This window comes from Desmodus rotundus, chromosome 11, assembly GCF_022682495.2.
Source record: "Desmodus rotundus isolate HL8 chromosome 11, HLdesRot8A.1, whole genome shotgun sequence".
NCBI classification, from domain to species: domain Eukaryota; kingdom Metazoa; phylum Chordata; class Mammalia; order Chiroptera; family Phyllostomidae; genus Desmodus; species Desmodus rotundus.
This window is the reverse complement of record NC_071397.1, coordinates 43,515,487-43,630,553: the sequence shown is the minus strand read 5'-3', so window position 1 is coordinate 43,630,553 and position 115,067 is coordinate 43,515,487. Positions and strand designations below refer to the sequence as shown.

Genomic DNA, 115,067 nt, shown 5'->3' with positions numbered 1-115,067 from the left:
TTGAGTGAAATGACACATGGGCAGTGTTGGTTAGAACCAAGTCTTTCCAAAAGCAGATCCCTGAGAAGACTGTTAACTAATCCCCACAACCTGGAGCCCTACAGCACTGACTGCAGTCCTTATAATTTTTTTTTTCCTTAAGCTAGGCAGAGTTGGTTTATAGCTATTATTTGCAATCAGAGAAACCTAAATAATACAATTGCAACATAGAGAAATTTTAAATGTAATGTTTGGGGTTAAAAGTTTATGTTTTTACATTACCTTAACGGTCATATCTGTAACAAAAAGTGATTGTGCAGATTTCATATAAAGTTTATTGCTGAATTTCCCCATTAATATTATAGAAATTTTTTTAAAACACAGAAATTTCACAAATTATTATGAGCCCCACAGCTAAACATACTTTATAAAAAAAGTACAAAAGTGACATTAGAAATATTTTTTGAAGAAAAGTATATCATCTAACAAAGAAATATGACTCCAGACAATGAATGGCACAAATACAGCACTTGACAGCATACTCAGTCACCACCCAGAAACCACCATCAGAGTTATGAAATACTCAGTATTTCATAATATACTATACAGCACATTCGACTGTTTCTCACTAGCCTGTCTTGTTTTTGCCTCTCTTATAAGAAAAGAACTAGGTCTTTACTGCTATTAAGACAAAATACTGTATATAAATTGGAGAACAAGGAGGGGTCGTCCTTCTCCTCTGGTACCTGAACAAGATAACAGTTAGTACAGAAATGGCTTTGGCACTTTAACCTTTAATATTGTCCCAAACCTTATTATTTGAATAGTATAGCCTCACATGATTTTTTAACACTGTATCATCTCCATATTTTTTATATACATTATAGGTATATGTAATAAAAATTCCTTCATTCTAAAACAAAATGGGTTTACCCCAGACAGGTCACATTAAATCTTTTGTAGCAATTCACTCAAGATAACTTTCTTCTTAATTCTAATGCCACACAGTTAATTTTGTTATATGTGTTTGTTTAAGCTACCTTCTGGGATTGATTTAAGGCTCTAGTTTAATGCAAATGGTTTAATCTTAGTAGGAATCTCTTTTGCAGCTGAAATCACACACCACTGATTCTCTCTTTTGAAGCTGTTTCTCCTTGTTGGATGGATGTAGTGTCTTGTCTGGGTAATCCATAGAAATATATAGAAACGCACACGAGAAGAGTACCCAGAGCAAAGGTAAGAGCTGAAAAGAAAACAAAATAAGTTTTATCTGTCTGTATTTATGCCTGTAAAACTAATATAACAATGATTAATTTAAAATTTTGAAAACTTTCAATTACAGTTTTACACCATTCTTTTACTTGCATTTATGACAAGAGTCAATTTTAAAATGAAACATAAATATGGGAAATAAGTAAATCTAAGTGTTCTGTTTCTATGATGGTAAGGTTTAGAAAGATAAGGGAGTGACAGTCACTGACTGTACACTTTCCAAGAACACAAGTAGCATGCCTGACCTGCACCACTGACAAAGAACATACTAATTTCCCTATATGCTGATTAAACTAAAGAGAAGTGGAGTGTGGCTTCTCCATGATACTAGAAACCTGTGAAAATTTAAAGCAAAAAGTAGCTGACCAAAATTCAGAGTTAGGTGACCAATGATCGAAACCACTGAAGATTTCTAAAACACAGAGGATGGTGAATTACTAAAGTTCCATTCTGCTAGGTTTGTCTTTCTTATCATCATAATTCTACAACTTGTCCAAATTTGACCAGTACTCACTTTATAAATTAATGCTTATGTTAAAACTGTATATTCCATTCAAAACTGAACCACAATATAGATGGAGTACAATGGCACAGTCTTGACAGCTTTAAAAATGGCACATAAAGAAATGCCATCAAGCTATGACTTTAGTTCAACCCTAACCAGAAAAGATTAGCTTTACCTTCAACAAAGTAGAAGGGGGTAAATTAAATCTAAATAAGAAACTGGAAGATTGCTAAGACAGTCTAATTTCCTTGACCATCATTAAGATAGAACACTGACCAAAAGTATCTTATACTGTTTATAAATATTCCGTGGGGACAATGTCATAAGGATTTGTTGAGCATAACAATGGACCAGAACTTCAATTAGAAGTTGACCCAAATCAGGTATGAAAAATATCTAAAGGGGGGTCTATAAATACCTGATACTTAAATGTTAAGTGGGCCTTATACAGAATACTTACTATGTGCCAGGCACTATTCCAAGCACTTTACCTGGAACAACCTTAGGAGACAGGTGATACTACCATTCCTATTTTACAGAAGAAACACTGAAACACAGGTTAGTAACTTCTCCAAGGTTTCACAGCTAATAAATGGCACAGGTGAAATTTGAACCATACTATAAAATGGTTTTCTAAGATTTCTATGAGGTTGATATTCCCTCTATTTGCATTTGTAACAAGAGTCAATTTTAAAATGAAATATAAACATAGGTGGGTCTGTTTCTTTTTACTCAATGTTGATATTTGACAGATTTCCCTCACACATTAGTAAATAAAATTATTATTAAAGCATAAAAGCACCCTGAAATGAAGTCAACACCACTGCTTTAATAATGAGCCAACTTAATGCTGGATGTGGGCTACAGAAAATTACATTAGAAGGACTAGCATGGTAGTGGTGCGAGAATGCCTGTAGTAGTGAATTTTGTATCAATTACATATTAAATGAAATAAAGATAATCTTTATAAAGAGAAAGAAAATTAAGATTTGAATTGTGATTTCAAAATCAGTTTGCACCCAAGTCCAAAACAGCTAGGAAGGTGCAAACTAAAGGGGGAATGAAAGAATTTTTCTATTCTTTCCTTGAAATAAAAAGTTTATTCTAATTCCACTGCTGAAAGTAATCATGTTCTAAAGTCCTTGTAGTTATTTCCTGTGTACCTCATCACAGTATATTCATCCTAAAGCACTTCAGTTGTCTTACACAGCAAAAAAGTTCTTTCTAGTAACTGAGCAGCCACATAGAACCAGCACTCCTCAGCTTAAGCCCCAGGACTATTCTCAAAAAAACCTAAATATTGCCAACCCACATTCCACACAACTATGAACTGCTGCACTTAGAGAATAAATTATAACAAAACTAGGAATTTCTGTAAACACTGTGACCAGTGCCACATCTAAAAGACAAATCAAGGAAGTGAACAGCTTTTCCACATTAAAAACTTAAAAATACAAACTGAGACATACTTATCTGTAATCCAAAGAGCATCACGGAAGCAATGGTAGAAAGGATAATGGCTGCTGCTGCAGAAAAGCCTTTCATGATGTTGTCTGTATACTTGACCACAACAGAAGTGTAGAGGCCTCCAACACTTGCAAGAACTGGTATACAGAAAGAAATAAAATCTTAACACTCAGATAAATGAAACAAACATTCTATGATGGTGAGGCAGTTTTCATCCCGAGATACCACACTAACTTACCTGAGAAAATAATATTTTTCTTACAAGAAGCCATCTGAGTTTCTATTAAAATTCAGTAGTAGTTCCTATAAAACATTTTTCAGATGCCCAGAGGGCTGTGTAGTCTACTACTAAATTGTACATATTTACTACTAATATGTTACCTTTGATTGTGTAGGCAGAATTGCTTTGGGACAGCTATGCCATGAAAATAAGTCAATAAAATCAAAATTACATTTTCAGACTGGTGTCCACAGTATAATGGAACAATTTCAAAATACTGTAACAGCTTAAAATGGACATCTAACTTTTTTTTTAAAACAGAGTCTACCAAAGAACCTTTAATTCCTGGATACTTACAGATGACAAACCAGACATAATATGTGTAACCATAGAAAAATCCTTTTTCTTTAATTTCAGCTCCATCTGACAAGTAGACGCCAACTAATGTCACAACAATCCCTGATAGATACATTTGAATGTTTCTCACCCAAAGGGAAGTATCTGAACTCTTTAAAACTTTTTCAAAGTACACTCCTGAAAGAAAATTAGACATGCAAATATGAAATAAATATATTAGAAATTAACTTAAAATGTCTTTCACTTAGTTAGAACAGTAACCTGGAGATAGGATAATATAAAGTATATGATTTGTGGAACAAACATTTTACATTAAATATACATTTATTATGTTGGTGTGACATGCATACTGAACATTACCAATTTGTATTAAGAACAGGGTCTGCCATTATTATAGCAGTAAGATAGATCACAATGAAAGACTGGTCATCTGGAAGACTACACTATTAAGCGTAAATTATCTTAATCATACCCCTATAATATCTATCTGCCTAGTGTTGAATACTTCCAACTTTGCAAATTAACTTTTATATAGTTACCACTTGGGATTTTTTAAGAGTAAGTAACACAACCAAAATAAAATTTAAATAGAACTTGCTGAGTAGAGCCATTTTCCTTAAAGCAAGGCTCCCTGAGCCAAGTTCATACACAGTGTGAGAAGAACCAAGAACTCTCTAAGTAGGTAATAAGTAGGTAAGTTTATGTATGTGCATTTTTCTAGGGTTGAAGTCCACAGCTTTTTTCAGATACTCCAAAAGCACACATGCCCTCCCCCCCATCACATACCACTGCTGTAAGTTTTATACTTAAAATGAACACACGTTTAACAAAGACATTAAAAATTTTAATTATAAATACCGTGTTAATTAGAGACTTAGAAACTGCCACTGAAGTACTAACCCACTAAAAAATTCTAATGAAAAACAAGATTGTTTTTAACAAACATATGTTGGGAAGAGACAGCTAATTGGAACAAACATCTGATGGCTTTTCCTGTTTCCACCTTTCAATTTCCTATCTGGGAAAACCACTTAACTACCGAGTGCTCAGTTATTCCAGCATGGAGAGTATTAAACCTCCCCCCATTTCCTTGATTGTGTATTGAGAACTTGAACTAAATAGAGTTGTTGTACACAAACATTTAATTGTTCAAAATAATGCTAAAACTCAAATAGTATAATATTTTAGGGGTGACTCGGTTGTTTCTAATTTGCTAGTTACTAAGAATAAAAGTTCAGCATGATGCTATCATTAAGTATATTCCCCAATTTGTATTTTCCCCTCTAACTGAACATCTTTTTTACAAGCAATATTTCACTTTCATATCCAGCCTACTTTCCCAGTCAAGAATAAAAGCAAAGTCCTAACTCCTGAAATAACACAAAGGTAAACAATCAAGACAACAGCTATAACTAATATACTCTTTACTAAAAACTCTGTTTGTTCTCTGTTCATATACTGTCTCTTGATTGAGTGGAGGATTGCCTGTCCCTACAGGATTCCAGACTTCCTTGTTTGTTTGATGTTAGTGATTTTGCTTCTTGTTCTTCTTTTTTGGGGCTGGTACTTTTATGTATTAAGTTTTCTGAGATACTCTCCATACCACTCCTTTTTTCTCCCTACTCCATACTTCCTAGTCTGTTGAAGCAGAGGAAGAACTTGAAGCTACCAGGGAAAAAACAGATACTGAGCTAGTGACTAATACCATAGAGAAGCAGAATCTAGCCTGAGGAGAGTGACAGTTCCAGGAAGATGAAAAGAGGTACTGAAGCTTTCTGATGGCTAGTTTCCTCTATTTTCAAAAGTCTTTTCATTTACTTCTGGGTTCTTGGCAGGACTAAGGATGGTCAAGGACCAATCTATCCTTAGATAACAGCAAGTATGACAAAGAACTGAGGTCTGAACTGAGTTAAACACTACCATGTGTTCACTGGAAAATCAGCTGACACAAAACTAAATAAGTAAGAAGGTAAACTTTACTGGAAAGAAAATCATTAGTTATAATAAAACAAAATAAACCAGATCTCTAAAGTTTAATATGTTTAAAACTGGACAACAGAATAAAATGATGCTTTTATGATTTACCTGCAAATCCTGAGCACAATACAGCAATAGCTATAGCGCCAAACCCTAACAATGGATTCTGTTCCACCTGCAATAGTAATGTTTTAAGTTATTTTCAGTGAGTGAATAGAATTCATCCAAGAGACCAAATAAATGAATACAAAAATTTGTGTTACATTTCTACTGAAAGTATTCACCGTTATCAGAAATGGCTATTCTATAGACTAACACAGGACCAAAAAGGACATCCAGAGATTAACCAAAGACTTAACTTAAAAGTGTGACCCTCAAATCACAGTAATAGTAAATGCTTAAAATAATATGTGTGCCTACTTCCTAATAATCATGGGCACCCTAGCACAGACTTTGCATAGTCAGCCTGCCTCATATTAACTTCTGCCACCACCCCAATTCAAACCTTTATAGCATCAATCATAGAAATGTTAAGTTTTTTTTTAACTATATTTATTGATTATGCTATTACAGTTGTCCCATTTCCCCCCCTTCACTCAACTCCATCTTGCCCACACCCTCCCTCCCACATTCCCCCCCTATACTTCATGTCCATGGGTCATATTTATAAGTTCTTTGGCTTCTACATTTCCTACACTATTCTTACCCTCCCCCTATTTTCCACCTATCATTTATGCTATTTATTCTCTGTACCTTCCCCCCTCTCTCCCCCTCCCACTCCCCTATTGATAACCCTCCATGTGATCTCTGTTTCTGTGGTTCTGTTCCTGTTCTAGTTGTTGGCTTACTTTGTTTCTGGTTTTGTTTTAGGTGTGGTTGTTAATAACTGTGAGTTTGCTGTCATTTTTACTATGCCTATTTTTTATATTCTTTTTCTTAGATAAATCCCTTTAACATTTCATATAATAGGGGCTTGGTATGATGAACTCCTTTAAATTGACCTTATATGAGAAGCACTTTGTCTGCCCTTCCATTCTAAAGGATAGCTTTGTTGGATACAGTAATCTTGGATGTAGGTCCTTCCTTGCCTTTCATGACTTGGGAGTACTTCTTGCTAGTCCCTTCTTGCCTGTAAAGTCTCTTTTGAGAAATCAGTGGACAGTCTTATGGGAACCCCTTTGTAGGTAACTGTCTCCTTTTCTCTTGCTGCTTCTAAGATTCTCTCCTCTTTAATCTTAGGTAATGTAATTATGATGTACCTTGGTGTGTTCCTCCTTGGGTCCCACTTCTTTGGGACTCTCTGAGCTTCCTGGACTTCCTGGAAGTCTATTTCCTTTGCCAGAGTAGGGAAGTTCTCCTTCATTATTTGTTCAAATAAGTTTTCAATTGTTTGTTCTTCCTCTTCTTCTGGCACCCCTATAATTCGGAGGTTGGAACGTTTCAAGATGTCCTGGAGGTTCCTAAGCCTCTCCTCATTTTTCCAGATTCTTGTTTCTTCATTCTTTTCTGGTTGGATGTTTCTTTCTTCCTTCTGGTCCACACTGTTGACTTGAGTCCCAGTTTCCTTCGCATCACTGTTGGTTCCCTGTACATTTTCCTTTGTTTCTCTTAGCATAGGCTTCATTTTTCCATCTAGTTTTCGAACAAATTCAACCAATTCTGTGAGCATCCTAATTACACATTACAGTGTTTTGAACTGTGCATCTGGTAGGTTGGCTATCTCTTCCTCGCTTAGTTGAATTATTTCTGGAGCTTTGAAGTGTTCTGTTGTTTGGGCCTTTTTTTTTTTTTTTTTTTTTTTTTTGGCGCATCTGTTACTTAAAGGGGCGGAGCCTTAGGTGTTCCCCTGGGCGGGGTAACGCTGGTGGCTGCGCTGTGATGCTGTATGTGGGGGAGGGGCCAAGAGGGAGCAATGGCACTTGCTCCACTCTCCACCAGATCTCAATCTTTCACTCTGCTACCCACAATCAAACTGGGCCCCTCTGGTGCTGATTCCCGAGTGGGTGGGCCTGTACACGCTGTAGGATCCTGTAGGTCTCTCCAACGACCTCTCCTGTGAGGCTGGGAGTTTCTCCTGCTGCCGCCCCAACCCCACAGGTGTTTTCAATCAGAAGTTTGAGGCTTTATTTCCCTGCGCTGGAGCCCTGGGTTGCGTGGTCTGCTTTGCACCCCTCCCCGCCCCCCCCCCCCCCCCCCCCCGTTCGTCCAGGTTTGTCTATGCGTGAATGTGGGGCTGTGGGGTGCTACCCACTGCTCTGCCTGCCCTGTTCCCCGCCACTCTGAGTCCAGCCCTCTGGGTTTATGTTTATCTGTGTGCCAATGTAGGGGCGCAGGGTCTGCTAGTGGTCAGACTGCCTGCCCTGTTCATCCCGCCACGGCAACGCGAGTCCTCTCCGCCCCTCCTACCAGTCTGGATGAATGTTTATTTTTTATCTCCTTGGTGTGGGACTTCCTTGCCGTTCAATTTTCTGTCAGTTCTGGTTGTGTGAGGAGGCGCAGTGTGTCTACCTACGCCTCCATCTTGGTTCTCTAGAAACGATAAGTTTTAACTTGTTTTAAGATCTCCCACTTCATTAATTTTTATCAAATATTAATAGCATACATGCTATGTACCAGATATACTATGTTATATACTAAGTGAATATTTAGTATATAAATATTTAGTATTTATATTTAGTATATAAATATGTTGCACAGCTGTGGTTCCTAAATAGTTCATGGATAGAAGAGATTCAGGTATATGTAATCATAATACTGTGCCAACAGATGCATATATATGGGCTCCAACCTCTTATTTCAGCTTTATTGATTTCCTTTCTCTTCACTAAGTAATCCTCAGGAGCTTTCATCAGTCTTTCCTCAGATAAATACACTCTTGGGACTAACACTGAAACTAAAGAGTTGAGATACGTGACTAGTATGTATGACAAGCACACACCCTGTTCAAAATAAATAAGCCTGATATAAAGAGTATTAGTTCATGTTAAGTACCTGAAAAAGAAAGCTTAGTCTAAAATGTTTGCATGAAGATCAAAGGAGAAATAGAAGATATTATGGACTGTTGGTCCCTGGATCAACAGCAACATCATCACCTGTGAACTTGTTAGAAATGAGCATTGACATGCCCCAACCCAGACCCACTTAAATCAAACTGTGGGTTTGGGGCCCAATAATCCATTTAACCTTCCAGTTGATTCTGATGGACACTAAAGTCTGAGAACCAGTGCTATAGACTACACCTGATACATACGAGTGCTTTCCTCATACAAAGTACAGGACTGGCATATTTATGAGGAAAAAAATGGTGTGAGATTTCACCTATCCCAACACCTTCCTAACTGCTACGAAGGTCAAACTACTAAAAATAGTATGTGATAAATTCTTGGCTTGCTTTTCTGCCAGTTCAATCTCTCTACAGTTAGGAAAAACAGTTATAGACGTGGCTTCCCTGGCATTTAATTCTAATAAGAAACTTCCAGGTGATGAAGTGGAAGTGATGGTAACTTTGAAGAACCATGTCATTTTACCATGAGTAATAGCCAAACAAAGAACAGTTAAGAAACATAAGCACCAGTCTTAAATCAAAATTCAAAAAAGTAAAATTTCAAGTTAGCATTTTATAGCTAGTAAGAAGATGGTTTAAGAGAGATAAGAGGTTCTGAAGAATGAGATTCTGATGAAGAGTAAAAATATACATACACACACACACACACACACACACAAAGAAACCAATGTTACTAATTAAGAGCATCTTCAATGAATTCTGATTTTATAAGAACATACAAAAGAACTGCAGTGCATTTAACCAAGAGGAATCTAACCAGGAATTTTAGTATCAAGAAATTGAAAACTCAGATTAAGCAGAGACTTACAAAAATAATTTAAAATGTTAAAAGGCTTTTAAAAGTATGTTTAGGTCAGGAAAAAAAAGAGTATGTTTCTTAGGCTAGATACTATACTGTTAGATGGAAAGAAAACAGGTATCCAAATCTATTTTCCTTTTTCCCTGTGAATAATAATTTTAAATAATAAATAATAAACATATTTAAAAGGAAACTAAAGTCCAAGACATCTGGTTTGCTATTATGAAAATACCTAGCTAACTAAAACAAATTCAAAAGTATCTTGACAACAAACAGCAGCAAATCAAGATATTGATAACTGTGTCTTTGAGGAATAATGGAAAATGGAAGCATGCCAGAAGACATGAATTGTACAAATACTGTACTCTTTTTTCCAAAAGGAAGAGAAAAGAAAGCTGCATAAATTATAGATGCTGCTTGCAATTGGTAAGGCAGCCCAGGACAGTTACCAAGAGCACAGGCTCTAGAGCCACACTGCCTGGATTCAAGCAATGTGACTGTGGACATACGACTAACCAACTTTGTCTGTCAGCTTCCTCATCTAAAATGGAAATGAAAACAATACTAGCTTCAGCCCTCACGGGTGCTCAGTTGGTTAAGAGTGTCACCATGATACGCCAAGGCTGCAGGTCCCATCCCTAGTCAGGGCACATACAAGAATCAACCTATGAATGCATAAGTGTGAACAACAAATCAATGTTTCTCTTTCTCTAAAATCAATAAATGAAAATTTTAAAAAAAACCTAATACCAGCTTCACATGATTGTAGGCATAACTGAGTTAAATGCAAAGCACTTAGAACAGGGGTGTCAAACTCATTTTCACCAGGGGCCACATCAGCCTCATGGTTGCCTTCAAAGGGCCAAATGTAATTTTAGGACTGCATAAATGTAACTATTCCTTAACTAGGGGCAAGAAGCTCAGAGCTGCCGCCAGGTAGGAAAAAGGTGCCAAGATGGATAAAACAAGGTAGAGAAGGCCAGATTTGGCCCTTGGGCCTTGTGTTTGCCACCTGTGATTTAGAACACTACTGGTATTTAGTGCTGTATAACTGATGATAGCTGTTACTGTTATTATTGATTATTAGCAAAATGGTTGAACAGATGACTTAAAGAACTTAAAAAGTTTAATGGTCATCACTAGAAAACAATATGGCTTCCCTAAGAGTGAGACATACCAAATTTCCTTATTGAAATGATTCCTAGAAAGTGATGAGAGGAATTCCATAGATAATGTTTAGCAAGAAATGTGACAGATTTGCATAATATTTTTTGTGAATAAGACAAATTTGGTGAGGAAAACAGTACAATTCTATTCATAGCTGAGTGAATGCTCATACAGCACAACCATGCTAGACCAACAACCAAAACCATATGAATTGAGCCACCTTGGAAACATCCTCTAGGCCCAGTCAAGCCTTCAGCTGACTGCAGCCCTACCCAACACCTTCACGGCTACCTTCAAGAGTTCTCAAGCCAGAAGTACCTAGCTAAGGCACCCTCAAATCCCTCACCCATAAAACTGAGAGAGAATAAATGTCTCTTAAAAAAACAAAAAAAATGTCAAGCTAAAGAGAGTCTAATGGTATAGCCTCAGTACTCTGGTCCTGTCTTGTCCTGTCTAAAATTTTCAATGACAACCCAAGACATATTTGTCAAATCTGTAGAAAACATAAATAACTCAAAGAAAAAGCTAATAATGGATAAGGACTGGAAAGACCTCAAAGGCCTGAAAAATGACCCAAAGCTAAGTTTAATAAATATAAACATATCCTGTATTTTGGTTTTGAAGAAGCCCACTGCACAAGAAACATTTGAGATAAACTATTTGTGTGAAACAGCTACATGTAGTTGTGTATAATCAGTTATAAAATGAATATCCTCCCCCCCCCAAAAAACAAATATAATCTTATGCTGATTTAACAAGTTTCTGGTATTTAGAACAAATGAGGTAATTAGCAAGTTATCCCTCACACTGCTCAGTCAACATCTAGAGATAATGTGGAATACACCTAAAAGAGAAATATAGGGAAGTATTGGGGCAAGAGGCAGGGATCAGGCAGTCTCTGGAAACCATATAGGTGAAACCACAAGGTCTTCCCAGAGAGGAAAAAAGGACTTAGAAAGTAGAGATGTGACACTGTCCTCACACATTCAGAGGATACATGGGAATTTGTGGAATCTGAGTTATTCTGACAAGAACAAAGATCAATGAGAGGCAATTACAGGAAGCCAAACTCTGTTTAAAGTATGAAAGAACTTTCTAAAACAATTTTCAACCTTTTTCATCTCACGGCACACATAAACTAATTAGCAAACTTCTGCAGCACACCAAAAATACATTTTTTGCCAATCTGACAAAAAACATATAATTTTGATTGATTCACACTGGACAGCTATTCTTGTGTTGGCTGTTGTCATGTTTTTATTTGATGATCTCAGGGAATAGAGGTCAGTGCCCCAGGCTAAACAGTCAGGTATTGCATTTTTTAAAAAATTCTTGTGGCTCACCAGTGTACCTGCTACAGCACAGCAGCTGAAAATCACTGTTCTAAAGGGATCCAAAAGTAGGATAAGCTGCCCTATACTCTGCTTTGGTTTATTGCATTTTTCACATACATTACCTATGTGAGTGGACCTAACATCTCTAATGGTGTGAGATATTGGGTTGGCCAAAAAGTCTGTATGCTTTTTTTCCTGTAAAATGAAAGACACATTTTTCATTTTCACCAATAACTATTGATCATTATTGGACATTTTGAGTATGTCAGTTATCTCCCAGGTGATTAAACATTGATTGTTCTCAGTTAACGATTTAATTGCTATCAGCTTCAACTGACCTACCCCATCACGGGGCTGTAATACATTCAATAAGTCATAGCACTTCTCTATACACTGCACAAATCTTTTTTTTTTTTTTTTTGCATTTCAATTGTGTTTTTACCTTTCTTGAAATAATAAAGCATAATGTGCAGAAAATGTTGCATGTTTTCCTCCATCTTCACTATTAAAATGGCTATACAAAAATTCACCAATTTTGATTATGTTTTTTAAATGCACATGATATGACAGCTGTCACAATACAATCTAACAAAATTGTTTCGAATGAAGTTAAAGGCAGCTAAGCACTCATTACTATAGCCATCTTACAGAAAAAATCAAACAAACTTTTTGGCCAGTGCAATATTATTTAAAGTTCCCATTTAACTTATAATTACATATTTGCCTTACTTCCCAACAAATTATTTCTCTGTAGGTCTGCAACTGAGTTAAATGTTCAGTGCATATTTGATCAGTTTTTTGAAATATCACCAGAAGTATAAGCATGTTTAAACAGATGAAGACAATAAATACTAATCTAAAACTCATTTTTATGGGGAAATAATCTCCACTAAACTACAGAGTAAGTATCTGTAACAAAAAGGAACTGACTCCCTATTTTTACAACCTCTCCTTCCATCCCCAGATGCCTTGTACTCCTAGGAGAACTTTCATTTACTAAAAGTTGAAGATAGTCTTCAGTTGTAGAAAGAAACTAATAACTTTCAGAAAGTCATTCACTAGAGTTCCACTTCCTACTGCTCTTTAGGAAAATAACTGACTAAAGCATATAACATTTTTTAAAATCAGGTATGTACCTTAACATTTAACTCTTAGCAAACTAAAAGTTATAAGTCAAGTACACTTTTTGCCCTATTTTAATGATCAATTATCAGTAAGAATAGTACTCCCTCTAATCCCTATTACTGACAGTGGGAGTGTATGCAAAAGGATTAAAGAACTTCATGAGGTAGGGGGTGAAAATTAGACAGACAAAACCTTGCCCAGTGTTTCTGAGAAAATGTCTAAAAGAGGCCTGGAAGTTCTGAACATGCACTCACTGTATAAAAGTTGTCACAATTTTAGTCACAGGTTAGCTATTAACTGTAACTTTGGACAAGTTACTTCACCTCTCTGGATTTCAATTTCATCATCCATAAAATGAAGGGGATGGATACCACTAACATACCTTCCGTCTCTAACATATTTTTATGCATATTCCCCTCTAAAAAGGAAGGAAGCCAATAAGTTACATTATCTTTAATATATATCCTAAGGGGATTAAAAAACCTATCTATAGGACAAAGATTATTTTCAATCAAAGAAATATATTTGTGCAACATTCATCAATGTGACCAAAGTATGTATGACACAGGAAGTTTCCTATTTCAGTTATGGTAACCATTTTGTTTCTTACCATGACTTTCGTAGCTTGGGCTGGTTTCCACTGTACAAGTGTAACTCCACCACACAGCATAAAAACTGAAATCCACTGTAATTTGCTGAGTGTCCGTTTTAACATTAAGACAGTACATAAAGCAGTACAGGGAATCTTCAACTGGTAAGTCACCTAGAAACAAAATAATAAATTAATGAACTTAGTTAACATTAGTCTCTGACACAACTCTTTCTGATACGATTAACAGAATTATCAAGAAAAACATTTGATGTGATAAAGGGTTAATAAAAATAATTTTACCATACAAAAACATTTTTTAAGATTCTGGTCTTTTCATTATCATATATTCCACTTACCTGGTACACTGCTGCATCCAGATTGCTAAGAGCCAGGAAAGCCATGTTGTTCTGAACAGCATACACTAATGAGGGCACACTTAACTTCATCAGTTCTTTGGGGCTTCCCAAGACATTTTCTCTTAAAGATGTCTTCAATCTACCCAGACTACCAGTTTCTCTTTGAAAACAAGAGAGAAATGAGAAGGAGTTGAGGAATAAAATTAAAGAGCATCCGTTTGATAAGAATTCTTCATACATAGGATAGCTATAAGTCCATTAGTATAATTTAGCAAACTTACCATTTTATAATTTTCAACTAGTTTTAGATTTATTAAAAGAAATAGAGCAACAATTACATTAAAAAACAATTATAAGTTCTCTTTGGGAAACTACGAAAACAATTAGGTTTACCATCATCAACCTCTGATCAAAGTTTCAGAGTTTTTGAGTATATTAAATAATGAGACAAGAAACCAGAAGTGTGGATATTACCTATAAAAATTTAATTTAATCCCTGAAGCTTTAACTGCTATTACATCGAGTTTACCATGATTATATTTTTAATCAGGTTGCATATCCATTTTTTTTTTTTTTTTTAATTACAGTAACTTTAAATTGCAAAAGAAAAAGGCTTTGGTAGCCACAGAAGTTACTTGGGATAGGAATTGATGGATTCAGGTCAATATCATTTGCAAATTAGCTCAGTACTTATTAAGTATAGTAGACAATAAATCTTTAAGCAAATTCTCATAAAACTCAAGTACATATCTATAATTTTGCAGGAAATCAATAATTTACTAATACCAACAAAAATAAACTATGTAATGAGTATAAAGTTCACTATTTGACTGCATATTGATTATGCATGCTCTTAACTACTCTTATTTTTCCTCAGGAGGCACTACATAACCTCACTATTTCCCCCATTGTAAAATCAGTTTACTTATTTCATGAAAATAAAAGTAAAACAACGTTTTATAATAAGCATCAACACCAAAAAAAGTATTGGATTAAAAGGGCCCTAACTGTAATTCACAATACCCTTAAGAGGACCATAATAACTTGTTGACCTGTTTCAACTCAAAGTTTACATAGCCACAATAAACCTCTAATTTTGGTTAACATACTTTACCTACAAAAATAATCACTAATATTCTAAGGGGGAGCAAAAAGTCCATAATGTTAAACTGACTAGCTATGCCTATCCCATCCATGTACAACACCCCAGCCCCCAAGAACATGTTTAAGTGAGACAGGAAATTTGGCCTAGGCCACAGAAACAAAAGATATACCCTTCTTAGTTACAGATCTTCCTCCGGTGCCAAATTCAACCCACTCCACAACACATGGTAAATCTATATGCTGAAAAATAACACGCACAGCTCAGTGGGAGACAATGAACTTCATACAATAGAGGAAAGAATACCAAAAAGATCACTCTGCTGAGAAATTTTACATTGTAGGGATTTCCAGGTATCTGAAGATGAGCCCTTTAAACATCTGACATTCTTTTTTTTAGTTACTTTTAATGCAAATCTAACGTGTCCCACATACTTCCTCAACATCTTAGAGTATAAAGAACTTTTCAAAGAATGTTTTCCCTCAGTTATAAAACTAAATAAAAATTAAAGAAAAAAAAGATTAAAATAACCAGAGGTTTAACCACATTAATATGGTGATGTGTTAGAAAACATAATTGAACATTTTCCTTAATGTCATAATTCTCACTAGTAAGCAATCACATGATACAGATAATAAATCTTACAGATTTTGTGAAGTACAGGACACTGCTTTCACTGTACTATACCTTTAGTGGCCTCCTAAAATACTGACATACATTGATATATCTTCAGCATGCTTCCCTAAGGAGCTAACTGAGAGGGACCCATTTGTACCCATCTCCCACATTCTACTTCCTTCCATGTCCATTTATCTTCCACATAAGATACCCCAAACTCTACTATAGTAGCCATCTGTCCTTTCCCTAATCCTCTGCTATGGACAATGTCATTTTACCTTCATCCATTAGAGATGATACCTTCCATGGTATCGAATTAATTTTTGGCTAATGAGAGAAGTCGATCTCTTTATCACTGATACTCTTTGCCCTGTAGGAATATGGGCTGCTTAAGGATCTAAGTGCTATTTCTAATAATCATACCTGCACATAACCGAGGTTGCTATATTCCTTTTTCTCCCTGTCACTTTTCTTCTTTCTTATCTCTTCTCTCATACTTTCCAGTTTTCACATAAAAAGAAAGGTCTATTAGACATCACCAGTCAATCTGACTGCTCCTTTCCTTCAATGTGACAAACCAGTAAAGTAGTATGTTGGATTGACCTTCAGGTCTTTGGCTGTTCTGACCACATCACTTTTTTGTTCAATGCTTAGGAGCTACTACTTCGCTGCCAGGAAGGCCTTAGTATATTTTTCTGGTTCCTTTGCTAATGTGGATATTAGAAAAGCCAAGCTATAACAGAATGCTAACTACCAGAAAGCTCATTTCACTGTAGTACCTTAGAATTACAGCAATATTATATAATTAAAAATAGGTAAGTTATTGTAAAATAAGTTACAAAAATAGCAGAGGATGCTAAAAGAAGTGATAAAACAAAAGCCCAAGAATAATAGAAAAACATCAGAAAGTAGAATAAAGAAATTTAGGAGGTGTAAGAAAGAAGAATATGTGGGAATCTTAGTACACACAAAGTCTTAAAGAAGAAAATAAATGATTTCAGTATTAATCCGATTAAATCCTGCTTAATTTGACATATGTATTAATAATACAGCTCCGAGAGCTTATATTTAGCTTTACCCACACTACGGTTTTAAAGAAAGTAACAGCAGTATCTTCCAGGAAAATCTAGTAATCATAAATACTTCTCTTTTACCATTAAGTAGGCAAAAATAAATGATCAATTCTAAATATACTATAGCATCATCCCAATACACCAAGGTGGTGTATCAGTGCCAGTCAGGACACATATAAGAAGTAACCAGTGAATGCATAAATAAGTGGAACAACAAATCAATGTTCCTCTCTCCCTCTGAAATACATTGTTTTAAAAAAGGCCATTTTTCCTTCTATTTTTGTGCCCTGATATTTTCTTGGAAATCAAATCACAAGTACTTTAATGAAGACCTTTTGTTAAAAACAAATTTATTAAATTTAATTCTACAAATGATATTGCTAGATAAGAGAAAGAGCACGTATAGTCAAAAAGCATATACTAATTTTTACAGATGTAGTATTTCCCATTAAATTTCCTATTTAAACAATTTTATTTTTATCACTAAAATAGAATCTATGTGCAGTCTTTTGTTACCTGAAAAAACCTGAAGCTCCATGTTGATTGCAGATATTCCAAAGCTGCCTCCCTCCACCCCAAATTTCCTATCAAATAGCCAAAATGAAACCAATTATTTCTGACCCATGTTTGGTCAAAAGTAGGCCTCACTCTTCCACCTCCTGATCTGATGAGAACTACTAGGAGGCATAAAATCCCTGGCTAGGTTACCAAGGCACTGTGCAAAATGGAACACAGCAGAAGTTACTCATGAGCTTAAGAAATTTAAATTTTGTTTACAAATTTTGTATCATCAACAAAGTATAATTAATTCACATGAAAGACTTTGGGGCTAGGTATAAAAACCAATAACCATTTGAAGGTATCAAATCATTTGAAAACCAAAATACCCATCATATGAGGTACAGGACTTTTACTTCCTCCTCATGTCCCTATACCCACTATAGCACGGATACAAAAGAGGCCGTCAACATGCAAACTCAGCAGGAGAAACAGAATAGGGCTCAACAATCTACAACCTAAGTATATGATAGCTACGTTAATTATTCTAGCTAAAACTTGAAATAGTAAAATAATTATCTCCAGCCTTATATGGATAGTAGCTCAAAGATTTAAGATACACTTGGTTTATTACTAAACACACCCAAAGTATATGTACATGTATACATCCTGCTAGGTTTATTTAGTCTTTATAAACTGTGGTGAATAGCAAACAAAAAAAGTCGGCTTTGTTCTAATGTGTGAATGTGTTTTCATTTCCTTTTCTTCATACCACAAATGACTAAATCAAAACTGTCAGTTGCAATAGCTATGACAGGGTTTAAGTAAAGCATACAGGTAACCCGTAATTTTCCTGTGAATTATAGTAATAATTAGTGTTATGAAAAATTAAAATATTTTAAATGTGCTGTTTTATGTTTCAATCAGATTATAATTTTGAAATTGGTAACTTAAAATTAAAAGATTTAAAAAATGAGCTATTCACATAAGAACTAACCCAAACTACTAATCTGCTCCCCCTCACCAAAACGGGATTTAGTAGTTCCCTTTTCAATTTAAAAGTGATCTTATTGAATCACATATGTACACAACAATATATGTAAATAGATAATCACTTCATTTTCATCGTAGCAGAAGACTGAAAATGACCCAAAGCCCATTAATAGAGACTGGTATATATGATACATCCATTTAGCGGAGTGCCATGAAGCTCTTAAAAAGGATGAGAAAGATTTCTAGAACTGACATGGAACAATCTCTAAGATAAAATATACGTGAAAAAATAAAGTGGAGCATAGTGTATATTGTGTATATACACACAGTGCATATAACTAAAACTCACCAATTAGACCATGTAAACCTCAAACCTTATTTATCAAAATAGCTATCCATTCATTCTTCCCCACACTCCTTATTTTCTTGCAGTTCTAACTTCTCATTGAAATAAGTATACTTTTGCATTCCAAAAATTATTGGAAATTATAAGTAATATCAACTAGCATGGGAAAACTCAAAAATAATTACTAACAGAACCCCCCTCCCCAAGTCAGTTTTTTAAATTACAAAATTACACTGAAGCAGGAAAAGAATTACCCAGGTATTCTAAACGTCTTTTTATTATACGCTCTAAAACTAAAGGCAAAAATAACTATATACAATACTGAACTTAGTAGGTTTGTTTTTTCCCAGCTGTATGTTAGAAATTCTAAATCTAATTATATATTCTAGGATTGAGCAAATAAGTAAATACCTTGAGGATAATGGGAGCCAGACATCACCACTAAAGAAGGAAGAAATATGAAAAGTAGGATGGTTAAAATCAACTGTGGTTTTGGATCAGAATTATAGGTATCAAACAATATATAACTCATTGTTACACACACAATGTATATATGCATACATAGATAGGTGTGCTATGCACGCACATACACATGCACACACATATACTTCCTAGCTCTGTCTGCTGAAAGGGCCTAGAAGCAATGATACCCCAATAGTAATGTGCACACCTAATATCTAGATTCTGGTTTCTAAATATCAGCCCAAAAAGAAAAAAAAGGAACAAGGTTTGAAGGCTTCTTGGAGAAATGTATGATTTCAGAGTTGGGGCAGGGAAAATACAAGATGAGTCTTGGACATCTTGTTGCACTAAAAAGAAACTGCTCAAAGACTAATGAAAATAGGAAGGGAGGGAAAGAAACAGGAAAAAACTTGAAGATCCCACTGTCCAAATCTGCAACAATTTGCGCAACAAAATAGTGATAATAATGGATTCCAGCCCATACAATAAAATAATCCATTAACCTATGCTGGGGTGCAGGGAATATAGAGGGAAGCTTATTTGAGTAGAATGCCAACTAATAAATGTACAAAGAATGATGGAATTAGGAAATTTGGCAACATTAATGGGCAATAAAACGAGTGAGTGAAAGTGTAATGACAAACAGGATATTTGCCTAGTCTCAAAGTATCTCACCACAAGATACTTATTAATTACAAAGAGAAAACTGGTCACTTTATATGGAGAAACTTGGCAGGCACCACTTTCACTTTAATCCAGAAACCAAAGTTAAATCACCAATAGTGAGGCAAATAGATATTATGTGTGTCATGCTGCCCTGCTCTGAGAAGGACACGTCATTTCTGTGGTACTCCTGACCAAAAAAGAGCAACCATAAGTTTAATCGTAAGAAAACAGTCAATAAATACAAACTGAGACATATTCTACAAAATAAATGAACTATGCTCTTCAATAATGTCAAAGACATGAAAAAATATGGAGGAACTCTTCTAGATTTAAGGAAACTACAGCTATGACAACTAGATGTCAAGTGTGATTATTTTACTATTAAAGGACATTGGTCGGCAGTTGGCAGAGTTATCTAAGGTCTGTGAATTAGATAATATTGTATCAATACAGAGGTCTCACTGTTGATATTTTGTGATTATGTACAAGAATGTCCTGTTTTTAGGGAATATGCCCTAAAGAATTTAGGGACAAACGGGCATCTTGTGTAAAACTTACTCTCAAGCAGTTCAGAAAAAACTATACACACACACACACACACAAATACATATAAAGAATATAAAACACATGGTAAAATGTTAACATTAGGGAATAAAAACTTAAAATAAGAAAAAATAAAATTACTGAAAATTATTGAGATATCTAACAGTGTTATTAAGTGTTTATCTTTGTCCTGGCTAATCAAAAAATCGCTTAATCATTTGTTCTGACTCATAATTTGAAAATTAGAGCTCAGGGAACTTAACTTCTAACCCTATGTCTGCAGTCATGTTCTAGTACCTTTTGCAAATTACCACTTTCCTCAGCCTAAGGTTTCTCATCACAGAAGATGAAATAATAGCTGCAACTAAAATAGAGGTACAAGAATGAAATGAAAATTACCTGTATTACCTGTATGTTTCCTTCACCTGTTTTTAAGGGGAGATGGGAAAGAACATTTCCTTAACAACATCACTCTGGCAGCTCGCCATTCTCAATAGCAACAGTCCTGAATGTCTGAAGGCAGCAAATTTAGTTGCTGTGATCTTAAGAGAGGACGGTTGTCATTTTACATAACACTTTTTGACAGAGATTAACAGTTGGTATCCTAGAGTGTAGTTACTTGCTTTCTAAAAAAGAAAGAAGTTAGATACCTGCTTGTTAGGATTTCAAAACCTCATTTTTCACATTTAAAATGAGCCCAAAAAACCACATTATTCTGTTTTTTCTAAGGCAATTTTAACTTATAACATTATATATAACAATGATGTATTTTAAGCATTTTCCTCATAATTTATTGCCCAGTTTTCTTGGAGACCTCACCAAGGTGTGCATTTCTCTGCCCTGTTCTTTTCACATTGTGGTGAAAGAGGTGTTTTTACTTTTTTCTAAAGAAATATAAATGAAGTCCATAATCTTTCTTGCCCCAATATATATCAGGCATTCTTCACTGAAGCAAGTTTGTATCTCTAAGAAGCTAAAAATCCTAAACACATCAGGGAGAAAATTTTCAAGTCAATTCTTTTTATGATTTTTTAACTAGTTCTTTTTATTATTTTTTAAAAATTATTTTATTGTTGTTCAATTACACTTGTCTGCATTTTCTCCCCACCCCAGCCAAACCCATCTCCCTCCCCTGCTTCCACCCTCCCCCTTGGTTCTGTCCTTGTGTCCTTTACAGTAGTTCCCAAAAACCCTTCTACCCACTGTCCCTTCCTCCCTTCCCTCTGGCTATTGATAGATTGTACTTAACTTCAATGTCTCTGGTTATATTTTGTTTGCTTTTTTCTTCTGTTGATTATGTTCCACTTAAAGGTGAGATCATATGGTATTTGTCTCTACAAGGCCACTGTAATCAAAACAGTCTGGTACTGGCATTAACTAGTTCTTTTTAAAATATTATAAATAAGTAGGGCAAAGAAAAGATTTGGGATTAAAATTAAGGTATCATCTTGCAGTGTTTTAGCAAGCAAAGGTCTTAACAATCTGATATGGTGAACATTAGGATACTCCTGCTTCAGGGATGCAACCCTGCTGCTCCTTCCCTGGGGAAGGGGAAAGGAAAAAACCAGAGATTGGTCGCAGCCATTTGACCTAGATTGCCACTGTGACTTCAGTCAAGTACGACTCCCTAGGCATAGAAACTATACCACCTCAGACCCTGACAGAGGCTGGTCTGTCACTGAAAACATGGGTCTGAAGCCATGCTTTTATATTCCGTTAGGTCAAATTCATTAGTCAAAGATTACATTAATCAGTCCCTTTCCAGGCTCAAAGTTCTCACATGAGAGATGAGTAACTACACGTTAGTCTCCAAAAGCTCACCAAGATCCCTGGAGCTACAATGGCCTCTGCTTCAATTCTTGGGACCTGAAGATTCTGATTTGTCTAATTTGGGCACTTGAGTGAAGTTACACTTACCCTAGCCTACTTAATTTAACTCTTACAAAATTCTTGGACACTGATTCAGATCAGACTGACTGTTACTTCTTAAACAAGCTGACTTCCACTTGTCTAAACATACAACTATTACTGTGTGTCCTTTTAATGTTAATTCTGTGGTTTCTTGGTTATACAGTCCAGAAAACAATAATCTTTAATGTATATGGCATCAAAAGACAATGAAAATGGGAATATTTTCATGAGATCACTCTTTTAAATAGCTCTTCTAATCTCAAGATTAAATACTTTTGTGGGATAAGGCTCCCATATTTATTTCTCCAGCTCAACCTCTTCTGTGTTCTGGACCCATTAATTCAACTGCCTATTCTCCATGCCCACTAGCATATCCCCTTTCTTCAAATCTGCTTTTCTTCCTGTCTCAAAAAACAAAAAACAAAAAAAATACCTTAGCTTGTCCAAGGCTAATCCCCTGAACCTGTCCCCAAGGCCCCTTTTCTCTGACTCCTGCCTAGGCTCTCCTGTTGCTTCCTCTATGCCAATCCCTCCCTTGTTTCACTGTCCCAACTTTAATAAATGTATCCTTACAGTAACCTGGACTCGTGTTGTGAAATCTTTCCTACACCAAGTCAAGAACCCACACACTACAACTGGCCCTAAGCAGACTGGCTTGGGGCCAAACCCCTGTCCAGCAACAGTTGGCTGTGAGTTCAGTGCTAATGAATCAATAATATATATTAAGTAAGGTGTCTTTAAACAGAAACACATATAAAACAAGGTTATATAGATCAGTTGACAAAATGTAGTGACCAAAGGCTCCCTGGAACCTAACCCTGTATCTCTCCTAGGAACCATAGTTCAGTATCCACTAATTCAGTGTCTGTGGTGACTTTAGAGAATATTACTACCTGATGATTTCACAGAATAATAAGAATCAACTGTCAGATGGGAGGAGGGTTTGGGGAAATGGGTGAAGAGGTGACGGGATTAAGAAGTACAAATAGGTAGTTACAGAATAGCCATGGGGATGTAAAGTACAGTATAGGAAATGGAGTAGCCAAAGAATTTATACACATGACCCATGGACATGAACAATTGGGGGGAGGGCTGTTGAGTGGAGGAGAGCAAAGGGGGAAAAGTTGGGACAACTGTAATAGTATAATCAGTAAAATATAATTTAAATAAAGAAAAAAAGAATTAACTGTGTACCAAACCCACCACTCATGCCCTAGAGATTCCACTTCCAAAACATAAAATTTGCTTCTCTTTATCATTATCTATGGCCTCTAATAAGCTTCCTAACTTCCAGCTCCGGCACCCTTCCGATCCAATTCTCTGCAAATGTGTTAAAGTGACTTAGAGTGAAATGGGCCACCATGTCATTTAGTCCCTGATTTAAACCAATGATTTTTCCTAATTCACTTGAGATAAAAATCCAAAATCCTTTACAGGCCCATAGGGTTATACTCTTGATATCCTACTGACCTCTCCTTCCTCACTCACAACACTCCAGACACACTAATTTGTTGTTCTTTAAAACTCAGGGACTTCAATCACACTTTGGTCTTTGTCTTCTCTCTACTCTGTTCTTACCTGTCTTTTCTTACCTGTCTCAATCTTCAGGTCTAGATTTAAATGTAACATCCTGAGAGAGAAAGCCCCCCAATCCAAAGAGAGGCCCTCTATTATACTTATTTACAGAACCCTCTAGTTACCCTTAACACCACAAATGTATTACTTATTGAGTATTTGCTTAAATATCTGGTTCTCCACTAAATTATAAGTTCCATGAGAACAGAACTATGCCTTTTTAGTTTTCAACTATACTGGAAACTGACTATCCCACCACATCTTTTTAACAATATATTGAAACAGACATAGCATGACTATATGTTTAAAATGCTTGGAGGGAATGAAACATTATTTGGATGTGGCAATGATATATGCTACTCTGTACATGAACCTTAATTATAAGCAAGCCATTACGAATTTCAAGAAATTTCCTGAGTCTCTGCCCCCATTTCCACATGGTAAAAAATGACATGTACTTACTTTAACAATTACCCAAGACTAAACATATTACTAAGCAAAGAAAGAGCTTTACTAAAGAGACCATATTAAATAAGCAGCCAAATAGATTGGTCTATAGTGAGGTTAAGTTTTGTGTAGTTCAGATAAAATTAAAGTTCTGCAATAATATTTGTATCAACCCTATAATTATACTTCATCATAGGGTAAAGAGTGGGAAGAAGCAGCATTTACTTCCTTTAAAAGTTTTTTCCATTTAATTAGTAGTTCCAGCTTATTTCCCTTTTTCTGTCATTCTCTAAAAATTCGAAATCAAAATTCAGTAATATATTTTCTAATTTTTACATTAACTATTTTCCTGAAAATATGGGGAAAACACATTTTTAATCATCAAAAACTAATTTTTTATTCTCTGAAGAGATTTTTCAAGTTCTCAACCTTGTTATTACTAATTCTTTCACATTCTCCCACCATACCTTGAAATTGTCAGCCTCTCCGCAGATGATAAAAGTATTACTTCTACTATGAAAACAATTAGTTCAACATCATGTGGTAAAGAATTTTCAAAATATAAATACAAAAATATGAAATCAATTTTAGTTAACTTTGTGTATAACAAATCAACTCAAAAATTTTTTTCAAATAACAAATTGTTTTTTATATCTACAAGTTTCTCCATCAAAAAGTCTATTTGCTCTTTAAACTCAAAGAGCAAATAAAGTACCGACATCCAACATGTGTTTTTTGACAAGCTATATAATATCCTACTTGCCTTTGATTCACTTACTTTTTTAATTACCAATTTTAATATGTGTACAAAGCAATGACTGCATGGAGAATATCTGGAAAATCTTTTACTTTGTTGCAAACTTCACATAATGAAACAGAAAAGACACATGGAAAGTTCTAGGCTCTTTAATTTGCTGCAACTCACTGTTCAATTCACTTTCAGTGGCTCAATCACAGTCTGGCCATGTATTTTATTCATCTTTTCCCTACTCCACACTGCTTCGGATTAATTATTACAAGTCAACAATCCTCTCCAGATCTAGAATCAACTTTCAACATTTTCATTGAGTATCTATCTTTCCCAAACTGGTGGCTGTGCTTTAGTTTCATTAAATCAATTGTCTCTTCACATGCTGTTGAAGAAGCTGAAGAAGCAATCACAATGCTCTTCATTTCATTTTGTAGCTACCATCTGTTACCTCATAGGTTGAAATAATTCTGCTATATCTTTCACTTTTATCATTCTAGGAAATTAACATTTTCACAGATGCCTTCTTAAAAGTAAACTCTTGGTTCCAGGAAATAAAATATTTTTTATTATGAATAGCAGGTATTCAGTTTCTACCAATGTGATTTGAATAAATACATGAAAATTTGCCATCGTTTCTCCATAAAAATCATATTCACTTTAAAATCCAGTAATTTCAAGTGCACTGCACTTTTTTCATGTTTTATAATTTTTTCCAGTGTCTTTTTCCAGTTAGAAATTCCTTGTGTTATAAATGTTTTAAATTATTCTACTTCACAACCAAATTCTTGTTAGCTACATAATGTGAAATGCCAACCACCAAAACTCTGTAATCATACTTCTTTAATTTTTCATGTTGTCCCTGGTCTTTGTGTACTTTTCAGGTAAGTGTCCACAAAAGAGTCTCTACATTATGCTGGTGACAGAAAGAGCAACTGGTTATTGATAATGATGCTGATATAGTACACAATTGGTTTTCTAAACTTGTTATTTCAACATCATTATTTGACTTGTCTGAGGAATTATGGAAATTTTTGTACTTGTATTTTAATATAATTTCAAAAAGTTTTCACAAAACAAACTATAACTGACCATACCCATAACATTGAATAGCTGAAGAATTGGAAATACTATACACCAAGCAATACATAGCTGGAAAAACATCAAAACAGAACAAAAAAAATGAATGCAGGTGGGTTGGCAGAAGACAGGCCAACTGCTGAGTTACACTAAAGGTCTCATTGTTCGTTTTGCACATTGTGGGTTTTTTTCTTTAATTCTCAACAGTTACAGAACAACTTTCTATGGAATTTAAGAAATAAAGAGTAGAAATGTGTAGCCCTATCCCTCTTTGTCCAACAACCCTATATTTGTCTTGAGAGAAATTAGACCTTAAGGCTTTATTAATTTATTACCTCTTAGGTTGTTATATGGGAACAGTTCTGAAATATTAAACATTGAGACCTTTGCTTTTGGAACTCTTCCTTATAAAGGTACAATAAGGTCTTTCATCTAGTTGACATTATCCAAAGTGAACAATCCCTTAATGAAAGCCAAATATCAATAAAAATGAATTTTGTTAAGTAAGAAACTGAAAGGTCTGAGATTTTACCTTATTTGCGACCTAACAAGTTAGGCTGCCACAGTATTTCTGCCTGTGAGATAAATTTTAAATTCAAATATATTAAAGCTTTCCACCATTTGGCCCCAAGTTATTTTTCTGTTCTTTCCCCCCTCCCCAAGCCATGTTTACAGTATTTTTTCCACAGGATTATTTGTAATCACATGTGTGTTTACTGATTTTCTGTCTTGTCCACTAGACTTACATCAAGCAGGAACCGTATCTATTTCATTCATACCTGCACATTCAGCACCTATTATAAAACTGTCACATAGAAATCACTTAATAAATATTTGTTAAATATAATTTAAATGTAATTTGTTTCTACCTAAACTCCAACACATGCTACTCCTCTTTGGTTCCATGCTCTCAGCAACTCACATCTTGAAACCTATATAAAGTCTCACCTGCCCATATGACCCAGATGGGTCCCCACATCATAAATCTCTCCCTCAGTAATATCCTACAGAATTTTATTTAATTCTCACAACCCTATTTTTTTCTCCAATTAAACAATGAAAGAACTAAAGCTTAGAGGGTAAGAAATGTGTGTAAATCATAATCCCAGTGAGGCTACAATGAGAATCAGATCTGTCTCACTTCCAAGCCCCTATCCTTAACCCTCTTTCACGCTGCATCCTTAGCTGAAATGATTCTCATATGATGTTACTGATTCAAAGCCCAGTGCTGCCACATCTTAGCAGTGCAATATTGAGAACCTCAGATACTATACAGGTAAAACAGGAGGTAACTGTAGTACATACCTAAAAAATAAAGATTAAATGAAAAGCACATAGCACAGTGCCTAGCACTTACCAAAAAAAAAACTCAAGAGATGTTAACTATTATTATCATTATATTCCTCTAAAACAGAGGTCAACAAATTTTTTAAGGGTCAAATGGCATAGAAATTAGCTGTTGTTACAGTCTCTGTTACAACAAAAAGCAGGCATCAAGCTTGATTTGACCCACAGGCCACAGTTTGCCAACCCATGCTTTAGAGCAGGGTTCTTCAAATTCTTGGCACTACTCATATTTGAGGCTGGATAACTATTTGTTGTGGAGGGCTGTCCTGTGCATTGTAAGATGTTCAGAAGCATCCTTGGTCCCTACCCACCAGATGCTAGTAGCTCCCCCAAGTTGGGACAACCAAAAATCACCCCAAGTGAGAAACACTGGGGATCAAAATCACCCCAAGTGAGAAACATTGCTCTAGAGCAATAAAAAATATTAAAATGTAGCTTGATTTTTCTCATAATGAAAATACCTTAAATGGAGAAATAATTTAACACACTAAAAAGTAATTATACTCACTTAGCTAAAATTCCCACACTTAGCAATAATTTTATAACTTCTGTGATACACACAGCTGTGGTGGAAAAGTAGAGTTCTTTGTCTGACGTCCTTGTATATCTTAAAGCTATGGTGTAAGTTGCAGCCACCAGGGTCATCACTGTCAAGCAGTATAACTTGAATAATAAACTGACATTTTCTGAAAAATAAGTGCAACAAAGATATTATTCAGTAGACAATATTAATGTATATAAAATTTAATCAACATTATACCTCAGAATGTTTTCCAATTTCAAGTACAAAATAACTTTTTAAACCCACGATATTTAAAAATTTATTTCAAAACAATACTTTACAATTACCTGAATATTAAAAAACACATACACAAAACAGCTGACTTTGAATATTAACTGACTCGGCATTGATTTTGCTCCCTGGGAATGCCTCAATTGCAAGACTGACTCTAGTTTGGGATGTTATAAATTATGAGTTTGAGATGTCATAAATTACATACTTCATATATCTTCATAACTTGAACTTATAAAAGCAAAGCATGAAAAGATGAAAACAAATTACAGCAAAGTATATTCTAAATTTAAAGACAGCAGAAAGAAAACAAAAGGAATGATTGAGTGTTAAGTGTGGAATGTAATATAAAACTTTATCATAATAAAAAAATAAATCATGTAGCCTCTCATAGCAATATAGAGAAAAATACTTTGTAACTCAAAAAAAGAGCATTAAGAATAAAGCCCTGTAAAACTTGAAATGCAGCCCTGGCTGGTGTGGCTCAGTGGATTGAGCACCAGCCTGTGAACCAAAGGGTCATGGATTCGATTCCCAGTCAAGGCACATGTCTGGGTTGCAGGACAGATCCCAGTAGGGGGCATGCAAGAGTCAAACACACAGTGATATTTCTCTCCTCTTTCCCTTTTTCTAAAAAATAAAAAATCTTTAAAAAATAAAATATAAATAAATAAAACTTGAAGTACGGGATATGCACAATTTATATAAACTCAATTTAAGCTTGCAAGTCTGTGTGAGCAGCAGCCCTCACTCAGGCACCAGGGTGGGTCCAACACCTTCAATAAAACCCCAGGTCGTGGAGTACCAGGTCTCCCTCAGACCTCCTTACTCCCAGCCCTGCTCTGGTACTGCCATCATCCAAGGGTCAATCTATTTCTACTGTCTTTACAAACCTCTCACCCCTCATCCTTAACCTTTCAAATCTTCAGGCTAAGTCTACACAAGGACCAGCAAAATTTTTCTGTAAAGCACAATATTTTAAGCTTTTCAGCCTGCAAGGTAAAATCAAGAATATCATATAGATACTTAAGTAATGAGAAAAAAACAAATTTTTTGACAAATTCAAAATATAATGATTGATACAATGTTTTGTAATATAGGTCTGCTATTGAGAACATAGAATTATTTTGAGGGATAACATTTTGCTTCATCAATCTTCAGAGTAGTGCTCCACCCAATCAATTGTAAATGCTCATTTGTAAAAACCATTCTTGGCTCATGGGCCATACAAAACCAAATGAACCAAATGACGGGCTGGATTTGGCCAGTGGATCGTATTTTGACAACCAGTATAAGCATCAGAGGGGCACAGGGTGACTCTGGGATGCTACTGCAACTGCAATATGCACTAGGTATGCTTTTGTTCACTGCTTTGGGAGCCTAACCACAATTTAAAGGTGACTTTCACAGGGAAATAAAATGAGAGTTTCAAACAAATTACATTTAGATTATGTAAAGCAAGAACTTATAAGGTTACAGGTTCTTCAATATAAATATTTCCCTGGGAATAATTAAAGATTTATTTGTAAATTGTAGACAATTTTTTAAGTTACATCAAGTATTAACTATTGTAGATGGATAAAAGACTTAAATACGAGTCATGATACCATAAAAGTGCCAGAGGAGAACATAGGCAGGAAAATCTCAGATATTCCATGCAGCAATATTTTCACCGATACATCCCCTAGAGCAAGGGACATTAAGGAAAGAATAAACAAATGGGACCTCACCAAAATAAAAAGCTTCTGCATGGCTAAAGAAAACATCAGCAAAATGAAAAGGGAACCAATTGTATGGGAAATTATATTTGCCAATGACAAACCTCAGACAAGGGTTTGATCTCCAAAATATATAAAGAACTCACATGACTTCACCCCAGGAAGACAAACGATCCAATTAAAAAACGGGCAAAGGATCTGAACAGACACTTCTCCAAGGAGGACATACAGAGGACCCAGAGACATATGCAGGGATGCTCAGCATCACTAGCCATTAGAGAGATACAAATTAAAACCACAATGAGGTACCACTTCACACCAGTCAGAATGGCCAACATAAACAAATCAAAAAACAACAAGTGCTGAAGAGGTTGTGGAGAAAAGGGAACCTTAGTACACCATTGGTGGGAATGCAGACTGGTGCAGCCACTGTGGAAAACAGTATGGAATTTCCTCAGAAAACTAAAAGTGGAACTGCCCTTTGACCCAGCAATTCCACCACTGGGATTATACTGTAATAATGCTGAAATACCAATTCACAAGAACCTATGCACCCCGATGTTCGTAGAAGCACAATTTACAATAGACAAGTGCTGGAAGCAACCTAAGTGCCTATCAGCAAATGAGTGGATCAAAAAACTACGGTACATTTACACAATGGAATTCTATGCAGCAGAGAGAAAGAAGGAGCTCCTACCCTTTGCAACAGCATGAATGGATCTGGAGAGCATTATGCTAAGTGAAGTAAGACAGGTGGTGAAAGACAAATACTATATGATCTCACCTTTAACTGGAACCTAATTAAAGCAAGCAAGCAAAACATAACCAGAGACATTGAAATAAAGAACAAACTGACAGTAACCAGAGCAGGAGAAGGGGATAACTGGGGGGGGGGGGGGGGGCGGTGAGGATAAGGGTCATCAAGGAAGAGGTATAAAGGACACACAGACAAAGCCAAAGAAGGATAGGATCAAGGGTGGAGTGGGTGGGGATAGCGGGGGGTGGGGGGGGGAATGGAACAACAATTTTTTAAAAAAGAAAAGAAAACTAACTGCATTTTAATTTTATATAGAACTGTAACATGTGTAAGAGATTAATAAGAATACCCATAACCTTTAAAACCGTGATCTTGATTGTTAATCATTTGTAAACTACTGAACTGCTATACTAGAAGGAAAATATAATATTTAATTAGTATAAATGTTGAGTTACTTGCTAACATCAAATGCCACCCTTTTATATTAATCACTGAAGCAATTAAATCACAGCTATCAAATCTCATTAAAAATTATTAAAACAAACCTTAGAATGAAAAAAAAAAGTATTAACTGACGCAGATCCCAGCCCGCAGGATCTGTTGTGGTTGCAATATGAAAATACACATGGACTATAGAAATCCTGTGGAGAAAAAGGGTCTGCGTGACCGCTCTCCAAGTTAGAGAGAGGGCACCCGACCCCTGCCTGGACAGGCTTTTATTGTTTTTCTGGGCACATTACATCCAGGGCGATCCTCATTTACCACGCACAGGTTCACCACAGGTGATTACCTTTTAAAGAGGAGAAAGGACAGAACACTGCTAATTACTTCAAAGAGAAGGATGTTACAGCTCAAGGGGGAAGCTGCTCACACTCCATACTTGGGTGGTTTAGCACAGATTTTAGGAAGATGAAGATAGTAAACATTTGCTGCCTCAATTCAGGGTGAGGGAGTTTTTGCAAGAGCAAGTCTCATAACAGGCAAGGTACAACGCAGGCCTGATTTCCCACTGGAGAACCTATCCATGGACGTGGGTCCTGCCGGCCAACCTCGCTCCCCACTGGCTTTTCTGAGTGGGGGCTGTGCCACATTTCCCACACTTTGAACGGTTCCCCACAATTAACTATTGTAAAAAGTAATGTGATAGAACAGAAGAAAAAGAACTTGTATCTACCTAAACTTTCTTTCCAAAAGATCTGAGAAGCTAAAAAGCAATTTTTATGTGAAAGGAAGTGAAGATACTACAATATTTCCTTTGTTCTAAAACTTTCCCACACAAGGGGAAAGTATAGGGTACCTATCTGTGTGGCAGTGGCGAATGTAGCCTGGGCCCTGATTCAGAAAACCAGCCAGGAGCAAGTTGGCACACAGGACCCAGGCCCATAGATCAGTTTTCCCGTGGGGAATCAGGCCTGCATTGTACCTAGGCTGCTTTGAAGCTTGCTTTTTGCTAAAACTCCCTCACCCTGAATTGAGGCAGCAAATGTTTACTGCATATCTTTAAAGTAACTGCCTAAAATCTGTGCTAAACCTCCCAAGTGTGGAGTGTAACCAGTTTGACCACTTTTCCCCTTGATTTGCAAACATCCTTTTCTTTGAAGCAATTAGCAACATTCTTTCCTTTGTTATCTGGAAAAGGTAATCACCTGAAGTGAACCTGTGCATAGTAAATGAGGACCATCTTCATTTAATGTGCCCAGAAAAGCAGTAAAAGCCTGTCCAGGCAGGGGTCAGGGTGCTCTCTCACTCAGAGAGTGGCCATTCCATCCCTTTTTCTCCAAAGGACTTCTGTAAGTCCATGTGAATTTGTTCATCATAGCCACAACACACAGACCCCACTGGCCGAAGTCCACATCAGAAAAGTATATAACTTCAAAAATAAACAGCAATAAACTTTAGTTACTCAGTAAAGGAGAAAGCATTTCCCATCTCCTAGATCAGGGGTTAGTTTCATCTCTCATATTTATAAGCCTGCAAGTTCAGAATACTTTCATATTTTTAAATAGTTGGAAAAAAAGTTAAACATTTTTTAACATATTTATTGATTTTAGAGAGAGGAAAGTGGGGGGGGGGGGTGGAGAAACATCAATTGGTTGCCTCTCCTAAGTGCCCCAACTGGGAATCAAACCCACAACCTAAGTATGTGCACTGACCAGGAATTGAACCCCTAACCTTCTGGTGTACGGGACAACACTCCAACCAACTTAGGCACACCAGCCAGATGGAAATAAAAAAGCTTTTAAAATAACCTTTTCTGAAACTTACAAATTATATGAAAGATTCAAATTTTAGTATCCATAAATAAAGCACTATTGGAACATAGCCATGCTCATTTGTTTCCAAACTGTTTATGGCTACCTTTTGTCCTGCAATGGCAGAGTTGACTAGTAATGACATCCAGTCCTTTACAGAAAAAAAATTGCCAACCCATATTTATGAAAGTGCTGACTCCGAGATGGTCAACACTTTCATAAATAAGAGAGGTTAGGACTACCAAACTTAAAACTATCCCAAAAACAACATAGTGAATGTTTAAACACTAAACCAAGTATGTATAGCCTGCAAGTATATTCTGACCTAGAGTTATCAATGTCATCAACTGTGAAAGTATACCTATTTGCATAGTGCTTTTATAGGAATATATATTCTTGAAAATAACTACTGATCTAAATGGATGACCAAACAAGTTTAGACACTTGTAAAACGTATAGAGCTTTGGTATGGAGTCCATTTACAAAACAAACTTTTAAAAAATACTTAATGCTTTTAGCATTATTTTCTCTAATTTCAGTTTAACATTGGATCCATATAGTTCTTCTTCAATCCACTCACAAATTCTCCAGTATGAAATTTCAATTATTAGCAATTTCAATTTTTTCAAGGTAAAATCAAAAGTTCATCTCATGTACTCACTGTAAATTCTGTTAAGTTTTCACATCATGCCCAAGGCCAGAAACTATAAACCTAGCCCACAACTCAACTGCATTGTTGAAATGGCTTATTGGCACATCCATATTGTCTCCTTTTTCTCATGAAGTTCCCATTAGCTCTCACACATTATTTGTTTCTGTGTAGAAAACATTCCCCAACAGAAATTTAGGATCTGAAGTTATTTTTGTCATTCTTGTTATTGTTATATTTTACATGGGACATTATCTGTAATACCAAAGAACTTGGAAATTCAGGAAGTTCCAAGTCAAACCTTTGTGAATATCAGAATTCTATGACAACTGCAATTTTGTTATGATTATACATGTCTAGAGGGCATATAAGATTTCTAACATGACCAAGGTACAACAAATAAGTATTGGCAACAGCCTAAACTGATAAATTGTTGCAACTATTTCAGATAATGACTTGGACTCCTTTAAAGTCTCCCTCATCTTTAATCTTGCTGTTCCCGTTCTGCTACTTATCAAAACAATTTTGGGTTTTACTTCCTGTTGCTATAAAAAAAATAAAAGGCTCTTAATGGTGGACTTAACTTGAAATGGGAGAATGCATGAGAGAAGCAAATGAAACTAAGGCAATGCCCCTGGGCAAGGCTTAAATGATAAATGCGTACACACGAACCAGGAAACTAATTTGGCACCCATGCATAAGATGATGCTCTTCAAATATTTGTTCAACACTTATTCAGAGGTGAAGTAAACTGCTCTAAGGAGGGAGGGTGAAGAATCGGGTGTCACCCACCCTCTCCTAGCTACTGCTCTACCCTCAAGAAATTCAGGTCCGGTCCTAACTTCCCTTACTCAGGTAAACAAAGGGCTATAGAGTTAATGAGACTCACCTTCAGGAAATGGCAATTAGTTAAATAGTATTATTCTAATTTACCTTTCCTGCACGGGGTTGGGGGGGGGGGGGGCGGTGAATCTCACCTTGCATTCAAAATATCAGTGCTCCTTCTAACGACATACAACACTCTCCTTGGGAGGAACTCTGTTAAAGACTGCTTTCTGCATCCCGTAAAGGTGTCAGTGCCGCTGCTTAGGCTAGGCATCCCGAGTATGCCCTGAAGCATCCGAGCATCTTAGGGGCTGGAGGGGCGTCTGAGACCGCAAGCGTGGTGACGGGACACCGGACGGAAGGGGCCACCGGTCCTGCCTCCTGCCGGGTGATGCGGGTCCAGCCAGAACCTGTGCCCTGACCCCTCTCCGGGCCTGCTGTAGCCCCGGCCTGTCTGAATCCGGTTCCCACCCGCCAGCTCGTTGAGGCCTACAGGGTCTGGAGCCGCTAAAATGTCCCGCGCAGAGTCCGCGGCAGGGAAGACAGCCGCAGTGGGAGTCTGGCCGCCCCGTGCTGCCCTGAGAAGCCGCGGCACAGACTCGGTCGGGAACGCTTCAACACAAACTCCAGATGCCCAGCGCCTCAGCTTAGCCCCGGAGCCCCACGGGCGCCCAGAGTGCTGGGCCTCCAACAGGTGCCGACTAGCGCTAAAGCTCTTCTGCCACCACCCCCCACTGGCTTCCCAGTCCCGCGGGCCACCCCCTGCCACCCTGCTCCGTCCTCCTCCTCACCTCTCACTGCTGCCATGCTCCCCTGACTGCCGCAGGCCGAACTGACTCGCACCGCCTTCGAGTCGGCGGTTTAGAACACCGGGGACCGCCTCTTATGATCATAGAGACGAAAACTTCTTGACCTAGAGCGTCCTGCTCGCCGACCCGTCCTTCAGCTTCCGGGCCAGCCAGGTACGAAGATTAGGCTCAGAAATGCGAACTATCGCCCCAAATGAGACAACGTGGATGGAGAAGAGGACTTTACAGCCAAGTCCTTGCTGACAAGTGCGTAAAACTCGATTGTGAAGCATCGTTCTGTAAACTACAAATCCTGGCCAGCTAAGAAAGCAGTTAAGGGAGCAGAGCATTGCCTTCTGGGAATTGTAGTCCTCCCCAGATGATTTGACAGCGAATAAGGATTTGGAGTTAGATTCTGTGATTCACGCCTGTCAAAGCTATTGTAGAGCAGGGAGGGAAGGAGCGAAATTCAATCTCCGGTGAAGATTCCTGGGACCTAAACTGAAAGTCATGGAGGCGTCTTAGGGGTTTGTGGGAGCCAAGGCTCTAAGCCTGGAGCAGGCTGCCTGTTACCTGAGATACGTGAAAGAGGCCAAAGAAGCAACTAAGAATGGAGGTCTGGAAAAAGCATTTAAACTTTTCCATTTGGCAAAGGACATTTTTCCCAATGAAAAGCTGATGAGCAGAATCCAAAAAATACAGGAAGCCTTGGAGGAGTTGGCAGATCATGGAGATGATGAATTCACAGATGTGTGCAACTCTGGCTTGCTGCTTTATCGAGAACTGCACGACCAACTATTTGAATACCAGAAGGAAGGCATAGCTTGCCTATACAGCCTATACAGGGATGGAAGAAAACGTGGTATCTTGGCAGATCATATGGGATTGGGGAAGACTGTTCAAATCATCATTTTCCTTTCTGGTATGTTTGATGCTTCACTTGTGAATCATGTGCTGCTGATCATGCCAACCAGTCTTATTAGCACATGGGTAAAAGAATTTGACAAGTGGACTCCAGGAATGAGAGTCAAAACCTTTACGGTCCTAGTAAGGATGACGTACCAGAAACTTCAGTCGGATTCAGCAAAGGAATGGTGTCATTATCACTACATACCAAATGTTAATCAATAATTGGCAGCAACTTTCCACCTTGAATGGCCAAGAGTTTTTGTGGGACTATGTCATCCTTGACGAAGCACATAAAGTAAAATCTTTATCTACTAAGTCAGTGATATGTGCTCATGTTGTCCCTGCCAGTAACTGCATCCCCCTCACAGGAACCCCAATCCAGAATAATTTACAAGAACTGTGGTCCCTGTTTGATTTTGCTTGTCAAGGGTCCCTGTTAGGAACATGAAAAACCTTTAAAATGGAGTATGAAAATCCTATTACTAGAGCAAGAGAAAAGGATGCAACTCCAGGGGGAAAAGCCTTGGGATTTAAAATATCTGAAAACTTAATGGCAATCATAAAACCCTATTTTCTCAGGAGGACTAAAGAAGAAGTACAGAAGAAAAAGTCAAGTAACTCAGGTCAGACCTTGTGAAAAGAATCCAGCTGTTGATGCCATTTATGAAATGCCTTCCCTTTCCAGGAAAAATGATTTAATTATTTGGATACGTGTTGTACCTTTATGAGAAGAAATATACAGGAAATTTGTGTCCCTCAATCACATCAAGTAATTGTTAATGGAGACACGCTCACCTTTGGCTCAGTTAGGTGTCTTAAAGAAGCTGTGTGATCATCCTAGGCTGCTCTCTGCATGGGCTTGTCATTTGCTCAATTTGGGGGCTGTCACATTCTCTGTTCAAGATGAAAATGAAGAGGAAGATTCCTCAGATGTGGACCATGTTGGTCAAATATCTGATGATACACTGATGAAGGAATCTGGAAAAATGATATTTATAATGGACCTCCTTAAGAGACTGCAAGATGAAGGGCATCAGACTCTGGTGTTTTCCCAATCAAGACAAATTCTAAACATCACTGAACTCCTCCTAAAGAATAGGCACTTTAACGTATTGTGAATTGATGGAACCATTATTCATCTTATGGAACGGGAAAAAAGAATTAGCTATTCCAGCAAAATAAAGATTACTCTGTTTTTCTGCTTACCACTCAAGTAGGTGGTGTTGGCTTAACATTAACTGCAGTAACCAGAGTGGTCATTTTTGACCCTAGCTGGAATCCTGCAACTGATGCTCAAGCTGTGGATAGAGTTCACTGAATCAGACAAAAAGAGAATGTTGTGGTTTATAGGCTACTGTAGAGGAAAAAAAAAAATAGAAGACAGATTTTCAAGGACTCATTAGTAAGACAAACTACTGGTGATAAGAACCCTTTCTGATATTTTAGTAAACAAGAATTAAGAGAGCTGTTCATAATTGAGGGTTTTCAGAGCTCCGCAACCTGGCTGCAGCTGCAGTCTTTGCATGCTGCTCAGAGGAGATCTGATAAGGAACTAGATGAACATATTGCCTACCTGCATCCTTTGGGGATAGCTGGAATCTCAGACCATGATTTGTTGTACACACATGATCTATCTGTCAAAGAAGAGCTTGATGAGATAGAAGACTCTATATTCAACAAAGGGTTCAGAAAGCTCAATTCCTTGTTGAATTTGAGTCTCAGTATACAGAGCTCTTAATGGAAAGACAAAGAACTAGAAATGAGGGGATCTTGCTCAGAGAACCTGTATTTCTTCTTAAAAAAAAAAAAAGGAGAAATTCCCTGAAGTGAATAAACCACAACCATAGCCTTCACTTCTTTTAACTACTCATCATACCCAGGAAGAAGAAATCAGTTCCCAAATGTCAAATGTAATCATCGATGATCTGCCGGAAGAGAGTGAGAAACACTGTCTTTCAAGTATAAAGATGAACGTTACCATCAGACAAAATGGTAGGCACCCACACGAAAGGACATTTGATGCTGACTTTGTAACTTCTTTACCCAAGGAGTGTGGAAATATAGAAGAAATTTGTACCGACACTTTATTGGTAATGGCTCTACAAAAAGAGGCATCATGAGAGGGGCCTACACAGGACTTACTGCAAGAGAATCCTCTGGGAAGTTTTAATTATTTGCTTAGCAAATCTGTTAGAGCTGATCTTGGGCCAAATCTAGATGAACAAAAGGACAATGAGATTTTACATCAGTGTAATCCCTGGCCCACTAATCCCATAACAAATGAAAATCAAGACACAGAATCAAATCATCTGTTCTTGAAATAGCTGAGGGTGACTTGTCAGTATTCCACAGTGCACTGCAGGATGCTCAAGCAAATGAGACCAAGTTGCAAGAGGAACCTTTTGTATCTTCACTTACAGTATTTGTGTGATTTCAATCTTTTCTTGGAAGACTCTGCAGACAATGGACAAAATCTTGCCAGTCAGTCTTTGGAGCATGTTGAAAAAGAAAATAGCTTGTGTGGCTCTGCCCCTAATTCTAGAGCAGAGTTTGTGCATAGCAAAGCAGGGCTCAGTATGGATATTTCTGAGGAAGATGATGGGTCAGAAGTAGTAAATGTAAAGGTCAGAAGTAAAACTAGAAGGATTGTTTCAGATGGTGAAGATGAACATGATACTTTTAAAGATACATCAAGTACAAATCCATTCAACACATCTCCCTTTCAGTTCTTACCTGTAAAACAATTTGATGCTTCAACTCCCAAAAGTGACGTCAGTCCACTTGGAAGGTTTTTCTCACCTAAAATAGCTGATAGTATAAATAAGTCCATAAACTCTAGAAGATCCCTGGCTTCTAGGAGGTCTCTTATTAATGTGGGTTTAGACCACATGGAGGATATGGAGGAAAGACTTGAAACCAGCAGTGAAGCAAAGGTAGCTGAAGATTATCTGCAGGAAAGAACTGAGGAAAGCAGTGGTGAAGCCTCAGACTGTACAGAAGAGGAACCTTCCAGGAAACCCTGTCTTCAGTAAATAATTCCAGCTGGGTAACTACACCTAAGTCTGGTGCTCTAGCTCAGGAGACCTCTCCTGGTGACCCTGGGCTTTTGTGTGGTGAACAGTTGGTGGATTCTCCTCAGGATAAGGATAAGGCAGGAGAGGCTGTGAATGACTATGTGACTCTTGTAATGCATGGAAAAGCATTGAAAGAGTGTGGAAAAATACTGGAGGCCTTAAACTGCTTAGTTAAGGCACTTGACATAAAAAGCGCAGATCCTGAAGTCATGCTCATGAGTTTAAGTTTGTATAAGCAACTTAATACAATTTGTGAATATAACCTGTGTATTGTATTTCAAAGCAAAACTGAATATGAGGTAATTTGTTCTAGTTGGATTCTTTGGGATCATGAAGCAATCAGGCTTAAGGTGAGAGAGATCTCAAAAGGCAAGTTTTTGTTTCTGTTTGTAAATTCTGCCTTTACCCACTGTTTCTGCCCACCCCCCATACATATGTTCTGATGTTGTTTTAGGCATATTCCATAAGAACTATGCTATTTCTAGAAAATTTTTCTGTGAAATTACTCTGGCCATTTTAAAATTTATTCTGAAAATGATCACTTTTGTATGTCACAGTTCAGATATGATTATTAAAGTTACTTTTCTCCAAAAAAAAAGCTATTGTAGAAACTCCTAAGATTCATAAAATAACAGAAACTGTCTACAGCCATACCACCCTGAGCGTACCCGATCTCGTCTGATCATAAAATAACAGAAAATACTTTCTGCAACATTGTAACTTCCAGCTCATTCATTTCCTTCCACTGTTACCTCTTATTTAAACTTAATGTAATTTATATCACATATAAGGAACCTATCCGTGTGGCAGTGGCGAATGTAGCCTGGGCCCTGATTCAGAAAACCAGCCAGGAGCAAGTTGGCACACAGGACCCAGGCCCATAGATCAGTTTTCCCGTGGGGAATCAGGCCTGCATTGTACCTAGGCTGCTTTGAAGCTTGCTTTTTGCTAAAACTCCCTCACCCTGAATTGAGGCAGCAAATGTTTACTGCATATCTTTAAAGTAACTGCCTAAAATCTGTGCTAAACCTCCCAAGTATGGAGTGTAACCAGTTTGACCACTTTTCCCCTTGATTTGCAAACATCCTTTTCTTTGAAGCAATTAGCAACATTCTTTCCTTTGTTATCTGGAAAAGGTAATCACCTGAAGTGAACCTGTGCATAGTAAATGAGGACCATCTTCATTTAATGTGCCCAGAAAAGCAATAAAGCCTGCCCAGGCAGGGGTCGGGGTGCTCTCTCACTCAGAGAGTGGCCATTCCATCCCTTTTTCTCCAAAGGACTTCTGTAAGTCCATGTGAATTTGTTCATTGCAGCCACAACACAGGGACCCCACTTGCCGGAGTCTGCATCAATCACATATTCAGAAGTATTATGCCTGTGACCTTATTGTCAGCATTATCACTTATTATACTTACCTACACAGACATTCTAACTACATGATGGTCGCACAAAAAAGGGGATTCAAAAACAATAGACATGTCAACAGGCATTTACTTCAACTTCTATAAGCTCTACTTTCAATAGGGGATATTAATGAGCATTAGCAATGTAGAAGTAATTTATTGGCAAAATGAATGGCTTTCAACGTATGTGAATTGATTTAAAATACTGTAAAGGTACCTCATCCCTCAAAGGAACAGGAGTACAACATTCTGAGATGCCCAGCAGGGTACAACTTCTGAAGAATGATGTTTCTCCAAAATGACTAAGAGGTTTGAGTGGTTAATGTTATATACTATTGTCTTATCATTAGATATACATGCAGATATATGAGGTCTGTCTGGGAAAAAAAGTCCAGCCATTGTTAATATAAGGAGAATGGTTTGCACAACATCACTGTAACCTGGCAGCAAAGAAGAGTGGACTGGAATGTGCATACATGAACAATGGCAACTTCACTGTAGTAGTCAGTGGGGGCAATAGATGCCATTGAGTGAGCACATGTACTGTGTGGCCGACACATTTAAAATGACTGAGGGAGTAGAGCAATGAATCTGCATCAAATTTTGCATTAAGCTTGAACATTACACCACAGAAACTATTTGGGTGATTCATCATCATGACAACACACCCACTCATACATCACATCTCATGCAGAGTTTTTTTTGCAAAACATCAAATCACCCAGGTGACTCAGTCCCCCTACAGCCCAGATTTGGTGCCCTGTGACTTCTGGCTTTTCCCAAAAGTAAAATCACCTTTGAAAGGGAAGAGATTTCAGACTGTTGATGAGATTTAGGAAAATAAGACAAGACAGTCCATGGAGAATGAGAGAACAGTGTGAGGTCCCAAGGTACCTACTTTGAAGGGGACTGAGGCGTCATTGTCCTATGTACAATTTTTCTTGAATCTTGTATCTTCTTCAATATATATCCCTATTTTTCATATACTTGGCTGGATATCTTCTGGACAGACCTTGTATGTGGTCTACTAACATTATTGGACAATTTTGCATGCCATATTACCATCACATAAATATTAGGAGAGGCTCATTAAAGACCACGGTTGATTTTGTAGAGTCAGATACTTGAATGTATGCTCACTAGTGCTCATCACCTCTTCCTGTAATTGATACAGTTCCCACCTGTGGAATTACTTAATTCCCAGCTGTGTATGTTCTTATACATATATTTATACAAATATGTGTACTTGAAATTAATTTTAAAAATTAAAATATCCTATCATGTATTCATTTTTTTGTTTTACAACTAATGCTTTTTACAGTTTATCTCTTTCTGTTTTGGAGTAATTATAGCTTCATTTTACTTTAATTAACTATAATTATTCTCCTTTTGACATTCCAAGGACCCCAATATGGCCCTTGTAAGTCTGCTCCTTTCTTTAAGCCTGCACAAGACTTTTGAAACTTTTTTTTAAATTATTATTTCTAGCAACAAATGGTGCCAGGCCAATCTTGACTTTTCTGTGTCCTAGGTCCTGGAATCCACTATACTTCAAGGAACTATATGGTTGGTTCCTTCTGGTGGAGTGATGGAGAATAGTATCTCTCTCTCTCTCTCTCTCTCTCTCTCTCTCTCTCTCTCTCACACACACACACCCACCCACCCACACACACACACACACACACATCACAATTAGAGTGCTGGGTAAAATGCTGCCAGGCAATTTATGTGGCATTTCTAATTCAATTAATGTATTTTGCTACTGAACCCTACTTTTCTTATAAATTTTCATTACCCACAAAGACTTCCTACACCATCGACATGAACCTTGATAGATTTTGATACCTCTTGTGCTAACATGATCAGCCCAAGACCACCAGGGACCAAACCTATAGTCAGATACAGTGAGGGTTTTTGACCCATTTTAGTGAAGGAAATTGCACCCAGAGGAACTGCATGGGGCTCCTGAAACAAAGGAGTAGAGTTATAGAATTTGGAGGAAGAGTGGACTTAAGTAAAATTTAAAGGAATTAGTGTTTTGATAGGTTTAAAGCAGGGCTGGGTGTGATGAGATCAACATCAGATCTGGACTGCAGAATGGTCTTGGATCCTGTTTCTTGGAAACTATAGTTATCATAGAGGTGGACTGCTGCATTCAGGAGCCCTTTACATGAAGGCTTTTCACTTAGGTTGGAAAGTGAGGCTGCTTTTTTGGGTAGGAGTGATTTAATCCTCCAAGCAAAAATAGGATGTTTTATTTTTAATTATATAATTTCAATAGTAAGTTTCCTAATAGTGTATGATTGTAAAGAGCCAAAAGTGAGGTTGTTATTAATATTTTATAGCATGTCCTTGGGAGAAATATTATTTCCTGTTAACTTTACATCTGGCTTTTCTGTTTGTTATCCTAGATCAATGCATAGCCAAGCAGTTATTTACATTCTTAGTTGAACTAATTTTTCCTTTCCCATTCTGAATTATCCTAAGTCTTGAAGAGAAAATATTGGCTTAATGTGTTTTTTTTTATATATGCCTAGCTTTCTGTACAACACTGGTTAGTGCAAGAAGCATCAGTCTTAAATATGTGAACTACAACGTAATTAGTCCAATAATAAGCTAAGCAGCTATTTCAATTGCCACTTGAGAGCCTAATGATTTTCCTTTTTTATATTTTATTGATTATGCTATTACAGTTGTCCCAATTTTTCCCCCTTTGCCCTCCTCCACCTCCTCCACACCATACCCTCAGACAATACCCACCTTGTTGTACATGTCTGTGTGTCATGTATATGTTCTTTGGCTACTCTATTCCCTATGCTGTACTTTACATCCCCATGACTGTTCTGTAACTACCAATTTCTACTTCTTAATCTCTTCACCTTTTTCACCCAGCCTCACTACCCCTTCCCATCTGGCAACCATGGAAATGTTCTCTGTATCTATGATTCTGTTTCTGCTCTGCTTGTTTATTTTGTTTTTAGATTCAATTATTGAAAGATGTGTTTGCTGCCATTTTCTTGTTCATATTTTTTATATTCTTTTTCTTCTTAAAGAAGACTGTTTGACATTTCATATAATACTGGTTTGGTGGTGATATACTACTTTGGGTTTTTTTCTTGTCTGGGTAGCTCTTTATCTGTCCTTCAATTCTAAATGATCACTTTGCTGGGTAAAGTAACCTTGGTTATAGGTCCTTGCTTTTCATCACTTTGAATATTTCTTACCAATCCCTTCTAGCCTGCAAAAGTTCCTTTTGAGGAATTAGTTGACAGTCTTATGGGGGCTTTCTTATAGGTAACTACTTTTCTCTTGCTGCTTTTAAGATCCTCTCTTTGACTTTTGGTATTTTAATTATGATGGGTTTTGGTATGGGCCTCTTTGACTTCATCTTGTTTGGGACTCTCTGCTTCCTGGACTTGCATGTCTATTTCCTTCACCAAATTAGGGAAGTTTTCTTTCATTATTTTTTCAAATAGACTTCCAATTTCTTTCTTTCTGTTCTCCTTCTGGCACCCCAATGATGCGAATGTTGATACACTTGAAGTGGTCCCAGAGGCACCTTACACTATCCTCATTTTTTTTGGATTCTTTTTTCTTTTTGCTATTCTGATTGGCTGTTTTTTGCTTCCTTATGTTCCAAATTGCTGATTTGATTCTCAGCTCCATCCACTGTAGTGTGGATTCCCTGTAAATTGTTCATTTCAGTTAGTGTATCCTTCATCTCTAACTGGTTCTTTTTTATGGTTTCCATGTCCTTTTTTATGCTGTTGAAGTTCTCACTGAGCTCGTCTGCCTTTCCTCTAAGTTCATGGAGCATCCTTATGCCAGTATTTGAACTATGCATCTAGTAGCTTCCTTGTCTCCATTTTGTTTAGTTTTCTTTCTGGAGTTTTGTTCTGTTCTTTTGTTCAGGCCATGTTTCTTTTCTCTTCATTTTGGCAGCCTCCCTGTGTTTGTTTCTATGTATTAAGTAGAGATGCAATGTCTCCCAAGCTTGTAGAGTGGCCTAATGTATTAGGTGTCCTGTAGAGCCCAGTGGCACAGCCTCCCCTATTACCCAAGCTGGGTACTTGAGCTGTGCCCACTGTGTGGGCTGTGTACATCCTCCTATTGTAATTGAGCCTTGATTGCTGTTGGCATGTCCAAGGTCAGCCATCGCTTCTATCTCGGCTCAAACAGCATAAGCTACACAGAGATCTGAAGATGGCTGCTTCTTGTGCTGGGCTTTTGGGGTTCCTAGATGAAACCAACCTGTGAACTAGGCTGGTTGCTGCTAGTGCCAGGCCTGGGGCCACTTAGCAAGGGGTCTGGGGTCTGGGGGATAGCTGAGGCCAGCTATTGCTTGTTGAGAGAATTTAGGAAGATATGAAGCATGAGCCAAGACCAGCCACTCATATGGAAAAGTCACTGAAACAGCTTGGATTGGCCTGCAAATTGGGTGGGGCAGGACCTCAGGGAATCACCAGGGTGGGGAAAACAGTGTGAATCAGGTTGGTGGAGTATCCAGTATGGAACCTGCCTGTCAGCTCTATGGCTCTGTAGGGGAAGGGCTTGGAATAGGAACAGTGGCCTCTGCCAGCACCTCTCTCTGGGAGAGAGCTGTTCCCAGCTCTTGCCCTGATGCCGGTAAATTCAGTTCCTCCTTGTATGTCTCTGGTGCCTTTCAATCTGCTGCCCCAATGCTGGAGTTCAACAAGTGAGTCTGAGTAAGTCTGTGCATGGGTTCTTTAAGTGGAACTGCCAGGGATTCCAGCAGTTTCTGTCTTCCAAAGCCTCAATCCCTGCTGGTTTTTACAGCCAGAAGTTATGAATACTTATATTCCTGGCACTGGAACCCTAGGCTGGGGTCCCTGTTCTGGGGTTGGGACCCTTCTTTCCTGAGAATTCTCTGTCAATTTTTATCTGCCACACGTGGGTGTGGGGCCAGCACATTCCACATCTCTGCTCCTCCTACCAGTTATGCTGTACTGGGTTGGCCAAAAAGTCCATTTAGTTTTTTCCGAAAATAAAAGACACATTTTTCATTTTCACCAATAACTTTATTAATTTGGATATTTTGAGTATGTCAGCTTATCTCCTGCAATTGGCTTCTAGTGGGTAGAGGCTAAGGGTGCTGCCAAACATCTCCCAATGCATAAGACAGCCCCATGGCAAAGAATTATTTGGCCAAAATGTCAATAGAAACTTTGCAAACCACCTTTGACACATTTGACCAGTCACAGCACATTCTCCATACACTGCACAAATCCTTTTTTGTGTTTCAGTCGTTTTTACCTTTCTTGAAATAATAAAGCATAATATGCCAAAAATGTTGTATATTTTCTTCCATCTTCAATGCTAAAATGGCTACACAAAAATTCAGCAATTTTTATGTTTTTTTAAAAATGCATGCTGATAATGATAGCCATCACAATACAATCTAACAAAATTGTTTCAAATGAAGTTAAATACAACTAAGTAGTACTAGAGCCATTGTATGGAAAAAATTAAATGAACTTTTTGGCCAACCCAATAGTTGGTCCTTTAATTCCTTAGTTGTAGGACTTCCATTCAGCTCAATTTCTGATGGTCCTGAATGATGATTGTTCTATAGTTTCACTGTGATTTTCATGTGGTTCTGTGAGTATGCGAGGTGTGTTTACATGTGTCGCTATCTTGACTGGAGGTGTAGTAATGGTATTCCTGATTGTCACCAGCTGCAGTATTCACCTTGATACCCTGCTCACTTCTATCTCTGCTCAGGCATGAGAGCTATCATAGTCTCAGTGAATTCTTCAAAAGGGAACCCAGTACTTATCCCTTGGTAATAAAGTAAAAGTGTGTACTAAAAAAGGGCTGTGCAGTAAGCAAAGACCAGAAGTCTTAAGGGGTTACAGTTAAATTCAAATATGGTAGCTATAGAATAGATTATTAGAAGTGCTTAGGTTTAAAGTACAGTAAACCATTAACCATAAAGAACACATAGACAAATGCAGATGCCTCAACATAATTGTTTCCATGACCATTTAAGCATACTACTCATTCTGCTATTAAGAAAATCATATAAAACCAATTTGCTTGGTTATTGTTATTTTAGAACTCTCCTATGGTATAATATTACTAAAGACATTCCAGAAGAATTGTTGCATTTCATAATTGAGAAAATAAAAAAATACAAGGAGACAATGTAAATTTTAGTGTCTGGACTAGGACTGTTAAACATGAGTAATAATCATCAAAATCTAAACATTCCTTTTTTGAGTGTAACTCGTTCTTGTCTTTGCTTCCTTTTTTAGTTACCACATCTCATTTTTCTTTTCCTGCTAACAGTCATTGACATGTAGTCTGTAGTTATTTGTACCATTTTCTGCTTAACTTGAGGCAATCTCATTTTTCATTCAAACCAACTCTATTAAAACAGAGTTCAGCAGTTGCCTCCACCATTGACTTTTTCTTAGTCCTCACCCTCTTTTGTTTAGTCATCAGACATTTACTGAAAGCCATACGTGTTAAGTGTTATTCTAGTCACTGAGAGCTACAAAATAGAGAAAAACAAGGATAGGAGTACAGTAGAATAAGGGAATGGAGTTTCTCCTCCCTTGGTTAACATTGACAAAGCCCTTACTTACCATCAAATGGCTTTATATTTGTTATTTCATTTAATCCCCTTGACAACCTCTTGGGAATTATAATTGTCCCAGTTTTTATGATGAAGAAACTGCAGCAAAAATATATTAAGTAGCATACCTATTAAGTGGTAGACCTAGACTTTCCTTCCATGACCACAGAGATTCTGTCATTTTCCACTCTTCGACTGCTTCTTCTGTCTTATCTCTTCCTCTTTACTCCATCCCTAGTCCTGGGGGTTAGCCTCCCAAATCATCTTTCTCCAGGTCAAATTCCAGTCACCTCTGCCATACTATTTTTGTCATTCTTTAAACTCAAATATTCTAGTGTAAACACTTTATCTCTTTTGATCAACCAGTTCCTTTTCCCCATTATCCTTGATCTCCTAGGGCAGATATTCTGAGATCATACTTTGATATTTTCCCCTCCCTTTCCTGAGATGTTATATTGCATTCATTAAATCTCACTTTAGGTCCTTCGGTCATCCATTACCACATAGCCTGGTTCTTTGAACAGCTTCCTAGCCATCCCCCCAACTCCAAAACCACTCTCCCAAAATCAATCTTTTCTTCAAGATTCTGCAAAGTTTTTCTAATGTCCTATTACATGAAGACAACATATCCCTCTGCCTGGCTTTCAAAATCCTGCAAAAGCCATACCAAACCTACTTTTATTTATTTATTTATTTATTTATTTATTTATTTATTTATTTAATTTATTATTTTCCCATTTTAACAGGAAGAATTTATTTTTTTAAATATATTTATTGATTATGCTATTACAGTTGTCCCATCCCCCCCCCTTCACTCCACTCCATCCTGCTCACCCCCTCCCTCCCACATTCTCCCCCTATAGTTCATGTCCATGGGTCATACATATAAGTTCTTTGGCTTCTACATTTCCTATACTATTCTTACCCTCCCCCTGTCTATTTTCTACCTGTCATTTATGCTACTTATTCTCTGTACCTTTCCCCCCTTTCTCCCCCTCCCACTCCCCTGTGGATAACCCTCCGTGTGATCTCCATTTCTGTGGTTCTGTTCCTGTTCTAGTTGTTGGCTTAGTTTGCTTTTGTTTTTGTTTTAGATGTGGTTGTTAATAATTGTGAGTTTGCTGTCATTTTTACTGTTCCTATTTTTTATCTTCTCTTTCTTAGATAAATCCCTTTAACATTTCATATAATAAGGGCTTGGTGATGATGAACTCCTTTAAATTGACCTTATCTGAGAAGCACTTTATCTGCCCTTCCATTCTAAATGATAGCTTTGCTGGATACAGTAATCTTGGATGTAGGTCCATGGCTTTCATGACTTGGAATACTTCTTTCCAGCCCCTTCTTGCCTGTAAGGTCTCTTTGGAGAAATCAGCTGACAGTCTTATGGGAACTCCTTTGTAGGTAACTGTGCCCTTATCCCTTGCTGCTTCTAAGATTCTCTCCTTCTCTTTAATCTTAGGTAATGTAGTTATGATGTGCCTTGGTGTGTTCCTCCTTGGGTCCAGCCTCTTTGGGACTCTCTGAGCTTCCTGGACTTCCTGGAAGTCTATTTCCTTTGCCAGACTAGGGAAGTTCTCCTTCATTATTTGTTCAAATAAGTTTACGATTTTTTGTTCTTCCTCTTCTCCTTCTGCCGCCCCTATAATTCAGAGGTTGGAACGTTCCAAGATGTCCTGGAGGTTCCTCAGCCTCTCCTCATTTTTCTGAGTTCTTGTTTCTTCATTCTTTTCTGGTTGGATGTTTGTTTCTTCCTTCCTTCTGGTCCACACTGTTGATTTGAGTCCCAGTTTCCTTCTCATCACTATTGGTTCCCTGTACATTTTCCTTTGTTTCTCTTAGCATAGCCTTCATTTTTTCATGTAGTTTGCGACCAAATTCAACCAATTCTGTGAGCATCCTGATACCAGTGTTTTGAACTGTGCATCTGATAGGTTGACTATCTGCTCGCTGCTTAGTTGAATTATTTCTGGGGCTTTGATCTGTTCTTTCATTTGGGCCATTTTTTTTGTCTTGGCATGCCTGTTATGTAAAGGGGCGGAGCCTTAGGTGTTCACTGGGGCGTGGTAATGCTGGTCACTGGGCTGTGATGCTGTATGTGGGGGAGGGGCCGAGAGGGAGCAATGGCACCTGCTCTACTCTCTGCCGGCTTTCAGTCACTCCCTCTGCTACCGACAATCAAACTGGGCCCGTCTGGTGCTGGTTCCCGAGTGAGTGGGCTTGTGCACACTGTAGGCCCCTGTGGGTCCCTCCAACGAACTCTCCTGTGAGGCTGGGAGTTTCTCCTGCTGACGCCTCAACCTCCACAGGTGTTTTTAATCATAGGTTTGAGACTTTATTTCCCCGAGCTGGAGCCCTGGGTTGCACAGTCTGCTTTGCTCCCCCTCTGTTCCTCCCGGTTTATCTATGTGTGAATGTGGGGCTGCAGGGTCTGCTAGCTGCAGTCTGGCCTGCCCTGTTCATTCCACAATCTGCCAGTCCGCCCTGGCTGCCCATCTCCGCCCCCACTACGGGTCTGGATGAATGTTTCTTCTTTATCTCCTTGGTTGTCGGACTTCCGTGCGGTTCGATTTTCTGTCAGATCTGGTTGGTTTTTTATTTTAAATTGTTGTTGTCCTTCTTTTTGTTGTGCGAGGTTGTGCAGTGTATCTACCTACGCCTCCATCTTGGTTTTCCCTCCTTTAACAGCCAAACCTACTTTTATTTTAAAATTAGATAATAAACCCTACTTTTATTCTATTATCTAATCTTATTTTCCACCACTTCCTAAAAAATGATGTTTCCTCTCTCTTCCTTTTCAAAAAGTACTTTGCTGCTGAACTCCTTATCAATCCCCATCTTGACTATTAAAATCATCACCCAATCAATAAATATCCTGCCTTCAAGTTTGTCCTTTAATTCATTCCTTTCTTTTTATTCAATCATACAATAAGATACTATCCAAATGCCAGAGATAAAAAAAATGACTAAAACACAGTCTGAATCTAAAAAAAATTCAATCAAACAGGGAGAATACAGATGAACACACATATTCTATTTACTTTAAGTGCTATAAGAGTATAAATATTGGATATATCTCCTCGAGCAAAGGAAACAAAAAAGAAAAATAAACAAATGGGACTATATCAAACTAAAAATTTTTGTATAGCAAAGGAAACCATCAACAAAATGAGGCACTGGAGGCTGGGCAACTGCAAAGGTGCAGCTCAGGAAGGGAGAAAAGCAAAACCATCCCTCCTCAGCCTGCTGCAGCCAGGAAGACCAGCAGAACTGGCCTAGCCAGTTTAAAGCCAGCAGAAGGCTTCTTTTTTTTCTTTTTTTTAATTCCTTCTCCCTTCCTTTCCTTCTTTTTTATTCCTTCTTCCTTCCTTTCCTTTTTCATTCCTTCTTTCTTCCTTTTTTTTTTTTTTTTTAAATTCCACAAGTGAGACAATAAAACCTGGAGCTGTGAAAAGACCAGAGTTGGAACCAAAGAGGGGTCATCTGAACAACTGAGACAGTGAGAAAAATTTCACTTTGCTACTCTAGAGAACTTGCAAGTTATTGTATATTGGTATTATTATTATTTTTCATTATTCTTACATCTTTTATTTTATTAGTATTTTTGTATTTCCCTTTTTTCTGTTTAGTCTTCTTCACTTGGTTTGTTAAATTGCATTGTTTGACTGGCTTCCCTTGTTCTCTCTTTCATAGTGTATTTTTAATATTCTGTCTTTCACCTTACTTGTATTCCATTAGCACACTACTCTAGGTCCTGTACTTCCTATTCTTGTTATTCAGGTCACAAAGATTCTGTCATATGATTGTTGCTCCATTACTATTGTAAATAATTGCTCTTCCACACAATTGTAAATATTACACAGCACCCCTCCAAAATCTTAGCTTGCTTAACTGTTTCCCAAACTTTATTACTGTGGTGGTTAACTCTATTCTCTCGCAGACTACACTTATTTTCTAACCTTTGCTCTCACTTTACCTCATCATCTGACCTCCCACAATTGTGAGTTGGATGCTTTCTAGATCCAACTCACAATCCTTCCCTGCCCCTAGCAAGAGTCTTATCTTTTTTCTGCCCTTTCTAAAAAGTGGCTAGTTGGGTGAAATATCACGTAACACTATACATGTCTAAAGGATCTCCTATCTCTTATCTATGGGTTGCTACTTTAATTACGATAGAATACAGTCCCATTGTCTTAAACTATTTTGCTTTCCCCCTCCAACTGATCACAAAAAGAGTAGGTGGGAGCTGTGAACACCAGTATACCTGCTGGAAGAAGAAACCCACCAACAAAAGTAACACCAGTAGATAACAGAAGAAGGTGAAGGAGGGAGTGGAAGCCACACTAATCTCAACCCAGGACCGATCTGGAAATACAACTAAATGGTGGAGAAATTACCCAGAAAAACAACTGAACAAGAGCAAGAGAGAGGCCTCAAAACCTCATACACACAGAAGACTCAGCTTCAACACAACCTGTCCATACCTGCACAACAGAATACAAGACATGGTGGATGGAGTGACCCTCAGTTACCAACTGGAGGGGAGGATCCACCAAAGAAAGACCCAACAACAATCAAAACCCAAAGACATACAGAGAACCAACAGAAACGATAGCCCAACCAGTGAGCTCAGGAGATTAAGGACACTGTGCCACTGAATCTCACAGATCTTCTAAGACAGAAGTTCACACCAGAAACCCAGGGAGTTAGAACAGATCAATTTAAGAAGCAGAGGCTAAGAATAACAGTCTCACAAACAATGGGAAGACAAAGAAACAATCCCCAAATGAAAGGAAATGAGGAAGCCTCAGTAAGAATGCTAAATGAAATAGAGGCAAGTCAACTATTAGATATTGAGTTCAAAGCATTGGTTATAGGAAGCTTAATGAGCTCACAGAGAGTTACCAAAAACTACAGAGAAACTACAATGAACTCCCTGCAAACTATATCAACATGAAAAAGGAAATAGAAACAATAGACAAGGGCCAAGATGAAATGAAGATACAATTTCTGAACTGAAGAACACAGTACAAGGAATCAAAAGCAGGCTTGATGAAGTAGAGGATCGGATCACTGAGCTGGAGAACAAGGTAGAAAAAAACACCCAGAAAGAGCAAGAAAAGGAAAAGAGGCTCAGAAAGAATGAAGAGGGATTAAGGGAAATGCAGGACAACATGAAACGTAATAATATCTGTATAATAGGGATACCAGAAGGAGAAGAAGAGCAAGGGATAGAAAACCTGTTTGAAAAAGTAATGATGGAAAATTTCTCTAATTTGATGAGAGAAAAAGTCACACAAATCCAGGAATCACAGAAAGTTCCAATGAAGAGGAACCCAAAGAGGCCCACTGCAAGACACATCATAATTAAAATGGCAAAATTCCAAGACAAAGTGAGAATCTTAAAGGCAGCAAGGGAGAAACAGGAAGTAACATACAAGGGAGCCCCAATAAGGTTAGCAACTGACTTCTCAATGGAAACATTCCAAACCAGAAGGGAATGGCAAAAAATATTCCAAGTAATGAGAACCAGAGGCCTGCAACCAAGACTACTTTACCCAGCACGGTTCTCAAGATGGAAAACCAAATAAGGAGATTCCCAGACAAAAGAAGCCTAAAAGAATATACCTCCACCAAACCAGTTTTGCAAGAGATGCTAAAGGGGCTGCTTTAAGGAAAGGAAGGAAAAGAGTGAGAGAGAGAGAGGAACACAGGTACAAAAAATGGCGTTGAATAAGTACCTATCAATAATAACCTTAAACGTAAATGGATTAAATGTTCCAATCAAAAGACAGAGAATAGCTGAATGGATAAGAAAGCATGACCCACACACATGCTGCCTACAAGAGACCCACTGAAGGACAAAAGACCTATCCAGACTGAAAGTGAAAGGCCGGAAACAAACTTTCCAAGCAAATGGACAGGGAAAAAAGAGCCGGGGTACCAATACTCATATCAGATGAAATAGACTGCAAAAAAAGGGCCATAAAAACAGACCCAGAAGGTCACTTCATAATACTCAAGGGAAGAATCCATCAAGAAGACAAAAACATTGTAAATATATATGCACCCAACATAGGAGCACCCAAATACAGAAAGAAAATCTTGGAGGACTTCAAGAAAGATATTGACAGCAACACAATTATAATAGGGGATTTCAACATTCCACTGTCAAAAATGGATAGATCTTCCAAACAAAATACCAACAAAGTATTGCAGAATTAAACAATGTCCTAGATCAAATGAACTTAACTGATATATATATAGAGCCTTTCACCCCAAAGAAGCTAAATACACATTCTTTTCAAATGCACATGGAACATTTTCAAAGATAGACCACATCATAGGACACAAAACAAGCCTCAACAAATTCAAGAACATTGAAATCATATCAAGCATTTTCTCTGACCACAAGGGACTGAAACTAGAAAACAACCTCAAGGAAAGAACTCAAAAACATTCACACTCATGGAGATTGAATAGCATGCTATTAAACAATGAATGGGTCAAGGATGAGATTAGGGAAGAAATCAAAAAGTTTCTGGAAACAAATGAAAATGAACTCACAACAATCCAAAACCTATGGGACACAGCAAAGGCAGTCCTGAGAGGGAAGTTCATAGCGATGCAGGCCTACCTAAAAAAAAAAAAAAAAAAGAAACATTTCAAATAGACAACCTAATCCTACACCTACAAGAACTTGAAGAACAACAACAAAGACAGCCCAGAGCAAGTAGAAAGAAGGAAATAACCAAGATCAGAGCAGAATTAAATGACATAAATACTAAAAGCACAATTCTAAGGATCAATAAATCCAGTAGCTCATTCTTTGAAGAGATAAACAAAATCAACATGCCTCTAGGCAGACTCATCAAAAAAAAAGAGAGAGGACCCAAATAAACACAATCAGAAATGAAAGAGGAGAGATTACAACTGATACCACAGAAATACAAAGATTGTAAGAAATTACTACGAACTGTATGCCCAGAAATCTGAAAACCTAGGTGAAATGGACAAATTTCCAGAAAAATATAACCTTCCAAAACTCAATGAAGAAGAAGCAGAAAGCCTGAACAGACCAGTAACACCTGGTGAAATTGAAGTAGTAATACAAAAACTCCTGACACACAACAGCCCTGGACCAGATAGTTTCACAGGAGAATTCTACAAAGCATTTAAGGAAGAGCTAACCCCTATCCTTCACAGACTATTCCAAAAAATCCAAGAACATGGAAGACTCCCAAACTCAACAAAGATAAAGATAAAGCCACAACAAAGAAAGAAAACTTCAGGCCAATATCACTGATAAACATAGACGCTAAAATTCTCAACAAAATACTACCCAAAGCAATTTATAGATTCAATGCAATCCCTATTAGAGTACCCATGACATATTTCACAGATACAGAACAAACATTTCAGAAATATTTATGGAACCATAAACGACCCCGAATATCTGCAGCAATTTTGAGAAAGAAGAACAAAGCAGGAGGGATCACAATACCTGATATCAAACTGTATTACAAGGCCACTGTAATCAAAACAGCCTGGTACTAGCATAAAAACAGGCACATAGACCAATGGAAAAGAACAGAGAGCCCAGAAATAAACTCAAGTCTTTATGGTCAATTAATATTTGACAAAGGAGGCAGGAGCATAAAATGGAGAAAAAACAGCCTCTTCAACAGATGGTGTTGGGAGATCTGAACAGCTATGTGCAAAAAAATGAAACTCGATCACCAACTTACGCCATACACAAAAATAAACTCAAGTTGGATAAAAGACTTAAATATAAGTCATAACACCATAAAAGTCCTGGAGGAAAACATTGGCAGGAAAATCTCAGACATTCCACGCAGCAACATCCTCACAGACATGTCCCCTAAAGCAAGGGACATAAAGGAAAGAAGAAACAAATGGGACCTCATCAAAATAAAAAGCTTCTGCATGGCTAAAGAAAACATCAGCAAAATGAAAAGGGAACCAATTGTATGGGAAAACATATTTGCCAATGTTTTGCAAACATTGAGATCATACCCTCAGACAAGGGTATGATTTCCAAAATATGTAAAGAACTCACACAACCCCACTCTAAGAAGCAACCCAATTAAAAAATGGGCAAAGGAACAGACACTTCTCCAAGGAGGACATAGAGAGGGTCCAGAGACAAATGAAAAGATCTCAGTATCGCTAGCTATCATAGAGATGCAAATTAAAATCACAATGAGATACCACATCACACTATTGAGAATGGCCATCATAAACAAAGCAACATACACCAAGTGCTGCCAAGGTTGTGTAGAAATGGGAACCCTAGTGCACTGTTGGTGGGATTGCAGACTGGTGCAACCACTATGGAAAACAGTATGGAATTTCCTCAAAAAACTAAAAATGGAACTGCCTTTTGACCCGGCAATTCCACTGCTAGGATTATATTCTAAGAGCCCTGAAACACCAATTCAAAAGAACCTATGAACCCCAATGTTCGCAGAAGCATAATTTACCATAGCCAAGTGCTGGAAGCAGCCTACGTGCCCATCAGGAAATGAATGGATCAAAAATCTATGGTACATTTCCACAATGGCATTCTATGCAGCAGAAAGAAAGGAGGAGCTCCTACCCTTTGCCATAGAATGGATGGAACTGGAGAGCATTATGCTACGTGAAACAGCCAAGAGGTGAAAGACAAATACTGTATGATCTCACCTTTAACAGGAACCTAATCAACAAAACGAACAAGCAAGCAAAATATAACCAAAGACACTGAAATTGAGAACAGGCTGACAGTGAGCAGAGGCGAGAGGGGAGGGGATTATAGGGGAAAAGGGTGAAGGGTTTTTGTAGGAAATTTTATAAAGGACACATGGACAATAACAAGGGGAGTGGAAACAGGGGAGGGAGGTAGGGAGTGCTGGGATGGTGGGGAGGAGTAGGGGTAAAAGGCAGAAAACTGTACTTGAACAACAACACAAAAAAATGTTTAAAAAAACTTCACAATAAAGAAAAAAAGATGACCCCAGGTATCCTCAGGCCTTTGTGGCTGACCTCATGGACATCTTCAGCAAACACCTGCCCTTCCTGTCCTGCTATGCTCAGAACTAAGTTTGATTTGGTCCCCTAGGGCAGCCGAATTCAAACATTTCCAGAAGGGCAGTGGCTGATGTAGCTTGTCTTCTGCTCTTCTGTCTGTTTTTACATCACACTGAGTCTGGGGTTGGATCGATTGTACACAGATGAGTCTGTGTACAAAGGAGGGCATTTATTGGACTGTGGACATTCATATAAGTATGCCTCTTAACCCAGTTATCTACTCAATGTTACCCTTCGAAGGGTAACATTCAGCATCTCTGTGGATGGAGCCAAAGCCTGTGATCCTGAACAACCACAATACGATTAATCAGCCATGATATGCATATGAAAAAAAAAGAAAAGTCAACGCACTGAATGGGAGAGAAATATTCACAAATGACACATCAGATAAAATTGTCATTTATATATAAAATATATAAAGAACCCATACAACCTAACACCAAACAAAATCTAATTTAAAAAGTAGGTAGAGGACATAAATAGACATTTCTTCCAAGCGGACATACAGATGACTGACATATGAAAAGATGTTCAACTTAACTTATCATCAGGGAAATGCAAATTAAAACCACTGAAAGATATCATCTCACACCTATTAGAATGGCTATCAACAATAAATCAACAAATAACAAGTGCTGGTGAGGATGTAAAGAAAAGGGAACCCTCATGCACTGTTGGTGGGATTGTAAATTAGTACAGCCACTACGGAAAACAGTTTAGTGATTCCTCAAAAAATTAAAAACAGAGCTGCTATGAGATCCATCAATTTCACTTCTGGGTATTTATCCAAAGAAAACAAAAATACTAATTCTAGAAGATATATGCACCCCTATGTTCATTGCAGTATTACAAGTAAGAGCCAAGCTATGAAAATATGGAAGCAACTTACATGTCCATTAATAAATGAATGGGTAAAGAAAATGTGAGTGAGATATATATATATATATATATATATATATACATATACACACACATATATGAATATGAATTATTATTCAGCAATACAAAAGAATGAAATCCTGACATCTGCAACAACATGGATAGGCCTAGAGGGTATTATGCTAAGTGATATGTCAGACAGAGATACACAACATCTCATATATGGAACCTAAAAAAACAAATAAATGAAGGAAGGAACAAAACAAAAGAGAAATAGACCCATAGACATAGATAACAAGCTGATGGTTGCCAAATGGGAGGAGTGTGAAGGAAAATAATAAACAAACAAACAAACACACACCAGTGAAAAAACAAAGGAAGAAGCAATGGATTCTCTCAAAGTTAACAGCACACACCTTCACTGAAAAGGTAAAATATAATCAGGCTGTTTGAGGACAATTTCATGGGATGTCTGTAGAGTATATTCCAGGTTTCAGAGTGAAAAACAAGAGTAGAGAGCAATGGTATTAAAGACCATGACATACCTGAAGAGTTCAATTTGCCTAATATGTATGGTGTGTGGAGACAGCATGAGGGGTATAGAAAATCAAACTGGGAGATAAATGGATATATTTTGAAAAATCTTACAAAATAGGTAAAGGGGTTTATACTTTATCCCCTAGGTACTGGAAAAGAGTCTTGGTAGGTTTTTAAGCAAGGAAGTGGAGGTTGGGGCAAAGGGGTCAGGTAGCATGATCAGATTTATGTGTTAGAAAAATTATGCCAGTAAGCCCTGGCTGGTGTGGCTCAGTGGATTGAACACCGGCCTGCAAACCAAAGAGTTGCTGGTTCAATTCCCGGTGGGGGAACATGCCTGGGTTGAGGGCCAGGTCATGTCCCCAGTGAGGGATGCATGAAAGGCAACCACACATTGATGCTTCTCTCCCACTCTTTCTCCTTCCCTTCCCCCTGTCTTAAATAAATAAATAAATTTTTTAAAAAAATTATGCCAATAAGTCAGGTAGTCAGACTAAGTCTTAAACTATGGCAGTAGTGGTGAGAATAGGAAGACATGAATCCCAAAGACAATTCAAGCCAAATCAACAGGGCTTCATGACTCATTAAATGTAGGGGTTGTGAGAGAAGGACACTCAGGACATTTTTAATTTATACTACTGAAGGGATGGTGATGCCTTTGACCATAGAAGGAAATACATGGAGGGAGAAACAAGTCTAGCAGAGAAAATGAGTCCAGCCTGTGACCTGCTGAAATGGAAGTGACCATCTGACAGTGGATCATGGACATGTGATTGGAAATCTTCAGAGACCCATGTGGCTTGGGTAGATGGTGGAGGACCTGGGAGAGGGTGCCTTTACCATTTGATCTAGTTCTCCTTATTTTTATTCTGTTGTACTTACCAGGAAACTTTCTAATATTAAAATTAGCTTTTCAAATTGTATTTTTATTAACTTGATAATTTTACTTTCAGCCCTTCAAGGTTATAACCTTGAATGTGGCTTATCATTCATTCTTTTCTGTTTAGGACTCTTGCAGAAGCAAATGAGGGTTGATATAACAGACAAATGAAACTCCTGAATTTGCAAAGTTTAGTATTAGCTGTAACCATCCCACTTCCTCCAGTGCAGACCCCTCCCTCTGCCCCCTTACTGATCCTGGGCCTTGCCTTAATAGCCAGCCAGCCTATCTTCAACATCACTTTTAAACTACAGGTATAAAAATCATGAAAACTTAGAGTAGGTCTGTTGATCTTTACTTTTATAAAACTTGTGGAAAATGGATTTTGAAGCATATTCATTGTTATAAATGACATATAATCTACATAGAAAACAAATTATACAAACACCTTAGCAAAAGTCACTTAGGCTGAAAAAAAATATATATTCTAAACATAAATAACCACTCAGCTATTAAAGCAGGTTTAACGGTCCCTCCACCTGGAAGCCTTTGTTATCTATGAATTGATATTGGAAGCATGTGAGACAATAAAATTACAGCTCTAAAATTTATCAATCAGTAATTCACGGGAGCCCTGAACACAACTGCCTAAGGGGTCAAGCAAATAAGGCAAAGAAACAAAGTGGGAGCCTGTGAAACAGCCAGACTCAGAGCTAGAAGTGCCTGCCCTATTAAAGGGCAGAGCTACTACTTACACGAGTGCCAGCCAAGTTGTTATAGAACAGACCTGGGGGTGGGGGCGTGAATGATATACTATTACCAAATGGACCCACCCATGTGCTCCAGAGGAGGTCCCCTCACCTCCCCCCCACCCCCTGCCGTGCTAGGTACGCCTTGCCTGCTGCCAGGGAAAGAGGTCTCTCAATGCCAGAGACTGGTGAAAGGGAAAGGGATTATTTATTTAAAAAGTTATACAGAATTAGAGTAACGACTTAATGTCTTCATTAAAAATACTAGAGCCCTTCAGAATACCCACAAACAAACAGTCCTTCCTTCTCCCCTTTGCCCACTCCGGGGTACCGTATCTCAGGAAAAGAAGTAGAAGTCCGTGTTTCCGGCACCCTCTGCTACGTGGCCACCACGATCTCCAGGTAATCCAAAACCATGTGGCACCTTCTTATGGCCCACCAGCAAGAGTCCTTTCACCTCTTTTCTTCCAGGCAAAGTCTCTCCTGCTTCCTAAGCCACGTGGCAAAAAGGAGCACCCCAGAGCTGCAGTCCCAGCTTTCACCAAAACCACGTGGTCTGCCAAAAAGCCCCACATGGCTGACAGGCCTGGGTTTTAAATCCCAGCACCAATCTTCCTCTGCCGCCCCATTTCTGACTCCTCCTACAATCTGTTACACCTGCCAGCACTCCCTATTCTTACAACTTTACTGGGCTGCCATTAGTAACTTGGGGCAGGTGTGGCCCCATAGCATGGAGCCAATTGTCTCCAAGCTCTCCTGCAGGGGCTGTAACCAGGGGGAGTTGCCTCCCAGTTGCATCAGGGGTTGAAGTCAATCCCATCCCCCTGGCTTAAAGTATGGCCACAGCTGTTTAACATATCTATGAAACCAGTTAAAGGTTATAGATATGTTAAACGTCCATTCTAGAGGTTATCTGCAAAACTGTTGCTATTCAAAACAATTCTCAATGGCCCTGCTCCATGCATCCCATCCCCCAGCTCAGACTTGTGGGGGTGAGGACATCCTATATATATTTTTCTAATATTTCCTGGACACCCTGAGTTCTGGACCCCGTTACAAATCCCCATTTGGGTCCCACCCCCTTGGCTGCACCCTGTTACAAAGTGTTGTCGATAATTCTATTTTCTTCAGGGAGCCAGAAACCCCATGTAAAATTTCCACAATCTAAAAAACATCATGTGGACCTTTGCTCTAATTGTTCCCAATTAGTGAAGTTTTATCACACTATATAGTCCCTACCCCTTATCCTCGGGGACTAGGGTCCAACACCCTCAGTGGAAGCCTGAAACCGAGGATAGTACCCAACTCTATAGATACTTTGTTTTTCTTTCTGTACAATAAAGTTTAATTTATAAATTAGGCACAGTAAAAGGTTAGCAACAATAATTAATAATGAAATAATTATAATGATATGTAATGATAAAAGTCATGTGAACGTGGCCTCTCTATTATAATATCTTACTGAACTGGATGCACGGCCAAGATGAGAGGGACAAAGGGATGATCCGCATCAGGGCAGAATAGAACAGGGTGACATAAGCTTTCATCGCGCTACTCTGCACGGTGTACAATTTAAAACAATACTTTTTTATTTCTAGGGAACTTCCCAATTAATATTTTTGGACCATATTTGACAGAGGGCCACTGAAACCGTGGAAAATAAAACAGTGAATAAGGTGGGACAAGTGTACATCAATTTAATCTATTAAATAGCTGATGAAGCTAAACCATTGACTATGTAATAAATTTTTGATGTTTAACACTAACTATAATTTTAAAAATAAACTTCTATCCCAAGCATAATAATCTTATTTTAATATCTAGCTGGTATCATGATTTCTGTCTTAAGGATGCCAAACTTCTAACAAATAAAAGATGAACAGACCAAGTTTACTTTTCAATTTTAACAGAATGAAATATGTGTTACAGAAAACCATTTTTAGTTTTTTCAAAAAAATTCACACAACCAATGAACGCACCAGCACCAAACATTAGCTAAATTTCACAGATGCAAAAATACTTTTAAATACTTGCCATTGTTCATAATTTGGTGGTCTCTAACTAGGTTTCATCCACAGCTCTAGTTAAGTTCACCTTGACCCCGTAGGTGGTTTTAGTCTGACCACCGCGGAGACCAGCTATGTAAACCTGAGGCCTGGGCACGCCAGTGCTGCTTTCCCTCTTAGACTGTGTGCTCGCATGCTTTGAAGGATACATCTGTGAACAATTTTCTCTTCTCATGTGACTAAGATCAGTTTGTACCGAGTGAGTAACTTTGTGATGCAAATTGGCCTAAGTAGAAAGAGAATACATAGGAATTAACATTTCTCTAAAGAACGAGTAACATAAAATATTATCAGGTACCAGTTAATAATGCCTACCTATTTTTCTCCATCCCCAAAGAAATTAGTTTTACAACATACCATTTTTTAATAAAACATTAGAATGTTAGGAAATCTAGAATGTAATAGAAAACATATTTTGTCACAAAGAAAACATATTAAATAATGAAAGTGGACCCAAACAAAGAACATGCAGGTTCAAACTTACAGTGAGCTCAATTATTTGTTAATATCATCTTCTAATTCCTTCATGACTATACTTTGAGATTCATACAACCTGGATTTTTCTACCATGCTTGGTTTCTATTTTTTAAAGACAAAAATTAAAGATTTCTATTGTCCTGTTTAAAAATGGGCTTTACCCAAGACTTTTAATATAAAAACCTCTGGTGTTTTCAGGTTATATTTTACATTATTCTGCATTTTGCTTACTCCTTTTGTGGATTACTAGTAAACATAAAGTTAAATAGATTACTCAGGCTGAGAAACAAGGAGAAGTCTATAAAAAGGAGAATACGAGTTACTGAAGTTATGGTGAAGTCCAAGAAAAAAACTCAGAAGGCATGTGAGTTAAGGAGAGATGGGTATTAGAAGAAATGTTTCAGAATTTGAGATACTGCAGGTGATTGAGAACCAAAATTGCTTTCCCCACACACAGTGCATTGTCTATATTAGTATGAGTTTACTATTCCATTATCTTCATTAGCATAATTTTACTATCCCAAGAGACTCTTGTCAAAGCAAATAACTAGACTGTTCATTATAGAACATACTGAAAGATGCATCAATTCTTCAGTAGTAAGCATTAGCACATAGATTAAGCACTAGGATTCTTTGCATCCCTTGCCTCAAAAGTCACCTTGCTTTTCCTATCAGTGCTGGACTGCTTTTTCATGATCTTTATTCAACCCAATTCAAGGCCCTATCTCATCCCCCAACCTACCCTGGCACTCAAAGACCTGCCTTCAACCAAACCTCAAATTCTCAATAAATTCTACCTTGCAGTTTCTCCTCTGAGATGCTGCCAGAGCTCTGTTGAAGTGCTGGTTTCCCTCATGACTTTAAACCAATATACTACTCAGTTCTGTATTATCAGCAGGTTGTGTTGGCAATATATGGGGAGCTGGCATTCAACACAATGTAATTCTAGGGGATAATTAAGTCTACAATGGGAATAAGAATGAAGTGGATATTGAAAAATGAGAAGAGAAGGCTCATCAGTATAAAATTTAGCCCCACTACCAACCAGAGAAAGCCAAATATGCTCGTCAAGCCAATTACATAAGATGCCCGACTGCAGTTTCCTCATGTCAACAATCTCCAATCAGAGAATAACAAGGGCACTTTTTTTCACTATAAAGCTTTCCTACTCTTCTCCCTGCTCTTGAGCCTCTGCCAAAGATGAATGATGGTGGCCGGCTCTCTCACTATAGCAAGTTCTAAATAGCCTGTGTTCTCATTTGGGTCATTTCATTTATCTCCACACCTGTTTTCAGTTAAAGAGATGCATAAAATATGCTTTAAAAAACACCCTACAGATATAAAAAGTGTTTGCTGTCTTCATACTACAATTAATTGTAGTTTAAAATGACAAGACACTATAAATAGGGTGAGTGGGGGGAATTCCACTGAGTCAGATGGGGATGAGAGTTTCAAAGACAGGTTTTAATGGTAGGCACCCACTGTGCCTGAAATGGCTGAGAATCAGGGCTAGAGAGCCCTGTGTCTGGAGAGAACAAGTTCACAAGAGGGGACAATATTTAAGATATAGCAGAGGTATAACATTCTGCTCCTTAAAAAAAGTCCAAATAAGAGAAGGGTATATTTGAAATGATTGGAGGAAGTTAAGAGTGCTTTAAATACTGGTACCTCATAGAGTAACACAATAAACTAAAACTATTATATAGATCAATAGAGAGAGAAATTATTATTGTTCTAGTTACTGGTTGTATAATTTGAGAATAGTTTCATGCTCTGTATTTCCATATATGCTTCAAATTAGAAGGAATCTTTTAATGTAAAGCTGGCAAATAATAAGTTAATGCTGATTATTTTTGTGTTAGCAAAGAACTCTGTACAACTCACTATTTTATAAAAATAATTTAATTTATCAACACTATGAGTAACAACATATTAAAATTTCCCAGCCTATAAGTAATTTTAGAAAATATTGTTACAAACCAATTTTATAGCTTTTCTTCTTAATTCCCATTCATTCCACTCATATGACCTCACAATTGTTGGTGGCAATATGTGTATATCGGTCTGTGTGCTAGTTTCACTCTTTGTAATTGGTTTTATATGTTTCTTAACACCCTTCATCTAAAGAAATGGAGATTTGTAATTAATTTTGATAAAAAAATAAACATTATTTATAGGTAACTAATAAATTATTCAGCTAAAACTGACAAAAGATTAGGAAAAAACCCAAACATTTTCGAACATGGTATATACTTGCAAAATACCAGCAGAGGATATAAGCTCATAGCTATATGAAATTTATTTTCCTGGGCATTGTGACTTTGTGCATGGTTTTGTGAATTTGATATAGGAGGTAGATTTTGGAAGGGGAAAACCTAACGTCACTCATTGCCAAGTCAAATGCCCCCTCTCTGACTTTCACAATTGGTAGTATAAGTAACATCTTGTTAGAAATGGACAGAAGTTTAAAATAGCCATTAAATATTAGGTATAAATCACATTTCTTTAAAGTATCGGAACATCTTTAGGATATATCTTAATCTCAAACTAGGCATGTGAGGGGAAACTCAAAAAAACCCTGGAATTTATTTGTAAAAAATTGTGTATTTATTTTTAACAGGTTTAAACTTTAGTCACCTCAAAATACTCTCCACCTGATGCAATACACCTAACAAGGCACTTTTCCACTGCTCAAAACAGTTTTTGAACTGGTTGATTTTGATGCCATTTAGTGCTTCTGCCATTTTTTGTTTCACCTCTTCCAAAACATTTCCCTTTCAGAACTTTTTCCATCCCAAAGAAACAAAAAAAAACATCGCTGGGGGCAAGATCAGGTGAATAGGGAGGGTGGGACATGGGGGTTACACTGTTTTTTTGTCAAAAACTGCTGAACACTCAGCACGGTGTGGGCAGGTGCGCTAATAAGTCACCTATGAAATGGGCAAATGCATTGAAAGAGTCTTCCAAAAAATTCACCGAAGCCAAAGGCAGCCTCTCACGAAAACGACCAGCTGGTACACTGATACAGATGGGTTCCTGGAACACTTACCTAGAGGGAGAAGCCTGTATTACAAGGGGCCCGCTCTACAGAATACAATTCCAGGTTTTTTGGGGTCCCCCCTTGTGCTTAGATTATTATCTAAGAGGTGGTTTTTAATTTTAGCTGAATATGTTAAGTTTCTGCTGCGACACCCAGAAGTTCACTATTACTATTCAAATACTAAGTACTATTCAGTAATTCCATGCTAAACAAAATACAACTATGCTGGATATGAAGTTGTTGGAGGAGTGACAGAATTTAAGGAGCTCAGTCATAGCACAAAGGAGAGAGAAAAGACTAACTTTTTTCCCAAGTCAAGCAACAGATATGAGTGCATACCATTTAACATAAGATATAATTTCTACCTTCAAAATAAACTTATGATATAAAGAGGCAAATAAAAACATGCTGAAAAGATAATTAATGTATAATTATCTATTATTTATACTGTATAATTACTTATTTATACAGTATAAATAAATGGCAAGTAAATAATGACCACAGCATTGGAGGGAGATAACTTACTTCCACAGGTATTGAAGGTCACTGAAGAACAGCTGGGAATTACCATTTTGCCGTGTATAATGTGCACTTTTTTGCCCAAATTTTTTAGGGAAAAATAAGGATGCACATTATTCATGGGTAGTACTAATTGTGTATCTATGTAAATGTTTTTAATCTTTTATTTATGCTTATGTATTAAAAGTATCACTCTAGAAAGCAATAACAATATCCATATGCAAAATGATACTCTGGAATACAATAATCAGTTTTGTTTCTAAATATAAATAAATAAAAATTGAATTAAAAAATTAAAACGGAAGATTTTTTTCCTGAAAGTTTGGGCCAAAAACGTGGGTGTGCATTATACACAGCAAAATATAGTAAACAGAAAGCAAGGGAAAAACAAGTCCAGATGTATAGGGGAAAATTATTCCTTAATGTAAAACTATGCATTTTTTACATACTGCACACCTATCTCCTTACTCGATTCTAAACTTTCATTGTCTTTAGCTATCTTACAACTCTGTAGGTTATAAATAAAAGTGATACCAAGACCAAATCATTCTTGTCTGTACACATGCAAATTCATAATTCCTTCAAGGTTTTCCGTAGAACCTAATAATGTCTCAAATTTACATGAAAAGTAAAGAGTCAAGTACAGTCAAGATTCTTTAGAGAAAAAAAGACGGGAGAACATTATCAGATATTAAGGCTTATAAAGTTAGGCAAAGGCACAGGGATTTTTTAAAATCTGAATATTTGAACAGAATAGAGGGCCTGAAAAAATAAGCCCATATTTAAAAAAATAAGGCACAGTGGGGAAAGGAGAGAGTATTGAACATACAATTGGGGACAATTCATTATTCAAATGGAAAGAAATTAAAATTAGATCTTCACCTCCAACCAGACACAAATATCAAATCCAGGTGATTAAAGATTCTCGTGTGAAAGACAAATTTATATTTAAAAGAACAATTCCAGAGACTATCTTTATGATCTAAGAATACATGATGGTTTCTTAAACAAGACATAAAAGTTCAAGACAGAAAGAAAAAATGAAAAATTATATATTAAAATGAAACACTTTTGTTTATCAAAAGATACCACAAAGAGAATGAGAAGATATGTCACACACTGAAAGAACATCTGCAAAACATATATCTAGCAAAGAATTAGTATCAGAAATACATTTTTTTTAAAAAAAACACCTCCTACAAATCCAATAGAAAATTGGGCAAAAGACATAGTAATTTCACAGAAAAAAATCTGGCAAAAGTTATGAATAATCAATGTATAGAAAGGGAACTCTGAACAAGTAATAGGTGTGAGAAGATGTGCTGAATTCCACTATCAGAAAAATATATAATAAGACAATAATGATATACCATTTTAAATTTATCACATTGGCAAAAAATTATATGCCCCGGTAAAGGAAGTGCTAGCAAGGTTATAGGAAAGTGATAAGCCTCATGGACTGACGTTAAATTGGTCCATTTTGAGAGCAACCTCTCTCAGTTGAGCCAAAAATGGTACGCCTACCATTTGGCCCTCATACAGAAGGATACTACATACGCCAATCTCTTTCCACATCAGGAGGAACCTATAATGTTCTGGAGAATTCCCCATCCAAAAGGAGTATCACATTAATAGACTGGTAGCACTGTGTTAGAATAAGAGCGCCAACGGAACTGTCCAGGGCTTGGCTGCCACAGCGTCCCCCCACACCACTCCCCATCCAGTTTTTCCTTAGCTTGTTGCCAGTGTCCTTGCCCAAGTGTTCAGACTACCCTCTGTACCTCACTGTCACCATCCTACCCTCTTCCCAGTCACTGCTTGGGTCCCTGCCGACCTGGTCAGTTGTACACAAACCCGCCTGCCTCACAGTCAAAACGTTGATGAAAACTTTAAAAAAATTTATACGATGTATTTCAGGTTTTTATTTTAGTGAGTTTAAAAGACAGGAATTGAACAAAAGAAGCAACAGAAGGAATGATGAAAAGGTGAACAATAAAAATGAGAGACAAAGAGGAAGACAATGAGAAGATACAGCAGAATGTGAGCCCTGTACAGGCAGCATTTCTTATCTGTTTTGTACACTGCTGAGTCCCTGGTGCCAAGAACAGCGCCTGGTACACAGTAAGTGACTCAGTAAACATCTGCTAAATGAATTAATAGGCACCAACATACAAACGCAGCATGTTGTGGCCTTTTAAACTTGTGATTTAAATGTTAAATTATTTTACAACTCTATGTTATCAATATGCTATCTGTGCTGAGCTCCTTCAATTTTAGATAAGAAAATACTGTAGTTTCAATTATCTATCTTCATGTAGTCTTTCTTATTTAGATTTCTCCAGTCAAATTCATCAATTTGACTCTTTATCCTGCTTTCACTATTCTTTGTAGATTTTCTTAGTTTCTATCTTCAGATGCAAACACCTTTCAGATAACCTGTAAAGGCCCTCATCTGACTCTCCCTCTGCATGGAATGAGGAACAACAAAAATATAACTTCTAAATTAGCTATATTTTTAAGTGTGATAAATTCTTAAAATATCAACCCCATTTACCTCAGAACATGGAATGAGGGTTTCAAACTGTTGATGAAGTTCCAGTAGTTGAATTAATTCTGCATTTTTTTTGGCCTTTTCAGTAATTAAATCAATATAATTGTCAGGGTTTTCTGCAAATGAATATGCAGCATCTCTGGTATTGAAAGTGTAATACTTTTCTTTATGTTTCAAAATTCCAATAGCTGGATTTCCTGAAAAATAAGAAAAGGAATTGAATGAGCTATGAATTATTAAGGGACTGTGTGTTTGTAATGCACCCATGGAACCATTTTCTTTATACTCAATTTTTAACATTACTTGCGTTTTTATTTTGCTAAAATGTTACAAAAAGCAATTTTAAAGTGTACATTTTGTTAAATTATAGTTTATGGGAAACTCATATTATATTAATTAATTTTATATGTTTTTATTTTAAAGCATGATTTTATATAAAAATATTTCACCATCCAGATATAGGTGTTTAACTGTCTATTATGAGAGGTCAATCATCTGGCAGTTTTCTCAAATCTCCTTAAACTACACTAACTTCCATATAAACACTGTTTTAAAAATAATTCTGTAAGAACTACAAAAGTGGGACATCTTTTCCAAAATGTAAGTTTTCATGTTAGAAAGTATTTCCCGCCCTGGCTGGTGTAGCTCAGTGGATTGAGTGCCAGCCTGCGAACCAAAGGGTCGCTGGTTTGATTTCCGGTCAGGGCACATGCCTGGGTTGCTGGCCACGTCCCCAGGAGGAGGTGCGTGAGAGGCAACCACACAGTGATGTTTCTTTCCCTCTCTTTCTTCCTCCCTTCCCCTCTCTCTAAAAATAAATAAATAAAATCTTAAAAAAATAAACTAAGTCATGTTAACTTACCAATAAATTAATAAACAAACCAACATTTTAAAAAAAGGAAAGTATTTTCCACTGTGAAACGTTACCACATAAAGTATGGATTATTAAATATCCACATACTTTATGGGAGTTATATTGAAAACAGTAATTCTGTCTTACTTATTTATTCTTTCATTTATTCAACAAGTATTTATTGACCCTGTTCTTGGCGCTGAGGATGCAAAAGAAAACAAAGTCCCCGTGCTCACCAAGTCAGCAAATATACCATAGGCCAGAGAGATCAGTGCTACAGAAAAATAACTAAGTAAAGCAGGTTAAACACATGGTAAAAGGACAGCGGTCGAGGTTGATATTTTCAACTGGGTCATTAGGGAAGGCTGAATAAAATGAGGGACAATATATACATCTATCTGGGGGATGGAGCTTTCCAAGGAGAGAAAATAGCAAGTGCAAAGGCCCTGAGGTGAAAATGAGCTTAGCATGTTCAAGAATAACAAGAAGGGCAGTGAGGCCGGGAGTAGTGAGCAAGGGAAAGAGTGGCAGGAAATGAAGTCAGTGAGGTCATCTGAAAATGACCAAGACTGGTAGGATTTAACTATTGTGGTCTGCAGTCTCCAACAGAAGAAGGGAGGTGCTACAGAATCCCCCTCAGGAAGTGCAGGTTGCTGCTGCCCAGAAAATAATATAGCAGGAAATGATGTAGTAAATAGAAATAAAGTAGCCAGCACTAGCTTACTCAGAGAGGATTCTAAAACCTAAGCCCCACAAGCCTTCTACGTTTCTCTTTTCCCCCTTTCTTAGAATCATAGTTTGGGGAAGCTGGAAAGGACCAAACAGACCTCCTAGTTGTTCCTTCTTCTTTTCCTGAGTTGGAAACTGAGGTCCACAGAAAGCATAAGATTTGCTGAAGGTTACTCAGTTCACTAATGGTATAACTGGGACTAGAAATCAGACTTCTGAATCCTAGCCCATAGCTTTTCCAACCACATCATACTACCTCTTCTGTCATCACACACTCATGTTTCTCTGGGTTTGTGTCTCTTATGACTCAAAGGGAGGAAGGAAGGGAGAGGGAAAGAAAGCAAAAGAGAAAAACAGAAGAAAGAGAACATCAATCTACATTCCATTGCTCTACTTCTTCATGGATCTTGACTGTGTTCTCCTCAGTATCAATGACCCTCATATGGGTCTCAGAAAACTACTTTATCAGTTTCCCATGGTAAACTTTTTGTTAATCCCGTTGTGAAAAGTCCAATACCATAAATACGAGGCAATTTGTGTGTTCTCTAGCCTGTATACACACAATCCCAAAAAATATCTGTAATAAAAAAGAATACCCAACTGTGGAGTATAACAAAAGAAATAAGAAAGAAGAAAGGGAAGGAGAAACATAATGGTATAAGGGAAATAACACACAACCTTGTCAAACTGTTTTCATTCTAGCCCTAGCCAACTTCTGGTTATCCCAAATTCACACAGGACTTTTTGGATAATTATTTATTTCATCTCAATTTCTGGTTTACTGTTTGTTTTAGAGAAGCTCTAGTAATAGCAAGAGAAATTATTTCATAAGAAATTGAGCATTTTTTAAATAGTACCTGTCTTATACAGAAATCCTGATCCATGTTAGTGGAATGTAACCATAAAGTCACAGAGAATATTTTTAAATAATCATATCAGTCAAATTAATGATTCTCTTTCAAGTAATTCCTTTGGGGGATGATGTATTTTAGTAATGTCATGTAGCATTTCTTTTTTTTTTTAAGATTTTATTTATTTATTTTTAGAGAAAGAGGGGAAGAGAGGGAGAAAGCGAGGGAGAGAAACATCACTGTGTGGTTGCCTGTCACATGCCCCCTGTTGGGGACCTGACCAGGGACCCAGACATGTGCCCTGACTGGGATTCAAACCAGCAACCCTTTGGTTTGCAGGCTGGCACTCAATCCACTGAGCCACACCAACAAGGGCTCATGTAGCATTTCTGCCATCCATCACTAGACATATATATCAGCCCCCATTTATGATATTACAACATCCATATTTTATCATATACACATTCTATCACTTATCATTTGAATTATAATTTCTTGTTTATGTCATTCTACCAGATTATACTGTGAGCATGTCAAAGATGAACACTGTCTGGATCATCTTTGTAGCTCCTTTCCTAGTTCACCATCAGATCCAATAAAGTTTTAAAAAGTGAACAAGTCAGTGACAGTGACAGCACTTCATTAAAATAAAAAAAATAAGGAAGTGGGAGCAATATTATTTCCAATGATATACCTGGAAGGAGAAGACCATCTGTTGTAGCAAATGTATAACCACAAAATCCCCGATACTGAATCAACAATTTATCAAAATTTGCTGTTGTTTCTGGGAAAAGCCACTCTTGTTTTCTGTAATCTACCGGATGTACTCTCTCTTCTAAAATGAAAGAGGAGGACAATGGGAAGAGTAAACAATCCAAGGAAATGAGCAGAAGAAACTAGCTGCTATGTGACAGAAATGGATCAACTTCATTCAAGATGGTGCAGCATTTTATACCAGGTGGCAAAATACTTTGAATATGATGCTTATATACTAGGACTATTGCTTCTTGAAACAGTTGAGAACATTCTGAACAGAAAGAGTCAAGGAAATATCTCTGTAATTTAATTTTCTAACAAGGTGTACAATTTTTGTTCTTTATACTTTAAACACTCTTCCTGGTGTCAGTTGGCTAATCTATTTACATTTGATAAACAAATTGACTAATTTTTTTCCACAAATAAAAACATGCATTTATAAAACACTGATACCCAAGATTCTTAGCTATCGCAATCCTACTGCACTTCTGTGCCTGGCTCTATGCCAAATGCAGATACCACAAATGAGTTTGTGCTGCAACTAGGAGTAAATGCATACTTTGGAGAAAATAAACGTTCCCTCTTTATTTCCTAGTATGCCTGAAAGCCTTCAACAGTTATGACATGTAGCAAGTGTAAATTAAATTCTTTCAGAATAACGTTGGGTCTCCTAATTCACTGGAGCAATATCTTGACAGTGTTTTAGGGAATATGAAGTTTTGATGTATGGTGGGAAACAACACGTCTAAATCTAAGTTGCAAGTAAACTGTTTTGCCGATATAGTTAAGTGTAATATCTATGCTGAAGTGACTTTAACTTTTCAATTTAATTTAGTAATTGCATAGATATGCTGTTTTAATAAAAATAAAATCAGTAAGAAAAATAACTGGAAGCATGCCTTTGAGTCTCTTTGATTTTGTTTTTAGATTTTATGTGTTCTAACAGTTTAAGAATGGAAACTGCTGCTTTATTTTTATTTTCCCCTTTTACAAAAATAGAATTTGAAAAGAAATTTGGAGAGTAAATTATCTAATTTCATCTTCTGGACAAACTTTCTTTTTAGGCAACAACTCAAGTGCCAGGCCCTATTTTGGCATTTCTCATGAGTTTTAAATTGTCTTTAAGATAGGAGGGAACAAAAAAGTAGAAAGAAATTTAGTAATAAAGACAGGTTTTCAAGAATCAATGGATCGCTTAAAGGGTCTAAAATAAGCTCAATTAATTTTGAAAAATTAAGTTTATAAATTTCAACTTGAATCTGAGGCAAATAGCATTCTAAAGAAATGAGACTTTATACAAATACAGCAAGGATTAATATCCTTTTCTACTACAAATCAATAATAAAAATCACTAATATTATAGTAGAAACACATAAGCACAGAAAATCATTGATAATAGAAACACTAACCATAACATTAGGAATAGTTAACTGAATAATAAGATATCCAGTTTACATTTTTTTATTTTCCAAATTTTTAATAATGAAAATTATCTTACAATCAAGAAAGATGTCCAATACTTTATCAGAAAATACAATATGAAAATTTTAAAACAAAAGAGTGACATTATTCTAGAGGTAATTTTAAGAGGAAGAGGAAATAATGGATGATTTCTATTACCCATGTGTTCTTTCAATCGACACATATCAGTTTTTACAGACACTTCCCCAAGAAGATCCTGTATTACTTTTTCAGGAAAGAGCATTTCATGAATGCCCAGAAATCGCTCAAGGTTAGTAGTTAAATTAGTGAGGATACCAATCAAAACAGTTTCATCCTGAAGGCTAGTCCACAGGTTGGAAAGTGCAATGAAGATGGGCTAAGTAAGAGAAAAAAAATGTTAAAAATGTAATGGTTTGATAAAATTATAATCACTGTATATTGAAAATAAAGAAATTATTTCTTAAGACAAGTAAAAGGCTTATGAAATTAAACAACAGAACCTAGATAGAAACTGGATCCATAAATTATGAGAAAATAAACTTGTATTTTATTTCAAAGCATTTTATTTTGATATGATTATTATACAGCTAATTTACACTCAAAAAACCAAACACATTTGATCACCTGGCCTATTTCCAAACAGCAGGCACCACAAATGACCTTGTGGCTATGAGTACAAGTAAAGGTATACTTTGGAGAAAATAAAGCTCTCCTCTTTTTCCTGACATGCCTGAAAGCACAAAGATTTATGGATGCTTTACCTCAAAAGGTCAAAGGGAAAATAACTTCTTTTTTATATAAATAAGGCTAAATTTTACTCATTATTAGACTTAATCTGGCATGATATGATTCAAGAGAACTTGGAAAGTCTAGCAATATCTCTTGGGGCATGTTCTGTGAGCTGCAAGTTAAAGATTTTAGGTTAGTGAGATAAAAATTTTTGTATTTGTATTAATGATCACTGACTTACAAAACAAACAAAAAACTAATCAGGCTTAAAATATGAGGTCTGTCCGGAAGGTATCCAAGCCATTTAATATGAAAAATAGAGACATTTACTGAAGATGATACAAGATACAACAAACATTGGACATAGGACGATGACACCTCAGTCCCCTTTGAAGTAGGCTCCTTGGGACATCACACAGTTCTTCCACTAAATATCAGCTTCCCCATCGTATTTTCCTGAATCTCATCTACGGTCTGAAATCTCTTCCCTTTCAAAGGTGATTTTAGTTTTGGGAAAAGCCAGAGTCGCAGGGCCCCAGATCTGGGCTGTAGAGGGGCTGAGTCACCTGAGTGATTTGATGTTTCACCAAAAAACTCTTCAGAAGACATGATGCATGAGTGGGTGTGCTGTTGTGATGAAGTTGTCAATCACCAGCTGCCCACAGTGGTGGCCTTCTGAATCATACAAATAGTTTCCGTGGAGGAATGTTCAAGCTTAACACAAAATTTGATGCAGATTCATTGTTCTACTCACTCAGCCATTTTGAATGCAATGGCCACATAGTACACATGCTCACTCAATGATGTCTACCACCTGCACTGACTAGTACAGTGAAGTCGTCATTGCTCACACATGCACATTCCAGTCCACTCTCCTTGGCTGCCAGGTTACATCGATGTTGTGCAAACCATTCTTATTATATTAATGATGGCTGGACTTTTTCTGGACAGACCTCGTTAGGTTTTAAAATCAAATATTGGGAATGATTATAGAAAATTACCAAAGCCTCAAAACACTGTATAAATACTTCACGTGCATCTTATACTTCTCCTTGGGGCTATCAGATTTGTTCATAAAATGGTACAGATAATCTGAAAAGTCAGCATCAATGCAGGCCTACTAATCACAGTGATTATTATCTGTCTTTTCAGAAAAGTCACTAGTTGCATCACCTCTTTGCCGAAGGCAGTTAGAAACCAGCTACTGTGAACACATTTTCAACACTGTATTATGGATTATTTTCTTTGCCACCACCAATATTGATATTATGGTTATTATTACATATACCTACATTTCCTTTAGTAGCAAATGCATACTATAGGATTCCTGTCATCCAACTTCTACTGTATCTACAAAATAACCATCAAGAACAGGATCAACTTGTATAAAACCAATATTACATTTTTAGTAAGTAAATAGAGTTGGGCAAAAGTAGGTTTATAGTTGTAAGTATGCAAAACAGTTTATTCTTGTATTATTATTTATTAATTGTATTATTTTCCATAGAAACAACTGTAAACCTACTTTTGCCTCACCCTATATAATTTTAATTACTTCTGATTCATTTTTATAGAACCCAAAAGTATATTCACCCTTAAATAAAGTCAAAGTTGACGACAGATACTTACAAAGACTTGTGATGTTGGGACAGCTGTCTTTGCATTCACAATCATTTTCAATTGTTCAAGTTGGGCTCCTAACTGTTTTGTCATCATTTCCACTTCTTGAGCACTAGTAATTATTTCTGACTGTGAAGACAACATAATTTGCATTAATATTTTAATAATTTCACTATAAAAATCATATCTATTTTAAGTCCTACCTGCTCCCTTGAAGGTAAGCTCAGTGAGAGCAGGGATTCTGTTCTTCGTGGTATCCCCAACACCAAGAACTGTACTGGCATACAGATGGTGCTCCAGAAGTGATGGTTGGAGGGTACATTTTAAAAACACAATGACTGTACATTTTCTCAAATGTATACAGGTATTCTTTGATATTCAGTATAAATGCAATTATACTCAGTTCCTGAGAAGTGGATCCTATGACACAGCTTCGCATTGCTGTTATTTCTCCATTCCTCAATGATAAAATTAATGAGGTGTTCCTCTGAAAACTATTCTGATACCAAAATTTTTGAAAAGTAGATTCAAGAATGTAGAAAATCCTAAAAATCTCAGTATTAAAAGAAAATTATATACTTCTGATTCAACAGTAATATGAAAATAAGATGCTGAATGCTGAGTCTGAAATAACAACAGTTATTCTTACTATGCGCTAACACTATATTAATAAGTACACAAAGAGGTAAGCACAAATAAGAAAACCAAGGTATAGAAAGCTAAGTAAATTGCCCAAGGACACACAGTGGATAAGAGGTAGAATCATGTCTCTACCCCTGACCATCAGAAGCGAGAGCCCAGCTCTTACCCATTATACGGTACTGCCTAGGGTATGATCAGAAATGGTGGTGGTGTGGGTTTTTCAGTACAGTGTAAAAGAGTGACATTTACTTGAAGTGCAAAAAGCACATTTGAGTTTTCAATTATCTACAGCCTAACTATATGTTTACTAGACTATTTTAAATAACAAAAAAATTACTTCAAAAGAAATATCAAATATTATTACTATACTTCAACTAATAAAAACTTTTATTCACAAATGTAACAGGCATTCTGTTTTAATTTTACCCATATTACCCTTTAAAAATCTTCCTTCCTCTTGTTTCATTCTCCCATATAACATTATCTGTCCTGTATAATGGGTCTTTTGTCTGCCTCACAGAGATTTATCCCCCTAGTCTATTAGTTCTGTTTTAGGGATCAAATATGAAAAGGAAGTTCTTAAAGTCTTTAGATTTGTGCAATAGCAACAAGAAACAAATAAATCTACATGTGTCCTCCAAAGTAAAACTTACATTCAACATATAACACTTATTTTTTTTTTAATTTTTATTAAATATGTTTATTGATTTTAGGGAGAGAGAAAGGGAGAGAGAAAAAAAAAACATTGATGTGAGAGAGAAACATCAAGTGGTTGCCTCTGACAGGGGGATGAACCTGCAACCTTTTGGTGTATGGACAATGCTCCAACTGAGCCACACTGGCCAGGAAACATGACACTTCTTAAAACCTACAATTACAGATATTCTAAATCTTCTTCCCCACATATGTTTTTAGGGTCCACTCACAGAGGAGGTATACAGAACTTTTGATTTTTCCTGTTAATGCCTTAGAATAATCACTCTGTTTACATTTTACCAAAAAAGAATTTGTCCACAACCACAATGAGGTTTTAGTTGTAAAGTTACTCCTCAAAAATAAATGGAAAGGTATTCTGTGCTTATGGATTAGAAGAATTAATATTGTTAAAATGCCCATATTTCCCAAAGCCATATATAGATTTAGATAATCGCTATCAAAATTCCAATGGCATTTTTCATAAATGTAGAAGAAACAATCCCAAAGTTTGTATGAAACCACAAAAGACCCCAAACAGACAAAACAAACTTGAAAAAGAACACGTGGAAGCATCACAATTCCTGATTTCCAACTATATTACAGAGCTATAGTAATCAAAACAGTATGGTATTGTCATAAAAACATACATATAGATCAATGGATCAGAATAGGAAGCCCCAAAATAAATCATGTATATATGGGCAATTAATTTACAACAAAGGAGGCAAGAATATACAATGAAGAAAGGATAGTGTGTTGGGAGAACTGGACAGATACGTGCAAAAGAATGAAAATGGGCTGCTATCTTATACCATTCACAAAAATCAACTCAAAATGGTTTAAAGACTTGAATGTAAGACCTGAAACCATTAAACCTCTAGAGGAAAACATAAGTAGTAAGCTCCTAAACATCAGTCTTGATGGTAATTTTTTGGCTTTGACACCAAAAGCAAAGGCAACAAAAATAAAAAAATTAACAAGTGGGACTACATCAAACTAAAAAGGTTCTGCTCAGCAAAGGCAATCATCAACAAAATTAAAAGGCAACCTACAAAAGAGAGAAATTTGCAAATCATGTATCTCATAAGGGATTAATATCCTAAATACACAATAAACCGATATATTTCAATAGCAAAAAAAAAAAACCCAATCCAATTAAAAAAATTGACAAAGGATCTGAATAGACATTTTTCAAAAGAAGACATGCAGATGACCAACTGCTCCACATCACAAATCAGGGAAATGCAAATCAACACCACAAAGAGCTATCATCTCACACCTGTTCAAATGTCTATTACCAAGATGACAAGAGATCAGTGATGTCAAGAATGTGGAGAAAACATGCACTCTTGGTACAGATGTAAATTGGTGCAGCCACTATGGAAAACAGCATGGAGTTTCCTCAAAAAATTAAAAAGGGAACTGTCATATAACCCAGTGATTCCATTTCTGGGTATATATCCAAAGAAATGCAAAACACTAATTCCAAAGAATACATGCACCCTTATGTTCATTGCAGCATTATTTACAATAGCCAAGTTAAGGAAGCAACCCAAGTACTCATCAATAGACAAGTGAATAAAAAAACTAGTGGTACATATATACAATGGAATATTACTTAGCTATAATAAGGAATGGAATCTTACCATTTGTGGCAGCATGGGTAGACCTAGAGGGTATTATTTTAAGTGAAATAAATCAGACAGAGGAAAACAAATACCACGTGATTTTACTTTTTTATGGAATCTAAAGAGCAAATAAAAACGAAACAAAACAGAAACAAACTCATAAAAACAGAGATCATACTGATGGTTGCCAGAGGAAGGGAGTTTCGGGGGCTAAGTAAAAAAGATGAATAGATTAAGAAGTACAAATTGGTAGTCACAAAATAGTTATGTGGATGTAAAGTACATCACAGGGGATATAGGCAATAATATTGTAATAATTACATATGGTGCCACGTGGGCACTTGAAATATCGGGACAAACCACTTTGTAAAGTATATGATTGTCTAACAATTATGCTATATGCCTGAAATTAGTACAAAATAATATTGAATGTAAACTATAATTGAAAAATACACAAATAAAATAATTGACAAATAAACATTGATTAAGCAGCAAAGAGAATGTGAAGAGAACTCATCCCCAACCCTGACTGATGTTAGTACAAAATAGTCATGACAAGTGCTAAGATCAGAAAATTTACTTTCTCAATAACATGAGCAGCAAAGAGCTTGGGAATGACATGCTGTTTGGAAAAATAAGAATTCTCCATCTTGTGCCCCTATCAAAATGAAATCAGAGCTGTTCTGCTAAAATCCTGATGATGACGATGACAGTAATAATAAACATTATCAGTGGCAGTATCACCATCATCATTAACTTACTGAACTCTTACTATGTGCCAGGTACTGTTACACCTTATTGACATAGTGGGGACTGTCAATAACCCCACTTTACAATGTGGAAACTAAGGCACAGAGAAGTTAAACAACTTCCTCAAGGACACAGGTTTAGTAATTTGAGAAAGTCAGGGTTAGAACCCATGAGGTCTGGTTGCAGAACCTATACTCATCACTTACACACTCTACTCAACTGTCCCTCTGAAGCAGGGTGCAGCCAAGAGGAGGGCCCAAAGAAGGGATTTGTAATGGGGTCCAGGACTCGGGGTGTCCAGGAAATATTAGAAAAATGTATGTAGGATGTCTTCACCCCCACAGGCCTGAGCCAAGGGGGATGGGACACATGGAACAGGGCCATTCAGAGCTGTTTTGGGTAGCAAGAGCTTTGCAGCTAACCCCTGGCACAGTCATTTAACATATCTATAACCTTTAACTGGCTTCATAGATATGTTAAATAGCTGTGGCCCTGCTTTGAGCCAGGGAGATGGGAGTGACTTCCACCCAAGATGGGTCTGGGAAGTAACTCCCCCTGGTTACAGGGCCTGCGTGAGAGCGTGGAGATGATTGGCTCCATGCCATGGGGCCACACCTGCCCAGACTTACTATGGCAGCCCAGTAAAGCTGGAAGAATACGGGGATGCTGGCAGGTGTAGCTGACTGTAGGAGGAGTCGGAAATGGGGCTGCAAAGGAAGATGGGCACTGGGATTTAAACCTAGGCCCGGCAGCCATAGAAAGAAGAGACCACGTGGCTCTGAAGTAAATGAGAAGAGACCACGCGGCTCCAAAGTAGTAGGGAGGACCACAAGGTTTTGGGGGAGAAAGAAGAGACCACGCGGCTCCAAAGTAAATGGGGAGGAGACCATGCGGCTCTGGAGTAAAGAGGAGACCATGCGGCTCTGAAGTAATTGGGAGAACCACGAGGTTCTGAAGCAAGTAGATAGATAGAGGTCCATGTGGTTCTGAAGTGGGGAAAAGGACCACGCTGTTCTGAGGGAAAGGAAGAGGACCACGAGGTTTTGGAGTGCTTCTTCTTGCCACGCGGCTTAGGCAGCAGGAGAGACTTTGCCAGGAAGAAAGGGGAGAAAGGACTCTTGCTGCTGGGCCATGAGAAGGTGCCGCATGGCTTTGGATTAACTGGAGATTGCAGCAGCCACACAGCTGATGGTGCTGGGAGCCTGAATCACGGACTTCTACTTCCTTTCCTGAGACACGGTACCCCGGACTGGGCACAGGGAGAGGGAAGGACTGTGCATCTGTGGGTATTCTAGAGGACTTTAGTATCTTATTGAAGACATTAGGTCATTATTCTAAGTTTGTGTAACTTTTAAATAAACAATTCCTTTCCCTTTCACCAGTCTCTGGCATTGAGAGACATCTTTCCTCTGGCGGCGGGCATTGCGAACCTAGCAGGTGGGCGTGGGGGAAGGAACCTCCAGAGACAGAAAGGGGGAATCTTTTCTGTAATAATTTATCGTGAAGGAACCAAACCCCCCCCTCTGCTCTGTAACACCTCCAGCTCTGAGAGTGAGAACTCCAATGAGAATTCAAGACTATATGTTAGTTGGTTGAACATGATTCACGATTGAGAGCTGGGAAAAGATACTATATAATGAACAACAGTCTCTATAACATTCTTACAGTGTGTGAGACAGTTTCCCAAGGTTCATTCTTATGATATCTCTTCCAAATGCATAAGACAAAAGTAAACATGAGGTGTACTTCTGTGGACCTCTATGCACTTCAAGATAAATTGATTGTAAAATCCTTCCCATATCTGACCACTTACATAAGGCTGACAGCCACAAGTCAATGTTAGGGGAACATCTACCTGAAAGAATGATTTGGTTTTGAATAGCTGATTTAGAATCCTCCATTCTGAAGGCAATTAGAGAGTGAATCAGTTATAAGGATCACTCCTGGGTTATGGTAATGAAGTCATGTCATCTGGATGTTTATCTTCCTATTCTCTACAGTGGTGGTAAAGAAAGAAGACAGATCAAGTGCACCCAAGAGAAGAATCAAGTTATTAACATACCAGTTAAAAAGAAGAAAGGACCAGAGCACATCACGTTCTATCCCTCAAAGCATTAGTGCTTGCTCAAACAAAAGACAGTTCCACTGACCCTGAGTCTCATGGTGATTGGAAAATAGAGGCTTTGTAAAGGTAAACAGGGACAAGACGGGTGGATATGTTAATTGACTCGATGCAGGGAATACAATGGAGATATAGCTATTTGGCCAAAAAGTCCATTTCGTTTTTTCTGTAAAATAAAAGGCACAGTTTTCATTTTCACTATTAACTTTATTGATTTAGATAGTTTGAGTATGTCAGCTATCTCCTGTTATTTGTTTCTGGTGGGCAAAGGCCTGGGGTGCTGCTAAACATCTTCCAATGCAGAAGACAGCCCACAGCAAAGAATTATTTGGCAAAAATGTCAACAGTCCCAAGAAACTTCGCAAACCACTTTTACACGTTCAATCAATCACAGCACCTTCTTATGGACAAATCTGTTTTTGCATTTCAGTTGTGTTTTTACCTCTCTTGAAATGATAAAGCATAAAAGGTCAAAAATGTTGCATATCTTCTTCCATCTTCAATAGTAAAATGGCTACACAGAAATCTACCTATTTTGATAAGTTTTTCTTGAATGCACGCTTATATGACAGCAGTCACAATACAATCTAACAAAATTGTTTCAAATGAAGTTAAAAACAACTAAGCACTACCAGAGCCACTGTACGGAAAAAACTAAACAAACTTTTCAGCTAACCCAATATCATCACATTGTACAGTTTAAGTATCTTACAACTTTGTCAATTAAGCCTCAATAAAGCTAAAACAAAAATAAATAAAAACAGTGATTGGTGGGAACATAGCTTGCTATCATGACATTGTTAATAAACTGTGTTCCCTAGAACCCTAGGGCGCCATAAGGATGTTCCATGGGAAAAGTTCTCCACTTCTTTCATCTAAATACCTGTTTTACATTTTTAGGACCCTGAGTAGGTTTCTGTCTGAAAGAAAGTGCTCTCCCACTTTACCATATTTTCCAGCACTTTGGGGATATTGTTTGGTTTGTTCATTAGAACTAAAAAACATCAGAAACAAAATTTTTTTCTACCAATTTTTACAATAAGAACAAATAATTACATAAAAATTATTTGCGTGCCAACTACTTGCCAAACAATACATTAGACACTTAGTCTGAGTGCAAACACTGCAGTATTACACACACACACACACACACCCCCACTTAACTTCAGCATGCTAACAATCATACTACTGAATACCAAACAGAATCAACAACTATAAAATCAACTCCTACTAATATATTTTCATTAAAGACAAAATCCAGCTGCCCCATTTCTATTTTAGTTCCTAGGCCTTCAGATACAATATAAACTGAGCTGTTATTAAGGTTACTTCCTTTATCAACAACCTGGTTCTACCTTTTGTTTCAGCCCCATAATATCTAAAGCGATTGCACTCTATGGAAATGGCCAGATCTTATGACACTAACTTACCAAAATGATCTGAAGGAAGATCTCATACTGTCGCACATTATAGAGAGCTTCTTTTAACATATATGGCTGCAGTTCTGTACTCATGAGTGGGTTCTTTGTTACTTTCTCAAGGATGGCCATGTAGCGGTATGCCTGTTCTTGGGCAATCTGAAGTTGGGAGTCAATATGCTGAGTGGTGGCTGGGATTGCTTCATGTAGAATAGCTGGCACTGTTTTTAAAGGTATATTAAGAGAGACATGAAGAAGTCTAAAAAGAATTAAGAAGAAAAAGCCTAAAAATGGTCATATTTTGAGTATTAAGTTGAGTTAGTTCTCATGTCAACCAAATTAATAATCATGAGGCATGTATTTCATGGTTCTCACATCATGGAAAAAAGTATCCCCCCCCCCACAAAAAAACCTTGTCTAAATAAAATATATTGTCAGAACGAGAACTAACAGGTAGAGCAGATCAGCTGTTCTCACAAATATACAGAAGAGCCTAAAGAATTGATAGGCTTTGGTATTATGTGCTATTGACCATGTGCCTCCAGAAAAGTCACTGTATCTTTCCTTCTGTATATCTTCTTTTTTGTTTGTAAAAAAGAAGAAAATAAGCATGCAACTTAAGAAACTCATTGGGATACTGAAAAGTAACAATAGTCTAGCAAAATAGAGAACTTTATAAGGAATGGGAGTTAGATTTTTTAGAAGTTTTTAAAATGCAAAAATTTACTCCATTATACTATATCAGTGATCTGCTGAAAGATTATAACCCCTTATCAGAGGGCCTATATGTGCACCAAACTCCTAAGGAAGTTATTTCTACTGGTAGGTCCTTGATCAAATACTTCATGAGTACTTTCAGACTTATAGATAATAAACCCATATTACAGCACAGTAAATGCTCCTGAATTTAAAGATTTGAAGATATCCCCTCTTGGACTTTTCATTCTATTAACTGCATCAACAACTGTTTTATTTTCACAGTAATTTCTATTTTTTAAATCACTGAATTTTACTCCCTTTTCATTACTTGACTTGGAGGAAAGTACACAAAGCCCAATGAATGAGGGAGGCTGGTTTTCGGACTTGCCCCCTCATTCCTTTTACTGATTCACTCTCCTATACTAGCTGAAAATTACTACACATTATGAAAAATAGTAGTAACTAAGACACAATCAAATCTGAAATCTAAGAATAGTAGTAGTGTACTGGGTATTATTTTCCTCACTATACAAATTAAATTCTAAACCTGCATAACCTATAGAATTAACATGATAGACCTACAGAACTCAATGCCTTCTCCTCCCTTCCCAGTGTCTCGGTTAAATAAACGAATTCCAGTAACAATCATGGAAAGTTCTTTCAGCTGGCATTCTTTGTCCTTCTTAGAAAGAGTTAGGAATGTCCCAAGTTCAGCCTGAGGAAAAACACTCTGTAGGGCAGCTAAAACAAACCACAAAAAGGACAACAAGATTATAAAATAAAAATGCCACAACTTAAATCACAAGTTTCTTTCAGCAGAAAGTTAAAAGGCCTGTCTTTATAGAATTACTTACATGATTCTTTAATTTTCTGGTACCTGATTACAGAATACATAGCAAAATTGATCATGTATTAAAGCTGAGCTACTGAAATACTGGCACTGCCTCATGTCTGTTTTTAATAATTAAGCATCCATCAGTAATTTTTGGCAATGAGCATTAAAATGAGCTTTCCAATTAGTTATTAGTAGAAAAATTGATACTTTAAAATAATTATGAAAGAAAGCCATAGGAAGGTTAGAGATTTTGCCTATTCTTTGCCTTAAAGTATGAAAGTAGGTTAGTATTCCCAGGGGATAAAACAATATCATTTTCCAGCATCCACTTTAGGTGACAGACTCAACTCTTTTCCTTACTGTAAAATCTCGCTTTCCTGTGGTCCCTATTACCCAATCAGCCTGGTATCCTGAATCATATTGCCAGTGTTTCTCTAATGAAGAGGAGTGGGTCCCTGGATATGTACAGCTCTAAGATATTAACAATACTCAATTTCCAGAGGTGCTACTTGAGTTTTAGAGTTGTTACACACTGTAAGAGCAGTCTGGGTAAGTTTTAACTTCTTATTCGGATTAACTTTGTTTTCAGATAAAAAGGAATCTTCAACCCTTGTAATCTAATAGATTTTATAAGATATAGTGTTCACATATTTTCACTTATGGAATGGAAACTTTCTTTTTACCTGTTGCCTCTCTGACAATCTTGATATCTGTAGGGGATCCAACCCCAGAGCGCAGTAACACATAGCTGACAATCTTTCGGTAGAGGCTTTCCAATTCTTCTCGAGCACAAGCTCTGTTATCTGTAATTTCTCTGGTAACAAGGCCTAATTTAGACTCCACAATCCGGTGATGTTCTTCAAGAAATTCCTCTAAAATTGGCAAAGGACTATGTTCTATATGTTTGATACTTAGAATTCTTCTCACATAAAGAAAGTTGGACCAGTAAAAAAAAAAAAAAAAAAAAAAGGCTGGGGTATAGCAAATCTACTACTGCATGAAAACAAGATGTAGTAATAAACAGTGTCCAGCAGTTAACCTTAAAAAAATCTAGTGGGAAAGATTTATTACAGCAATTTAAATGGCATACTTGTCAAAACACATAAGACTTTAAATAGACAATCCAAACAGTAATATCAGAGGGCTAAAACCTCCCAAGTAAGCAGAAAGTACACAAGACAATTTATATTGGGTTGGCTGAAAAGTTAGTGTGACTTTTTCCATAAAATAAAAGACACATTTTTCATTTTCACTAATAACTTTATTAATTTGGATATTTTGAGTATGTTGGCTATTTCCTGCATGGTAGAATGTTGATTGTTCTCAATGGATCGATATGATCGTTACCAACTTCAACTGGTTTACTCAACCATGAGCATTGTCCAGCAATAAATCTCCAGCACAAAACTTCGCAAACCACCTTCGGCATGCTCGCTCGATTAGTCACAGCACGTTCCCCATACACTGCACAAATCTTTTTTTTGCATTTCAATTGCATTTTTACCTTTCTTGAAATAATAAAGCACAATATGCTGAAAATGTTGCATATTTCCTTCCATCTTCAATGTTAAAATGGCTACACAAAAACTCACCAATTTTGATAAGTTTTTTAAAATGTACACTGATCTGACAGCTGTCACAATACAATCTAACAAAATTGTTTGTTTTGAATGCAGTTAAAGACAACTAAATGCTACTAGAGCCATCTTACAGAAAAATCCAAACAGACTTTTTGGCCAACCCAATACTAAATATGTATATTATGATATAAACATATATAGTATAAATATATGTACTATATATGTATGCTTTAAGTAAGCACATATAGTATATACATAGACATAGTGTAAATATTCTGTTTAATTATATGTATTTCTATTTTAGTTCTAGATACATTTTCTTGGAATGGCATTACTGATAATATGAATTTGCATCAAGAACGGTCTCCCTCTCCCTTCTTCTCATGATATGATGAGGTCTTTACTTAATTGTGGCAGCCACAATTCACCAGCAGCACAATCCTTGAAACTAACTCAACAAAACACCTCATTTTACTATTATAATATTTAATACATTAATGATATACAGTTCATACCTATAATTTTTACAAAAACAAAATTTTTGCAGTTAAAAAATCTAAATGATAATGTCAATTCCACGATTATCTATTGCTTAAAATTTTCATTATTTTTAAGCAAAAAAGCAAGATATATGATTTTACATATGTAGCATAAATGAAAGTTCAATACATAGGAGGAAAAAAAGAAAATGCAAATTAACAAATGGCTAATAATAATTGTATTATGTTGGGAACTGCCCTGCCTGGTTTCAGAAGCTGTAACCCCCCATGGTTAAGGCTGAGTCAAAGTTGGGACCATAAGCCACTAAGGAGACAAAGCTTATCTCCCTGGCAGGTGTGCCATCTCTGCCCACTTCACCCTGCTTGACCCTGAGCTTGACCAGTTTGCCAATGACGGGTAAGATTCCTCAAGGGAGGAATAACCTAAGACAGGCTTTGGTCACCAGGAATAAGCCCACAGGAAAGGACTCGGGGGGGCTATAGAAAAAGGGGGTGATGGATCCTCGCCCCTCGGCTTTGAGATAGCCTGAGTCCTCATTCTGTCTGCAAGAAGTCTCCTAATCTCTTGGCTGCCTTACTTCCCTTGCCTGACTTAAGCCTGAAGCAATAACAGAGGGCAGTGCAGTCCTGCGCTGGGAGGGGCGGATTCCCTGGGGAATGAGGCCTAAGAAAAAATACATACAATCCTGTGAAACCTACTTAATTTATACCCTCAGCTTAAAAGATAAGGGTCCAGACCTGAGATGAGTCTGGCACCTAAAGTTTTATAGCCCTTTAACTAATTGACCGTAACTCAGAATAAGCCCTCAAAGTTCTCTGTAAGTTATGTATTGTTTAACCCTTACTGCCTGACAATGATTGATGAGCTTTATCTGTATTCCTATGCGAATGAACCTAATAAAAGCCGGTAGAGGAAAAGGCTCGGGGCCCTTCTCCTTTGAGAGATCAACTACCTTTCCTCCCCAAGCAGGTCAAGTCTTGGTAGACTTATTCTTCATCCGTGATGGACGCAGGGCTCAGATATAAAGCTCCGCAACAGCATTACAATGAGGCAGAGGCAGTGTAATCTATAGAGGAATTTATTTTCCTTCTTCTCTTGTTTCCAGTTTGTCTGTGAAGTAGGATTAAGCTATTTACATAAGAAAATATGTTCTAAATTTATATTTACCATCATTCATTTTGTTTTTGTGTTAGTTATATACTTTAGGTAAGCATTAAGAAATTATAATACAAACCAGAAACCAAAAAAAAAAAAAATCAGCAAATTAAAAACTTCAATGGACTGGTTGTTTCAATTTCTAATTATGTATTAGAGGTACAACAGTCAAAATAGACTTGGAAACATAATTATTATGGGCATAATAATTAGAATTTACTTTTAATGCTCAGAAAGGCCACTGGTGTTTTTCTCCTTTAGCATTTCCAACATTATCATATTTTTCAAAATTGGAAAAAATTTCAAAAGGTAGACCAAAAAATTACACCAAAATTGTCAACCAAATTAAGCCCTTATTAGCTTAAATACAATATGAATCTTTTTTAAAAGTATATCAAAATTGGTAGATACATGTTACCTCGATTTGTATAATTCATATCAAAGTAGACTTGCATCTTAATGGTGTCCAGGGATGGATTTTTACTGTCCAATAGCCGACTCACACACAGCTAGAAAAGAATACCCCATGAACACTTCTAGTTACAGTTTCTATAATGATCTGAAGTATTTTCTAAAGTTATTTTTTAAAATAAGGGAAACATTACAGTAATAGTGTCTAATATTTATCTACCAATAACCCTGCTTACTATTTTTTTTGAGGACTTCATGCTTTATAATTCACCCAACCAAAAATAGTTATTAAGTTATTTCCCTAGACTTAACCAGTATCACCATAACCATGTCGGGTAATAGTCAGGTTGAAGACAAAAAATTTGACATTTGCCTGGCTGGTGTGGCTGAGTGGATTGAGTGCCGGCCTGTGAAACAAAGGGTCACTGGATTCCCAGTCAGGGCACATGCGTGGGTTGTGGGGCAGGTTCCCAGTATGGGGTGTGCAAGAGGCAACCACACATTGATGTTTCTCTCCCCTTCTTTCTCTCTCCCTTCCCCCTGTCTAAAATAAATAAATAAATAAAATATTTTTTAAAAAATTGACATTTTGGTTAGTCTATACAGTCTGAATGTGGGTAAATGTTCCATGAAGCTTATGGCTCCTGTCTAAAGATTTTATAGACTTCCTCACTCCCACTTAACTGAGCCTTAAACAACACTCTTTGCTGATGCTGGAGGTCATACTCATTTTATGAAAAGCTGCTGCAGCTACCCTCCCCTGCTCACAAAACTTCTCTGGCTTTGTCTTCTATTTCAAAATTTCCTCCTCTGGTCTGTTTTCTCCTATTTTTTTTCCCCCTTCTCTGCTTTGCCCCTTTATATTGGATGATCGACCTGAATTTTTCTTTTCTTTAGTCTTATACCTGCGGTTGGCAGGCACATCAGCAGCCTCACCCTGCCTCCCAGCACCAGTCCTGCCTTGCTGGGTATAGGGAGGAGAGAATGCAAGAGTGAGGACAGGACACTTTGTCTTCATGAAACCTGTGCCCCTGGATCCCTCCAAGTGGAAAAGAAGGACTGCTTTAAACACAGAATTTACGAAGACTACTTCATCCAGGCAATTTTTTTTGCAACATATTTTTTAATTAAAAGGGTTTTTTTGTCCTGGCTGGCGTGGTTCAGTTGGTTGGAGCATTGTCCCATAAGCCAAAAGGTTGCCAGTTTGATCCCAAGTCAGGGCACATATCTAGGTTGCTGGTTCTACCCCTGGTTCAGTCTCCCATCAGGGTGCATATATGGGAGGCAACCAATTGATGTTTCTCTCTTTTCTTCCTCTTTCTTTAAAAACAATGAAAAAAATGTCCTCAGGTGAGGATAATTTATTAATTAAAATATTTTTCAATTATAGTTTACATTCAACATTATCCAAGTAATTTTTAATTGAGAAAAATACAACAAACTCTGTCATTTAAATTATGATATACATTGATAGTTAATACACCTGTCAATTTAAAAGTATATTCAGCTTGATTCTTTCCAACTTAGTTGAATTAGAGGAAAAAATTAAAACTCATTTTTTAATCCTCATCCAAGGATATGTTCACCAATTTTTTTAGAGAGGGAGAGAGAGAAACATCGATGCCAAAGAGAAACAACCAAGGGCTCCCCACACCCCCGCACAGACCCCACCCCGGGACCAAACCCGCAACCCAGGTATGTGCCCTGACCAGGAATGAACCAGCAACTCTTTGGTGCACAAGACGATGCTCCAACCAACTGAGCCACCTGGTCAGGGCAAATAACTCTTCTTGAGCCATGAAAAGAAGAAAAATATTTTCTGCCCCTCGTTTCTTCTTCATGGCTTCACTGGTTTTCAGACACATCTATTTTATTGCTATTAGTTACTTTTTCCTTTAGAATTGAAAAAAATTACACTGAATCAACAATTACATGAATTTTAATTTAGTGCTATGTAATTTTACAGTATATGGTAAGTCAGTTGATAACTTTTCCAATGTAACATGAGATTAATAACGAGATGTCTCTAAAATACTGCAACAGACATCACTTTTTCCTTCCTAACAAAGCCACAATTTGGATTGGGGCAAAGACTTCTTCAGCTAAAGAAGCCAAAAAAAATCCCAGGTTGACTTGAAATATTCTAGTCAATCAACATAAGCAGATGGGAGGGATTCTGAGAGAGCTATTATTTTCCTAATGGAAAGTGGAGACCCAATTGGCACACATATTTTGCTCTTTGTCCTCCCCCCTTATACCTATCTCAAGGTGGAATAGCTATCTTGTGACCCTGGGATGAAATGCACATGTATGATGGTGACCCAAGAAACTAGGAAAAACAGCCTATGTACCTCCAGACTTTGTTTTATGAGAAAAAACATAAGAAATCCCTTATTTGTGTGCACACCATTTGGTGGGTTTTTGTTTCCTGGAGCTGAAGTCAATAATGAAGTCTAAACACACACTGTATTTAAACTTGCAAATAAATATTTCAAAATTTGTGAATTGTTGGATAATCACCTTAATGAGTTTCTGCACATCACTTTTTATGAGGATTCTGTCCATGTTAAAGCCATTACTTGGATCAAGGACAACAGCTTTCACCTGAGAGTAGGAAAGAGTCTATTAAATAATTTTATTTCATATATTATAAAATTAATATGTTTCCATTTTTTAAGCAACTGCCTCTGATTACTCAGGTGTTGATTGTTCAGCTGACTTTCTTAGTACCAAATTTATCAGCACCTTCATCAAATTCGAATATGGTGTTAGAAAAATTATATGGAGAAATAGGTTGAAAGCAATGGCTAGATTTTAGATTGGCAAACTATTTGAATATTTTAGTGTGTTTTTACTGTATATCGTTAAACCAAAAGCAAAAATAGAGAGACCAAGGCAATGAGTAATTTTTACAAGTGAACAAAACTCTGACAGTACATTACTGATGTTTCTAAACCTCATCAAGATCTTCTGAATCAGTCTCTATAATTCTAGAATTGATGTGCTTTATACACTTTTTTAAAAAAGTACTTTTTGCTAACTTGTCCAATGATCTCGGTATGTTTTCAACTGAAGAACATTTACAAATGCTTTACAGAATTTTCAGAGGAAAATGGGCACCACTTAAAAACATTTTTAATAAAGCAGTAATTCACAAAAATATTCATTCTTACCATAAAAGCAACCAGAGTTTCAGAAGGCACCTCTCCATGGGATGCACATTCTTGTCCTATCTCCCGAATGATATTCTTTATAACACTTTCTGCCTGAGTGGGAGGCATCCTAGCTAAATAAAACAATAATTGGTTTTTAAAAATATATATGTATATATTATTTTTCTGCTTTAAATTTCTCTTTATATTTCATTTGTAAAGAGTCATAATAGTACTTATTAACTTACCAGTATTTGTTAGCATGTAGGCCTCTCCTGTTTTTCATTAGTTAATTTGTTTTGTACTTATAAAAAGGAAGGACTGTGTTGATGAAGGAGAAATTGGAACTTCAAGTGATTGAAACAGTTCCTCTTTATTTAAATGATGTTGGTCACCAAAATAAGTTTGTATTATATTTTTTAATTTAAAAAAGGCTAAACAGCATGGAAGGAGTAGAATGAACGAGAAGCCCTACCCCAACCTGTGTAGGTGGTAGAGTAGATCTTTAAAGAGGAAATGTTTATTCTATCACATTCACCAAACGACCTTTCAGAGTTATAAGATTTTTGGAAAAAAGCCATTCTTGCTCAGATATAAATGCTCTTTATTGCACATCCAAGATGGATTTCAGGCTCAATTAAAAACAAAAACCAAAACTGAAAACATATTATGAGAGGTACGCATCATGGGGAAAAAATGAACACCTGGTTATTAATTCGATTTACTATCAACCAGGAAAAGGTAGGTTTTAAAGGTCATGGAGTGTCCGGGCTTTCAGAGTATCAGTAACTGAGAGCACTAGGTAATTTAGCACGTAGAGAACAAAGGCAATCCCGGATAGATAAATCTAACTCTCAGCATTATTAATGTTCACGTAAAGTAGAACTTGGCATTTTGTCCAGTACAGCCAGATTGCCTGGGATCCATCGTGACGAGGACTGAGTGCTATATATTTAGCAGTTAAAATAGTGCGTGGCAGAAGCTCTTAAAATAGCAGCTTGTAAAAAGTACTCCAAAAATATTTGCCGTCAGTGTACGCTTGCGTCTGTACGCGGGGTCGCCGCTGACGCCATTCAACACCCTCCCTCGCTCCACCCTCTGAAGCACTAAATCTCCGGAGTTTTGACCCTTAGGGGTGCGAGCTGCGTTAAGCAGAAACAGGAAGGCGAAGGAGAGTCCTAACCTGCGGACCCCGGTGCCCCCCGACGGGAGTGACCGCTTTCCGCTCTTCTGCAGCGCCGCGGGAGGTGTCCTAACTGAAAGAACTCAGCCGGGCTGGACGGGATCCTCCAGCTGCCGGGGCTCTGCAGGCCGCCCTACGCTCGCCTCTTCACGGAGTACATCTCGGGCTCAAGGGCACGGACCCCAGAGTGGGCTGACCTTGGCCAGAAACTAGACCGACAGCCGTGTTGATCCAGCTCTACCGGGCAGCCTTCAGAGAAGCTGGGCGCTCTGTGCAGTCGCCGCGTAACCATGGAGACCGAACGCCAGCAACCAAGGGGGCGGGGCTAGGGTGTGGGCAGGGCCAACATTGCCAGTTTGTAGCTGAAGGATGATCTGGAAGAAATTTATTTTTTTAACTTATTTTTTATTTTTATTAATTTTTCGTATTTTACCTATTTTTTTTAATTGTTCAAGTGCAGTTCTCTCCATTTTCCCCTCACCAGTCCCCCCCCCACCCCAGCCATCCCTACCTCCCACCCTCCATCCAACTATGCCCCTTTGGTTTTGTCCCTGTGTCCTTTATAGATGTTCCTGAAAGCCCTCCCCTCTTTTTCCCCCATTATCTCCTCCCACCTCCCTTCTGGTCACTGTCAGTTTGTTCTTAATTTCAATGTCTCCGGTTCTATTTTGCTCACTTGTTTGGTTGATTAGGTTCCACTTATAGGATTATATAGTATTTGTCTTTCACTGCTTGGCTTATTTCACTTAGAATAATGCTCTCCAGTTCCATCCATGCTGTCACAAAGGGTAGGAGCTCCTTCTTTCTCTCTGCTGCATAGAATTCCACTGTGTAAATGTACCACATGTTTTTGATCCATTCATTTACTGATGGGCACTTATGTCATTTGAGTTGGAAGAATTTTAAAAACCAAATAAAAAAGGCCCAAATCCCAGGCAGAGAAAGGCAGATTCACTATCTTTCAAGGTTTAGGTTGTTTAACACAAGATTTCTTTTTTTTACTTTTCAGAAAAATTTTCGCAGTGGGAAACAGCGGTTTATGGTGCATGTTTACACGGTGTCCAGGGTGGTGGGGGACACAGAATGGCTTCCGGCAGAGGCTGCTGCACCCACTGATCACATTCATCATCACCAAACACAAGATTTCTTAAATAACAGTATCAACCTGCTAGCTTCAGAATGTAAATTCTGAAATTACGTTAAAAAATACGTTCTAAATACGTTAAAAAACAAAGTGGGGCAGGGGGAGGTGGGTCTGGGGGGGGAGTTACTATTTACTAGAGGATGGGAAATCCGAGGGGTTGTGTCATTAATGGAGTTCATATGGAAGTATTTAGTTTTAAACACAAAAGTGAAAAGGATCGCAGTTTAATTTCATGTCTTGTTAAAGGAAGTACATAACAGGATGGTCCAAGATGCCAGAAGAGAAAAACTGCACATTCAAGGGACATGTGATAAGGACATATCCCTGTCTGGAGTAGGGATATTGAGTTTTTGTACCTTCACGATGTTTGTTAGGCCCACCTACTAACATGGAAGTATGAAACTCGATTAAACTAATATTAGAAGCAGAGCATCAAGCAAAAAAATTTTATTTGAAAACAGACTAGTGCCAGTAATGTTTCTCATATTGCAAACAAATATATAGAATATACTTTTTTAAAGGACATTCCCAGATTATTAAAAAATGAATCAACACAAAAATGAATCAAACACAAGTCATAGTATAAAGGGATTTTATTTATTTTCCCTTTCTATAAAATTTTGCCGGAATATGGATGAAGCTTGTGCAAAAAATAAGATATTCAGAGTAGCAAGAAAGGTAACAGTAAAACATTGGAATTTTAAACACCTGATATTTAAGGAATGTGGGTAAAGGGAGATATTAGGCAGGCATTAAAAAGTAATATAAACAAAAACTTTAAGGGTTTGTCTTATAATTTTAAAAAGCCAAATGCAAATGTTACATACAGTATGACTTAAACCATATTCAGATACACACATATGTAGTATATAAAAAGTGTATAAGTCAATTTTTCAATATCATTAGCAGTGTTTGGAGGGTAAGAGTAAATCATTATTTATTTTATTTATTTTTGTTATTACTTATCTGAGTATGGCTAAGTTATTTTTATACTTTTCTCTAATTCTGGATTTTCTATAGTGAGTATATATTATGATCTATGGAACAAAATAAAGAAAAAATAATGTAGAGGGGATTAGCTGTTTGTAGAGGCTAAGTCTAGTTTAGAAACTGTAAATACACAAGATAAAAAACTGTGGGTTTGGCTGGGGTTGGGGTGGAGTGGTAGGGGGAAAATGCAGACAACTGTAATTGAACAACAATAAAATAATTTAAAAAACATGAAGTGATATAAAAAAATTAACAGTGGGTACATCTGAGCAATGAGATCATGGCTATTTTCTTCTTTATACTTTAAGATATCTAGCAGAATGTCTTTCATTAGCATATATTACTTATAAACTAGAATATTAAATATTTTTAAGATGGACTAACAAAATAGAAACAGACTCATAGATAGAGAACAGACTGACAGGTCTCAGAGAGGAGGGAGATGGGGGGCTAGATCAAAAAGATGAAAGGATTAAGGGGAAAAAAGAACCTCATAGGCACAAAAGTTTTAAAAAATATGTGTCTTGTGCTTTTCAGACTCTCTCTCTCTATATAATGTTCTCCATATGCTATACAACAGTTAGCTCCTTTAAAAAAAAACAAAACTCAGCCATTGTGTTATTCTTTGTAATATATGTAGCACATCAACTTTGAAACTTTGGAAGTAATAGGTAGGGTCTTGGAATTAGTTGACAATTCCTCTTCCAGTTTAACTTTCGTTCTCCTCAAAAGTGCTTCGATAATGGAACGAAAAACTGAATTCTCAGGGCAAAGTGAGAAATTGTGGAACAAGCAAGACAATGCAAGCCATGCTTGCACCAGTTTCTTTAAGTTTAAACATGAATTATTTTAAGTATACTTTCCCTCATCCTTTCAGTCAAGATCAGGAGATCATTTCTTAGTCATCTTCCCTAGTGAGATTCCTTTTTAGATGTTAGTTACATGGGTACAGTTATGAAGAGGCAGAGGAAAAGCAGATGGTTAAGTTTCCTGATGCAAAAATAGGACAGCTATGTAAATTCATTAGTCTGACCCTTAAAAATCAACTTCTTATAATTATCAACCATCTTTAAAAGTAAGATGACCGCTGGACAAAAGCATTAATTCTTTGTTTCCCATGTCTTTCTCCAAAACATGAATCAGTCAGTGGAGAAACAGAGATCTTAGGATCAGATTTTCACAACCTAATTCAGACCTGCCACCAAGCCTCCTCATTTTACCTTCTTGGCACATCTCATATGCATTCCCTTCCCTAAGTACTATGTTCTAACTGAGACCTGTTACTGGAATCTCTTAAATCTTTGCACCTGCTGCACTCCCAGATGCAAAACTGATTATGTAATTCCCTATGTACAGCCCTCTGAAGACTTCCCACTACCTCTAGGGAAAAAAAATATATGTTCCCCTCACATGAAATGCAAGTTCTTCTTTGATCTGGTTCTGTATCTCTAGACATGCACTGTCCAATATGGTAGCCACCAGCCACATGAGGCTATTTAAATTTAGTTAAAATTACATTAAATTTAAGATTCAATTCCACATTGTACTAGCCACAGTTATCATATTGAATAGTGAAGATATAGAACGTTCCCATCAATTCAGAAAGTTCTGTTGGACACTTGTCTCACCCTTGCTGCACCTGAACTCAAACTTCCAAATGACTCATGTTTGAGGGTTCTGTGCTTTAGCTGAGGCAGCTTCCTTTGATTGTATTATTTGCCCTCCCCAACTGTGCCTTTCAAGATACAGCCCAAATATCACCCTATATAAGTGAAATCTTTCCCAACCCAATCTCCCACCCTCATACAACTGGTCACTTCCCCTTTTGGGTCCCCATTGCACTCTCTGCAGACCTCCACCCTAGTGCCCCCAACACTCCACGTCACCTGTTGTTTATACAATACTGTGACTCCACTGTGAGCTTGAGGGTGGAAGCAAGGACCCAGTCTTATCCATCTATGTATTCCCAGCTCCTAGACTAATGCCTAACTTATAGTATATGCTAAATAACTACTTTTGTGAGTGAATAAATATCACAAATAAATATTCATAAGGTCAAGATTCTATCAGTCTTCAGAAACAGAGAACACCCCAATTTAAATCCTTCACTGACAGGTGAAAACCTCAAAGAGGAAACATATTTTCAGTCAGGTCATCAGAACAGTGTATAGCCTCTCTTAAATCACAATCTCACACTAGAGTTGAGTTCCATTTAAAGTTAGTCCACAATGGATAATTGAGGTGGTTTGATAGGTACACTGAGGTGAGGCAGAATAAAGCAATTCTGGCTTCAGCAAAATAGATACACACCCACAATTTTAAAAGCATGAAAATTTGGCCAGCATTCAAATATTTATTAAGTGCCTAGGTTTAAAAATAGTTTATTCGAACTTTTTTGTTATAAAAATAACATGTGCTCTTTATGGAAATTTGGGGGGAGAAGCTCATCACCTATAGTTTCATTAACAAAGATTGATATTGTTAACATGTTTGTGTAATTTTTTTATTCATGTATGTTTGTTTTACGTTCTTATCATACTTTATGTTAGCTTTTACACTTAACATTGCAACACAAATAGTTCCACATCTAATTGTAGACTCTGTATACATTATTTTTAGTAGCTGTAAAATATGCAAATGAATGGCTATGTCATAATTTACTAAAGCATTCCACTTATTATTTAGCATCTTTTCAAGTTTTCACCATTTTAAATAACACCAGGACAAATATCTTTGAGTATAAAAATTGTTTGTATCACATTTAATTCCTTCAGCAAAGATTTCCAGAGGTGAAATGCCTTGAATCTTTTCTTTTATAAATGAATGAATAATCAATTGCCCTGGATCATTTAGTGACAACTCTCATTTTCCCTCTGTTCTGCAATACCAACATTGATCAAATGTTCACTCATTGATCAAATGTTCTTAAATAAATGGGCCAATTTTTATGTTCTCTATTCTATTAGCCTATTTGGGAGTAGGGTGAAAGGGAGGGATGACTAGGGAGAACAAATACACATTGTTTATCTTTAGTTTTTAAAGATTTTATTTATTTACTTTTAGAGAGAGAGAAGGAATGGAGAAAGAGAGGGAAAGAAACATCACTGTGTGGTTGCCTCTCAAGCACCCACCACCAGGGACCTGGCCCACAACCCAGGCATGTGCCCAGGAATCAAACTAGCAACCCTTTGGTTTGCAGGCCAGCACTCAATCCACTGAGCCACACCAGCCAGGACACCATTAACACACTGTTTTAATTAAACTGTCTTTGTAATGAGGCTATATATCTCATAGGCATTGCCTCCTGCCTGATTCTTCTTTGGGAGAATCTTGATGTTGTATAATGGGTTAAAGAAGGCCCCTGTATATTGGCCCCTGTGTTGGACTGTTAGCTCAAAGGCAGCCAGTGCCAAACTTAAAATCTTACACATCTACTTGCCTTAAATATAGCCCAAACAAGTATTTATTTTAGCCATTTAGAGTCTGCCTGCTTTGCATAACCCACAAAACTGTATCCAACATTTGCTAGCCATATACAAGCCAACCTTGCCACAGTAAAAGCCCCCAAACCAATGCTGCCTGTTTTAGTCATCTCTCACTGCCATAACAAAATACCACAGGATGGGAGGTTTAAACAACAGGCATTTATTTCTCACAGTTCTAGAGGCTGGGAAGTCCAAGATCAAGGTGCCGGCATGGTGGGGTCTGGTAAGAGCTGTGTTCTTGATTTGCAGATGGCCACTTTCTCACTGTGTCCTCACATGGCAGGGGATGGAGGGTTTGGGGAGGTAGGTAGGCTGGAGGTGGGACATGGAAGAGAGTTCTCTAGTGTCTCTTATTACTCATGACCTTATCTAATCACCTTCCAAAGGCTCCACCTCTTAATATCAACATATGAATTGGGGGTGCAGGCTGGGGGGGTTTACCCACAAACACTCAGTCTATAACACTGCCCTTCATAACTCTGACCAGCGACTTCCCACCTTGCTGCTGAGGGATATTACCTGGACTTGTAAGCCCTTCTCTCATTTCACTCTGCCCTGGACGTCCTTTAGTCTCCTTTTTTATTCTTGGCACTTTGTTCTTCCATATGAATTTTAGCATTATCTTTTCATGTCCCAGAAAACAAACTGCTGGGATAGTTGTTGGAATTGTTTTGAGTCTGTAGATCAATTTGGAGAGCACTGGAATGTTTAAGTCTTTTTGTCCTTTAAATTTTTGTGTCACTTAATATGCTGGGTTTCATACATTTGGGTCTTCCTTACTGTCTTTCAATAAAGTTCTATAATTTTATTCATCTTTTCAACATCTTTTGATACATTCTGATTGTCTGTGGCCAGTGTGTAAATATACAATTGATTTTTTTGTGTGTTGATTTTTGTGTCCAGCAAACTTGCTAAACTTTCTTATTAATTCTACTAATAATTTATCTGTAGATTCTTTTGGATTTTCCAAGTGTACAATGATAGCATATGCCAATAAGGACTGCTTTATTTCTTCCTTTCTTATCCATTATTATTTGGTTTTTTCTGATTGGCTTCTTTCATTTAACGATGTGCATTTCCGTTGCTTCCACATCTTTTCCTGACTTGACAGCATGACTTATTTTTAGCACTGAAAAAAGGGAATTCCATTGCCTTTTTGTGTAGATATGTTTCTTACTCCTTTAGGCAAATACTAAGGAGTACCACTGCTGAACTGAATTGTAAGATCATGTTTAGTTTTTTTCCTTTCTAAGACTTTTAACGGATACTGCCACACTGCACTCATAAAGTATTTTTAAAAATTACTTTTTAAAATAGATTTTATTTACTTATTTGAGAGGGGAGGGAGGAAGGGAGAGATAGAAGATAAGAACCACAGACATGTGAGAGAAACATTCATTAGTTGGCTCCCCTTTGCATCTTGACCAGGGACTGAACCTGCAACCCATGTCCCCCAACCCGGAATCCTTTGCTTTGCCAGAGGGCCCCCAACGAAGCCACACAGTCAGGGTTGTTATTTATTTATCAATAAGTTTAAATCCTGGAGGGGTACAGCATTACACAGATTCTGTGTCCAATGGCCTTAGCAGGAAGGTTGCTTCGGAATTTAGCATGAACCATGCCACTGTTTCCACGAGCACAAGTTACCTTTCCCCAGATGACTCTGGTTTTGTCTGGTTTACCTCCAGGAGTCATTGTGTTGTTTTTTGCTTTGTACACATAAGCACATCTCTTTCCTAGATAGAATTCAGTTTCATCTCGAGCATAAACACCTTCAATTTTAAGAAGAGCTGTGTGCTCCCTCTGGTTCCGGAGACCCTGTTCATAGCCAGCAAAAATGGCCTTGGACCACAGCCTTCCAGACATATTTGTTGTTGTAGAAGTCCTGTTCCTGGCAGGCACCACAGGATTCAAGATGGCAAAAAATACCATGAAGTTTTTTTAAGTATATTTTATTGATTATGCTATTATAGTTGTCCTATTCTTGTTTCTCCCCTTAATCCCCTCTGCCATTTAGTTTTGTTAAAAAAAAAAAAATCCTGCCAAACTGTCTTACAAGGTGGCTGTGCCATCTTGCTTCTCACCGGCAATGACGAAGAATCCCATTTGCTCCACATCTGCAATTGCATCTGCATTTTGGTGTTGCCGATGTTTGGATTTGGGCCATTCTAGGTGTGTAGTGGGATCTCATTGTTGCTTTCATTTTGCAGTTCCTTAATGAAATATCATGTTAAGCCTCTTTGCAAGTGCTATTTGTCATCTACATATCTTCTTTGGCCCAGATTTGCTCCATTTGTGAACTTTCTCCAGCAGTACCCAAGAATAGAGGACTCCAGCAAAGATCGCGTTAAGTGGAGAAATGGTCTGGGACAATGGGCCATAATGACCAGGAGGGAGCTGAGTTTACCAACTGTGGATTGCAGAAGGTCGATTTGGCGGAAGAGACACTAGTACTATTACTTCTGATACTAAGTGAGGTGAAGCTGAGGTCAGTGGAGTCTAAATCTCAAGGAATGGCAAAAGGGAAGGTTCCCGATGGGGCATCAGCACTGTTACTAAAATTGTACTCTAACATTGGAATGGTTAGAAGTCCAAATTTGTGATATCTTTAGCATGTATAGGTGAGGTGCTGTTAAAGCTGAATGGCAATCTCCATGAGAGAATTAGTGGGGACCCATACAGCCAACGGTCTGACTTTCATTCCCAGAGAGAACAATATAATTGTTACCCTAAAGCCAAGCATAGCTCCTAAGAAGGAGAAATTCCCTTCTCCTGCATTAGTGTCATCTTTCATACAAAGATCAATGCAAAGAATTGCTTCAAAATTCACACGCAGTGATACACAATATGTAACAACTACTCAAATGACTTAAAAGATTCCTGCAGTGACCCAGGTCACTTTTCTTAAGTGTGTTAGGGAGCCACCTGCTGTCCAAAAAGGATCTTACAGCTACAAATTCTCCCTCTCCCCCCACCCCCTACCTTCCTACATACTATTCTTGTTTCCTATTCAAGAGTTCCTTTCACAACTACATACCTGCAAAAACTTAGTTCCAATAATCCAGAACAAGAATTTTGTAGAATTCGAGAAGCTGACCTTAAATATTTTTAGGGAGAAGTTTAACTCGCAATACCCTGTCTCTTCTGCAAGGCAGAAAATACTCATTAAGCACTTGTATCTGTTTATTACACATTGCAATTCTCAAAGAGGGTTCTGGTATGCTGGGATTAATAAAACAGTCTGTAATAACAAATGTTCCTGCCAATTTCCTTCTTAATGTTTTTGGTAATTCTATTCTTTCCTGAACTTGTCTTCGCCTGTCCCAGGAGCTGACCCAGCCTGCCACTTCAGCTCAAGCCTCACCCCCACGAAGACACTCGCTGCTCAGCCCACAGAGGCATCCCCGCTATGATCCTCGCGTTGCCCGAGGCACCACTCCTGCGGGCACTGCGTCATATACGCACTGCTCGGTGCTGATATATACCACGAACTGGGCTGATCACATGCCACCACTCTTGTACGCACTTTTTTTTTTTTTTTCCAAGAACTAGTAGAATATATATTTTATTAATATATATGTACATACATGTATATGCATATGTGCACACATATGGGCATGTATACACACATATGTCTATGTCTAGTGTATATGTGAGAGAGTTATTTCAAGGAATCGTCTTAAGTTTGTGGGTCTGGCGAGTCCAAATCCATAGGGTAGAGGGCAGGCTGGGAACTTCAGTCAGAGCTAATGGTTCAGTCTGGAGGCTGCATTTCTTCCTCAGGGTACCCTTACTGTTTCTCTTCAGGCCTTTCAACTAATTGGATAAAGCCCACCTATGTTGTCAAAATAAAATCCATTGCTTAAAGTCAACATTTCAGATGTTAAGCATATCTACAAAATACCTTCACAGCAACACCTAAATTAGTGTTTGATCCAATAGCTATGTAGTATATAGCCTAGCCAAGTTTATACCTAACTCCACTCCTTGTGAAGTTGGCACCCATACACAGATCCTTAAACCGTACTTCATCTCCAAAAATAAGATAGTGAAAAAGATATACTTTTGTTTAACCAGATCAAATCTGGCATTGATCCATTGTTATGATGAATCATATTACATATGATGAGTGTAGTATGATCCACTTGGATCTATTAATCTAATATTTCATGTTGGAATGCAGTGATTGTACTTGTGGCTAACAGAAATTTGATTAGGGCTTTATATCTTTGAGAAAAGAAAAAAATTAAATATTATTATATAACCACACATATTATGTAGGAAAATCAATCAGAACAACAGACCTTTCAGAGGTTAGGGGTTATTTTTCCACTTCATAGTCTATATAACTCCTCCCTATGCGTTTGCTTCTGTAAGGCTTGATGACTGACTACACCTGCTTTCCTTGCAGCTGCAGGGAAACAGCAAATAGTTTCTATTTCTTATCTCGCAGAAGTTTAAAGGGCCCTACAGCTTGTAAGAGCAATGTGGAAGGACACTTGTCATGTACACATACCATGTACTGGTATGAAAATATCTGTACCAGATAATGTTAAGTAAAAATGCCTAAAGTTTAAGACTAAATAACTTATGCTACCTTTTGGCTAATAAAAGGGAAAATTTTTTAAGGTACATTGTCTTTGCTTAAAAAAAAGTCACTCAGTTAGGTTACTTGTGAGTCGGGGAATAAGTAGGAATAAAGCTTCCCACTACTTATCACAATATTTTGTTTCTGTGCCATATACATGCTTTTCTATTGAAAAAATTTTAATTTAAAAAATCATGGGCGTCGTCCCACAAAGCAAAAGGTTGCCAATTCAGTCCTCCTCAGTCAGGGCACATTCCTGGCTTATGGGTTTTGTCAGCTTGCAGGAAGCAACCGATAGGTGTTTCTTTTTTTTTTTTTTTTTCCTAGATGCTGTTGTATGCATCACTTTATTTTTATTTTTTTTTAAATTTATTTATTGTTATTTAATTACAGTTGTATGCCTTTTCCCCCATCCCTTCACCCCACCCCAGGTGAACCCACTTCCCTCCCCCCTCTCCACCCTCCCCCTTGGATTTGTTCATGTGTCCTTTATAGTAGTTCCTGTAATCCCCTCTACCCACTGTCCCCGCCCCCACCCCCCCACCCCCGCCCTTGCTATTGTTACATTGTTCTTAACTTCAATGTCTCTGGTTATATTTTGTTTGCTTTTTCCTTCTATTGCTTATGTTCCAGTTAAAGGTGAGATCATATGGTATTTGTCCCTCACTTCCTGGCTTATTTCACTTAGCATAATGCTCTCCAGTTTCATCCATGCTGTTGCAAAGGGTATAAGCTCCTTCTTTCTCTCTGCTGCGTAGAATTCCATTGTGTAAATATACCATAGTTTTTGGATCCACTCGTTTGCTGATGGGCACTTCGGTTGCTTCCAGTATTTGGCTATTGTAAATTGTGCTGCTATGAACATTGGGGTGCACAGATTCTTTTGGATTGGTGTTTCAGTGTTCTTAGGGTATAATCCCAGCAGCGGAATTACTGGGTCAAAGGGCACTTCCATTTTTAGTTTTCTGAGGAAATTCCATATTGTTTTCCACAGTGGCCTCACCAGTCTGCATTCCCACCAACAGTGCACGAGGGTTCCCTTTTCTCCGCATCCTCTCCAACATTTGTTTGTGGATTTTTTTATGTTGGCCATTCTGACTGGTGTGAGATGATACCTCATTGTGGTTTTAATTTGCATCTCTCTGATGGCCAGTGATGCTGAGCATCTTTTCATATGTCTCTGGGCCTTCTGTATGTCTTCCTTGGAGAAGTGTCTGTTCAAGTCCTTTGACCATTTTTTAATTGGGTTGTTTGTCTTCCTGGAGTGGAGTCGTGTGAGTTCTTTATATATTTTGGAGATCAGGCCCTTGTCTGAGGTATCATTGGCAAATATGCTTTCCCATATTGTTGGTTCTCTTTGTAATTTGGTGCTGTTTTCTTTAGCCCTGCAGAAGCTTTTTATTTTGATGAGGTCCCATTTGTTTATTCTTTCCTTTATGTCCCTTGCTTTAGGGGATGTGTCTGTGAGGATGTTGCTGCGTGGAATGTCTGAGATTTTCCTGCCAATGTTTTCCTCAAGGACTTTTATGGTGTTACGGCTTATATTTAAGTCTTTTATCCATCTTGAGTTTATTTTTGTGTATGGCGTAAGTTGGTGATCGAGTTTCATTTTTTTGCACGTAGCTGTCCAGATCTCCCAACACCATCTGTTGAAGAGACTGTTTTTGCTCCATTTTATGCTCCTGCCTCCTTTGTCAAATATTAATTGATCGTATAGATTTGAGTTTATTTCTGGGCTCTCTATTCTGTTCCATTGGTCTATGAGCCTGTTTTTATGCCAGTACCAGGCTGTTTTGATTACCGTGGCCTTGTAATACAGTTTGATATCAGGTATTGTGATACCTCCTGCTTTGTCCTTCTTTCTCAAAATTGCTGCTGCTATTCGAGGTCGTTTATGGTTCTATATGAATTTCTGCAATGTTTGTTCTATATCTGTGAAATATGTCATGGGTACTCTAATAGGGATTGCATTGAATCTATAAATTGCTTTGGGTAGTATGGCCATTTTGATGATGTTAATTCTTCCAATCCATGAACATGGTACATGCTTCCATTTGTTTGTATCTTCCTTAATTTCTTTCTTCAGTGTTGTGTAGTTTTCTGAGTACAGGTCTTTTACCTCCTTGGTTAGGTTTATTCCTAGGTACTTTATTTTTCTTGTTGCTATATCGAATGGGATTTTTTTCCTGATTTGTGTTTCTGCAGTTTCGTTGTTGGTGTACAGGAATGCCTTTGATTTCTGGGTATTGACTCTGTATCCAGCTATTTTGCCAAATTCATTTATTAGGTCGAGTAGTTTTTGAGTGGAGTCTATAGGGTTTTCCATGTACACTATCATGTCGTCTGCAAACAGTGACAGTTTCATTTCCTCCTTTCCAATTTGGATGCCTTTTATTGCTTTTTCTTGTCTGATTGCTGTGGCTAGGACTTCCAATACTATGTTGAATAGGAGTGGTGAGAGAGGGCATCCTTGTCTTGTTCCTGATCTTAGTGGGAAAGCTCTAAGTTTTTGTCCATTGAATGTGATGTTGGCTGTAGGTCTCTCATATATGGCCTTAATTATGTTGAGGACTGCTCCCTTTATTCCCACTTTGCTGAGTGTTTTTATCAGAAATGGGTGCTGTATCTTATCGAATGCTTTTTCCGCATCTATTGATATGATCATGTGATTTTTGTCTTTGCTGTTGTTGATGTGATGTATTATGTTTATTGATTTGCGAATATTGTACCATCCTTGCATCCCTGGGATGAATCCCACTTGGTCATGGTGGATGATCTTTTTAATATATTGCTGGATGCGGTTTGCTAATATTTTGTTGAGAATTTTAGCATCTATGTTCATCAGCGATATTGGCCTGAAGTTTTCTTTCTTCGTTGTGTCTTTATCTGGTTTTGGGATTAGGATGATGTTGGCTTCATAAAAAGAGTTTGGGAGTCTTCCATCAGTTTGGATTTTTTCGAATAGTCTGTGAAGGATAGGGGTTAGTTCTTCCTTAAATGCTTTGTAGAAATCTCCTGTGAAACCATCTGGTCCAGGGCTTTTGTGTGATGGGAGTTTCTTGATGACTGCTTCAATTTCCTTTGCTGATATTGGCCTGTTCAGGTTTTCTGCTTCTTCTTCAGTCAGTTTTGGAAGATTATATTTTTCTAGAAATGTGTCCATTTCATCTAGGTTTTCAAATTTCTTAGCATATAGGTCTTCATAGTAATTTCTTACGATCCTTTGTATTTCTGTGGTATCAGTTGTAATCTCTCCACTTTCATTTCTAATTCTGTTTATTTGGATCCTCTCTCTTTTCTTCTTGATAAGCCTACTTAAAGGCTTGTCGATTTTGTTTATCTTTTCAAAGAACCAGCTTCTGGATTCATTGATCCTTACAATTGTGCTTTTAGTCTCTATGTCATTTAGTTCTGCTCTGATCTTGGTTATTTCCTTCCTTCTGCTTGCTCTGGGCTGTCTTTGTTGTTGTTCCTCCAGTTCTTGTAGGCGTAGGGTTAGGTTGTTTGTGTGAACTGTTTCTAACTTCTTAAGGTAGGCCTGTATTGCTATGAACTTCCCTCTCAGGACTGCCTTTGCTGTGTCCCATAGGTTTTGGGTTGTTGTGAGTTCGTTTTCATTTGTTTCCAGGAAGTTTTTGATTTCTTCCCTAATCTCGTTCTTGACCCATTCATTGTTTAATAGCATGCTATTCAGTCTCCATGATTTTGAGTGTTTTGGGTTTTTACCCTTGGGGTTGGTTTCTAGTTTCAGACCCTTGTGGTCAGAGAAGATGCTTGATATGATTTCAATTTTCTTGAATTTGTTGAGGGTTGCTTTGTGTCCTATCATGTGGTCTATCTTTGAAAAAGTTCCATGGACACTTGAAAAGAATGTGTATTTTGCTTCTTTGGGATGAAAAGCTCTGTATATATCAGTTAAGTCCATTTCCTCTAGGGTATTGTTAAGTGACACAATATCTTTGTTAATCTTTTGTTTGGAAGTCCTGTCCATTTTTGATAGTGGGGTGTTAAAATCCCCTACTATAATTGTGTTGCTGTCAATATCTTTCTTGAAATCCTCCAAGATTTTCTTTATGTATTTGGGTGCTCCTATGTTGGGTGCATATATATTTATAATGTTTATGTCTTCTTGGTGGATTCTTCCTTTGAGTATTATGAAGTGACCTTCTGGGTCTCTCTTTATGGCCCTTCTTTGGAAGTCTATTTTGTCTGATATGAGTATTGCTACCCCTGCTTTTTTTTCCTGTCCGTTTGCTTGGAAAATTTGTTTCCAGCCCTTCACTTTCAGTCTGTGTAAGTCTTTTGTCCTGAGATGGGTTTCTTGTAGGCAGCATATGTGTGGGTCATGTTTTCTTATCCATTCAGCTGTTCTATGTCTTTTGATTGGAGCATTTAATCCATTTACATTTAAGGTTATTATCGATAGGTAGTTATTCATTGCCATTATTTCCTACCTGTGTTCCTCTGTCTTTCTCTTTTCCTTCCTTTCCTTAAAGCAGTCCCTTTAGCATCTCTTGCAGATCTGGTTTGGTGGAGCTGTATTCTTTTAGACTTCTTTTGTCTGGGAAGCTCTTTATTTGGTCTTCTATCTTGATTGAGAGCCTTGCTGGGTAAAGTAGTCTTGGTTGGAGGCCTCTGGTTCTCATTACTTGGAATATTTTTTGCCATTCTCTTCTGGCTTGGAGCGTTTCCATTGAGAAGTCAGTTGCTAACCTTATTGGGGCTCCCTTGTATGTTACTTCCTTTTTCTCCCTTGCTGCCTTTAAGATCCTCTCTTTGTCTTGGAAATTTGCCATTTTAATTATGATGTGTCTTGCAGTGGGTCTCTTTGGGTTCCTCTTGTTTGGGACTCTCTGTGATTCCTGGATTTGGGTGACTTTTTCTCTCCTCAGATTAGGGAAATTTTCCATCATTACTTTTTCAAACAGGTTTTCTATCCCTTGCTCTTCTTCTTCTCCTTCTGGTATTCCTATTATACGGATATTGTTACGTTTCATGTTGTCCTGCATTTCCCTTATTGCCTCTTCATTCTTTCTGAGCCTCTTTTCCTTTTCTTGCTCCTTCTGGGTGTTTTTTTCTACTTTATCCTCCAGCTCGCTGATCCGATCCTCTGCTTCATCAAGTCTGCTTTTAATTCCTTCTACTGTGTTCTTCAATTCAGAAATTGTATTCTTCATTTCCTCTTGGCTCTTGTTGATATTTTCTATTTCCTTTTTCATGTTGATATAGTTTGCAGTGAGTTCATTGTAGTTTCCTTGTAGTTTCTGGTAGTTCTCTTTGAGCTCAGAGAGCTCAGTGAGCTTCCTGATGACCATTGCTTTGAACTCAGTATCTGATAGTTGACTTGCCTCTTTTTCGGTTAGTATTTTTTCTGAGACTTCCTCCTTTCCTTTCATTTGGGAATTGTTTCTTTGTCTTCCCATTGTTTGTGAGGCTCTTCTTGTTGGCCTCTGCTTCTTAAATTGCTTTGTTCTGAATCCCTGGGTTTATGATATGAACTTCTATGGTAGAATGCCAATGGGATTCGGTGGTGCTGTCTCCTTACTCTCCTGTGCTCACTGGTCTTGAGCTGACGTTTATGTGTTTAACACGGTCTAACTCTAGTCTTTTCAGCACTCCAGGTTTTGTTGTCGCACCTGTGGGAAAAATAGAAAGGGGGGGAGAAAGAAAAGGAAAAAACAAACAAACAAACAAAAAAAAACCAAAGATGGGAAGGAGGGAAAAAGGAAATAGGAAAGGAGGAAAGGAAGGAAGGAGGGAAGAAGGATTAAAGAAAGATCGGAGGCAAGATAAGAAGGAATTTTAACAAAAATTAAAACATAGAAATAGATAAAAGAAGGCAGGAAGAAGACATAAAAATGGTAAAGGATGGGAGGAAGAAGGAATGAAAGAAAAAAAAAGAGAGAGAGAGGAAGAAGGAGTTCAGGGGGAAAGGAAAAGGAAAAAAAAAGGGAAAAAAGAAAAAAAAAATCTTCTGTTGGCTTTAAACCGTTCAGGTTATTTCTGCTGTTGTCCTGTCTGTGCAACGGGAGGGGGTGGTTGGAAGGATTGGTTTCACTTTTCTTCCTTCCTGGGTCACACTCTTCACTGTTTTGTAGGTGTGGTCCCTGGCAGGCAATCAGGCCGTTGATCAGCCAATCCAGCAGCTTTGTTCTTGGGACTCTCGAGTGGCCGCTCCAGCCGCTTTGGCTCCGGACGCGTGCGCGCGCAGCAGGGGAATCCAGCCGCTTCGGGTTTGTGACGTTATTTGGGCTCTGAGCGCGCAGCCGGCCGACCAATCGAGCCGCCCAGGCTAGGGAGGCTGGTGCGCTGCAAGCTGCTGGTTCAGCCGCCTTGGTGTTACGACTCTCGCCAGCCCCTTTGTGCTTGGGAAGTGCGCATCCAGCCGGCCCTATGCTTGGTGAGCGCGCAGCCCGCCGCTGCCGAGCCAGAGGCTCTACGCTTGGGGGCAGATCCAGCCGCCTGGGGCTTGAGACTCTCGGGTGGGCGGGGCCGCCCTGGGACCGAATCACGCGGTACTCGGTTCCGAGGTTTTGGGTCTGTGGGTGGAGCAGCTAGTCTCTGCTCCAAAAGATCTCGGAGGTTTCAGGTGTGGGCGCCCCTCCGGGGTTTCAAGTATGGGCCCCGTTCGCTAATCTGCGCACGCGCGACCGTGCGCAACCGGACCTCAGGTGAGCGCCGGTGCTGCTTATCCCGCGTTCGCAGTCCAGGGGCGGAGGGGGGAGGGGCGCCAGGGGCCTCGGCCACCACCGAGAGTTCTCTAACTAGCCCCTGAGTGTCTCTATTTTCTTTTTCTTTTTGAGAAATTCCTCCTTTTCAAGCCCCCCTGGTCCAATCAAGCACCTGGCTGCTCACAGCGCAGCCTGGCCCTCTCCCAGGACTCCTGCAGCAGCCCCTGCACCGGGGCTGGCGTCTCTGCAGCCCTTGTACCGCGCGGTCCCGGTTCCCGGGGACCTTATTGTCCTTGAGCACTCTTCTTACCGTCAGATCTTTCAATGTCCTCTATCTTTGGTCTCTAATCTTCGTATATGCTGGAGTACTGTTGGCTGTTCGCTCTGCTCCTCAGATCAGCTAGGTATTTCCCTGGCGCTGAGGGGAAGTGGATTCCGCTCCCACCTATGTTGCCGCCATCTTCTATGCATCCTACGCACTTTATTTTCATGAACTTACTTAGTCCTCATATTAGCCCTATGAGGTAGTTACTATTATAATCTCCACTTTGCAAAAGAGGAAACTGCGGTCCAGAGAGGTTAAAAAACAACTTGCCCAAAGTCACCAAGGCTGATAAGCAGCGGAGCCATGATTAAGCCCATGCATGCATCTGCCTTTCCAACTTGTTTGTAAGCACCAGGAGGACAAGAACTGTGCTGCAAAATGCTTTGGAGTTCTCACAATGCCTAACCTGGTACTAGGATCTTAGGGGCTGATATTTATAGGTTTTCTAACGTTTACTAATTTTCTATGAAGTAGAAGACCCCGGGGAGACCCCATTTTGTACTATTAATCAGGCTGATTGGGAAAAAAAAAAAAAAAAAAAGGGTCAGGCAAGAGAGTCATAATAGGGAACTTGTACTGGTACGGAGAAGGTACTATGAGCCTGGCACTATGCTAAGTATTTTTATATATTATTTAATCCTTTTGAAAAGTCATTTCAGAGAGATACTATTATCCATATTTTATCGATGAAGAAACAAGTGCAGAGGGATGAAGTAACTTGCTGAAACTCACAGACTCATAGCCTGACCTCTATGCTATCATCTCTTACTTCCTGTGTAAGAATACTTATCTGCAAAGGGATTTAGGAATCGTGTAGAATATACAGAGAGGAAGATGGCCTTTCTCCTAAAACTCCGACTCTTAATTTTGAAAGAGTGGTGCAGGCGGGAAAGTTCCTCAGGGGGTCCCACTGGTTACTGCTGCCAGCACTGAGCTGGCCTCGGGGGAGCGCTGCTCCCCTTTAACACCTCAGCTTTTATGGGCTTGCTTAAAAAACCCACAGCCCTGCCCTGAAGCAAGGATGGGACATTTAAATCAGAATTTATCAAAGTCCAGGGTAATAAAACAAACAAAGAGCCCCATAAGATGGTTACTAGATGTGGTCGGTGCTCCAAGGATGACTTTCCCTCCCGCAGAGGCTCCATTCTGGCGTTCACCACACCAGAGTACTCACTGGCATCTCTCCTCTTCAGAGTAGGGCTCGGTCCAGGAGGGCTTCCCTGTGCTTGAGACAGAATTCCGAATTCTGTTTCCTTCCTGAGGGCCTGCCTCTTCCACAGACAATTGATACTGGGTATGAACGCTGTCTTGGGGAGTTGCCTGCCCTCCAGCCCCTCCCGCCAGGAATGAGACCTGTTCTTAAGGCCCAACAGGTTAACAAAATAAGCCTAAGGGCTGTATAAGATGACTATCTTGTTATCTTCTGTGCATAATATAAGTAGGTGGCCAAAAACCAACTGTTTCGGTCATGGGTATCAGGAGACAAACAGCATTCTCACCTCAGGATGCCTGAGAAATTAGAGAAGCCAACAAGAGGATGACCCCCGGGAAGGAGCACCGCCCAGAGACACCGTGTGCCCATATGCAGACACCTGTGAGCTTGGACTAGGTGGGGTGATGTGCGTTTTTGTTTCCATATACTACTCTGAGGTCCTAAAGATGGCAAGATCACCAAGAAGAGAACACGTGGAGACAAAAATTGAAGAAAAGTATATTTGTCATTATTTTTACTTGATGTCACCTCCAAACCTGTTTGTCCCCTGAAGCCTAACTACCTGGAGGAGAACCCAACCCATAACTGTTGATGCACAAAGGCTATTCATTAATTTTACTAAATGTTTGCTTAATGTTTTCCTTTTTAAAAAACAACTATTTCTGAATCTGGCAACTGTGTTTTACCTGGAAGTTATTTTCTGGCATTTGCCTTTGAGATTAATTTGGTCTTTGCTTCTAAATCCACCCCATCTAGTCCTCAGATATATAGATTCTAATATGTTCCATCAATTCCTTCTAATATGGCACACACTAAAATTATAAGGCATTACAGGATCAGTGGCTATTGGTGAAAATAGATGAAACAGTTTCTTCTACTTGAAAAATATTTCCTTCTTGGTCATTTAGAAGTAATTTATCAATTTGATATATGCAAGTGTTTTCTAAGAAAATCTATAAACATAGATATCTGTGATATCTTTACATAAAGCAAGGATGAACAAATTACAGCCTGCAGGCCAAATCCATCCTCTTCCCTGCTTTTGTATGGCTTGCAAGCTAAGAATGATTTTATATTTTAGGTAGTTGAAAAAACAAAGAACAATACTATTTTGTGACACATGGAAATTATATGAAATTCACATGAATTTTATATAATTATGGACAATTTTGGTGCCCATAATAAACTTTGATTGGAACACAGACATGGTCATTCATGTTCATCCATGTACATGCTAAGACTGCTTCTGATCTACAATGTCAGAGTTGGGTAGTTGGAACAGAGATGATATGCAAAGCCTAAACTATTTCATATGTGGCCCTTTACAGAAAATGTTTAGCAACCGTGACATAGTGTAAAAGACCCTCTTACTCTGATGCATAAACTGTATGTTCATTTTTTTTCAAATCATCTTAGTGGTTTTATGAAGAAATAAGAGACCAAAAGAGGTTGTCAATACTATGAATAATACAGAGCTTAAACTAAAACCATTGGCCAAATTACTTAAGCTCTCTAAATCTTAGTTACACCACTTATCAGAAAACAGTGTTGACCTCATGCAGTTGTGGTGGAGGTGAAAGGAAGTAATATATGTAAGGGGTTTAGCTCAGGGTCTGGCATCTATGCGTACTAAACATAGCTATTTTTATTAGCCATTATCATTACTACTGTTAAAATTTAGATCTTCTGATTCAGACTAGCACCTTTCACTACAATAAACTGTACTGCCCGTCAAAGAAAAACAGAAATAAGTTATATAATCATGGATTTTTAAATGTTCCTGGTGCTTTATCAAGACTCAAGATAGTTTCCACTCACTCTGTAGACATTTGACATATTCATGTTCTCAAATTTCTACCACAGTGACCTCATAATAGGAATAGATAATCTTTTGGGAGGTGCATATCACTTACTCAGGAAGACCCTGCAACCATTTTACCTTATCTAATCTGTAAATTGAGAATAAGAATGCTGATCCCGCAAACTGAAAGTTCAAAGGGAAGGAGAAGAAGGAAACAGGGAAGACAGAAAAAGAAAAGAAGATGGAGAAGTCGGGAAAGCAGATTGATAATCAATGGAGATAGACACGAAGGCATTTTGAAAAGTGAAATGTCTGCACAGTAAATTACGTATCTATGGATCTGCCTTTTGTGAAAAGGCAAAAGGGCGCCATAAACCTAGCTCAGTGACTGCACACCAGAGGTTTTCCATGACCAAACTGACCATCTCCAGCCTAAATTACATATCTTAGGAACAGCCTTTTGTGAAAGTAGGCAGTTCCTAAGATCATTATCTGTTCATTGGCCATTGACAGAATTATCATCCTGTGAACCATGACCTAAATATAGCCTTTATATTTAATCGTGGGTGTAAATTTAATCCTGTCTCTTCAATCCTGGGTTTAGAGAGCAGCAAGAAGTACCCAGCTCAGAACTTTAGAGACAGCCCCAGTGGTAAAAGAAAAGAGGAAGTTATCGGCATAGGGACAGAAACAAATTAAGGCATATTCTGAAGCTTCCTCCCAGCCTTGTACCTGAACATTACCCACCCTGGGTCTCTCTCATAGGAGCCCCCTCTGCCTCCCTCAAACTGCCATTCCTTCTCCAGCTTCCTTTCTCCTCCTGTCTTCCCTGTTCCCTTCTTCCATCTCCATTCCCCCACTCCAACCCAACTCTCCTCCCTCACTTGAGAAGAAAGAAATAAATAGGACTTCAGTGTTTGCCAAGCTCTTTCACATGCATTATTTTGTTAATCCTTAGGTCCTCTAAAAACCCCATTAGTGCCCTGGCTGGTGTGACTCATTTGGTTGGAGCATTGTCTTGGAAACCGAGGGGTCACAGTTGAGAGAGATAACTTATTAATGTTATCGGATGTTTCTCTCTCTCCCCTCTCTTTCTCTGCTGTCTCTCTCTCTTTCCCCCCTACCTTCCCCTCTCTCTAAAATCAATAAGCATGTCCTCAGGTGAGAATAAAACATTTTTTAACCATTTAAACATTTTAGTAAATAGTGGCCCAAATTACAAAAATGGATAATGATAGCAAAAACTTTCACTTTATTTAGTTTTCTGAATAGGCAAGCATCTCTTGACTGAACAAAAGAGCTTCCTGCATCATGAATTTGGAGTATCACTTGGTTGAGTTAGTTTTTTTATTTTCTGCTTTTACTGTGGACACCTTTCTCTGTGGACACTGTAAATCCATTCTTTTTGATATATTTATTGATTATGCTATTACAGTTGTCCCATTTCCTCCCCTTCACTCAACTCCATCCTGCCCACCCCCTCCCTCCCACATTCCCCCCACTATAGTTCATGTCCATGGGTCATACTTATAAGTTCTTTGGCTTCTACATTTCCTACACTATTCTTACCCTCCCCCTGTCTATTTTCCACCTATCATTTATGCTATTTATTCTCTGTACCTTTCCCCCCACTCTCCCCCTCCCAATCCCCTATTGATAACCCTCCATGTGATCTCCATTTCTGTGGTTCTGTTTCTGTTCTAGTTGTTTGCTTAGTTTTCTTTTGTTTTGGTTTTAGGTGTGGTTGTTAATAACTGTGAGTTTGTTGTCATTTTTACTGTTCATATTTTTATCTTCTTTTTCTTAGATAAGTCCCTTTAACATTTCATATAATAATGGCTTGATGATGATGTACTCCTTTAACTTGACCTTATCTGAGAAGCACTTTATCTGTCCTGTCATTCTAAATGATAGCTTTGCTGGATACAGTAATCTTGGATGTAGGTCCTTGCCTTTCATGACTTGGAATACTTCTTGCCAGTCCCTTCTTGCCAGTAAGGTCTCTTTGGAGAAATCAGCTGACAGTCTTATGGGAAGTCCTTTGTAGGTAACTGTCTCCTTTTCTCTTGCTGCTTCTAAGATTCTCTCCTGTTTAATCTTGGGTAATGTAATGATGATGTGCCTTGGTGTGTTCCTCCTTGGGTCTGGCTTCTTTGGGACTCTCTGAGCTTCCTGGACTTCCTGGAAGTCTATTTCCTTTGCCAGACTGGGGAAGTTCTCCTTTATTATTTGTTCAAATAATTTTTGAATTTGTTGTTCTTCCTCTTCTCGTTCTGGCACCCCTATAATTCGGATGTTGGAACGTTTCAAGATGTCCTGGAGGTTCCTAAGCCTCTCCTCATTTTTCCAAGTTCTTGTTTCTTCATTCTTTTCTGGTCGGATGTTTCTTTCTTCCTTCTGGTCCACACCATTGATTTGAGTCCCAGTTTCCTTCGCGTCACTATTGGTTCCCTGTACATTTTCCTTTGTTTCTCTTAGCATAGGCTTCATTTTTTCATCTGGTTTTCGAACAAATTCAACCAATTCTGTGAGCGTCTTGATAACCAGTGTTTTGAACTGTGCATCTAATATGTTGGCTATCTCTTCCTCGCTTAGTTGTATTTTTTCTGGAGCTTTGAAGTGTTCTGTCATTTGGGCCATTTATTTTTTTTGTCTTGGCGCATCTGTTACTTTAAGGGGCGGAGCCTTAGGTGTTCCCCAGGGCGAGGTAACGCTGGTTGCTGCGCTATGATGCTGTACATGGGGGAGGGGCCGAGAGGGAGCAATGGTGCCCTCTCCACCGGATCTCAATCTTTCACTCTGCTACCCACAATCAAACTGGGCCCGTCTGGTGCTGGTTCCTGAGTGGGTGGGCTTGTGCATGCCCTAGGCCCCTGTGGGTCTCTCCAACGACCTTTCCTGTGAGTCTGGGAGTCTC

General features: G+C 37.8%; 2 protein-coding genes and 2 pseudogenes across 9 annotated transcripts; 1 reads left to right on the top strand and 3 right to left on the bottom strand.

The window, feature by feature from the left end:
* Positions 1-303: 303 nt before the first annotated feature.
* Positions 304-35,504, bottom strand: SLC35A1 (solute carrier family 35 member A1). 3 transcript variants are annotated; one of them, XM_045188547.3, is made up of 10 exons: positions 35,409-35,429; positions 33,805-33,958; positions 28,132-28,309; positions 19,256-19,285; positions 14,215-14,374; positions 13,877-14,029; positions 5,886-5,952; positions 3,801-3,977; positions 3,226-3,360; positions 304-1,222 (listed from the first exon to the last, which is right to left on the bottom strand). In XM_045188547.3, exons 3-10 carry the CDS (start codon positions 28,266-28,268, stop codon positions 1,095-1,097), a joined length of 987 nt encoding a protein of 328 aa, XP_045044482.1. In that variant the 5' UTR covers positions 28,269-28,309; positions 33,805-33,958; positions 35,409-35,429; the 3' UTR covers positions 304-1,094. The 3 variants fall into 3 exon arrangements, with proteins under 3 accessions (XP_045044482.1, XP_024407457.1, XP_024407459.1); XM_024551689.4 differs by lacking the exon at positions 33,805-33,958 and having other exon boundaries at positions 35,409-35,504; XM_024551691.4 differs by lacking the exons at positions 19,256-19,285; positions 33,805-33,958 and having other exon boundaries at positions 35,409-35,501.
* A 113-nt stretch (positions 35,505-35,617) lies between these two features.
* On the top strand, positions 35,618-39,916 carry LOC112297195 (DNA excision repair protein ERCC-6-like; annotated as a pseudogene).
* Positions 39,917-59,298: 19,382 nt separating this feature from the next.
* Positions 59,299-92,300, bottom strand: CFAP206 (cilia and flagella associated protein 206). 6 transcript variants are annotated; one of them, XM_045188543.2, is made up of 13 exons: positions 90,999-92,300; positions 90,772-90,884; positions 90,119-90,202; positions 87,606-87,696; positions 84,635-84,823; positions 83,699-83,857; positions 82,430-82,638; positions 75,171-75,290; positions 73,128-73,188; positions 71,308-71,448; positions 68,184-68,377; positions 64,051-64,191; positions 59,299-61,819 (listed from the first exon to the last, which is right to left on the bottom strand). In XM_045188543.2, the coding sequence occupies exons 1-13, from the start codon at positions 91,012-91,014 to the stop codon at positions 61,589-61,591; spliced, it is 1,749 nt and encodes a 582-aa protein (XP_045044478.1). In that variant the 5' UTR covers positions 91,015-92,300; the 3' UTR covers positions 59,299-61,588. The 6 variants fall into 6 exon arrangements, with proteins under 6 accessions (XP_045044478.1, XP_045044476.1, XP_045044477.1 ...); XM_045188541.3 differs by having other exon boundaries at positions 72,990-73,188; positions 90,999-92,297; XM_045188542.2 differs by having other exon boundaries at positions 72,990-73,188; positions 91,934-92,297.
* A 6,622-nt stretch (positions 92,301-98,922) lies between these two features.
* LOC112297337 (large ribosomal subunit protein eL33 pseudogene) lies at positions 98,923-99,466 on the bottom strand (annotated as a pseudogene).
* Between the last annotated feature and the right edge of the window lie 15,601 nt (positions 99,467-115,067).

Excerpts from the sequence above, each read along its gene's own strand:
- CFAP206 (XM_045188541.3), bottom strand. Across the intron at positions 83,858-84,634 it reads GATTGTCAGAGAGGCAACAG|CTGCCCTACAGAGTGTTTTT; the intron begins GTAAAAAGAAAG and ends GGTTTGTTTTAG. Across the intron at positions 61,820-64,050 it reads GAAGAAAAGCTATAAAATTG|GCCAATTTGCATCACAAAGT; the intron begins GTTTGTAACAAT and ends CTTTCTACTTAG.
- SLC35A1 (XM_024551689.4), bottom strand. Across the intron at positions 5,953-13,876 it reads CCCAAGCTACGAAAGTCATG|GTGGAACAGAATCCATTGTT; the intron begins GTAAGAAACAAA and ends TTACTATTGCAG. Across the intron at positions 1,223-3,225 it reads GCTCTTTGGATTACAGATAA|CTCTTACCTTTGCTCTGGGT; the intron begins GTATGTCTCAGT and ends TTTTCTTTTCAG.